The sequence below is a fragment of the Pecten maximus genome, chromosome 17, assembly GCF_902652985.1.
Source record: "Pecten maximus chromosome 17, xPecMax1.1, whole genome shotgun sequence".
NCBI lineage: Eukaryota > Metazoa > Mollusca > Bivalvia > Pectinida > Pectinidae > Pecten > Pecten maximus.
This window is the reverse complement of record NC_047031.1, coordinates 18,880,541-19,004,479: the sequence shown is the minus strand read 5'-3', so window position 1 is coordinate 19,004,479 and position 123,939 is coordinate 18,880,541. Positions and strand designations below refer to the sequence as shown.

At 37.3% G+C, this 123,939-nt stretch overlaps 1 protein-coding gene across 2 annotated transcripts; it reads left to right on the top strand.

Moving 5' to 3' along the window:
• Window positions 1-6,227: 6,227 nt before the first annotated feature.
• Window positions 6,228-117,170, top strand: LOC117315423 (NAD(P)H-hydrate epimerase-like). 2 transcript variants are annotated; one of them, XM_033869607.1, is made up of 6 exons: window positions 6,228-6,288; window positions 10,196-10,326; window positions 80,828-80,936; window positions 90,438-90,548; window positions 98,169-98,430; window positions 114,229-117,170. In XM_033869607.1, the coding sequence occupies exons 2-6, from the start codon at window positions 10,220-10,222 to the stop codon at window positions 114,489-114,491; spliced, it is 852 nt and encodes a 283-aa protein (XP_033725498.1). In that variant the 5' UTR covers window positions 6,228-6,288; window positions 10,196-10,219; the 3' UTR covers window positions 114,492-117,170. The 2 variants fall into 2 exon arrangements, with proteins under 2 accessions (XP_033725498.1, XP_033725499.1); XM_033869608.1 differs by lacking the exons at window positions 6,228-6,288; window positions 10,196-10,326 and adding exons at window positions 36,666-37,683; window positions 38,741-39,167.
• Window positions 117,171-123,939: the final 6,769 nt, after the last annotated feature.

Genomic DNA, 123,939 nt, shown 5'->3' with positions numbered 1-123,939 from the left:
CAGCTCGCATCTAGAGAGAAAAACCTGAATTATGTTTATTGTGGATATGTCAAATTTGAAAAAAAAAAAAAAAAAAAAAATCGAATATAACAGGAATCGCCCTAATTAAATGTATGTTACAGATATTCTATGCACATAATAGAATTCCGCAAAAGTGCATGTGTCGCCTGCGCCCACTTTTAATTAAATTAACAAGCAGGTAAAATAAATAAGTATAACAGTTGATTTTATTATGTGAATTGGTATGTGAGAATTAAAAAAACAATGACAAATTTCATATTTGATTTGTAGTTCATGGTCATAATTAAAAGCCACATATATATACTGAGTTTTAAGTTCATGCGGCAATTGTGATGACTTTCAATGTGCAAAGTATCATAATCCAGCTAAAAGTGGAATATTACACAGGGTTCAAAATTTAGCTGTAATCTTGATAAAAAAAATCTTCAAAAAATAGAATACTGACTGGGTGTTCCGACTGATTATGATAGTGAAGTGGTGTGACAAGCAGTAGAAAAAGAACATTTCCTTTGTGAGAAGGGACATATATCCAGCAGAAACTCGGTCCATAATCCAAAATGATTGAAGCCCCATAAACACATTGATGTAGAAAGTGGCAGCGAAAAGTTACAGAAAACTTGATTCTTAATTTTAAGCATTTTCTTAGTGTATAAGTCCTAGGTCTCATAGTTGTTTGAAAAAAATATTTTGGCCAAATTGATTTTTGAAAATAAAAGATTAAGTTATGGTCAATGTCATTCATTTGAACAAACTTGGTAGCCATTGACTTCAGCATGCTACAGACTCAATATCAAGTCCCTAGGCCTCTTCGTTATTGAGAAGTCGTTTTAAGATTTTAGCCTATTCAACCCCTGTGACCTTGAATGGAGTTCAACTTCATTCATTTGAACAAACATGGCAGCCCTTTATTTCAGCATGCTGCATACCCAAAATCAACTCACTTATTGAGAAGAAGTTGTTTAAAGATTTTAGCCCATTTCACTCCTGTGACCTTGAATGTAGGTCAAGGTCATCATTCATTTGAACAAACTTAATAGTCTTTACTCAAGCATGGTGCAGACGCAGTATCAAGTCCCTGTGCCTCTTGGTTATTGAGAAGTTTTTAAAGGAAAAAGTTGACGACGGACGCCGCACCACGGCATAATTAAAAGCAGCTCATCACTTGCCCTTCAGAAAATGAAAGTGTGACAGACAGCGACGCGTGACAACGGAAAAGTAACACCGACTATAAGTAATCGCCATGCTTCACAGGCGACAAACATGTTGAATTAAATGCACAAAAGTCATGTTTTCAATTTATATCTTGCCATCGATACATGTGTAAATAAATGTTATCGATGAAATAAAACAAAACTGTTAGTCCAAATAATACTAGTACAGAAAAGCTCCCGACAATACACTAACATTACATACTTAGCAAAATGGAAGAATAAAATTGCATTTTCTTTGCAAATACATGATGGAGCCAAGACATGTATATATCTGTAAAGTTTCTGTCACACTGGCAATAAAGTCCGATATTCCAACGCTCAAGATTTGAAATACGGATAGTAAATAATCAGCTATACTGGCTATTTCTGATGGACATCAATGTTTACCGACGATTTATTCAATAAGTACTTTGGTGGAATATATATATACATTTGCGATATTGGTTATTCCGAGCGCTCAACACTTTCTTGAATACTCGACATACTTATAAATGAGTATCGGTACTCTGGTATTTTGCAAATTGGACATATTACATACTATATTGGTCCAATCACCTTTGTTCTCATATATTGGATAAAACATGGTCACATTGGGGTTATTATTTTGAGATATTGACTTGATTCTAATATTAGAAACACCTCAATAATGTTGCGTTTATGACGTCATTATCATTGTGACGTCACTATGCACCAATGTATGGCCTTCGTCCTCTGTTATAACGTGCTTCTATAGACATGTAATTTTCGTTCTTGTATTGCAGTGTATCGTAGTGGAGCGAAAATTAACAAGTCTAATTTGAATTAGATTGGTAAGATATTTACTTAAGAAATAATTAACGATGATTCGTGTATTATTGCATGATATACAACGAGGACGAGGATATTTTGCAATTAAATTAATAACGAAGGCCGCAGGCCTGAGTTATTAATTAAAATTGCAAAATATCCGAGTCCGAGTTGTATATCCCGCAACAATACACGAGTCAAAGTTGATTATTTCTATTCTACCATGTACTGTTTAGTTCTGAGATCGACCTCTTTCTAATAGAAAAACAGCAAAGAAACCCCGGGAAAACCTTGTAATTTATTTCTTGAGTATTGCATTATTTGTTGATGATATATACAGGCAATACAGTACTACGATCAAGAGCATCTATCATATGGCATTGATTTCGAAAATTAAAAAAGAAAGGATAAAAAAAAAACAGGAAAAAAAAGTGGGGGCCTCCGTAGGATTCGAACTCGCGTCGTGATAAAAATATATTGAAAGACTAACCCATTAGCCCACTCGGCTATAGTGACCTTTTATGAAACGGGTGAATATTACATATTTAAAATTGTAACAGCCGTGACTCACGAGCGTGTATTATTGGCACGAGCGTGGGTTATTGGAAAATAATACATGGTTTTTAACCAATCAAAACTGGCGTTACATAGCAAACATGGTCGAATTGCAATTAAACCCTTTTGGAAACATTCTCCGTATCTTATAAAGAAGTTAGCCCTCTATTATAATGTGATTATATCAGGTTTATATAACACCATATTGACCTCGCTAACTGTTCACAATTGATAGATATTGCTACATGGTATATTGGTAGTGATACTTGGGTATAGTGTCACTAGGGTATAGTAATACTTGTTGATTTGAAAATACAAAATTTATATATAAACACCCACACGCACATTCTAAATTATATATTTTATAGTATACATTTTGTAGTTTTACACAAAGCGAATGCTTTACTTGGTTGTACCCAGATATGATTCTTTTGTTTGTTTTCTTTTCGTACGGGGTTGAATAAACTCCATGTCTAATCCCACTAGTAAGTCTAAATGACAGATTCATTTGTTGAGGATCCTGCAGCGAATTATTTTACAGACATGCTCTTATGAACGCGTCCCTACATCCAATGGATACATGCATAACATGGATCTATAGACTAAGGCAGCTGTCACATTGTCGGCAACAAGATTGGGGAGTAATATCCGGACAAACCATGACGAAAACCTGGTTAATTTCGATACACCATGCTTCTTTCTCTACCATCACTGACGTGTCTTAGAATAATGAATCCACTGTATGGTGCAGTTAACCATCACTGACGCGTCCTAGGATGGCCTAACGGCTGTTTGATGCAGTTCTACACTAACATCACTGCCGAGTCCCAGAAGAACAAAACAATTTATGTTACCGACACTTAGGAGTCTTTTAAGAACCAACAGCTGTGTGATAGTTTTATTCTGTCATTAGATTTTAGAATCATGTCTAATAGAAATGAAACAAATTGTGCTCAAAAATGTGCTTTTCCTGTAAACTACATGTATAGTAAAGTTTAGCAACTCCTTAGGGAGAAACATGAAGTTAACTTCAGACCTACCAGATCTGGGTTTTGAAGAGAAGAGAAGATTTCTGAAATGGGATTTCCATTCAGGAAAGGACTTTTATACTATTAACCTGTGTTTTCTCTTCGTTTTCTCTTCACTTCCGTTCTTTCACATTTGATTTAATGCTGTGACTTTGAACTTTGATGGTCAAAGTCACTATTTGTATAACTATTGCAGCCAGCAACTTATGCTGAAGATGTGCTTGTTATAAAGTATCCATACGTCAGAGAAATAGAGGAAAATATCTTAATTGCAATTTTTGGATAATTTTAGCGGGAAAACGTTTTCGTGAGTTCTATATATCAACGTTGTAGTCACCTTCATAATACAGTAGTACGTTTTTTTTTCAAAACGTGACCCAAAACCAATTTGAAAGAATTTGTTTTTTTTTTGTGTGTGTTTGTAATTATTTTTATTGCTTGACCCCTGTGACCTTGAATGAATGTCAAGGTTAATGACAGGCATAACATCTGCAGGCATGCAACCATCCATGCTGTCAATATGCCAAAAATATGAAACCCAGGGGTCATGAATGTTATGATAAAGCACCTAAGAACCTTTTGTCCACGAAGAGTTTTTGATTCTAGCATATCTTGGTCTTTAGAAGGTATAATTTGACGACTCAATAGAATGATATTGGCAGTGGTTCTAAAATACAAATTTCATATTCTTTTGATAATAATCAAATATCCAAAATCTACTGATTTAATTAAGTAACGGTAAATGACCCTCTCTTTGTTTATATCAAATTTTAATTAGATTATTTCATTGTGGATTGAATTGTAAACTATTGTGAGATCATTGAATGGTATGATAATGATGTAACATCAAATTGTCTATATATAGTACATTGGAACGCCTAATCGATACTTGTGACATGTCTGTGAGTGCTAAAGAAGATGTCTGTAAACACTGTGTTTTGGCGTTATCAGATGTCTGTAAATACAACTGTGTTTTGACGTAATCAATTGACTTGTACTAAACCACGCAATGATACAAACAGTTCAAATGTTGATTTAAATTATAGTAAATCTAAAACCTAAAATAAAGGTGACGACAAATTATAGTTCTCTGAACATTGTTACCGCAGATATATATGTGTATATTGATTATTGAAAGACTTTGAATATAATTCATGAAAGTATTGAAAAGGTTCCAAGGGGTTTGCTCTACTTTCTGTTATGTGGCCTTGTTATAAAGATTAAGTAAAGCCGATGTTCTGAATTGTTACTTCGTTTAATTTCTTATATTAATGATAGAATTGAAATTGTAATTCGTCACTGCACTTTGTTGGTATCACAGATGATGACATTTCTTAAATTGTTATTTCCCCACCGGGAACAAGGATGGGTGATAATAGTTTTGCGTTTTGTCCGTCCGGCCGAACGGCCAAGGTCGACTTGTGTGATTTAGTGTTTTGTCTGTCGACTTGAGGGGTACACCTCGCAAATCGATCAGAATTTTAAAAACTGTTTTATTTCTGTTCATTCCGTCACTAAATATCAATACACAGTGAGATTTTATTGTGAATTGTGATTTTAAAAAAATACTGTAAAATTCGACTCCTATAGGCGACGAAGATATTTTGACGCAATGAATCGGTGAATGCACCTAGCAAGGATCTTTTTCTAACTATTTCTCCCCCAATTCTTGACCCAAGGACTACATTCTAAGACATGGGTTGACTTCACCTAGGTGAGACCGATGTGTCATGTATCAAAATAAGATCACTTTGACCTACATTTTGACCATTGATCTACATTTTGATTTTAAAAGTGTTCAGAAGTATTGTAAAGTAGTTTTGGTATTATATCTTTATACTGATTTTCCCCGTGTCACTCCTACAAAACACCTGTTGTGTTCATGTAAGTTAACGGTTCACACATTTTCTAATTATAATGATTATTACAAGCTCCGAACGTGTACGTATATTATTGCATCTTGTAGTTATATATTGCATAATGAAGATAAGAAAAATATCTTCATAAATATTTTATTTGTCTAATTATTTATCTTAATAGCTTATGAAGACCTGTGCCAGATATGTAATTATTCAGTCTATAACTACACTGGATCACAGGGCCACGTCACTATCGTATCGTTTTGGAAAAACTTAATATGTCTACCCTACGACTCATATCAGGTATGAAGTTTTTACAAAACGATACGATAGTGACGTGGTCCCTGTGACTGGATCAGCAGTGGTGCCTGTGAACCATCACTCTTGTACAAGACTGCTCATTTTAATCTGTAGCCTATAGGCTTACGTGTACATGTATTGCAATATTTAAAGTATGGACTGCTAGATGAAGAGGTAGCTAGACCAATAAGAGAGCGTCCAATCAATTGGGGGGGAAATATATGACCTCGTCTTAATCAAGAGTTATCACAAAAGCAAGATTTAAAAAGAAATATTTGGATCTCTATTTGGATTTTTTTTCTACTTTGAGGATTTTCCCTTTCTGTAGAGTATTTGTAAAGGCTCATCAAAATTAAAAGTATTCCGGAACATTTCACACGGTGTATGCGTTATCTATTATAATATCGCACATGTAGTCGACAAAACGTTTGCATCAAGCATAGGCCTGACCTAGAGCATACATACGACAGAGATTGCTAAATTGTAAACAGAATTTGAGGGAGGATTGGCTACATGTTCTACAAAAAGGTTAGTTAATATTTTGATTGACCGAATGAGAGCGTGACAACAGGTGAACATCCTAGGAAACAACCAAGAGCAAGATGTTAACTTACAACAGATACTATTTATAAATGCAGAGATAGTTTAATAACTTTAGAATAACGAACAGTGATTCAATGTTATGTCAGCTTAACAGCTTAACACTGTAACAGGCGTAGTTTTCTCACTGACGGTATCTATACATCTGCTTTGGTGACCTGATGTCCTGAGTGGGATGAATGAGTGCCCAGTGATTGTCCAGAAGGAAGGAGTGTCCAGGGAGTAATGCGTGTTCAGATATGTAGTGTCCAGCTGGGAGTAATGAGTATTCAGGTATGTAGTGTAAGGGAATAATGAGTGTTCAGATATATAGTGTAAGGGAGTAATGAGTGTTCAGATATATAGTGTCCAGGGAGTAATGAGTGTTCAGATATGTAGTGTCCAGGGAGTAATGAGTGCTCAGATATGTAGTGTAAGGGAGTAATGAGTGTTCAGATATGTAGTGTCCAGGGAGTAATGAGTGTTCAGATATATAGTGTCCAGGGAGTAATGAGTGTTCAGATATATATAGTGTAAGGGAGTAATGAGTGTTCAGATATATAGTGTCCAGGGAGTAATGAGTGTTCAGATATATAGTGTAAGGGAGTAATGAGTGTTCGGATAGTGTAAGGGAGTAATGAGTGCTCAGATATATAGTGTCCAGGGAGTAATGAGTGCTCAGATATATAGTGTCCAGGGAGTAATGGGTGTTCAGATATATAGTGTAAGGGAGTAATGAGTGCTCAGATATGTAGTGTCCAGGGAGTAATGAGTGTTCAGATATATATTGTCCAGGGAGTAATGAGTGTTCAGATATATATTGTCCAGGGAGTAATGGGTGTTCAGATATATAGTGTCCAGGGAGTAATGGGTGTTCAGATATATAGTGTCCAGGGAGTAATGGGTGTTCAGATATATAGTGTCCAGGGAGTAATGAGTGTTCAGATATATAGTGTAAGGGAGTAATGAGTATTCAGATATATAGTGTCCAGGGAGTAATGAGTGTTCAGATATATAGTGTAAGGGAGTAATGGGTGTTCAGATATATAGTGTAATGGAGTAATGAGTGTTCAGATATATAGTGTAAGGGAGTAATGAGTGTTCAGATATATAGTGTAATGGAGTAATGAGTGTTCAGATATATAGTGTCCAGGGAGTAATGAGTGTTCAGATATATAGTGTCCAGGGAGTAATGAGTGTTCAGATATATAGTGTCCAGGGAGTAATGAGTGTTCAGATATATAGTGTAAGGGAGTAATGGGTGTTCAGATATATAGTGTAATGGAGTAATGAGTGTTCAGATATATAGTGTAAGGGAATAATGAGTGTTCAGATATGTAGTGTCCAGGGAGTAATGGGTGTTCAGATATATAGTGTCCAGGGAGTAATGAGTGTTCAGATATATAGTGTCCAGGGAGTAATGGGTGTTCAGATATATAGTGTCCAGGGAGTAATGGGGGTTCAGATATATAGTGTCCAGGGAGTAATGGGTGTTCAGATATATAGTGTAAGGGAGTAATGGGTGTTCAGATATGTAGTGTCCAGGGAGTAATGGGTGTTCAGATATATAGTGTCCAGGGAGTAATGAGTGTTCAGATATATAGTGTCCAGGGAGTAATGAGTGTTCAGATATATAGTGTCCAGGGAGTAATGGGTGTTCAGATATATAGTGTCCAGGGAGTAATGAGTGTTCAGATATATAGTGTCCAGGGAGTAATGAGTGTTCAGATATATAGTGTAAGGGAGTAATGAGTGTTCAGATATATAGTGTCCAGGGAGTAATGAGTGTTCAGATATATAGTGTCCAGGGAGTAATGGGTGTTCAGATATATAGTGTCCAGGGAGTAATGAGTGTTCAGATATATAGTGTAAGGGAGTAATGAGTATTCAGATATGTAGTGTCCAGGGAGTAATGGGTGTTCAGATATGTAGTGTAAGGGAGTAATGGGTGTTCAGATATATATTGTCCAGGGAGTAATGAGTGTTCAGATATATAGTGTAAGGGAATAATGAGTGTTCAGATATATAGTGTCCAGGGAGTAATGAGTGTTCAGATATATAGTGTAAGGGAGTAATGGGTGTTCAGATATGTAGTGTCCAGGGAGTAATGGGTGTTCAGTTATATATATATATAGTGTCCAGGGAGTAATGAGTGCTCAGATATGTAGTGTCCAGGGAGTAATGGGTGTTCAGATATATAGTGTAAGGTAGTAATGGGTGTTCAGATATATAGTGTAAGGGAGTAATGAGTATTCAGATATGTAGTGTCCAGGGAGTAATTAGTGTTCAGATATATAGTGTCCAGGGAGTAATGGGTGTTCAGATATATAGTGTAAGGGAGTAATGAGTGTTCAGATATATAGTGTCCAGGGAGTAATGAGTGTTCAGATATGTAGTGTCCAGGGAGTAATGGGTGTTCAGATATATAGTGTAAGGGAGTAATGAGTGTTCAGATATGTAGTGTCCAGGGAGTAATGAGTGTTCAGATATATAGTGTCCAGGGAGTAATGAGTGTTCAGATATATATTGTCCAGGGAGTAATGAGTGTTCAGATATGTAGTGTCCAGGGAGTAATGGGTGTTCAGATATATATTGTCCAGGGAGTAATGAGTGTTCAGATATGTAGTGTCCAGGGAGTAATGAGTGTTCAGATATGTAGTGTCCAGGGAGTAATGAGTGTTCAGATATGTAGTGTCCAGGGAGTAATGAGTGTTCAGATATATAGTGTAAGGGAGTAATGAGTGTTCAGATATGTAGTGTCCAGGGAGTAATGAGTGTTCAGATATATAGTGTCCAGGGAGTAATGAGTGTTCAGATATATAGTGTCCAGGGAGTAATGAGTGTTCAGATATATAGTGTAAGGGAGTAATGGGTGTTCAGATATATAGTGTCCAGGGAGTAATGAGTGTTCAGATATATAGTGTAAGGGAGTAATGGGTGTTCAGATATATAGTGTCCAGGGAGTAATGAGTGTTCAGATATGTAGTGTCCAGGGAGTAATGGGTGTTCAGATATATAGTGTAAGGGAGTAATGAGTGTTCAGATATATAGTGTCCAGGGAGTAATGAGTGTTCAGATATATAGTGTCCAGGGAGTAATGAGTGTTCAGATATATAGTGTCCAGGGAGTAATGAGTGTTTGGATAGTGTCCAGGGAGAAATGATTGTCCAGGAACATTTTTCACACCCAGGAATTTGTTAAATACATGTAAGTGCCCATTGTTTTGTTTATCTCGAATTGGAGATATACACAAACCTATAACTATGACGTTCCAAACTATTTTCACCTGTAAGTATATATGATGCCATATGTCTACGGTTCATACAATAAAGACATCAACCATGGGTGAAGACTTTGTCAATATTTTATTGTTATTCTCTATATTTTAGACCTATTTGTATCAAAATAGATTCCATTATACTGAAAAATACCTGAATTCCTGTCACTCATGAATGCTCTGTCCTTCTGTGTATAGTTTTTCTCTATAAACGTGTCTCTTTGATACACATCCTAATATAACCTTGGCTGGTGGTGTCTCCTTGACACCCATCCTCATATGATCTGGGGCTGTTAGTGTGTCCTACAGTAGCTAGACACCTGTCCTCATATAACCCAGGACTGTTGGTGTCTATTTGACACCTGTCCTAATAAGACCTACACTGTTGCTGTCTCCTAGACACCTGTCCTCATATGACCCTGACTGTTGGTGTCTCCTAGACACCCGTCCTCATATGACCCTAGCTGTTGGTGTCCCCTAGACACCCGTCCTCATATGACCCTGACTGTTGGTGTCTCCTTGATATCGGTCCTCATACCGGGGTATTTCCCTAGCTGCAATGATTTTGATCTGTTTCAGAGTGAGGTCCTAAAGATTCTTTGAATGAATTCATATCACCTGAACAAATTACTCTATCGCACTGTTACTGTGGTAAAACACCTCAGCGTCCGTACCATGTCTGTTGATCCAGGAAACCTGAAGTACCTCTGGTAAGTTTTCTCATTCATAACTTGTTTTTATATGTAATTGAGGCAGGTTTTGATTTAGTCTGAGTGATTCTATCTAAATTCTTTAATATGGTGTAGGAGTGGATGAAAGCCAGAATTCCTTGCTATGTTGAAATGAGAAATTTCAGGAGCTTAACTGGCTTGGAGTTGCATGGCTGAGAATGTTTTATGATGATGTTGTTGGTGTTTGGGGACACACAGCCTTGGGATAAAGAAGTAACACTTGTACAATTTGGTTACAAGATAGAGTTTAAGTACATGTATGTGGGTTTAGCAAGTTTTCGGTTTTTCAAGGCCAGATCTGATTTCTGGGGCCAATTTGAGGGAAACAAACATGTGAGAATTAATAAAGTGGTGCACTGGATTCGAAAGTGGACTTTATGGTGCAAAGCAGGCTTATAGGTTGACTTCATTAACATTTCTGAACAAAGGAAATCGCTCAACTTGTAAAACTTTACAGAGGGAAAACAGAAACTTGCTTCATATCCCTCATTCCCATACTTTAACCGTTTTATTACACCGATACAGACTGTAACAAGAGGCCAATGCATGGGGCTTTAATGGTAATCCTGACAATGAAGAGTTGAAATAAATATAATGTTGCATTCCTACATGACACCCCAACAATACTCATATCCTTATTAGGAATACACGTATTTAAAAAAATATTTTCTCTTTCCTTGACCAAATGGGAATCTAACAACACCTCATTTTACTTTAACACCTTGTATTCCTCTGCCCTCATGACTGTAGTCTGTGAGAGCTTGACTATGAAATTTGAATAATAAATCACACCTTTTGGGCCCCAATATTAAGCCACATCAGGAGTCAGCCAAACGTTTGCCATCATAGATTTAACTGGCCATGGCATATGATACAACAAAAACATGTAGGAGGACACAAGTGGGTGATAATCAGAAGACATTTGCGATGATGTTCAATTGGATACATGTATGTAAATAAATTAATGATTAATTTAGCTTCCAATGTTTTATACATCAAGTTAGTAATGTGTTATTTTACATATATGTAACTTTAATTTTGTGAAAGGTTGATGTAAAACAAGCATTGTTAATCTGATTTTCTCACTTTATTGCCAATACATTGCCAACGATCTGTACAGTACTGTTGGATTTATGAATTACCTCCCTTTCACCATCTGTATTGAAGAATTATAAGCTTACAAAAAACATTTACTAAGGCAAGATAGCTCTAGGCTCTATTCAATGCACAGTGATGTGCCACCCAATATTTTGACATGGTCCTAGTCACAGATGATATAGAGTATAGTGTCTTCAGTAATACCAAATATATTTCTCCAGTGTGGCTAATATTTTGTTATTTTACACAAGTGTGTTTATTACTGAAGATACTGTAAGATATTCTGTTTATTTCATCTTATAACAAAATATACCAAGGCAGCTTAATCCCTCCCAGAACTCATTGGGGTGGGATGATTGTGGTCCCCTCTTAACGGCTCACAAATGTACGCAAATCGTGACGTTATATATTCTATCTTGCATTATGATGTCATAAAATATTATGACCGTTTATTGACGGAGAGCTATATGCAAAATTTGCAAATATTAATATTTGCCACTGTCATTTGTTAGAAGTGTTCTGATTGGTCAAATCAGAAAAAGTGGTATTTTTCACTAGTATCAAAAGTGATATAAATGATATTGATGAAAATTTTACACTGGTAAAAATGTAATAAACTACAATAACAAATGGAAATTTAAATCATTAACCTTTGGATATTTATAGGTGTTATCAACATTTTACCATTGTCAATATTGTAAGAGGTTTAAAACTCAATAAGAAATATGTTAGCATTATTCTAAAACGGTATTATATTGTAGTATTGTTTATAAACGTCAAGGTCTCACTTAACATCGAAAGGTGTAATTGAGTTCCAAGTAGCCAATAAACTGCTGTAATCCATGTTATGAGAAATTCATGAATTGTCCCAAGAAGCTGTTCGTGTAAATTTTAACTGGAAAGCAATACAAACTTATTTTGAATATATAAGAAATAATTCGGATCACAATAGGTAATGGTTTAGGTGGGGAATGTCTCCTGTCTCGTGTACAGATTATCACAACAGTCTTACTAGCTTACCTAGCAACATTCCATGACCATCTGCTATGGGGACAAATTCTTAATTTCCTGTATACATGTGATCACGCCATGTTTTAACTACAGACCACAAGCAGTAAGCAACCTTGAAGATATCTAAGTGAGTATACAAGATTACAGCTCTGCTACATTTAAATAAAATAATCCTGTAATATAAACAATTAAAGAAATTATGACATATGCCGTCATTCTTTTATTCAGAGATTAAGATCCTTAAGACTCCTAAACAGACACTTGAGTTGAAGGCATTTATGAAAAAATCAGGGAAGGGCTCTAAGCAGATCAGAAAAAAACCTCAGTGGCTCAAAAAATGAATCATAGATAGATGGTAGTTTATATAAATATAAAGAAGGTCCCTGAATTTCTGCCATTGTCTGGAAAAATTAGGAAATTCTGCGATATGCCTTTTATGTCTTGCAGTTCTTAAAGAAATTGCACCATACAGTTATATCTTCCTTCTAGGTATCTTCAGATTCTTTGGACCACAATGAGTTAAGGTTATATCTAATTAAAATTTAATGTACCACAAAGAGAGGCTCATTTACTTGAACGTAATTAGATCAGTTGATCACTGATCTAATTACGTTCAAGTAAATGAGCCTCTCTTTGTATACATTAAATTTTAATTAGATATTATTGAATAATGTTGGCAGTGATTCTAAAATACAAATTTCATATTCTTTTGAAATAATCAAATATCCAGGTCACTGCCAACATTATTCAATAAAGCCGTCATATGATGTTTAAAGTTAAATGATTGTCTTTTAAGATACATCATCACGGTCTGTCCTCCAACTATATTTAACATTGTCACATTTTCCACTTCTCAAAAACCTTCCTTGGCTAAAGGTACCCCTCAGGGACCTGGGGGCAGTGCCAAAAGGGGTCAAATTGACTAATATTTCAAAAATCTTCTTCTAAAGACTCAGATATGTTAGAATCAAAAACTCTTCATGGATTAAAAGTTCTTTGGTGCTTTATGAAAATTGTAAATTTCATGACTCCCGAGTTTCATATCTTTGGCACATTCATTAATGGGTGCCTACAAATGTTATGCTTGTCATTTACCTTGACCTTATTCAAGGTCAAAGGGGTCAAGTAATAAAAATAATAATAAAAAAAATCTAAATTCTTTCAAATTGGTTTATTTGGGTCACATTTTGAGAAAAAAGTACTGTCATGAAGGTGACTACAACGTTTCAAAGTCAGATAATCAAAAATGACGTAGATATATAACAGAAAAAAATACTAAAATCATTCAAAAATTACAATTCAAATATTTTCCTCTATTTCTCTGACCTTAGTGATATTAACCATCAAAGGCACAGAATTAAATCAAATGTGAAAAAACGAAGTGAAGAGAAAACGAAGAGAAAACACAGGCTAATAGTATAAAAGCAACCGTCACATCGATAATGTATCTAAGATCATTTCCTGAATGGAAATCTCATTTCAAAAATCTCATCAAGACCCAGATTTGGTAGGTCTTAAGGTGATTCATCAAAGTGTCTGGCCCCTAGGCTACATGTTTCTCCCTGGGGAGTTAAACTTTAGTATAGTTTTCAGGAAAAGCACATTTTTGAGCACAATTTGTTTCATTTCTATTAGAAATGATTCTATTTATACAATATCGGTGGAATAATGAATATATAACTATCACACAGCTGTTGGTCCTTAAAAGACTCGTCATTGACGGTAACATAAATTGTTTTGTCCTTCTGGTCCTGGTCAGTGATATTAATGTAGAACTGGATCAAGCAGCCGCTAGGTCCTCCTTCGACACGTTAGTGATGGTTAACTGCACCATACAGCTGATTCATTATTCTAAGACACGTCAGTGATGGTAGAGAAAGAAGCATGGTGTATTAAAATTAACCAGATTTTCGTCATGGTTTGTCCGGATATTACTCTCCAATCTTATCCATTGTTGCTGACAATATGACAGCTGCCTTAGTCTATAGATCCATGTTATGTATGTATCCATTGGGTTTAGGGACGCGTTCATAAGAGCGTGTCTGTAAAACAATAATTCACTGCAGGATCCTCAACAAATGAATCTGTCATTTATACTTACTATTGGGAATTAGACATGGAGTTGTTTGGTGTAACCATCATACCTGGTTCACATTTCAATGCAGATATATTTCTCATAAACTTAACGTACCTGAAATATTGATAAGCTTATTCTGTTCGGACATCAGTAACACAATTGTATAGACAGTTACAGGACAATGGACAAGAAATTACTATAGAATTAATATATATGGAATGAGTCCAAACCGAAAATGAGAAGCTAAGTGAAAGTGACAAGAAATTACCATAAAGTCAATACACAACACGTTAAGCCGCGCTTCCATATACCACAGTTATCCCAAAAGTAAAACGAAATGTGCCCGAAAGAAAAATCAAAATTTTACTTTCTGCATGGTCGCTAAAACTGCTCTACTTTAATCGAAAATTTAGTTATTAGTAGGATTGTACACTGCACAATGACACCTTTAGCTATGAAATAGACCAATAATTACATAAAAAAAACTTTAGGGACATATTGTTTTTTCTTCGTTTTTTATTATTCCTTCCATTTTCTTCCGCCGGGGAGGTTTCCAAAAACTATTCCTCCAAACCTAGGATGGAATTCAACGAATCTTTATATTAAGTGTTCCTGGATGACCCGCGGTGCACAGGAATATTTTGTTTTTGCCCGGCCGGTCAGCCGGACTGAGGCCCCTAATTGGTCAAAATGTTGATGTTTTTTGTATAAGGTTGTAATATGACATAACAAACACAACTGCTATATTTACGTGTGTGGGTCGTTTTGGGAACATATGTAATGGGGCCGTTACAGAAACCCTTGTTAGTATGCATTTGTGTCTTTTGTTTCGTCCTTAGGACTCATCAGTGATGAAATGGGGTGGGCTGTTTGAACATTCAAAATTTGAAATATGAAGGGTATGTTGAAATATTACATACTTTATGCTGTTGTGGGACGGATTATCACGTCTATACTGTGTTCTGTCTTTATATTGTTGTGGGATGTTTTCGTCCAATACCCCTCACGACACAGGAAATCATGTTTCAGACCACATGAATAAAACCCATGTAGACCACAAAACTGATTATTTGGTCTCGTATATTAATTAGTTCATTGTTTTCGATTGATGCTCGTGAACACAATGAAGTCGTATAATTAAAGATGATGTGATGTCCTCTTGATAGAGGGCAACTTCAGAGTCAAAGTGTCTTTTTTCACAGAAATTCAAAGGAACATTGTCATGACATCTCTCCCGGTCTATTATTCTGACAGCGGGATGGGCCAGTTGTTATACTAGAACATCTATTATTCTGACAGCGGGTTGGGTCAGTTGTTATACTGGAACATCTATTATTCTGACACCGGGATGGGCCACTGGTTATACTAGAACATCTATTATTCTGACACCGGGATGGGCCACTGGTTATACTGGAACATCTCTTTCGGTGGTAAAAGTTCAGTAAGTGCGAGGACCTGGAAACAATGCGTTCCAATAAAGGTCAAACGAGAGGCAGTGTCAAGGATGATGGATTGCATTGTTTAACGTCTTATAAACAGCTTTGGCCTGACCTGTATAAAAGATACATCCGTATGGTGAGCTGGTGTGTATTGGGAGGCTGCACTATGTTCGGACACCCCACCCGGTCAAATTTTACTACCAACGGGCAAACCAGTCTTGCCACTCCCTAAATGCTTTGCGCTAAGCAGGTGTAGCAACTACCATTTTAAAGACTCTGGTATACCTCGGCCAGGCGACAGAACCCAAAGCCTTCATCACAGGTAAGGCATTGTTAGGCGAGACATTAGTATGAAAGTTGTTAAAAAAGAAGAGAAAATATCCTAAATTAAGTCGCCTATTATGATCATGCAATTAGGGCAGCAGGTACAATTCTATCGCCCTACCTGTAGGGCCACCCTTCCAAGAATTCCCCAACTAACCATCTACTTGTCTGACGTTGTCATCGTCGTCCTCTTCATATCTTTCATTGTTTTCTTTCTGAAAACAGATATTAAAAAAAGTTAAACAATGGTTCTGATTAAATAACACTGATGTGTAACGAGAGAGAAACGATTTTGTGAAAGAAGAGAATATCCAGACTGTTTTCTACAATATTCCTTAATTAGGTCGGTGCACGAGTTTGTTAACCCGGTGGAATAAACTATATTGACCAGCGACTATATATTATGTCATTCGAGCACTTCGAGGTGTTGTAATGTAAACGTAGTACCATAACCACTATTTTCATGCCGTCCAATTGAGTTGTTGTTACCATTGTCTGTCCGTCCTGTCGCGCAACCTCCCGTTCCGATTCAACCTGATAACCCCTCAACAGGTTTCGTTAATACATGTACTTACGTCACAGTATCAAAGACAAAGGTTTACACTTGAACAAAGTCTGGCGGTTTTTGGTAACCGTTTAAACCAACGTTTAACCACGTATTTAGATGAAATACACATGTACTTGTCCTAGCAAGAAATCTGCGGGAAGGGGTCCATTTTCTGATCATGATGTATTCCGAAATTCGTTAACTGCTAGTTACTGACGTGTTGTATATAACAAGGCAAACGTTTTCTTCCTTGAGAAATGTAACTTCATGTCAAATTATCACATACACACACACATTGTAAATATATCTTCATAATTGCAGTACAAACAGCGGTTAGGTAGTAAAACTCTTTATGTAAAATATGACCATTGTCCACATACATGTATATATATTCCTTGTCACTGAATTAATGTTGCCAAAATCCAAAGAAACAAAATTCATAGTGAAGAGACAAAACATCAGTTATATTAAGAAACTTCCATTGGTTTAATTACAATGTAATTTTGATGTATATTCACGTACCACGGCGGTTTCTTCCAACGTGTTCAACACGCGTAGCGTTATATCCATATATGTAGACCATGACTAAGAAGTCGACCGGTGCGTACCTGTATCCATATATTTACTTGTTTTCCGATATTTGAAGTAAAACAACAGCACGCGGGGGACTTTACTCCAAAATATTGTAGAAAAAACTAACCCAAAACATTGTAGAATAACCACGTGTTTCTGTGCAGTAAATACGTAGTAAAGCTGGTCACGTGCCTCATCCGCATTCATGTGATTGGGTGGATTGTAAAACTGCATTATGAGTACAGATTTTTCACGTGATTGTATGTTTAACTGGCCAGTGTGCTAAGTACCTTTGGTCCGCAGAGCGTGCACTAAATTTAGTTAATGCCCCCATCACACTAAGACAAAGACCACGAAGACCGCACTGCGTCCTTAAAATTTCGAGAAACGCAGCGGGGTCGTGGCAAAAATGGAGAATTTTGCAGTTGTCACGTTCATATTACGCCCTCATTACGTCCTTGCTGGGTTCTTACTACGTCCTACACGTTTCCACTAAGACCTTATCTCGCGCATGTTCGCGCGTGCACCACGCTCTGTGTGTTCTTAATACGCTCTTACTACGTCCAAAAAGATCTTTCTACTCGTGCATTACGTAATTACTACGTTCTCTCTGCGTTTGCCCGTTCCCTATAAATACAACTTGACTTGTTTCTTTTTTCCATTCCCCTGCAATATTCACAATATGCCGCCGAGAAAATCCGGACAGTCCAAGACAGGCCGTGGTGGGAGAGGCAGAGGTAAAATTCTAAAAAATCCACCACCAGTTGCCAGCGTTGTTGCATCCGAAGCAACCAACGATTATGACGAAGAACCGAATTTTTCGACTGGTACAGGCAGGGCAGAGATATTAGAGATATTAGTCGATCATAATGGCCAAATTGTAGTCTTCTTTCAACAGAAAGCCAAGGACGAGCCCAAAAAAGCCTAGGTTGTCTTTTATTCCTTCTTCGCCTTCTTCGCAGCATCAAAAGTGCGGCCTGTGCATCAATAAAAACCTGTTGTCCTTGAATCAGAGCAAGATGCATAAGAAGTTCTTGATAACTTGTAACCATCTTCTTTTGTAGTTTGAACGAAAGTGATAATGAATTAAACTTGAAATGAGTATTTATACAGCCGATCCTCTGGACGTGGTTTTGACGTGGTGGTAACCTGTGACAGACGTGTCGTAAACTTAATGAGCACCGTAAGAACGTACTGGAAACCTAACGTGGTCATCAACAACGTGGTATTGGCGTACCTTGGTCATTGTACAAGCGTAGAGAGGTCGCAATAAGAACTACATTGACGTAGCAAGAACGCACTGACAACGCAATGAGAACGTAATACAATCCTTTCCATCAGCGCTACGCTTCCACTGCGTCAATGAAGTTCTCATTGGGTTTTGGTTACGTCATTACCACGTCAATACCGCTGGTACTGCGTCCCTGTTACGTTCTTACTACGTCCCGATTGGACCACGTCCTCGCTACGCTTTTTTTTAACATGCTCAAAGTTTGTTCACGTCCTCCAGGTCCATGAAGACCTTAACACGTCCTTATCGGTCTCTATTGAGTCTTTACTACGTTGTACAAGTTCTTTCTGCGTTCGCATTGCGTTCTTCAATTTTTTCCAGGACGTGGTTGGACGTAGTGGGAACGTGACCTAGTGTGATAGGGGTATAACACGTGGTAAACTTTGATAAAATCTGTCATGTTTGACCTCAAAATAACTGGAAAAGTGACAACCCGAAATAACAGTGAAAATTATAGCCGTGCATGTGTATTAACTGGAAAGTAATTGAGGAGTGCATTTAAGATTGAAAATCGGAAATGGTTAATTTGATTTCAGAAAGTCATTTAAAAAATCAATACCACACGAGTCAGCATCCTTTATCTAAGTCAATCAAGACATGCTGAAAACGCGAAATACGTCTGTCTTTGTCCTTGTTCAATGTTCAATGTCGGATGTGTTTGCAGGAGCTTTCTGACAATATGTTGAAATATATGTTTGACAGTTTTGCTAAAGGGGAATTGAAATATACTATTTCAACTGTATGTAACGAATCGATGCCATATCATGTTACTCCTAATTAAATACATGTTTAACACGGATCACTACATAGGATATACGTACTGCCCACATTATGTGACTCCTGCGATGATAACTTTTGTACTGATCATACAATCGGGTCGAATTACACTAATTTTTATCTTGCATGACCCGAAAGGCCGATGAGTTTTGGGCATGGTGCGGCGTTCGTCGGTCTGTCCGTCGTCCGTATGCCAATTTTGCCCAAAATTGCTACCAGTCGAGATTTGGTGAAAGGAACCAATTTTGTATAAAGTGAGCTTGACACCCAGGGGTCGTGGGTAAAAGATACATCCGTATGTGAGCTGTGTGTATTGGAGCTCACTATGTTCGGACACCCCACCCGGTCAAATTTTACTACCAACGGGCAAACCAGTCTTGCCACTCCCTAAATGCTTTGCGCTAAGCAGGTGTAGCAACTACCATTTTAAAGACTCTGGTATACCTCGGCCAGGCGACAGAACCCAAAGCCTTCATCACAGGTGAGGCATTGTTAGGCGAGACATTAGTATGAAAGTTGTTAAAAAAGAAGAGAAAATATCCTAAATTAAGTCGCCTGTTATGAACATGCAATTAGGGCAGCAGGTACAATTCTATCGTCCTACCTGTAGGGCCACCCTTCCAAGAATTCCCCAACTAACCATCTACTTGTCTGACGTTGTCATCTTCGTCCTCATCATATTTTTCATTGTTTTCTTTCTGAAAACAGATATTAAAAACAGTTAAACAATGGTTCTGATTAAATAACACTGATGTGTAACGAGAGAGAAACGATTTTTTGAAAGAAGAGAATATCCAGACTGTTTTCTACAAGATTCTTTAATTAGGTCAGTGCACGAGTTTGTTAACCCGATCGAATAAACTATATTGACCAACGACCATGTATTATGTCATTCGAGCACTTCGAGGTGTTGTAATGTAAACGTAGTACCATAACCACTATTTTCATGCCGTCCAATTGAGTTGTTGTTACCATTGTCTGTCCGTCCTGTCGCGCAACCTCCCGTTCCGATTCAACCTGATAACCCCTCAACAGGTTTCGTTAATACATGTACTTACGCCACAGTATCAAAGACAAAGGTTTACGCTTGAACAAAGTCTGGCGGTTTTTGGTCACTGTTAAAACCAACGTTTAACCACGTATTTAGATGAAATACACATGTACTTGTCCTAGCAAGAAATCTGCGGGAAGGGGTCCATTTTCTGATCATGATGTATTCCGATAATTCGTAACTGCTAGTTACTGACGTGTTGTATACAACAAGGCAAACGTTTTCTTCCTTGAGAAATGTAAGTTCATGTCAAATTATCACACACACACACACACACACACACACACACACACACACACACACATTGTAAATATATCTTCATAATTGCAGTACAAACAGCGGTTAGGTAGTAAAACTCTTTATGTAAAATATGACCATTGTCCACATACATGTATCTATATTCCTTGTCACTGAATTAACGTTACCAAAATCTAAAGAAACAAAATTCATAGTGAAGAGACAAAAATACAGTTATATTAAGAAACTTCCATTGGTTATTCACGTACCACGGGGGTTTCCTCCAATGTGTTCAATACACGTACATGTAGCGTTATATCCATATATGTAGACCATGACTAAGAAGTCAACCGGAGCGTGCCTGTATCCACATATTTACTTGTTTTCCGATATTTGAAGTAAAACAACAACACGCGGGGGACTTTACCCAAAAATATTGTAGAATAACCACGTGTTTATGTGCAGTAAATACGTAGTAAAGCTGGTCACGTGCCTCATCCGCATTCATGTGTTTGGGTGGATTGTAAAACTGCATTATGTGTACAGATTTTTCACGTGATTGTGTGTTTAACTGGCCAGTGTGCTAAGGACCTTTGGTCCGCAGAGCGTGAACTAAATTTAGTTAACACGTGGTAAACTTTGATAAAATCTGTCATGTTTGACCTCAAAATAACTGGAAAAGTGTCAACCCGAAACAGTGAAAATTATAGCCGTGCATGTGTATTAACTGGAAAGTAATTGAGGAGTGCATTTAAGATTGAAAATCGGAAATGGTTAATTTGATTTCAGAAAGTCTTTTTAAAAATCAATACCACACGAGTCAGCATCCTTTATCTCAGTCAATCAAGACATGCTGAAAACGCGAAATACGTCTGTCTTTGTCCTTGTTCAATGTTCAATGTCGGATGTGTTTGCAGGAACTCTCTGACAATATGTTGAAATATATGTTTGACGGTTTTGCTAAAGGGGATTTGAAATATACTTTTTTCAACTGTATGTAACGAATCGATGCCATAACATGTTACTGCTAATTGAATAAATGTTTGACACGGATCACTACATAGGATATACGTACTGCCCACATTATGTGACTCCTGCGATGATAACTTTTGTACTGGTCCCCGCGAAGACCATACCATGGGGTCGAATTACACTAATTTTTATCTTGCATGACCCGAAAGGCCGATGAGTTTTTGGCATGGTGCGGCGTTCGTCGGTCTGTCCGTCGTCCGTATGCCAATTTTGCCCAAAATTGCTACCAGTCGAGATCGGGTGAAAGGAACCAATTTTGTATAAAGTGGGCCTGACCCCCAGGGGTCGTGGGGCGGAGCTCAATATGGGAAATATAGCAAACTCTTTAAAATCTTCCTTCTTTTGAAAGAATGAAAGGATTTGGTCCATAATTGGCCTGAAGCAACTTTAGCTGAAGGGGAACGAACATGTTTTCTGTAAACAGTGGTTCTGGTCTACAGATCTCGAGGGGCGGTGCCTAATAGGGAAACTTGTATTCTCATTTTGTATTATTGTGGTTACGGTACTCCAATATAGGTATAAGATACCAGAACATCTACACTATTTACATATTTCGTTTGTTTGATATTGGTTCGTTTTTACCATTTTTTACTCGCCAATTTCTGGCCCTAATGACTTTTAGAGTTTTGATTGGCTTGTGAAAATGTAATAACTAATCAACATATATATACGATATCATATTAGATACAATACCGTGATAAAACGTTTCCGTCTGTAAACGATGTTAATGACTATACAACCATGGTCAGGATTAAAACCATTTTCTACGCTGTTGCAATGACATGTAGCACGTGATTGGCACGCGCTTATCAGATCATGGTTACACTAGGGAACGCTAGTGTTATATATACTGTGTTATATTGATAGTAAACCAGCCCTGTAAGTAAAAGAACGCCAATATTGTCCTTTAACGTAGTCATGTGGCGTAACGACTTCAATTTCATAATACTTTTTAGATTTGTAAGATTGTAATTGTTCTGTATTCAATCCCCAACATTGTCATTTGCGCCTTGTATTTCAAAACAAATGGTTTATTTAAAAGCGCGATCTCAGCACGATCCATATTGGACGACAGCTAGTGTGAATCATATATGTAAATGACATAGACTACATTCCTATATAAAACAACACAATGCAAGACAAAGGTTGTACAACTTCACCATACAAAATAAGTCTGGGGTTCGTACAACTTCACCATACAAAGTAAGTCTGAGGTTTATATAACTCGAGTTTGCTGTAGTTAGACTTTACAGTATAATAAGACTCAATGTAAGACGAGAGGCCATATTTACACTGTAAACACTTACATCGCCCAATAAAGAATAACGACTGTCATCAAAGTAATGTTTCAGTTAATGATTGAGTTGCCCTCTCTGTCACTCCTGACCTCGCCAATCCTGCTTCCACTCTTGACCTTTAGAGCTAATATCGTATCGGAGTTGTAATCTACTCCCATTGTCTGTGAAACATGGTGCTGAATAGTAATCGATCTTCGATTCTTTTGTTATTTGATATTTCCTCCCCAAATCTGTTTACTGCTATTCGTATAGGGTCAAGTCTCCGCCGGCGTCATCAGAGGTTAGAATTGTAGGATTATTTAATTCTGGGAAATTCGATTGGGCCAAATTTATCACCGATCGGTAATCGCACTTAATTCCTTCTTTGTGATAGTTACCATAGTAACAGTGCTTGTCAATTCATGGTACAATGCTATTTTGAGTCAGATACTCGGAAGATCTTGTTCTCGGGATACTCCGGGTCTGTTCTCGGGATACCTCGCCCATTTTCTCGAAAAAAACTGACCCAGTTGGGGTTCTATACAGGTACTCGAGAGACTTCACCTCTGCACTTTGGAAACAGTTGCTAATTGAGATATCCAGACTCTCTCATCTTGAAAGAATTCCTAAGTACTCGGATACCTAAGCACTAGCCCAGTTGCCGGTAAAAACTGTCCGATACTCGGATATCGACTCTTTTTTCGGAAGTACTACCATATGGCTTGCGACACAAAATTTCACTGAGTCATTCTATTACTTATTTTTTTTAAAAAGTCCCCTATGTATGGCGGTGAAAGTTGGTATGATCAAGTTGAAGGGTTTTTGTGTGAAGGTCATTGATACTATTTTTAGCGGGTAACGGTAAGGAACATGTATTGCTTTAGCAATACCTAATGTGTTTGTTTAATGTGCAATTGTGCTCGGCATATTTGAGACTTGTGGTCTTTCTTTTCTCATTATTTCTCTTATTGTCATTGTGTATCGTTGCCTTATTTCAGAATATATGTTTTACAATTAAAAAATAAAAAAAATACTACCGACGCCTTAAATAAACCGCAACTGTTCATCATTATCGGAAAAATGGAGGAAAGACGTAAAAAAAAATATTGTTTAAAGAGGCAATTTTTAAAACATACAAGGAGAATAAGACCTTGTGTTCCGGAAGAGTAAGCGTCTTATGTTCGGAGACACCCGCCATACAACTGTAGGTCAGATCCAGGTAAATCCATATCATGTTCTCAAAATGTGAACCGGGACACCGTGCCCGAGGACACAACTACATGTACATTGTTGTCCTGAATTGCAGCTTCCTTAGAAAAACTTCCTTAGTACAGCTCCTTTAGAAACACAAACTGTCTGAGTATTGTCCTTTTGTGGGTTCTATGGTGATTGTTTAAACTCTGCTCACGCTATCCTACTGTGTGGAACTGTTCACGGTTGATCATAAGCTTGAAAATAAGGCTGATCTTCATTTCCTAATAAATAAGAATGGTATCAATTGATCAGTCTATCAGGAAACTGAATATGTTTGTGTGTGTGCGTGTGAGGGTGTGTAGGATTTTATGTTTTTCAGAATATATTCACTGGTTTGAGTATGTATGATGGTGATGGTAGTGGTGGGGTGTGGGTGTGTTATGTATTTAAGCAAAAATGATGTCTTTGATAATAAATTGCATACATACAATGGTTTACGGATAGAGCTATCTCCTCCGGAAAGCGAGGTACAAATAAGATACTAAAAGACGTTACAAACCCAAACGTTCTGAATCAGCAAATAATTCATGCCTGTGTGATTTTATGTAAGCAGAACGAGAGCGAAATCCAGCTACAATTAAGGTCATGATTAACTTCAAGGACCTATCCGCCCCAGCAGAGTCAAGCACCGCGTGACTTAAACTAATCAGCGGACTAACAGTGTAAGAAGGCGCCTATTTAAGAATTGAACAAATCGATGTAAATACTTAAATGTGGTTATCAGTTTACAGGTTACAGAGATATAGAACTACTAGCTCGTCTATATAGCCCAAGGGACTTAGGGCCGTATGTACAATACAATAGATAGGAAACTGATACTGAAGCATCGACCTCATCCAACAATTGGGACGGTAAATTAATGAAGAAAGCAATTGAGATAATTAGTCTAGGGATCATCTGTTACCAGTGTCTCTAATTTCGTTAAATTCGCGGTTTATTTAGAGTACACTCCAGTTTTTTCTGTTATGACTGTATAACAGAAAAAATAATTGATGTTAATCCTTATAATTTAATTTCGTCTTATACACACCAAGATATTTCACTTTCTTTGGCGAACTCTTTTCTGTGATAAATTATTACGCAACGTCATCAGCCAATCAAAAATGACGTTACATTTCGCAACGTCAAAAATTTTGTTATGGAGGTATAACAAAATTATTTCAGCCAATGAAAATGCGTGTTTCATACAAAATTAAATTAATACCATACATATGTATATCTATATGTAAAGGCTAGTGACATATTCTTCAGGCTCGAGTGTAGCAGGCGTTCCTCATTCCATATATAAAGCTGACTTTGCAATTTACATTAACTGCAACAACACATTTTATTGATCACTTAATATTCATTTATCAAATATGGTCAACAGAAATAAATAAAGCGAAAATTGAACTCTAGATCGCAGTCACTATCGAGGAAAAAATGCATCGAACTACAATGAGAGATATACAACTAAAGACGGAATGCAGCTCTGTCCTAGACCAACTCATTCTTATTGTTTCGTTCTTGCAATTGAACTGCTCTGAACTGGCTACCAGCTGAGGTACTATTTTCTTTCCTGAAAGGATTTCTACCTTGGATATCTCTTAAATGCTGAAAAATCAACAATAACAAGTTTATACAAAAAATATAAGAAGAAAGATTATCTAAAAATGCATTTCCAATATTTGACATACATCGATGTAGTCACAATGGCGTGCTTGTTTTGGGCTACCACGTGACCTCACGTATACAAGCTGTTGCGAGGGCGTATAAACTCCTACTGACTATCTGACCGTCAAAGATGTGAATGGACACTTCTGCTGATTGAAGTCGGAGCCTACGGGATATTAACCCGACGGGTGGCCACTAATAATTAAGATAGGTACATCAAATTCATCCTTATTCTCCTTACAAGACTGGCTTTTTATTTCTGTCCAGATTCATGATGGTCGATTTTAATGTAACTCTAGCTTCAGTTAAGTCGACGATGGCATGCACTATCTAATTTCGAATTGCATCCGCTTGCGGCTAATTGCAAACCTAGTATCGTGTTATAAAATATGTTATGATGATTAATTGTTATAATTAAACCTGATATGGCTGAACATCTTTCATTTAAATATAAAACCGCGATAATCATCTTTATTTATTTTTTAATAAAATCCATATATTTTACTTTCAATTTTTCTCTGCCCGTTGCTGTCACAATTATCTCCAACCTGTTTGTTAATCTCAGCGCCTTTATTCGCTTCTCTCCGTCACTCTCACAAATATTGGCGGCACCACATGCCCTCATGTCTTTCCGTCGCTCTCATTCCACTATTACCGGTACCACCTGCCCTCATCTCTCCGTCGCTCTCATTCCACTATTACCGGTACTATCTGCCCTCATCTCTACGTCGCTCTCATTCCACTATTACCGGTACCATCTGCCCTCATCTCTCCGTCGCTCTCATTCCACTATTACCGGTACTATCTGCCCTCATCTCTCCGTCACTCCACTCCCACTCTTTCCCTTTGTCAACACTTTCATATTTCTCTACTGCCCTCTTCCTCATTTCTATATTCCTCCCTTGTTTATTTGTCCCTCTATACCATCACTCTTTTTTCGGTCTACTTACTTTTCCCTCAATCCCAGTCACACCCTTATAACCACTCTGTCTCGTTTGTTTCTTGCATTCATTCTCTTTAACACCCATCACTTCTTCCTCTTAATTATTACATGATCAATTATATCGACTGGTATTAACCCCCTCGTCGTCATGACGATTTAACCAGCTAGTACTCATTCAGAAAGCAGAACGTTATCATTCAGATTTGAATTTGTTCATGTGGAAAAATTCTGAAGGCCAGCATGACTTCATTTTTAGCTCGTCTCTTCGAAGAAGAGTGAGAGCTTATGTCGTCACTCCGGCGTCGGCGTCGGTGTCGGCGTCGGCGTTGGTTTTCCAAATTTTAAATTTTTGGTGCAAGTGTTGAAAGGCATAGTAATTTATGGTAATATGGTCCCTGTGGGGTCAAACTATCCCCTGCCGGAGTTAAACTAAAAGATTTTTTTGGGAAAAAACCAGAATTTTCAAAGTTTTGGACTTAGAGGTTTTAATAATCACTTTATAATTATACTAGGGTGCTGATATTTGGTAAAAGAGTCCATATGGAGTTACACTATCCCATCTTGGGGTTAAACTGAAAAATAAAACAATGTGAAAATGCTCACAATAGACAATTTATACCGGTCCACATTTTTCAGGGGAGACAACTCTCATTAGGATAATATTTTGTCAAAAAATTGAAGAAATATGTCCAAAAGCAATTACATTTGTATTTAATATATTCATTTTATCTACAACAGCATAGCTTGTCTCCCGAATGTTTGTCAATAAATAATTTATATATATATAAATTGGTATGGTTTTGAAAATTGCATAAATTCACAAAACATAATCTGATCATGTAAACAATATAAATATTATTAATGCAATTTGCAAAACCATTCCAATTAATATATTTTAAGTATTTATTGACAAACATTTGAGAGACGAGCTATGCTGTTCTCCAACAGCTCTTGTTATTATGGCACAAACAACTTCATCTGCATTAATATCCCTGTTTTTGTATGTTTGTGTTTCAGGACTTACATGTGAGGCTAATGACTTTTTCAAATCAATTATTTAACCTGGAGATCTCCAATAGCAGGAACGGCCGGGCTTAATGTCAAATACCCAATTTTAGATCATGTGCAGATCATGCTAACCACGAGATATTAATTGTCCTAACGGGGAAATAGAATAATCGGTCTCTATATTGAACAGTCGTGGAGTAAAGCATCTTGTGAAAAAGTATAATACAATATGGGATGCTTGTTTTGCTGGCTGGTGATGTCCTTTAATGATTGTTTTGCTGGCTGGTGATGTCCTCTAAATGAAGGTTTTGGTTGGCTGTAAATTCCTCTATATGAAGGTTTTGCTGACCTGTGAATTCCTCTAAATTATTGTTTTGCTGGGCTGTAAATTCCTCTATATGAAGGTTTTGCTGGCTGGTGATGTCCTCTACATTATTGTTTTGCTGGTCTGTGAAGCCTCTAAATTATTGTTTTGGTTGGCTGTAAATTCCTCTATATGAAGGTTTTGCTGACCTGTGAATTCCTCTAAATTATTGTTTTGCTGGGCTGTAAATTCCTCTATATGAAGGTTTTGCTGGCTGGTGATGTCCTCTACATTATTGTTTTGCTGGCCTGTGAAGCCTCTAAATTATTGTTTTGCTTGGCTGTAAATTCCTCTATATGAAGGTTTTGCTGACCTGTGAATTCCTATAAATTATTGTTTTGCTGGCTGGTGAAGTCCTCTAAATTATTGTTTTGCTGGCCTGCGAAGTCCTTTGAATTATTGCTTTGCTGGTCTGTGATCGATGTCCTCTGATTTTGTAGGCCAATATCGGTGAAACCGGGGAGACTATAGGTTTTCTCCCCGTCTGTCCGGCTGTCCGTCCGTCTTTCAGTCCGTCCACTTAGTTTTCCCCACTTTTTGCAGCCATGCTTCAATGTATGTTGATGAAAGTGTGTACCTAACTTAACTATAAGTAGCTTTAGATCGTCTACGAGTTTTTGGTCAAGGTCAGGGTCACTGTTACTATTTTTAGCGGGGCCCGGTAGGGGACATGTATTGCCTTTAGCAATACATTGTACTATCATAATGTTTGTTGTTTTGCTGGTCTGTCATGTCCTCTAAATTATTGTTTTGCTGGCCTGTCATGTCCTCTAAATGATTGTTTTGCTGGCCTGTGAATTCCTCTCAAGTATTGTTTTCCTAACATTTGAAGTCCTTAATCAACTTAGATATATACTTAGAGATACTTCAGGTTATGAAATATTTTCTTACTCATGGAATATTCTGTTCGGTGTATTACATTGTCTCGTTGTCCCCTAACTGTCTGCGTAGGAAGTACACGAGATAATGTCACCTTCAAATGTCAATATGATACTTGAAGCACCACAAAGCTAACCTATGACTCGTCAATGATGATAGGGGTCTAAAGTCGGGATATTCAAATGGGAGGTTAGGACAGTGAAATGACTGAACAAATACCAAGATATAGAAGGTCTGGTCATTAGGATGCTTAATTTAATGTATTTGATAAATTGTGCGTACTGAAATGACCAAAAAAGATACCAAAACATGGAACGCGTGGCCATCAGGTTGTATAAGTTAATGTACTTGGTAATAAACTACGGATAATGAAATGACCAAAACAAATACCAAAATATTGAAGATGGCGATCTCAGATTTTATTGTATTTCAATGCTTTAACAGATAACCGATATGATTGATTAATGCACCTAACTTTTCCGTTAGAATGGGTGTATATAGAAAGTCAAAGTAGTTCAGTCTTAATTTTCGCAAGGTATTCAAAGCGGTATGGGTTAAAATATTTAACCACTTAAATACGCACGTTTGCGTATATTCTGAACTGGTTCTCTGTGTATAACCAATCGATATATACACGTTTGGTCATTCGCGGATGACAACCAATAAGAGTATTTCCAACTGAAAAAAAAAGCACACAGAGAGTAAAGTACATTGTAAGATAGAGATACGACAAAAGACAACTTTGTTTCTTATACTTCACAGGGTGATGTAGTGGTTGCTAGGAAATTGGTTTCAAATGTTTCATAGGGTGATCTCGTGGTTTCTAGGAACTTGGTTTCACAGGGTGATTTCGTGGTTGCTAGGAACTTGGTTTCACATGCTTCATAGGGTGATCTCGTGAGTGCTAGGAACTTGGTTTCACAGGGTGATCTTGGAACTTGGTCTCTCATGCTTCACATTATGATCATGTGTTTACTAGGGATGGTAATAATATGATATTATATGGATCTGTTCCATGGACAGGGGTATCTCAACTCTAGTGTAAGAGTTTGGCTGGAAAGCAGATGTTTGTGCTAGCCAGCCTACAGGTTGAGATATCCATAGCTTTTAAGTAACGAAAACTTTTCATTGTACCTTTAATGTCCCATGACATATGCGTCGTCGAAATTGATGACGTCATGAAGAGTCAGCACGAGGCTTGCAGAGTGCTTGCCATCCGAACTCTTACACGAGGGTTGAGATATCCTTGTTTGTGGAACAGACTTATGTTTGATTATTTTTCTCACATCCTTGCAACCAAATATAAGATTTTATGAATGTTTTTCATCGCGCCACCTTCAATGCTTCTTGGAATGACATCAGAATTTATGACGTCATCATTTAAGACTTGGTTAATCAACGTAAAATGATGACGTTGCGTTATTTTGAGCAGCGTGATATAGCGCGTGCCGGCTGTCTTTACCCCTTGTGTAAGATTGATTCATCTTTTACCCTAGCAACCGCCGGATAACCCTGTGGAGTGAGAAAAATCTATCAAAGATGGGGTAGGGAAAAAGTGGCTACTCACAAAAGCGTAACGTCATCATTTTATGTATCATAACCACGTTGCAAATTGATAACGTCCTCAATTTCTACGCACATTTCGTGTAGGTGCAACTTGGTCACCTAAATCATAGCACTTACAAGATGGCACGGGCACGTAATTATCTTTTCCGAGATTTAATTATAGATTATTGGTATTTTATCTGTGAGTGCTATATCGGATATTATCAACGATGATCTCATGTGATGTAGAGAATCTTATTAGGAACCATGATTAATTAATATAGCAAATAGAGTTAAGCATAGGAAACCCAGTACAGAGATCCCCATCATCATCTAAGCATGTACAACCGATATTGGTTTTATTGTTTATATGTGTACGACTTAATGAAATCGTTATATGGATTGGCGATAAAATTGATTGATGAGAAGAAGACTAACATATAAAGTGATATCCGTACTTTCACAGTGTTGTTGCTGAACACTCAGTAAACAACGTCAAGTTTGGTTTTATCAACAGTAACGTGGTTTTTAAGGCTTTTGTCCGTCGCTGTGCGTTGCCCTTTTGCTGTAAATGTAAACTTTATTTTACAAAAATTGCGAAACAAGATATATTAACTTATATTAATCACGCTTGTTGGCCCAGATGGAAGCAGCGCGTGAGGGGTCTTCCTGTGGGAGTACCAGGGGAAAACCCACTTGGTCGGGCAGGTGACCCCATACCTTTTCACGTCCGATAGGGAAATCGAACCCCGGCCGCCTAGGTGAAAGCCAAGTGTGTTACCACTGTGCCGGAATGTACATGAATAAGTCATGACAAGTTTGAAGCTGTACTTGAAACTCTACAAAGTTGTTTCTTACTCTTAATTTAATTCTATTAAAAAAAGGTTGTCTGCGGCAGATTTGACTGGTTTTATACATATGGTATCCCAGGGCATTGCTTGAATACAAAAGAGTGGTCTTCAGAGCAGTTCTTAACAGACAGCAAATGCTACATACTGAAAGTATTCCATCTTCTCTGACTTCATCTTGAAATGGAACAAGGGGACATTGTCTCAACCCTTAAGTCGGTCTTTCTTCATATGCACTTTAGTCTCAACTTCAACAGCATCATCACGAATTAAACACTTCTTTATAAGCTTTCTTCTTGTTAATGTTTTTCTTGACACTGTCTACCTTTTTGCCTAAAGTTTAGCGTTCACCCCTGTGAGGAAGGCTTTGGGTTCTGTTCCAAGGCCGAGACATATAAAAGTTTATAAAAATGTCAGATGTCGATCCTGTTTAGCGCTCAGCATCTTAGGGAGTGGGACGACTGGTTCGCCTGTTGTTAATATTATGTCACCGGATGGGTTTATTTCAGTGTGGGGTCACTTTACAGCCGCTATCACAAGGACACAAACAAGGACATTCTCCCAATACACCTAAGATAGCCACACTCATCACACTATGCATTTCGCCCTTATGGGAGGCTGTTCTTAAATGACCACTGATGTTGATGTGATTGTAAACAATACAAGACACCAGACCAAACCAACGAGTCCTTGTCAACACCGGGTTGTGCTGGTCAATATTCATTGTTATAACAGTAAACTGGCTCTTCCTTGTGTACGGAATAGCAATCTCTCATGATTTAGTTGGTAAATTAGGAAATAGACCTTAGCTTTTAATTCATACCGGCTGCTATGAAAATACAACTATTTGGTACTCGAAGTGTTGTATAGTTTGTATATCATTTGAATGTCACTGTACAGTTACTATTATTCGCGGGGGCTTTATTTTCGCTATATTCTCGACCATTGAGTATGGCGAGAAAACAAATACCCAACAAATATTTATAAATACACACGAATTAATGGAATATGTACTGCAGATTCTTGACAAGTTGACGTTTATTTAAAATCGGCGAACTAGTTATTTAGCTACTCGGACAACCGCGAAATATTTGCCTCGTGAAATTTAACTTCACAGCGCAAGTAATATTGAAGTATATTAGTAATATTAATAAAATAAATGGACAAATGAGTTGTTAAAATTTCAAGGGCGTCTTCACCGGACACAGAATTCATTGCAGTCCCCTTTTAACGGCTTACAAAAGTACGCCAAATCGTGACGTTATGTATTCTGTCTTTCATTATGGCGTCATAAAACATGACGGAGAGGTATATGCAAATATCAATTTTCGCCATCGTTGTTTGTTAGCAGTGTTCTGATTGGTCAAACCAGAAAAAAGTGAGATTTTTCATTGCTGGACTAGATAAAAAAAACATATCTGTCACCAGTGAAAAATATCAATTTTATAGAATGAATAATTTTCGATATTGCACTGGTCAAAATGTAATAAATTAGCATATATAACTTATAGTGTAGCATGGGATTCGATGTACACTGTATAAACGTAAGGCTTCAAACCAGATTCAGGAGGAGTACTGAATTTCTTTGTGTAAGTTGAATAGTGCTGAAGTGTAAATCCTACGTGGATAGTTTAATCTTAAAAGTAAAGAAGATTTTTTTTACAACAATACCTAATGTTTTCCTGAATATGAACAATTCGTTCAAACATATTCTATAAATTTCTTTAGCTGTATTTGGTATAACCAATGACTATCGCAAGAAAGTTACTCCAATGATATACATTTTGTATTTTTGTATATCGTGTATTATATGTCGATTTCAACTTAATTTTTAATTTTAACTTTGACGTTTTACAGAGATGTCTTGTTCTATCTTTATGACATTACTTCATGAGACTGTTAAACACTTATATTTATAGCGATAACTTCATTTCATATCCTGGTTGAAGCGTCTTCCAGAGATGGAGATAATGAAACCAAAAACACACTTCTTGAACGAAATACGATTGTCCTCCCTGTAGTGTTTCGACATGTTTTGATATAATTTGGTTGCATTTTCAACTAAAATAATTCATTTGTTAAATGATAAAACCAGACATGTTATGGTACAATATAATCAATACCCCTTTATTCCTGTCACGGAAAAGTACTGCTTTTCTGTTTCAAAACTAAGACAAATCGATTTACTGTGAAATTTGATGTAAAGCAGAATCTACAATTGTGTATTCTTCATCTTGTACATGTGTGTATACACAATGGAGATATTCATTAGTCACGGATAAAGAATTATAATTTATAGTTTATTATTAGTGTTGTAATACCATCAGTAAAACAATACAGAACACAGGATATGTGAAGGATACACATTACTTTGAAAGTTAAGGTATGGACGATAGCTATAGAGACCAACCAACCAATTGTTTTCCCATAGACTTCAGTGTTAACGTTTTGGATTATTTCATTCAAATTCTTGAATTCAATATGACGATTATGGTTTATAACAAAAGTTTAGGGTCTGATATAACACCTAATCAAAAAAAAAGTTGGGTCCTTCAGCTCAAATTTTCTCCAGGGTAGCCATTTTGAAAATAGGTGAATTTCGCAGTAAAAATTCTCAAAAATCTTAAATGTTTACTATTATTACGTGAACTTTTGGGAAAAAAAACAAATCGGACTTACGAAATTTATATCAACATTTCTTATTGATAGTTACCTATCAGGCTACATATCTATTTTCTCACTTCATAGCATACTGGCCAATCAGTGTCTGCCAGACATTTTATCCTTGGCTCAACTTTCTATACACAGGGGCTGTTTCAAAAATATATTTTTTTCAATTGGTTGGTTGTTCCCTATAGGTGTATGATATAGTTTAGGGAATGTGTCTTAACGTAGATTCGCAACCTAAATTTAAATCGCGCGTGCCATCGATAAACGCTTTCCTGCGGAACACCTGACTTATTCTTGTTTGTTCTTTTTTTGTTTGCTTTTCCCTTTTTCAGGAGTTTCCGTGCAAGTCACGATTTTGCTCATAGTTTGCCCTTGTTCTCTTTGTGTCCGGAACAGTTCAAATTAAATGCTTAACGCTTCCATAAGCGTAAAGCTTCTAAGAGGTTACATAAACGTATAGTTGAATTGTACCTTCGATATGAATTCAGTACTTACAGTCTATTTTATAGTGCCGTCACACTGAATTACCATGCCTGGATACCGCTACATTTTAAACGATAGCAAATACGAAAGCGAAGCGTTATACAATTCAGTGTTACTATGGTTCAATTGGATACAATGGAAATACTATATCCCTTTTATTTGAAATATATTTATCATTAATTCAACGAACATAATTGCAAAATGACTATAACAAAAGTGATAAATGCTAACGAAAAATTATTTTATTGTTCCACAGTCCACGGACAATAGTAGCCTTTTAATCGCAGCATTTAACAGAACATGTTTTGCATTGTTGAAAGTCAATTTAGGTCGACTTACTGTAGTAGAAATATGATATACTTTATAATTACCATATGAATATAATGAATAAATGTCACAGAAAAAAACAAGAGATTTCCATGAATATTTTAGTGTACAGTCAATTATTGATCCCCGCGCTGTCTTCAATAGTCTACTGATGAAACATTAAGATAACATCCCGACATAGAAACAGAATCTGTTTTGTCGCAGTCGATTTAGAACTTATCGATACATGTTGCTCCAGTTTACAACTTAAACATTAATGGTTTAAAAACTCGAAATCGATTTAGCAATCTTGGAAATCGATAGTGGTTCATTCGGCTGTGAAATAACTTGTATTGATCCGACGTCCTATTTTCTCTGTGCATTGTGCAAAACACAAGCAGGTGAACAGCATATTGTAATAGGATTGTAGCAACATATATCGTACATACTAAATAATGATAATTCAATGTGTATTAGAAGCTTACTTCTAAGTTCTGGGACTCGGCACTCGTCGGTGATGCTACTGGGCTAAAGTGTTAAAACTCATAAGGGAAATCCGGAAATCTTAACTGGCCTTTACTCGGTTAAGATTATATAATACTATATGTATATGTCACGTAACGACAAGCTATGAAAGGTACTTGAAGAATCAGATATTATCAAAGTTGCACAAAATTACAAGAAGAATTCCAACATTCCAGCAACAAATGGCACCATCAACTCTTCCTTCGTAAAATTTAGAGTAACGTTGATTTTTTGTAGCGGTGGCAATAGAGCTACGTGGTGACGTTTTACCTTTTTTCAAAATATAATGAACATCATTCAAAATTTACCAGAACCTAAAGGTACCGTCAAGTCTTCCTTTGTACAATTTAGAGTTACATTGAATTATTGACAATCTGGCTAGAGTAACTTTGGATTTCTCTTAGAGTCAAATATAAATATGGAACATAACTTCGAAAGGCATTAGTCATTATCAATTGTCGACAATCAGGCCGGAGTAATATTGAGTTTCTGTAGTAGAGTCAAAAACATATCGAACATCATTAGAAATTTGAAAGACAAAAGTCATTGACAATCAGGCAGGGTAACATAAATCGAACATTTGAAATTTGAAAGACAAAAGTCATTGACAATCATTGACAGGCAAGCTGGAGTAACATAAATCGACCATTTGACATTTGAAGGACAAAAGTCATTGACAAACATTGACAGGCAAGCTGTCAATAAGGGACATGAGTCATTGACAATGAGGGTAGAGTAACATAAATCGAACATTGAAAGGCACAAGTCATTGACAATCATTGACAATCATGCTGGAGTAACATATATCGAACATTTGAAATTTGAAAGACATAAGTCATTTACAATTATGGAAATATGTTTGTGAATTTTAATATACGTGTTAAACTGAAAACATACTGATATACCATTACGGGATATGTCAATGTGGCGTTCGCCCTTTACACGTAATGGCATGTGTTAAAGTGTATAGACTAGCGGATTCCATCACCATCGATTTGTTTTGTTCGATGTAATTGCCTGAGTGACATAGCTTGTCCAGCTATTGATACTACTAGATATTTTACACCATATACATCTGCTGACAAAACCTGTTGCTTCTCAATTCAGCCGGAACGTTTCACAGCAGAGTTTGTTTTTAGCCTAATTTGGATCATCGTAAGGTTGGGACTCTCACAGCATATTTGGTATGACTAATTCTGGCAGGACCATTAGAAGGCAGGGAATCTCAAAGCAGAGCTGGTGCTGCTAATTCGGCTGGACCATTATACAATTGGGGCTGTCTCAGCAGACCTGGTGTGGCTAATTCGCGATCGTAATAAGTTTTGAGCTATCAGGTAAAAAGTAGGTGGGACTTACACAGCAAAGTACATGACTTATGCAGTGAATTTTCTGGAGGTGAAATTCTTGAATTATTAATAGGCAAGTCTCACAGAAGAGCACTTGAAACTTAATCTGGACAATCAAAATGTGGAACTCACATATTCGACCTCCTTACCATCACAGGACTCTCACAGCAGAGCAGGTGTGATACACTCTAAGCCATCAGAAGGTTGAGACCCTCACTGCGGAGGTTTTGAATAAACCTGGACCATTGGAAGTCTGCACTCGATTCACTTCCATACTTATGAAAATATATGAAGGTTGGACCCGATACAGGAGTCTGTTTGCCTTATTTTTGACTATTAAAAAGGTAGTGATATAACATCAGAGCTTCCTACTACTCAGAAAATATCTCTAGGATTGGCTCAAACAGAGTTTGTTTAACTTATTCTGGCTGGACCAGCAGAACGTTGGGACCCTAACAGCAGAACTGGCGCGACTTTCTCTAGCGGGACTAGCAGTAGTACAAATCCTGCTATGAAGGTGATTGGGTATTGCGAGTGAGGTTTTGTATATCTACTACTGTCCGTGCACAATGAGTATATGTTACCACAGGGAACAGGGAGGACAGTTCAGATCCGCTGCTGTCGAGTGTGTGAAGGCGTAGGGAGCGGTATGTCGGAGAGATACAGACAAATCGCTGGGGTTTACATGGCCGCTATAGTCCTGTAGTGCATGCTCTGTTTTGAAGTACTCTCGTCGGTAGGAAGACATTTCTTACGTGTTTGGATCTTGGAATATTAGGTTTGTTATTATCATTATTATTTTTTTATTTGCGGATTTTTTGAACTGCGACTGTTTAAGGTCAAAATGAATTTATTGGGTTTTTTTAATTTATTTTTTTATCCCATAAATATGAAATAAGTCTATCGAACATGAGTTTACTGCTGATTATATGTCACCACTAAAATATACTCTTAGGACCACCTCTGCCAATTTGATACTTCTATAAAAAGATAAAATATCACTGTAAAAGATACTTCGTGTTAACCTTCAACAGAATATCTTATATGCAGTTAACAGTTATGTCATAAAATAATGATTTCGAACGAAATTCTGTATATAATATTCCAAATGTTATAGTTAGACAATAGTCACGTGGTATCAAATGATAGTCACTTGATCATATGGTCTGTAGATTGTAACATGAAGTGGTTTTGCGTGTTTATATATTGTAAGTGAAGAAAGTTAAAGGTTAATTTTGTGTTTTATTATGGTTGAAAGGAGTTTTCCCATCAACACGATGAGAATAATTTATTTGGTTGTCTAGGATTTTTTTTATATATTTACTAGCAATGTATAACGATAGAATCGCCTGACGTAACTCCGATTTATAATAATAATATTGTCTATGTATCTATAGGGGACTTTTATGAATATTTTACTATCGGTATAATTGCAACCTTTCAAATACTCTTGGCCTATAGTATGTTTGTCTGGTTTTGTAAAAACTTAATTCCATGTTCTTTGTTAAGCCGAGTAACATCTGCACAGAATGTCTATAGTATCGCAATAACTAGTTACCTATGGTGTAAGAAATGAGAAAATTACAGGTATGTTTACACAATTAGATTATAGGTAATACAGCCAACACTGCACTACATGTATGGCTAATGGATTATACTGGTATATTGTGTTATTGATGCTGTGTTAAGGAAAATGAATATATTGATGCAGATATATACATGTATACGTAAGGTGTTAATTCTCTAATTGTCTCTCTGGTACGGATTGACCTTTCAGGTAGACATACCACTGTTATAAGTCTGATAATGTAGTAATATGGATTTTATCAATGCAGGGAGCTGGACGAGACAGAGCGGATGCCATTCGCACTTGTCAGTAAAAGCACTGATAGAGGAACAGGGACGCTTGGACCGACTATTGTCGTTTTTTAAGAAATTGACAAGTTTGTTACGAAGAACTTCCTAATACCATTTGTTTTAAAAGTAGGAATATATTTCCCGCAATTTCGAAATGTGTACCACATAAACCCCTCGTTTCTTGTGATCTTACCACTCATTCGTATCGTCACAATCAAAGGACCATTCGGAACATCTCGGATTAGTACTCTTATTTCGAACTTTTGTATATGTGTGTGTGCAAAAGTCACTGTTAGATATGGATCGGATTTCAGTGAATAGGTTCTCCTTCCGAAGGAAAGGAAGTACGAGAAAGGAGAAAGAAAAGGAGCAAGCCTTTGACTACTCTAAATTATCTTATATCAGGTAAGCAGTAGACTGTTTATATTACCTTACTGTAAACCAACTTATTTTCGTGACGGTTTTTTTGCGATTTACAGTCACAAAAGGCCTACTGTACCTGTGATTAAAACTATTTCGCGTCGATTAATTTTCGCGAATTGTAATCGCCCGCGTTATGTATACGCAAAAATGAATTTGTTTACTGTATGTATATCAACCACGTACAAATGAAATGAGAAATGTAGACATTTTATTTCAGAATATTTCATTACGCAGATTTAAGCACAAATGGGCTTTGGCGATGCCTATACCAACCTTATCCTTAAATGAGATGTATTAATATATCCCGTGCATTTTTGAATAATTTTTGAAAAACGGAAGTTAGTGTTTTCGTTCATCTGTCGACCAGCCCGCTTCATATGCAATAATTCCGAACAAAATTCTTGAATAATGACGGTCGATAGTCAAATGTCGTTTATGATTAATTAATGAAAATACCGAGAGATGTGCGCAATTTATCTGATCAGGATGTCGTCACATCGTCTATTCTCATCGGTTGATATTAACAGATTGCCAGATGGGTTACAACATACACGAACAGGTCTTACTGAACCTTAAGGCCTTGATATTCATTACTTTAACTTAGTTCGTAAAATAGTAAAGTCTTCGAAGATAATATTGATGATGAGGCAAGTAATGTGTTTTGTTAATAACATTCGTTGTGTTAGCTTTATTTGATTTAACAATTTCGAAACAAATTATATTAGCTTATAATCACTGGCCGGGATGAAGCGGGTGAAAGGTCTTATTTTAGGAGGAGACTGGAGAACCCAGAAAAAGCCCACGTGGTCGGGTAGGTAACCCGATACTTTTTCACGTCCGAGCGGCGATTCGAACCCCGGCCGCCTACCCGTAGGTGAAAGGCTAACGTGTTTCACTGAGCCACCCGACCAATCATTCATTGTGTACTGTATAGCCTCCAGCTTCAATACGTAATGTGTATATATAATCAGAGGGATGTCTATTTTGTCACGTCTGTACCAACACCATACGAAATTATATATGACAGTATGGTCCAGTGTAATTAATCATTGAAGGCGAAAACAGGCGAACACCAACTTATTGACACGACCACACTTCAAACTCGATATAGACCAAAGTCGTCATATATAACATAGGTTTCTACCACAATACCCCGTGTTATTCAACTCTCAGACCATCAGTTAATCATTACAGCTGTTGATTAACAATCTGTTTATACCACACGTGGTTTAAACTCTGTACGCATTTTGATTGGCTAACACGGTGAACTTTGACCCAAGCTGCAATTGTTATTGACGTCATCAATAATCTAATGACGTCACATCACCGGGTCCCGGACTTCACCGATACACTTTATTTGCATACGTGAAATTATACTTGGCCACGTTTCCCTTTGATTCAAGCCGATATTATTGTGGTAGAAGCAGGTCGCACGACTCGAAATTGTTGGATATGGAATTTATTTCACACTCGTAAGTTATTTTTTAAAAGTTGTAAAAAACACTCGCTAAAGCTCGTGTCTTTTTGAACTTTTAAAAAATAACTTACTCGTATGAAATAAATTCCATATCCAACAACCACTCGTTGTGTAACCTCTATATATACACCTCTCTACATGAGTAAAACTCGGAGCTAAAGTTCCTTCTGTTTCATTAACACTACCTGTCGCGTAAACCTTCGTCAATAACACTATACGTATGATCAAACCGTAATCCTAGCTCTTAACCAATCAAAAGTGGGCATTTGCATTGTTATTCTTGAGATTACGTCATCGAATTAATCAATATCACAACCTCAAAAAAGAACCGGGATAGTGGCATAATTATTATAACGTATATTTTCGTCTTTGGTTTTTTACACTCTAATCCACCTGAGCAATACATGTATGTAGGTTTAAATAGGTCTGTACTTAATTTTATACACTTTACCTGTAAGGTACATGTATGACCATATATGACTTCTCTGAGTAAGGTATGCTTTCTGTTATAATTATCTGCCTTTCTCTTATCGATTTTGAGATAGAATTACGGTTTTTGTTTTCACGGTTATATTTTCTTGTTGTTCTTGGAATTAGTTTCCTGTAAACACGATGACCTTTACAGGCTGGTCCTGATAGTTTTGTTTGGCTGTGACACGTTAATGCTTGATTGTTTCGTTTAAGTGTGAGACTTAAACAAGCTCAATTTCACACGCTTGTTGTTTTATCACTGGGATGATCAATATATCTGATTCCAAGCGTGTAACTGATCAGGATTTTCGGATTGCTTTTAATACGGCCTTGTTAAAGCATTGTGTTGATGCTATTTCCACAGAGACTATAACAAATCGCTGTTATGTTTACTCACTGAAAAAGACGCTTTGATGCACTCTTCATATTTTTTGTTTTTTGTTGTTTTTTTTTTTTATTTTTTACTTTTTTTTTCGGGAATGTATATTATTAAAGCCAAGATTGTTAAGTATTTCCAATTATAAATATAAAACTCTTAAACAAGTATTAGGTTCCCAAACACCTATATTGTACCAGGGTTACCAACAGCATTAAAGTTGTCTCAAGAGCAACTCAATTCATCACCCCCATGACATCGACAACAGCAACATTCAATCCTTAGGAAAGCAGTTATAAAGATAGATATGGTATCATGTATGGACATTCGGATCTCTCTGATGTCATCAATCACATTTTGTTTACAAACAATTTCCCCGACGGTACCTGTACAAATTGTGACATCACAGACAGCAAGTATCCAATCATACACATGAACAATGCTAGCGAACCAATCAAAGTAGACAGACTATTTATATCCATGTGCAATCCCCACAACACGGCTGGTACGGTGACCATGTCCCATTGTTGTTGTCCAGTCTCATGATTAAATACCAGTCCATTGATGATACAATTGTAGTGGCTATAGTTTTATTATCAGCTGTTATGAGGACAAAAACTCCAAACAAACAAACATGTAAAATGATGTCTTCATACGACTGCGCAATGCAATGTGTAGCATGGATTTGGTAAACACGAGCGAATTTATGCGCGGTTTGTTTTGTTTGTTTTAATGGATTTAACGTTCTAGTTGCAGTACGAGTAGCACATAAGGTAATAAAACCTAGTACAGCAAGAAAGTAAAAAAGTATTTAGGATGCAAAGTGCAATTGGGGCAGATCTGTCATGGTCTCTTCACTGTCCCAAAAAGGAAAACACGGAAGAAAATGCCCGATTCTTCAGGGCGCCCACTTATGTTCGCCTCTGACGACATACAGTGATATACAACAGACAGTGTCTTTCCACACTCCTGCATGGGCTATCTAGGTATGGCCGTTAGGTATTACATACATTTGTAGTTAAAACAACATTCATCACATCCTGAACCTATATTGAATCAGTTCTGTCTGGCCGTCAACACAATTATTTATGACCGAATGTCAACACAAGCAGTTTTACTCGACCGCAATTGTTTCCTACTTTTATCCGAGCACCAATAGAAATGAATACATTATCACAGATATATAATACAATACTTTTTTGTATCCAAGTCTCGCTATACAAATTTGTATCCGAGAGTGAATATGTATTTATTTCCGGACGTTAGTACTGACTCGCTCGCGCCATTGTCCAAATTTACACACAGGACTTGATACAAATTCATGTCAGAGCAGCTATATATTATTTATACCCTGTTTTCAGTAAAAATCTTCACTATAACGTCACCACACAATACATACAAATGACACCATTATTTGTAAAAGCTTGCTTCGCCTACAGATCCGATCGAACCGGGAACTTTTGACATGGAATTCCGACGCGTAACCGAGTGTGCCAATGAGAAGCTTGGTTCGTAGCTAATTACTAGTACTTTACCACGTGACATACTTATCCGTTGGTTAATACTCAAGATTATACTGTACATGTATACTAGACGGACACTAAGTCATGTCCGGAATCCGAATGACCGCAGTGACCATATTAATTTTTGCTAAATATAATGCCTCTGTTTGGACATGTCTTAATCCGAGAGATGTGGATAATGTGGAATTTAGAGCATTCATTGAATCGATGAGTTTAATACATGTAATTTCCCATGTTGTCACCTTTGGTTAGCTTAGTCAACAGGCTGTTGCCGTTAAAAGAATTATCACATAACAGTAGAACTAGTTTCAATTTCATATTTTATTTTGTCTTTGTACCTTTTGAATGTCCCCGTGTAATATCTTAGCATCCGTCACTAGGGTCATATACCATGGATCGTTTTTCATTGACTGTGTCAGTCATAAATCTATTATGACGTCATAATATGGACAATGACGTGACGTCATAAAATATATATTTTCGCTGCAATTGATGGCATGGAAAACTTAATTTGCTGGATATGTTCTAAACGGAGACAAGTGACGGAAAGTTCGATTATCACTCACTTTACACTCAACGATCAGATGTCTGCTAGCTGTGGCGGTAGACTTCCGGTGTATTGTTTTCATTGACGGCAGGTCTATCCAACATCACTTTAATTATTTCGAACGGTCAAACTAGATTATGTTTATCATTCCATGAAGGGGGAAAGTATTATCGACGATCAAGTTTAACGGTTTGATTATCCAAGGGGGATTTCGTCGGTTAACCGTTAACAAAACGTGAATATTCCTGTGCACTTGCGCGATATTCAAAGGTATGGACCTACCTTTATTAGAGTTTCCGTTTCATGTGACCTTTTACGAAACTCGTCTCGGAGTCTCGACAAGGCTTGCAAAAAATAAAATTAAAAAAAATAAAAAAAATCTGAAACTCGTTTCATGAAATTTTATATGATAGGAAATCTCACTCAAAATACGTATTTGTCGATGGTTCGATGACGCTCCATTCATCTCCATGACTCTCACGTGGCGAGATGCCAGTTGGCTGAGATGAGTGTCGGGTTTGTTAAGTGGTTTGGTGGTACTGGCCTCTTTATTGATAAATAGATTGTATTATTGTCTCCACATCACCGTCGATCCTTTACTTCCTGTTTAGGTCAAACACTTCCAGTCAGTACAAGCGAGGTTCTTCGGTCACAACTCTTGTACATTGTCATGACTACAAAGGCTTGTTCTTCAGTGTATTCCTAGAGAGGTCATCGTAAAGAGATGACCTGTCACTCCTGTGAAAAATAATGATGTATCGCTGGAGCGCATGACCGAAATAACTTTGATTCTGAAGACGATTGACCTAACATTTTTACTAAAACAATGTTACACTTAAAGATTGAGCAGTGTCATCCATGTGGAAGTCGCTGCTCGGTTTACAAGTACAATGATATAACATTGTCATCGCTTTTTCTATTGAAAGAACAAGATCATTGGTGAATTTGTCATCGAGAAATTAAATTGAAAAATATTCGTGTGATGGTTGGCCATTTCAACATGATGGTTGTACATATAATTTCTAGACATCATTAGTCATTTTGTGGTTGACCGACTCAAAGGAAATATTTACATATACATATATATCCTTAAAATTGTTCAGTATTATTATATTTTGCCGGTTTTACCTCCGGATTTCCACTCTGTTTGGACCCTTACGTCTCAGACGAGATTTCAATACAGTGTTAATTCTTTCACTCGTGATAGTTGATATAATCCCTGATGTTTATGTTTCTGGGTGTGTAATCTCTGGCGCGTAAGAATACATTGTTGATAGTGAGTGATGTTACAGAACCTGATTGGGCACATACATATTTTATTTGTCTATTTTGTTCCATTTGTGAAGATAATTTTGATAAACAATAATGCAAATCAAATCAATGTGTGCATTGAAGTTGTAAATGGTTAAGTTATCTCACGAAATTTGATAAATATGTGATGTTTTTTTGTGGAACTGTATTCTGTTTACTTCCCATAGTTGTCAACTTTTCCCGCTAAATCGAAATCATCTGGTTAGCATTCCATCAGTTATTGGGCTGTTCCGGTAGTGCGTATAACATTCAATGAACAATTTTTTTCTTAAGTTGCGTAAATAAAAAAAACCGTCAGAATTTCGTATAGGCAATCATTTTTCTTTTTGTCTTTTTTGTTGTTGTTTACTGTTGGATAAGCTGCATTATTTTTACGGATAGTTTAACGCGACGGATTTAATACATCTGTGCTGTTTGCACACCAGTAAACAACAAGCAAACAAAATCCCAATTAATCCTTGTTTCAAGTATACGTGAAATGACATGACTAATACTGGTCGTATGTATCAACCTTAGGTATATGACATGACTAATACTGGCCGTATGTATCAACCTTAGGTATATGACATTGTCTGTTTCCTTATCATACTGTTCTGGCTTCCTATAGTCCCGCAGCGAATACACTAATGATTGTCCAGTCTGCTGTCAGAAATCATGTCTATTCTTACTTTATATTTCAAAGTCTATCCGGAATGGCTTCCATCGGAAATCCTGTCAGTGTCCTAGGAAGTACCATTGTATATGGTATAAACCCATCGATCATCTTGGGCAGCAGTGTTTTATGAAGTCCGGAATGATGGCTTGGTATGATGTCGTATTCAGCACGTAATGCAATTCCTCCTCTATACCTCTCTATATAACGCATATTGTTATTTCAACTGCTTAAGGGTAGATATGCTAGACCTGACCCTAATTGGCATTTAATTTGAAGGCGGAAGGTTAGCCCTTTGTCAAATAAGGATTATTATATGTTATGTTATGGAGCAGTAACAAACAAAAAATCGGTGTGCACTCTTAATAAACGACGAGGCGGTTTGCGAAGAGAGTCTTCCGGGTTCTTGTTATATGACTACATACTGTAAATCAATTATATTTCGCGAATACCTTTTTTCGCGAACTTTCCTCATTAGACGTATTCGCGAATACGTAATTTCGCGAAAGCTGATCTAGAAATGACTTTTAATTCTCGATGATGAGTATTAGAGCCATGGATTCCTATATCGGTAACAGATAGCTTGGTCGCCATCCAAGGTGCCATTTTTGTAGAAAAATTCGCGAAGGATTTTAATTCATGTTTGATTCTCCATGCGTATGAACGCCAAAATAAATCCCACGCCAAATATAAGTGATTTACAGTAACGTAATAAGGTAACATTGGGGTTAATACTTATAATTCATTTTAGTGATAGACTATTTTTTCTTGGAAATTATTACGCCGATGTGTTTTCCTATCAAAAGGGAAGTTGGATACAGCGACAGCATTTCTTTACGTTATAGACTGATGTGCTTGCTACAAGCAAGATTCAGTTATTATGATGTATCATGTTACTGTGTACAGACGTTTAAGCAACTTTCAAGCACCCAGCATTAACGAAAAGCATTTGTTGGGAAGTTTCATTCGCGATTACGTCAACATAAACCAACGTCTGAAAAATTTAGTTTTCGAAACATTGTTGTATATCATTTCAAATACAATGTCTTTATGTCCTTCATTGTCTTCAAGTTTCACTTGTTTTATTGGGGATTCAGTTGGCACACTGGTAACACACTTGCCTTTCACCTAGTCGGCCGGGGTTTGATTCCCCCCGATCGGACATGGAAAATTAATCGGAACGCGTGCCCTAACACTTTGGTTTTCTGGTTTCCTCCCTCGCGCACTATCTTAGACAATTGTAGTTAATAGAATTGATATAACAAGTTTCGCATTTGTTATAGAATAAATAAGGTTTTACGTCCAGATAACATAATGATATTCCCCAGTTAGGTGACTATATTTACTTGTTTATCTGAATACATGTATGTAAATGTCTGATCATGAAAAGCTGAAATAATCAATATTCAACGAGAGAGACACATTATATCGATTCATTGTTGTAATATCATACCTACACATTTCATTATTGTAGCAGGTGTTACACGCTGGGTTCAAAGCCTTTTTTTTGAAAAATCGATAATCTAAGGAACAAGCATGATAAAGTAGTAGCTGAAGGGGCGGGCACAGTGGCAAAACATCAAGGCGGCCGAGGTTGGATTCCCTGACCGGACGTGAAAAAGTTATCTTCCCTCCTTTCTTGTCGAGTCTTTCCTTCGTTTGCTCTGTTGTCGTTTGTTGGCATCCCCTAGATAGCCGGCCTTTTATAACCCTTGTCTATTGGGTGGTCGAGTGGCGAAGTGGTAACACACTGGCCTTTCACCAAGGCGGCCAGGGTTCGATCCTCGATCTGACGTGAAAAGGTATAGGGGTCACCTGTCCGACCACGTGGGTTTTCCCCCCACAAATATAATCCCTCGCACACTTCTAGCAGGGACAACATGAGTGATAAATATAACTTGGTACATGTTTCGGATTGATTGCAAGGTAAATAATGTGTCTGCCAAGGTTAAAGTGCAATCTGAGCTTCATTAGCGAATCAACCGTTTCTCTTTAGATTATTCCAGCCAATATCACAATTTATAGGAACCAGTAATGTAACAAGGAAACCATCGGCTGTAATAAAACGCCTCCCATTCGTTTGATCTTGTATCTCTTAATTAAATAGATCGCTACCAAATGACATCAACGTTCGACTATAAAACGTTCCCATGATATTCATCATTCCTCGCCGTTCAAAACCCTGTGTTACATTTTTTCTGTCACTACAGAAATTGTGATATTTGGAACATGACATGTTTAGGATATGTGTCTGATTGATATGATCAACAATATCTAATACAACACATCTTCAATATATCTGAAGACGAAATTAAAGGATTCCGTTACGTAATCTTATAACCTCTTCGATTAAATCAACATCGTATCAAAGGAAAATCAAAGCCCGCCTAGAGGGAAGCCGGTTTGTTTCCAATGATATATGTCCCTAGTCTTTTGGACGATCTCAGAGATATTGTAAACAGAAATCCAATTATCTCGTTCATTTCATGTAATTGTGTCATCGTCCACATTTCCAGTAAAATATATTGTAACCACAAACCTATCATCTTTATCATGGTCTACTCGGTTTATGTCTTGTTAAACGAAATACACTCCGATTCGGGAGGTACAGTGGTAAAATAATGCCTTTCATCTGGGCCGATTCTCGAACACGTTGGTTTTCCCGGGGTGTGCCGGTTTCTCCACAGAAAGACCCCTCGCCGCTTCCATCCAGGCCAACAAGCGTGATCAATATAAGATGATAAAAACTGGTTGATTTTTATTTGATAGCTGACAACCATATGCTGGCATCATCGTTCGTATTTCCTGGAAAATGAAAATATCATTTTGCAGGAAGATGATTTTCCGAGAGTTCAGTTTGGATTTGAAATATTGTTGGTAAATAGCAATTATTTCTAAAGAGCCAATACAAAGACACCAGACATCGTCAGAAACTTTATATGGATTTGAAATATTAACAAATCAGCTTTCAGCCTTATATTGGTAAAACGCAATTTTATAAACAGAAATAGTACATTTTCCGGAATTTTATCTGGATTTGAAATATTAACAATGCTGTTTTAAGCCAATTGTTTTGCAGCTTTAAGCGCATTGCTTGACAATGTCATTTGTTTCTAAATGTTGTAAGGATGTTCAGTGTCATGAATTAGACCTGTGTTTGAAATATTAGTGACGATTCAGTCAAAAATAACTTGTGCATTTCTTCTCGTCAGCGAAAATAATCAATGTTGTCTGGTTATTGCTTTATATGATATTTGTTATTGAAGTTGTGTATTGCTTTGTTTTAGAAAACAGGAAGTGAATTGAAATATATTGGATTGTTTAGAATGTAACTATATACTTGACGGTGTTTTCTGTAATATAGACGAAGAAAACAACGATGTTTACCGACATAATAACGAAATAATGAAGCGCAGAAGGCACTTTAACCTTTGTATAATTTACCTTGCAATCATTCTGAAATATGTTGTACCATGCTACATTCATCACTCATGTTGTCTCCGCTGGACGTGTGCGAGGGATCTTAATGTCGGGGGAAAACCCCTTGGTCGGACAGGGAAACCCATACCTTTTCACTTCCGGTCGGGAAATCGAACCTTGGCCGCCTGGATGATAGGCCACTTTCGCCACCTGATCACCCAACAGATAGGGTTGTAAAAGGAAGGTTATCTAAGGGACGCCATCAAACGATAACAGATAATTCTAACTCAACATCGATAAAAGAACATATAAACAAACATACAGATTTGCATAAAGACGCTTGAAAAGGAGTACAATAAGACCAGATACTCAGGAAGAGTAAGCGACCTTATCTTTGTTGACGACACCCGTCATATAAATCCGTAACATCTCAAAATGATAACTTGGATGGAAACTATGGACTCAATATCCATATGAATAGCATCGAACACGTCTAACTTTATATAAAATCAAAGAAGTATTATTAAATGAGATTATGATGTTGACCATTAAACTGAAGGTCTTCGTCAACCAGAATCTCTCTAAACCCTGTGTTGTTCTCCGTCAGTAGTCGATATATCACGGAAAACAAGTCCGCGGAAATCGTGATAACGGGAACAAGTCCTCGGAAATCGTGATAACGGGAATAAATCCTCGGAAATCGTGCTAACGGGAATAAATCCTCGGAAATCGTGATAACGGGAACAAGTCCTCGGAAATCGTGATAACGGGAACAAGTCCTCGGAAATCGTGATAACGGGAACAAGTCCTCAGAAATCGTGATAACGGGAACAAGTCCTCGGAAATCGTGATAACGGGAACAAGTCCTCGGAAATCGTGATAACGGGAACAAGTCCTCGGAAATCGTGATAACGGGAACAAGTCCTCGGAAATCGTGATAACGGGAATAAATCCTCGGAAATCGTGATAACGGGAACAAGTCCTCGGAAATCGTGATAACGGGAATAAATCCTCGGAAATCGTGATAACGGGAACAAGTCCTCGGAAATCGTGATTACGGGAATAATTCCTTTGAAATCGTATCAACTGGCCACATATGACATATAAAACGTTTAGAATTCGATGGATTTTTCGTATAATAACAATCGTCCATTTTTATACAGAACTCCGTGTTGGAAGAGTGGAGAGAACACACAAACTGTATTTAACTGTAAGAGATGGCCGAGCAAGGGAATAAGGTCGGGGTACATTGGCCGATGTTTTCTGTTTAGGGGACAGTTGGGAGCTCAATAATAACGCCCGCTATATCCCAACTGCATGTTTATCGTAGAAAGTGACTAAAAGTTACCAACTGAGGAATCGGGGGTTTTATTCCGTGTCTTCTAAGAAAAAGATGAGTGATGATCCTGGCGACAACACAATATATTGTAACACTCGACATACGCGCATTGTACATATAACAGGAGACGGCCAAAGACTACTTGATACAGATATGCTCCATAGACAATACTATAAAAGTTTTCTCAGAGGAGGAAGTCATTTATCAACAGAGAAATTCTACCCACAGGATGCTTCTCATACCGATACAAAACCAGCCGGAGACTGAACCTTGGACAAATACAATTTGGTTTGTTTTTGTTTAACGTCCTATTAACAGCCAGGGTCATTTAAGGACGTGCCAGGTTTTGGAGATGGAGGAAAGCCAGAGTACCCGGAGAAAAACCAAATACAAACGGAGAAATTAATTTCCGAATACAGATAGTAATACCAATAATGTATTTACATTTTCCCCTCGGGCACCTTTGGAAGCTGTGCTAAATGCCTTTTGTACAATATTAGATTATGAAGGTTTCCTAAGGAGAGGTAATTGTTATAAAAATATAATGAAACGGTACTTGCACTCTACCAGTACTATTATTATTATCATCTTTATTTCCTCCACAAAGTAGAGCATGATAATACAAATACAATCAATGTAACGTAGATAATACATGACTATTTACAAAGTGATATCAAGCAAAAAAAAAGTGCATGCGAGTTCACAATATAATTTTATATACATATAGTTAATTATCATAGATATAAGTTGAGTAGTATATATGTCTAATATTCAATGTACATAAAAAAAATGCAATTCCTATAATTGGGAAAATTTTAATTTCTCTTACATCCACTACATAAGCAAGTATCGCACAAGTATGATACTATTAATTTATGTGTACAGGTCAAACATTCGTTTTATGGCATATATAGACTCTAATCTAAATTCTTCGTGATCAACTTCATTCACCTGATGGTTCATTGGACCACCTAGTAAAATATGTATTAATGAATAATAGTTAATGCAGATATGTACTTAGTTCTATACTTGAAATGGATGCTATAGTACACCATAGATTTTGTATTTCCAAATGTGTCGTCAGGAGATATTATTATCGCCTGTGTTATGATTCACTCTATATTACTCATATACGGGTATATGAACGATGTATTTCCTAGTTTATTTAAGAAATAACGATGACCTATTGAGGTTTATACCCCCATACACCTCAACATAACTTTATTCAATCCTTATATTTATATTTTTTTGATATTTTGTACGATATTTTGTCTTTGACAAATAGGGACTTGTGCAAGTCTACCACGGAACTTACCGAAATGTACGTCATCACTCTTCGTCTACATATGGTTACCACTTTCAGGATTTCTTTCGTGAACAAACTTAATAGCGAATTAAAACAAATATTAGTTTTAAAGGAATTTATTTCATATAAATATGATCACTTTTGAAAAGGAATTAAAAAAATATAGTCCAAGCTCGACAAATGTATTCCTACGCCGGACTTGATATAGTTCATTGAAAAATGACTCGAGTAAACTGTGGTAGGTTCATTGAGTCAGAATTGAGTGGAAATATAAATATTACTAGATAAGCATCTACTAGAATTCATATTTTTTTTATTGAAATTTTGATTCTTATATTATATGTTATGTTTATTTATAAACGTAAAATATGTTGATAAAGTCACTGTTATTTTAGAACTCCTGAAAACAAAACAAAATATGTCTTTACTCGTTTATAATTTCTGGTATACGATTGAATATACCCAGTACTGAATATGTCAATGATTAGAAACATCAGTTGGGCTGTCGCGTGTTTATATAGATATTTTGTCACGTTTTGACATTTACTTAGACTGATGTGAACGTATTTGTAATATTTTTAATTTTCACTAGTGAAAAATATCACTTTTATAGAATGAATTATTTCCGGTATTTCACTGGTAAAAATGTAATAAATATCTATATGTATAACTTTATACATATACAAATTTGTCATGCTCATAAATCGTATCAGGGTATACAGGCGAAAAATATGTAATAAAGAATTTGTCAGACATCAGACACATTAGGTAGACTGTAGTTTTACTCCCCCGGGTATTATATAAAGGATGGAATATCATAGTTCTAGCCTTCTAATTACTTTCATGTAGGCAAGGGTTTGTATCTAATTTCGCGTGATGCGTGGCGGCCGCCGAGCGAATCCCGAGTTTATTGACAACCTGACAGCCATAGATGTATTTTATTGTTAAAGGTGCCGAAATGCAGAATATTTATCCCATTGTGTTGGTCATCTGACGAGATATTAACAATTTATTATTCATAATAATCAGATTAATTGGAAAGCATTGTCGTTATACGATACATGTCGGTCATCAGTTTACCTTTTGACTGTTTATAATATAATCTAAATCATTTAGGGGAAAATGTGCGGATTGTAAAGTTGACAGAAATTGTGAAATGTGCGTTAATTGTTAATGATAAGTCAGGTGACGTACGAGGTGTGTATAACATGTTTATATACAAATGTTCTGTCGTTATATTGCTGCTGTGAGGGATCTAAATTCTTGACAAGGAAACACCAGAGATTTTTTTTTAGTTTTAAAGGGATATTCCGCACAAGTTAGAATTTCATTTGGTGCTGTTGTCAATAAAAAAAAACATATACTTATGGAAATTGTACGTGTCGATTTACCATATAAAAAGGCATGCGGTGTTTAATTCTTGGATTTTTTTCATAGATCTAGCTAGATAGAATTACAAATGCTCGCGTGGCCCTGCTTACGTTAAAACAGGTTTAGTGTTAATCAGAATCCCCCGTCATTTTCTTTGCTATAAGACGTTAGGCAGTTGTTCCGACTGGGTTGCGTTTTATTACAATGTGCAACCTTGTTTATCTCTCCTGCAATCGGTATATTCAAATATCTATTCGATCTATGTACGTTATGACCGGGGACATACAACCAATTTCCTTTGTCCAAGTTGACCAAAATAAAAACATTGAAGCTGGCAATAGTGTAAATGCCATAGGAAAATTTTCTGAATACATGAATCTTATATACAGTAGTTTGTATATAGTGTTTGCGGAATATCCTTTTAATGAAACGGATTGATGTAATGGAATTTATTATAAATGATAGTTCATTCTTGGATGAACTAATCTTGTATAAATAATGCGACTTCTCTTGGGTTGGAGGGGCAGGGTGTCAAAGGTAAACCATTTATAGCTCTTTTTCTGAATTGCCTGATAGATTTTGATCAAAATTGGTTTGCGGGGATATATTTTAAGGAACAATATTGTATAAAAGAAGGGACTGGCTCCCAGGAGGTGGAGGGATATTACCCAATTGATTAATGTCTTTGATCTCATTCTTCTGTTTGGATAAAAGGATTTTGATAAAATTTGGTTTGAAGTATCCTTGGGCGACATGAACTGAATATGGTCTTACCCCCAGAGGCAGAGGGATGGGGCCCAATGACAGAAATCAAAATTGGTTTTTGATGTTGGGTTCTTTACAGCTTTAGTTTCCTATTAGTCTGCTTTTTGTTTTTTTAATCAAAAGCTAGAAATGTTCACTGCAATGCATGGTACTGTGTGGCCAAACCTGGGAACGTCTTAACAGTATAACCTTAACGAGTGCGGTTTGCCAAAATCACTGAAATACCGAGTTGAGCGACACAGTCACACTGGACCTCTTGTCCATTTTAAATTCTAAAAGCATCGAATACGTAAGTTCATTCTAAACTGGAGCCAAGACCTTAAACGTGAAATGCATGGTTACGACACACATTGGGGACTCCTTAAACGTAGCAGTACGTCATACTATAGAGCGATCACTGAAAACTACACTTAAGCGACTTACTATCATTTACCCAAGACGTTGTCCGTCAATAAATAATTCATATTCCCGTCTTCTCTAGAATCTGAATTCATTTGTCGTGTCGGCATAACAATGCTCCATTATTGTATAAGTGTAGGTATATAACAGTACGTAATGTCTCCACGTGTGAAAATTCAGAAAGTATTATAGGAATACATTAGCTGTACTGTTACCTACAGTATTGTCATGATACTTCCATCACCTGTTGTGCCGTCTGAATCACTTAATACTACAACCAGATGTTTCAGGTTTGCGTTAAAATACCATAGAAAACGACCTAGTTTCATTGTGACATGCCTTCGTTCATTGACTTACCCAGTAACATGTGATATGGACCTCGCCTGAAGCTTTGTTAGTGTTGATGGCAGACGCATGCAGTATGGGGCTCTAACATTATGAGAGTGTGAGTTGGCCTCGTGTGTGTTGTTAGTGAGACTCGCGTGTTGTAGAGTGCGTACGATAATATATTCGTGAGTGGGCCTCGTTTGTGTTGTTGTAGACTGGCGTGTTGTAGAGTGCGTACTGTAAGAAATTCGTGAGCGGGCCTCGTTTGTGTCGTTAGTGAGACTCGCGTGTTGTAGAGTGCGTACAGTAAGAGATTCGTGAGTGGGCCTCGTTTGTGTTGTTAGTGAGACTCGCGTGTTTTAGAGTGCGTACTCTTAGAGATTCGTGAGTGGGCCTCGTTTGTGTCGTTAGTGAGACTCGCGTGTTGTGGCGTGTGTACAGTAAGAGACTCGTCTGTGGTTCTGGTTTGTGTCGTGAGTAGGTCGCGTGAGTAAGTAAATTGCGAAACAATTCACATCAACTTGTATTAATCACGATTGATAGCGTAAGTGGAAGCGAGCGCGCGATGGGTGTCGCAAGAGTTATCCTAACACCCACGTGGTCCGTGGTCAAGTGACTCCATACGTGTCATGTCTGATCAGGGATTCGAACCCCGGCCGCCTAGGTAAAAGGCAAGTTCATTTGTATGTTAACACTGTGCCACCCAATCACTCTGAGAAAAATGATGGGTGTGGTTAGAACCCTTGAGTGTCGTGACAAGCGTACAACGGGCACTTTTCCTGAGTATGTTGCGAGAGTAAGTTAACGCGTACAAACAAGAATTCGCGAATGTGTCCTTTTATGGTTGGTTTGTTGATATGTGTTGTGTGGGCCCCGTCGGGAGTTCGTCAGAGATCTCGTGGATTGGTTGATTGTTTCGGTTGGTAGTTTTGTAAAATAGTTCATAGCTTCCATAGTGAGTTTGTATTATTATCATATCATTAACGGCCAATCAACACTTAACAGGTCATTAGGACCGATACATTGTGAGCAAATATGTATCAAACGTAACAACATCAAACATACACACCCGTACAGACGCAATGGTTGGTCATATCTTGTGGTAAAGGCCGAGGGCTTTCAGATTATTTTGTACATGACAACGGTTTTGAATATAAGATTAAGATGGCACTGTTAACAGCTCCATCATCATGTTTCGCATTAAAAATTGTGCGTAAGATAACAGAAAACTAGACAAGAATAATCAATTTAATACGAATATTTAATGTAAATGAACATTATGGGAATACAAAATATAAATGTTCCGTCTAGTTTTTCAAAAGGAAAATGTGTGCTTCACTTGGTACATCATTAAGCGCCGGTTGTCAGCTTATGAGATGGTAATGATCAGCTACTTACTGTTGGGTATAGATTAGTATAGTGACAATGTCATGGAGTGGTATTTGTATGACCTATCCTGATACGGCCAAGGGCTACTACCTCTACAGAAAGGGACCATTCACTGAATCAGTTGGTAGACGTGACTTGTGTGCTTAAATACTTCGTGGTTTGTGGCTATCCTTTGTAAACATACCGATGCGTGCACGAAACAATGATTCGAAGTCTAGCTCTATAAAACTAGGTTAAGATATAAGCATAATTATTTTCATGTCGTAACTCCATGATGTTGTTTAAAAAGAAGTAAGAACATTTCACAATACCATACCGCAAAAAAAAAAAGATTTTTGTTTTTCGCTTTGTCTAATGATAGAAAAAAATCGCGAAAAGTAAATGAAACAAATAAAAATAAATAAACAGAAAAGCTATGGCCCGTTTCATTTCTACGAAAATGGGTCCCTTATGCTTCAAAGATTGGGTAGAACCACAGACTTAACAGTCAGTGGTGTATGTCTCATAGCCAACACCCTACACGTCATTATTTGTGAAATCCAAGAGATTTTGCGTTTGTTAAGCGGAAGCCAGAGTTTTTAACCATGAAAGCACATCGTTAATGAACCTATTGCCATCGATATTATAGTGTTTACATGTACAAGAAAAGGAGAAACTTCCGCATGAGATCGCATTGACGATCATAAAACTCCACCAGTCTTCTCATTAACCTGGATTTTTCCTTTGTTTAAGTGTGTCCGCCAGCATTTACTTTTTTTCCGTTAGTGGTATTCACAGCAAGCCTTTAAAAATCGAATCAATTGTGGCATGTAAACAGCATTATTTCAGTGTACTTTAGATATGATCATCTTCATGGTAGGAAAATCTCAAGATGCATCATGATTATAATCCAACACCACCTCAAATCATGTTATGAAAGGACGCACAACAAACTTGATTATAGTGTGCTAATGTGAATGCTATTCCGCTACGAATGAGGCAGTGGCGGGCGCTTTTATAAAAAACGACCCCCTCTGAGACTCCAAATTCACTTAATGCACTCGCAATAGTTCATGTGAATTTGAAACGTCTTTCTGGTAGAAGAAACGGGTACCAAAATAACGGCAATTTACCTTCATTTTAGCGTATGACGAATTGTCATGAAGAGTGGAAAAGACAGAAAAAGAGATTATTGGCGTCTCGTACTGTTGTATATGGTGCATGACCTAATAAATTGAATTATATAAAATCATGTAACAACTATTATGAGAATATGTCTTTATCGATTGTTCTTGTTGGCCTGTATGTGGGATGTTGCAATGTGGGATAAATCTATGTAGTCTTAAAGATGTCTATACTCTCACTTCCAAGGAATCGTCCTCAGTCACATACTCTTACTGCACTGGTGAACTCGTGGCAGGATTACACAGTTGTATAAAGCTTTTTAGGTTAGTTTCCGGGGGGGGGGGGGGGGGGGGGGGGCGGTAGCACTTTGGAATAGTATCCCGCCGGGATGGTAGGAAGCTGTTTCGAATAGTATCCCGCCGGGATGGTAGGAAGCTGTTTCGAATAGTATCCCGCCGGGATGGTAGAAAGCTGTTTGGAATAGTATCCCGCGGGGACTGTAGCACTTTGGAATAGTATCCCGCGGGGACGGTAGCACTTTGGAATAGTATCCCGCCGGGATGGTAGAAAGCTGTTTGGAACAGTATCCCGCCGGGATGGTAGGAAGCTGTTTGGAATAGTATCCCGCCGGGATGGTAGGAAGCTGTTTGGAATAGTATCCCGCGGGGACGGTAGTATCTCTTTGGAATAGTATCCCGCGGGGACGGTAGTATCTCTTTGGAATAGTATCCCGCGGGGACGGTAGCACTTTGGAATAGTATCCCGCCGGGATGGTAGGAAGCTGTTTGGAATAGTATCCCGCCGGGATGGTTGGAAGCTGTTTGGAATAGTATCCCGCGGGGACTGTAGCACTTTGGAATAGTATCCCGCGGGGACGGTAGCACTTTGGAATAGTATCCCGCCGGGATGGTAGGAAGCTGTTTGGAATAGTATTCCGCCGGGATGGTAGGAAGCTGTTTGGAATAGTATCCCGCCGGGATGGTAGGAAGCTGTTTGGAATAGTATCCCGCGGGGACGGTAGCACTTTGGAATAGTATCCCGCCGGGAACGGAACAAAACTATTTGTGTTGGTGTCCTCAGGAGATTATAGGTAGGCACCTCGTGATAATTTTACGCGGAAAATTTGGTTATTATTGGGTTGATGTATCTCAATAATTACATTCGAACTGTCTAAATTGCTGATCAGTAATTTATAATTTAGTTTTTGACATTTAGCCACATGCCCTGAATGAGGTTTCGATATCGATCAATATCCATTTAATTTCGAGAGATATTCACACATGCATCGCCTACTGTTACGTGAAAGCTAATTAATTTAATTCGCTTTCGGGCACATCCCGTTTTTGTAATAACGGATTGTCGCTTCCTGTTATCATCCTGATAGAGTAGAATATCTGTGTCTATAGCTAGCTGCCACTGTTACGTTGTAATTTGTTAGCTTTGTTGTTGACTATGTGAGTGACAATACCCACGAGAGAAGTAACGTGACACTTGGAGTCGCATCCTTTGATTTGGTGGCCTCTGTACATTCTTTTGTTTCATGGATAATTACTGCAATATCTATGGCTCCGTCCGCCGATACTCACTCAACATACGTTTGGGTGCGTCTGATACTAATACCGTCAAAATGTCTTCGTTGCCTTAAGGAGAGGAATGCTACTATGATTTTTCTCCCACAATATCTCATTAGACTTATCAGCTTGTAGGTACCAGAATCGGTTCGTCCGTCCGTAGTACCATTAACCATCCGACATACGGCGCTATAAAAACATGGCAGCGCCACCTACATAAGATTTTTGGCGGTTATCAGTACACATGAAACATGCTTATCCGCAATCTTATTATAGTGGTTATGATACACTATGAAATGAAGATTTGACAGTAGCCGGTATGGGGTCGTGTTCTGTGGACCTCAATGCTTACCTCACAACGGGATTTTTTTTTCTCAGCCAATCAAAACGCGTCTCCTTGTTGTCGGGGAGGTTGTGTCTTTCACCGGGGAAGTAGTATAACTGCCTGTTGAGGAGTAAGACTCTGTCTGTCCCGGGGTCGGGGTGGGGGTAGGGGTGAAGGGGGGTAGGGGTGAAGGGGGGGGGGGGGGGGCATTGTCTCCTCTAGGGAGTAAGTGTTTTTCTCCTGCTTTCCCCATGTTTAATGTCGTTTCCGGGGGGGGGGGGGGGGGGGGGGGGGAGTTGTTTTAAGTCTTTTCTCGGGGCACAAGTGTCTTTTAGACAAAGCGTTTATTCATGAAGGTTTCCCTGAGAGTATCCTACAACCATTTACAGTATCCTGTATCAGTCATAATTTCACACTTGTGTCCTTATTAATTAGACTCCACATACTACGTACCTGTTACGTGTAAGTTTTGTTCCCGAGTACAACTGAACACATGTAAGGGACAAAGGTGGCTCCCAGGGCTCCTTTCTGGCTTCAGGTGATCTGATAAAGATCATCTCTAGTCAAATCAATCACAGGAGATTCATTGCACCTGCGTGTACCCATAAATAGAAAGTATATCAATTGAACCGATGGCCGCAGGGTAATCTTACAGACATTTGATAGATATGCACTCAATTTGTTGGATTATTCGAATGTTATGCACTGGTATGACTCCTAAAATAGAAAATATTTCCCGATTTCTTTTTGATTTTGTCCGAATGTCTAAACTCCTTATTTGTAGAGATTCCTACGAGTCGTTGGAGTGTACAAATGGTACGTAAATGTACATGAATAGCACCTTCTGGGAATCATCAGTGATGCTAGGGACGTTACACAGCTGTTTAGTCCTTCTAGGAATCGTCAGTGATGTTAAGGACATTATACAGCTGTTAAGTCCTGGGAATCGTCAGTGGTGCTAGGGACATCATACAGCTGTTTCGTCCTTCTAGGAATCGTTAGTGATGTTAGGGACATCACACAGTTGTTTCGTCCTTCTAGGAATCGTCTGTGATGCTAGAAACATCACAACGCTATTTCCTTCTTCTTGGTGTTGTCAGTGATGCCAAAAGGTTTATGTAAACGTTTGCCTAACGTCCGCGCTGGCCGAGTGGTTAAGGTGTCCCGACACTTTATCACTAGCCCTCCACCTCTGGGTTGTTCGAAAGCTGCGTGGGGCAGCTGCCAGGTACTGACCGTAGGCTGGTGGTTTTTCTCCGGGTACTCCGGCTTTCCTCCATCTCCAAAACCTGGCACGTCCTTAAATGACCCTGGCTGTTTATAGGACGTTAAACAAACTAAACCAAAGCCTAACGTCCTGTCAAGAGCTATAGTTATTTCAGGACGGTCTTCCCGTTGTGCGAGATACATAGGTGTAGTGTATGTTTGTGTGTTTTGAGAGGCTACGATATGTTCGTGCGTGTCCCCTTGTAATAGCGCGAATCTGAAGTCGACTTTATAGTGCGACCTCACTGAAGCATACTGCTGAAGACACCCAGCAGGACACCTCACCCGGTCACATTATACTGACAACGGGCGAGCCAGTCGTTCAGCTCCTAAAATGATGTACGTTAAGTAGGAGCTAGACTCACGGATATCAAATCAGCCATCAGAGCTTTCCTCCAAGCTACCTCACTGAGAAATGAAAACAAAAATGTTCACAAAGCTACAACCATGTATAAAACTAGGTAGTGGGAATATATATTTCTGATACGAGTGTAAAATATATATAATATGAATTTAAACGCAGGCCTTTAAAACTGGACATTCCTGAAATTCTCCACCTCTGGGTTGCGAGTTCGAAACCTACGTGGGGCAGTTGCCATGTACTTAATGTAGGTCGGTGGTTTTTCTCGGGGTACTCCGGCTTTCCTCCAACTCCAAACCGGACACGTCCTTAATTGACCCTGGTTGTTAATAAGACGTTAAACAAAACAAACCAAAACAAAATCTTGAAATGTAAGCATATTCAGCTTCTTCGTTATTAACAGTGACCGTGCCCTTGCGTGTAACATCCGGGTATTTTGCCTGTGGATGTTTATGACATTTCCCAGCGGTAGCGTGTCAGTGGGACATCTATATGTAACAGTCGTAAGTAACCCAGACAGCCGTAATACAATACATTACCGGTGTCGTTGACAATTTCGTTATATATCCACTTGTAGAAAAATTTGCATTGATTATTTTGTACGCAGAAATGCATCTTGCACTTTTAACTCGATTGACGAAACTTGAAATGACAGCTTGCATTTCGATGATTTGGTTTTGTACCTCTACGGTTCTGCCCGGCGTAGGATATCTTGAACAATCCCTAAATTGCTTGATAATGATACATTTCACTGACTTATAAACCTTTTTAGCGCGTGCGCTTATCAAGTATAAGTAGACACAATTTACACTTGGCAATTCCGTTTGTAAGTATAGGAAAAAGCAAGCTATGTCTCCACGTATAGCGAGGCTACACAGGCAAAATTCCTTCACGTGAACGTCATGTGAATCTGAGTTTTTCGTGAAATTCATGTGAAATTATGTGAAATTCGCATAATTTCATGTGAATTTTACTTTTATGCTCATTTCAAGTGAAATCACGTGGATTTCATATGAATTTCACTCGTTTGACCTTTTCACGTGAATCAAGAGGATATCATGTGAATTTCACGTGAAGGAATTTTGCGTGTGTATTACCTGTCAATGGTAGTAGCACTACATCATCCTGACAATATCTTGCAATAAGAATGTAAATATCCCTAAGTCGTTTATGCATTTAAGTGAATATAAAATAGCACCGAAATACATATGTGTAAACAGCCCGTACTTCTTACTCAAAATAGATAAGGTGAAAACATTAATATAATAAGGATTTACACAGAAATCTTTGAGACAGTGCGAGTGGATTATTCAAGATGTCTCAAATATAGAACTTTATTCTGGACTTCAAATAATGATATTTTCATCAGAGTTCTCTCTTCAGCGTCCTAACGGAATATCATGATTACTTGATTACTCATATCAGACTTGTGTAGCTACGGACCTCCTATCAGATAATTACTTTAATAGTCGATTTACTGACCCGTATGTGGTTAATAAAAGTATAATCTCCCTCGTGGCATGACTATAATTGTAAGATATACAGTTTTTATGATTGTCTGGGCGGCTAATCTTTTAGGTGACCATTCCATCCCCTATAGTAACAACTTTACTTCCGCCTCGTGAGTGTATAGGATTAAGTGGCTGGTGGATTTGGTCGAACGGAGGAATTGATACGAGACACCACGGACACGGTAATATGAAATAATGATACGTCAGAAATGTACATCTGGCCGCAGCATTAACACGTGACATTATTCTATGAAAGGTGAAAGGTCACCTCTACTTTCGTTTTATCGCAGTAATAGCCACCGACAGGTTCCTTTTTCTCAAAAGCAGTAACTTCAGATTGACGAGGTGTTAGTAAAAGAGTAGTGTTTCATGATAATCTAAATGTTTGTTTCACCATAATACGTCCCGTTTCAGGGAAACGCCTCTCGAGATGGATTAATTGAAGTTAATTTATAAATACCTTACATTGCTTTGTCTTCGCGGTCATGATCATAATTAAGAATATATATAGGCTGTGGTATGTATGTATTTGTCTATTTTGATAGCGCGGAACTGATGCCGAATTTATAGTGTTACCTCACTGAAGCATACTGCCGGAGACACCCAGCAGGACACGCCACCCAGTCACATTATATTGACAACTGGCGAACCCTAAATGCTGAGCTTTAAACAGGATTAGAAAACTACCATTTTAGAGAACCGACAACATGATTGGTAATTAGGCCTAGGACATGATTTGTACAGAGATCCATCCTATAAATAAAGGAGTCCTGCAGGCTGCCACCAACGAAGGAAAATATACGACCCCTTGATTCGGCATGATACATCAGACGATGTTTTCATCCTTTGACAGATAATTATACACCTAACGGCCATCGGTTTTGATATGTTTGTTAATGATTGTTTAAATCATTATATTTGTCAGTAAGCTACGACTGTGTTTGATATCCTGTTGTAATGGTACTCGTTATTGTGACACAAACGACCAGGTTATGTCTTGTAAGCAGTTTTACCGCCAGGCGTACTTTCTAATTTTGTAATACCGTTATTTATGGTAAGGTTTTTCGCAAAAATACACTTCAAAGGTCACGCTGATGTATGTAATCTGTATTTATTTTACAACAATCGCGAAACAAGTTATATTAACTTTATGCTCAATATTAATCACGAATTGAAGCTCGCGAGGTGTTTCAATGTGGGAGGAAACTGGAGAACCCAAGGAAAGCGCACGTTGTCGAACAGGTGACTCATACCTTTTCACGTCGGATCGGGGAATCGAACCTCGTCTCCATTGGTGAAAGGCAAATGTGTTGCCACTGTGCCACCCGACCACCCTGATCACATTGATCAGTCCGTATATATTACTATGTATGATGGATGTCAATCGAAGTACATGTATCTCATAAATATCGGCGAAGTTTTATTATAACTGTAGGATATTAAAACGTCTGCCGACCCTGTATATAACTGTCTATTACTGCCAGATGATGAGACAACTTTGGCAGATTTGTACACAGATGGTTATCGCTTGAGATGTCTATTTAGTACCAATCTCTTGGACTAATTCCTGCGAGTATATTTGTCAGTATTTATCCATTTCCAATTAGAGTGTATTAGGTTTAAGCAGTTTCTGTATTTGGAAATACACACATGTACCACATTTAGATTTAAATCTTTCCTAATTACGATAAGTTTACCATTGGTTCTGGAATCACTGATAGATTGAGTTACGCCTGTGACGGTAACCCTTCTTTTAAAAGCATGTCTTACAAGTGATTTCCTCTCTTAAAACAAACCGGTCACGTGGTGGATATCGTCACAGAAGCATGTCGGTCATGTGATGTTTTCGGTTACAGACAAATGCCGGTAATGTGGTGTATCTTGTTACATAGATATGCCGATCACGTGATAGCATGTTTGGCCCTAGTTATACCTCAAATTGATCTGTACATTGTCACGACTGGCCGTAATTGTTCAGCTGGAGATAAATTATTGTCACCCGCTCGTTAATGACACAAACACCTTCAGCGGTTTGTCTTCCACCTCGACGACTAATCGACAATCTGTCTAACTGAAAAGTAAACACCTTTCGGATGACAAACATTTTAGCCCGTAACGATTTGCTGCTCATTACTGCCTAATGATGCCATTACGTGGAGATCCCGTTCACAGCTAAAACACACGGGCGTTGTGGGTAATTGTACAGAAATTATGGCGGTATACATGTGAACAACCTCTCCTGATAAATCGTGTGTGTTAATAGTGCTTGAAGATTTGCTAATACGTTTCAAGAAGATTCGTTATGTTAACAATGATGATGATGATGATGATGATGATGATGGTTTGCTAATACGTTGACTTTTAAAAGAAGATTCGTTATGTTAACTTACGATGACATGATAATTAAACAGAGGATGCTGATGATAACGACGACGTTGACAACGACGACGATACACAGTACTTGTATCATTTTCATTGAACAGATATATTAAGCATGCATAATGACCCATCGTTTACCTAAGATTTACATATCCTTGTCGGGAAGCCGATAATTATTGGTGCATTAACAATAGTTTCAATAAGTAGTGATCAACAGGGTCTGCAGTTAATTTAACCCGTTCACCCCTACTGACCATATTGGAAATCAAATGTTAAATGAATGGCAGAGTCCACTAAAGTTTAATAGGGTTGAAAGGATTAACCTTTCATAACATTCGGTATTTAGAATATTTACGTAGAGTTTCATTCTTGTGACGTCACGGCGCCTAACAATTAAATTTACGGCTATATTTAACATTTCCAATTCTAAGCCTACTGCAGTATTGTACTTCTTAGCCCGTATGTCCAATGTTATTGAATTTGTTTGTCGTTAGTCGTAGAACTCAAACAAGGAAAGGGGATACTATTACGGAGAAACGAATCGTGTTTGTTTAAGAGAAAATGAAGTAATGTTGTTTTTTTAGATAGAAGTAGTGACGAGGCTGTTGATAAGATTATCGTAGGTTAAAGTTATGATAACTGTATTCGGTTTAACATTTATTTAACAAATGCCGTTTTCGTGTTTGCGGTCCAAACTGTTGGACCAGTTGGGCCGGCGTTGTACGTTTATGAAATAAAAGACGGATCTGGTGATTTTATATAGACTTCCAAGGCTTGTAATAACAATTAAAAATAGACGCACCGGTTTGTCCGCGTAAACTAACAGGCCCTACGTGACAATACCTGAATTCGACCTATATTTTGTTAGCAATTAAGATGTCTTAATATTCCTTTTGTTTCGGTTTCGTGTGAAGAAATTTGACAAAGTGACCAAACAATAATTCAAGATCAAAATGGCTTAAACGAGGGTAAAGTAAACAAAATTACAAATCGTATGGACAGTTAGGTATCATCCTTGTGTGGAAGTTTTTATGTTGAACATTACTGATACGTCGCCTGTCGAGAGGCAATATCATCCGTTGTCAAATCGAAAGTAATGTACCATAAAAGAACCCGTTTAGAAAAAAACTGAATCACAAACATGGCTGGAAAATGTCTGCCGCTGCCACTTGACATCCCGAAACACAGTTTAACGTGGATCGCATCAGCGGTTCCTGAGATTAGCTAGTTACATTGCATCGGACGGGACAGGACGGGACGGACATTGGTAACACTATATGCCGCCGCCGACGCCGCTGCCGCATCCGCCATTTCTTGTCAGGGGCATAACAAACCATGTACGTCATACAAGTTCCAAGTGTATTGACTGTATACAGAATCTTCGAACTCAAGGTTAAGTGTGCAATGCACGGGCTAGCGGCCATCGGGTGAGAGTATTTAAGGCGTCATACAGGGATTATAATTAAAATTGAATATTTGTAATTATGTTAGTTATATAATTTATATATTGTGGTCTTATAACACAAATTTTTGAGAGAATCATGCTGATGAAGACAATGAGGAATTTTTATAGTCGATAACAGGATATCATTGGGAGATGACAGTGTGATACGAAGTTTACGTGTCTATTGGTCTTTGTGGTTCTTTGTCATTACCCTTGTTCTCGTTTTGAGAACATGCCATTGTCTCGATCTGACTTTAAATTTACGGGCGTCGTAAGTGAAGCAGATATCATGTTCTCCTTGTTTTAAGAGGTTTCGAGATTCGAGGCTCTCTACCAGTGTCGGTCTGTCTTTCTCGGAAAGCCGAGAAATGGGCCGGTCTGTGCAGTCGTTGGTGTGTAATTTGTAAGACACTTTACCCTAATTGCTGTGGATGGTATGGGACGGGCCTCCCGTATGTTGTTCTGTGTGTTTGTCACCAACTACTATAATTAGATCCCGCCTCAAAATGAGGGTGATAAACGTAACAAACAAGAAAACCAAGTCGTTTAGAACTGTTTATCTACTCTTTGCTCGTGTGTTATCTCCTTTAATGGTTTCGTTTACACATCTTTTTTCTTTATTTCGCTATTTCAGAGTTAATAGGCTGTACGGGAAACTAATCCAAGATAAATCGTATATATATCAAAGTATCAATGGAAATCGTGACAGCTGATAAATTACGTCAACAAAGATCGTCAAAGAATATTAACAAATCACTGTAACAACGGAATGACGTAAGAATCTCGTCCTGAGTATTTGATGACATTTAAACGTATTTTTATAACATGCCTGACAACCTTTGATGGCCGTTACACTATACCGAGCCGTTTTTTGTTTTTTGTTTTTTGTTGGGTTTTTTTTGACGTCTGAATGTGAAATGAAAGAAATACCGGATATAAGCCTGACGAAATTCCTATTATCATATCGATGATGAAGTGTCATAGACTTTTACGTATAATTTGTTCTGGGTCCAGATAGACATTTTCCGGATATTGAGACCTTGTTCAATATCTAATTTTAGAATGTTGTTGTCATTTCCTTTAAAGAATCCTCCATTCTAGCCCCCAAACATAGCCATCCTAACACACGTCTTTTGCGCATTTTACGCGCAATTTTCACTCACAATGTTTTTGCCCTAATGATCTAATAATGTTTATAAGGCGTTAATAAAGTATAACTAGATTATTGACCGTTCCGTATTGAATGGCTCTTACGAGTAATTTACCACTTCTTGTTTACCCGCGTTAGGCCACAGTGAGCGAGTGTTTAACGTGTCCCCACACTTTATCATTAGCCCTCCACCTTTAAGTTACGAGTTCGAAACCTACGTGGGACAGTTGCCTGGTACTGACCGTAGGCCGATGGGGTTTTTTTCTGGGTTCTCCGGCTTTCCTCCTCCTCCAACACCTGGCACGTCCTTAAATGTCCCTGGCTGTTAATAGGACGTTAAACACAATAAAATAAAGTTTTCCCGTCATTATCCTAATGGATTGTAAAATATACTGATAACATATCTATTTATCTATACAAGGATATCTTCTAGTTAACTCGCCATCCTCATGGCGATTATACCGATAATATACCTATTTATCTATATATCTACTGTAATATAATATCCCGAGTAACCATCTGGTCTCTGATAGAACGTTTCAAGGTTTTCCATTTTGATCGATATTTTGTTAATGTTTTCCCTGTTTTAGCGATTTTGACTTTAAGCTTGTTTTTGTTGACTCGGTATTCACAGGTAAGTGTGTGTTTTCATAGCGTCGTCGGTGTATACACCGTCACACTAGTATAGATTACTATAGATGTTTATGTAATAAACAAGGCCTTATCGCTCTCATTTGCTTCACACTTTTGCCTTAAACAAACGTGCGAGATACGTCATTGTCAGAGAGAGAAAGAGAGAGAGAGAGAGAGAATATGTAAATCTCCGATCGACCCAATACCATACTTTATGAGACTTGCACGTCCTCCTTGTCACATCCGGATCGATCTATATAAAGGGAAGCAATCATACAGAAATGTGTTATCTGGACACAAATCTTTCTTTGACAAATCGAATAAATCACTAGTAAATGACTTGTCTGTTGAGCGGTAAGTATCGACTCGCCTTCATAATGGAACGCAAACACCAGTATTGACTTAAAACTAATGTAATATGTAATCTTAATTTTTAAATGGCCCAAGAAATAACTTCATTCAATTATAAGACTATTGCAATTCCTCGTCTTTATTGACTTATTACCGCAACTCCTCTGATTTCATCGACCCGCTTCCCTGAACACCGTTACGGTTGACTAATCTAAATGCTTCACTACTGCAACCTCTCTTCCGTAGCGCCTCTGATGCCATCGACGCGCTACTCTGATGGAACGTCGTTAGGTCAGCTAATCTAAATGTGCCGCAACTGCGATGCAGTTTTGAAACTGTGCTAGCGATGACGTCATTTATCGCGTCACATATCAGTTTGTCCGTTCTGTGTTAAGTGATCCTGCTTAACACTCCTTCGTATCAATTGAAATATGTTGTATATATCTAACGGAATGGATATGTAGCGACTGACAAGCCAGAAAAAAACAGATCGATGTGTCTTCACTTGAAAGTTTGACCGATATAGTGAAGTAGTGATTTATTTGATCCTGTTGTGTTTTATTAACTTCCTTTCTGGGGCCAGTTTAATCAATATTCCTTAACTTAAGGAAATCCATGAATTGAATTTTCCATAGCAAAGTATTACCGAATTTAAGGAAGATTCTTTAACTAAGATCCACCACCACCACCACCACCACCAAATTCCGGGGCCTGAATATCTAGACTCATCTAGAGTACCACTGGCGAGTCATGGACGATCTATGGTGCGCAATATACTGTATCTATTACGAAAGGCACTATCTACTGCGGAATGGTACGTTACCGATTCTATCGACCCGTCTCTCTAATGGAACGTCCCCCACCGTTTTGCCCCACTAAACTAATGGACCATCAACCAAAATGCATCTGTGATACTGACTTTCAACGTCTTACGGCACGCATGACTGTTAGATCAGAACGTCATCTGGCATCCCTCGTATAAATTGTGTCATATCATCCAGCAGAGCGGACAAAACTGTATCTTACCAACCAAATAAATGAATCTTCACTTTGAATTTTCCAATGCCGATGTTTTGAAGCAGTTGTGAATACTGTGAACAAGTTTATTTTTCGTGAGCAGTTGAAATTCGCGAAAATTTATCGCCGAGATATGTTGTCAATCACAGATATAGTAAACCTTGTATGACTAAATCGCGGAATTAAATCACCGCGAAAATGTTGTATTGCAACCAAACGATCAAATTTAATTTAAAACAAATATCATCACTGATTACAAAAGAAATCTTTACGGGCTAACTTTAAATATCCATAAAGCAAACAGAAAATTCTGACTTTGTGCTACATCAACAATAACAATACGTGTAGTGCAGTCATTGACAATAGGTCTGTAGGTGTTTTCAATGATTAATAATGAGTTAGTGATCTTACATACACATGTACATCACTATTGGTTATAATAATTTTCATCACAATTAATTTTTGTACTGTAAATAAGGAGACGATCAACAGGAACTAGGAAGAATAGTCAATATACCAGAAATAAATCTAGATCTAGTTGTTGGCAGATTATTTTTTTAACTTTTGGAACTGTACTTGGTGCCTTTGTTTCTGTATATTATGACCGGGTAGGTGATTACTCTACCAATGTCATGTGTGGAATTTTTGTTCGTCGGCATCTTCCTTGGATATGATGTTGGATGATTTTGTACAGTTTGTCAATTAGTCATTGTATGCTGGCAAAGGTAATATTAGTTTGAAGTGAATATTTACATCATCTTTTTATTTTACCCCCAAAAAACATATTATAAAAACTATGTTGCCGTGTCTTAGGGCAAAACACCATTCCCTGATTGGTTTGGATTACATTGTACGGCCCTATCAACAATTACTATTGCACAACACGTTATATACGAGAAGTTTTAATGACTTAGATGGAAACGCGCAAAGGTTCTTACTTTGGGAGGAAACGAGTACCCGGATAAAACCCATGTGGTCGGGCAAGTGACTTCCGTACCTTTCTATATCCGGAGATTTGGTGTTGGTTTGGTTTGGGTTTGGGTTTGGTTTTGGTTTGGTTTTGTACTATATAACGTCCGTTCTACCACAAACAGGTGGGTGTTATTCAACTCCTAAGGTATGATTTAATCATTACAACTGTTGAAATAACAAACACTTTATACTACACGTGGACTAAAATCTAAACGCGTTTTGATTGGTTGACACAGTGACCTTTGATATGGACTATTTATTATCATGTCGTCCAATGCGTTTTGATTTGCTAACACTTAAATGCGGTCAAGGGGACGCAGAAAGGCGACTCACGAAATGTAGTTCGCTATTTGTTTTGTGATGATTGATTTTTTATCTAAATTTTATTCAAATTATTAATTTGAAAAGTAACACACTTGCTAATTACTTCTTATGATTAACTATGCATTTTAAGATCGGCACACATTTCTGAAATTGTTAGTTTTGCATGTTAATTAGCAGCATTTCATTTTAAATTACATGCTTACAACCGACCTGCTATTGTGAAAAGAATACGTAATGGGTGATTAATTGTGGGGCCCCTGCTGGATGGCTTCTCGTTTGTCTACTTTTCGGAGACATTTGTGTCTGTTAGACACCCGTCTTCATATGAACCTGGCTGTAAGTGTCTATTAGACACCCGTCTTCATATGAACCTGGCTGTAAGTGTCTGTTAGACACCCGTCTTCATATGAACCTGGCTGTTGCAAGGACATTAAAACCGTAAAAACAAAACGTAGTCACAGCCTAAAATGACTGAACAACAATTGTAGTAATCCTAAACTGGTATTTTGGTGTCTGTAGCGGACGATCTGTCTGTCGTTACGGCATGACGTTGTTGATTTTTTAATGAAATACTTCAGACATGACAATTACCTGAAGGCCGTACTCTTTCCCGTGTTGGCCTTTCCTCAGGAGTCTAAAGACCTATTGATCTTCTGGACAACAGCCGCAAGCATCAACTGCAACATGTTATTAACGTTTTAGCATTGTCAGCATTGCAGTAGGACGTTAAAATGTCTTATATGTTTATCTTGTAAAATACTTAACACGATCGACGCTGTTGGAAATGTTCATTTTTAAATATCAAGTGACTTCATTTGCACGCATTAACGATTGAACGAATACTGCTCATCTAATGGCATATCGGTCGAATGAGTTATCCTATTATCTGAAGTTGACAATTATTTTTCAGGCAGGAACATTCAGAAATAATCGAATAACGATCACGCTGGTTTCCTCCCACAGTAAGAACCCTCGCATGTTTCCATCTGGTCCAACAAGCGTGATTAATATAAGTTGATTTAACTTGTTTCAAATCTGATATAAAATATATAAATATAGTTTATATCAAGTTTGCAAATAATTCAGTCGACCAATTCTACCGCGCGCTTTGTCTAGAATAAATTGTGCGTTATTATTACTCACAAGATAGCATTACTTCTGTAACTTTCAAGGATTGACAGAATACAATGAAAATAAAATGAAATAATATAATATATATATATATTTAGATTACGATAATATATTTAATATCAGGAACAAATAGTCCACGTCGACGTCTTTTTTGAACGAACCAATCATCAATAACGTACCTTATGTTATATTTAGAAAATATTATAAAAGTATTACAAAGTTCCTTGTCAGAGTGCCTTACATTGTTTGTCATCGACAGGAACGGTTGTCGGAGAGATACCTATCTATAGACGAAAAGAAAGCACAAAAGGTAGATGAGTGAGGTAACAAAGGAAATATTTGAGATCATAATTGTTTAAATGGGTCAGAAGATCTATTTTTGTCTCTTCAATGATCCCTATGTAGGCGACACGAAAAAAAACAACGATACTTAGGTGGGCAGGGGGCACGTTTGGTCGCTTTCTGCGATCAACACACATGCAATGGAATAGAGCAGACCTTTTTCTCGTGATCTGTCCACTCCTTAACAGAAGACGTTGGAGAAACAAACCTCAACCCAGCAGAGGGCCCCACATTTAGTCGCCTCTTACGGCATGCAGTGAAATACAGCAGGCATTTAAACACTTAAAAAAAGGTCCGTCAGTCTGCACTTGTGCATGTTTCCATGTTAAGCTTTTGTAATTATATCTTTGATAAAACCGGAAACATATTAACACCGTTAACCATCCTTGACTTATTAATACGAATGTATTACGACTTGTCATGGCGGAGTTGGTAAAATGATCTGAATCTATACCAGTTATGTTCGATTTCCCGGCTGATGTTTACACGGTATCTGTCTACAAGCTGTTGTGATATTCAATATCAAGTCGATTAACCAAGATGAGAGATTAATTTCTGCATTATATCCTTGAAGATCCTCTTAATATCACATAATTAGGTACACGGATGTGATGGTGTTATTACGATATTGATTTTGAGTTAACGCATATGGCCAACCATTATTTATGTAAATCATTTGATTTAGTATCGTTAATCGTTCTATCAACACCAAAGATCATTTAAGAACGGCCTTGCCTATGTGCAAGCTGTATACCTGACGTGGCGAATGTGTATGTGTTTTGTGAGACTGCGGTATGCTTGGTTGTCTCCCTGGAAAGTGTGGAGCTGATGCCTGCTTTACAGTGCTACCCCACTGAAACATACTGCCGACGACATCTCACCTGGACATATAACACTGCGACTGGTGAACCAGTCTTCCGGTCTCTTATCAGTTTTATTACATGGCTATCACGAATAAATGTTATTTTATGATCTATATAAACAAATAAGTCATTATTATTAGAATTGACTAATCAAAAGTAATATAATTAATTCTGATGATTTGAGTTTGACATGATACGTCCGTTTTTCATTATAGATTTGATTTTCTTAAGGAGAAACATAAAATGTTTTTGTTTTTTTTAAATTGTGGTATTTTACCATGATTTTGTAAAACATGTTGATTAAACAATATGTTTTGTTATCTTTAATGTATGCATAATCATGTGAGTTGATTAAGCCAGTCGGGAGCGCGAAATGGCTAAAATGATACTTGCCATCAGCCATCCTGTTTATTTCACCGTCGATTTATGTATTGTGTACGGCAGTAACAGCTTTCATAAATCAGAGTAGGAACGTCATGGGTTTCTATCAATTTGGCCATCAATAATAAACAAATACGGCCAGCGGCACCAATACATTATACAAACACTGCTGTTGGTTTGTCAATAAGACAAATCCTAGTATAGCTGGTATTATTACATAAAACGTCCCCTTTTTTGTACAATCCAATTCGGATTTCAAGTGAATCTGTTTTTCTACGACAAATATCATTGGATTACACGTGGACAGATTAGGTTGGCCTTTTGTGGGGATGTAGAGCCTCTCCCAGAGTGATTTCTGTGTTTAGTTTCAGTGATCACGTGACAAGCCCTATCCCAAATAGCTTTATTAACCGCCATCGTGGCGGCTTCTGTAAATTCAAAAAAAGGCATCTCAGCTACAAGGGTCTTTTCTTTGAAGACCATGTAAGCTTGATGATAATATATTATATTCTTAATTTAACTCAATTTTATTTAATTTTAATTCCAATAACTCCAATTACATCCGAAATGACCGCATTGAATTCATATGCAATTCAAGTTGAATTATTTTGTGATCATTTGTGAAAAATAAGACTTCGTTTGACCATTGGAAAAGCTGATGTTATTAACACGGGTTACCAGTTTTGACGGATTTGTAACATATTGGCGTTGAATCGTTTGAGGGTATTCAAACAAATAGCACTGATTCCATTAATGACTTACATTACTGATAAAGCACATTTCTTTACACTTAAAACAAATTCCAATCCTGGTTTTATTTGACGAATTCGTTTTGTCAATAAACCGTCTTGTTTCATTTCGGTAGATAACGACCATGCTCCCTTGATGAAAATGTTGGTAATAGGCGCTGTTGTTTATTCAAAGTCTGGCTATCTTTGAGCGTCATTGTCGGGCAAGACATCATTACAGCAGACAAACTAGTGGAAAGCCATTCCGGTGCCCTCGAGAATTACGGGGAAATGGTTTCTGTGTTTACCGGAAGTCCCCGTCGTGGTTTTACCATTAATTGCATGTAGAGCTGTTGTACATATGACTTTGTTGCAGAATGGATAACAGGACGCCGTTTCTGTCAGAGTGATTCAGTTCAACCTAGCAATGTTACGGCCTTTATCTCTTAAGATATGCGTTGCTTTGTCCTATCAATACATTCATATCACAACTGATTTGACCAGGGACGAACTCTATGTAGTTTTGTCACACTGGAATGCCACCCATTGCGAACGCTCAAATGAAGCAAAACGAAAAGTGATTGTCAAGAGATATAAGCATGACAAATTGTCCTGTTGTCATATCTGGGCACGACTGCGCGATATTATCCACAGGGCAGACTGCATGAAGTTAACTTACGTTCGATGAAAATCATAATTTTACTAACATTGGGGATCACTAAATGGAACACAAAGTGAGGCAGTGTCAAGGGGGTCATTCAGTTGTAAATGTTGCTTAAAATGAATAGAAAATATAACGTCGCCTTTTATGATCAAACATTGGGAAGGGGGGCAGGTACAATGCTTTGTATTAGGGTACAGGGCATGTGTGGTGGTGGAGACTAAACAGATACTGGTAGAGAGAGTGGGAGAAAGTAGGCTGCAATGCGGAAATGATTATACATAGCTTTTTGATTAGAAATTTTCAATCGGGAAATATTTCAGATTTGCTCTTCGTCACGAGATAAATTTTGTAGTTATTTTAAGCACAGGCGCTTGCATAGATATGCAAGCGCCTGTGATTTTAAGCAAACATTTAGAGCCAGCACCTTGCACTTGCACATGATTCCAATAATTCAGTAGATGGATTTACATAAGTAACATTTTATTTCTCAAATTAGTGATTTTTAAACAAAACACAATTTTCAAATAAAAATGTCTGTTATGATTCTGTATTGAGATGCTATTTTTGAAGTTGGCGCTAGGTTCGCGTAGAAGACACTGATGAAACAGTCGCTTTAATATCATCGTATCTATGTCGCTTTAATGAATAAAAGATAATTGGTTTGGATGGATGTCTGAGAGACCGGTTTCACAACAACATGGCAATTTGCATAGTATCTTTAGATCGGCAGTTATATTCCTTTGGTATCATGCTATTCACGAAAGTTTCAAATAAATTTTGATGTTTTTGTCAACATGCCATGTTTAGCTCCGTGTTTACAGCTCGGTTCATAGTCTACTGTACTATTTTGATCTTGATGCTATTTTATGATTTAATCCCACTCCTGGTGTTAACCGTGTGTATCCCGTGTGAAATGTCTGCAGTCCTAACATTAATATAAAATTGTCTTCTTTGTTAGGTATCTCATGAGTGGTTTGGTTATCGAGGAAGTTCTGAAATATTTCATCAGGTCCGATGAGACGACAGTTAAGACATGTATTGCTGTACCTTATCACGCCATCCGTCGGGAACATGGATTGGTCACGAACCATACTCGATTAACTTAATTGAAAGACATCTTATCAAACTGTGGTGTTTCCGATATGTGTCCGAGAATCGATATGTACTAGATATGGTAGGGACATCCAATGTACATTGTATTACCTTTCTCTGGCAACAATAATATTATAACTGAGTGCTAGAATCTTTGTTTGTGTATATATACTCTTCTTCTTCTTCTTCTTCTTCTTTTTCTTCTTCTGTCTGCATTTGAAATACGGAAAACTTATCATATTTTTTTTTCATATCTCGCTTTGGCATTTGAACTATAGAAAACCCTGCCGAAGAACAGTGGAAGTTTTCCGTGATTTTAAACATGATATACATAATTATGGTACCATATGATACGAAACCAACCCATTTCACGTGTCTAGGAAAACTTAATTGAATGGATCTATCTAAAGCATAACAAAAAAACTGTACATACATGAAGTGCGGAAATTATTTCGTTTCACGATTTCTTGATTAGATAACGAAGCGATAACGCTTTCTACAGATGTGTTCCGAGTGGCGTAATAACTAAATGCCGTGTTTTGATGATCACGCCTAAAAGGAAGCCGGCTGACACGTACGTTCGGAACGCTTTCTCTCACAAATTAAATATATCCTGACATGAATGCCATATATGATGTCATGGTTGACAAACGGCCAAATATACCGTAAATCAGACTGAACAAAAACATGTCGTTAATTTCTTTATCGGCGTAAATCATTTTAGATTTGTCTCGTGAGGCTGGCGAGAAAAGGTTGCTATAAACTACAGACCCATCCACGTGGACATGATGCCGTGGTCTCTATATGTAAAACAGTCCACGTTCTTAGACTGAGGCGTTAATCGACCATCCTTCCCTGGTCAAAATTTCCGGTTGTTTTGTTTTTAAGTGGGAAACCGGGAGCACTCTCCGGAAATTAATTTTCCGCTGAATTTTCTTTTTAGAGGATATTGTTAAGATACTTGGAAGTTGAGAGAGCTATGATCTATTAGTTCACCTGGTGAAGTCTTTCGTGTTATCAGGGGCTTAGTACTGGAATGTCTACATGCAACTAAGTGGAGTTATTGTACAGATCTAAGTTTTCCATTTCGGATCTATTGGTGCTTATCTCTAATTAATATGCAAAATGTAACAAAATTCAATGTTAAGATTTAAAAAAAAAAAAAAAAATGATAAAATACATAATCATTAAATAATTCAGTCGTGTATGCGAAACCGTAATGCTTCTTCAAAACCTTTGAAACGACTGCAAAATTAGATAAAATATACTAAAATATACATCTAAAAGGACAACCTAAAAAATCCGGATAAAAGGACTTGGCGTTTCTGAAGGGTAAGCGTATTCTGCCTCATTGACAGACGAGACCCGAGATTAAAGTATGACGTAACTAAAAAGTAATTCAATTTTGACTATTTTATTACTTAACCAGAAAAACTAGTACTGTCTCTTACCTGTTTAATACAATGTACCTTCCGCCGGGGATTTTATCGGCTCTCATCGCTGTGACCTTTCACATATACGTATTTCCTGTTCCGGCTTCGATCTAGACTATACTAGACTTCGATGAGATGTAGAAGATGCAGTTTATGAATTTCTCATCGCCAGATTTCCTTTCTATAAATGCGTCGGACATTTCCATTTTTTGGCAACATGACTAAACGATATTATTTTTGATATTTGATTTTTTTTTAATTAGGCCATACTCGAAGATGCTATGTTTATTAGCTAGTTTGGGCCATGCAGTCGGAGGCGACAAGGTGCCAGCATAAGAAACGACAATACATTAGGGTTGTCAGTTGACACAGTGGTAACATACTACTTTTCGACACCGCGACCGGACGTGAAAATGTATGTGGTCTACTGCTCGACCAAGTGAGTTTCCTCCGGGTTTCATCCCACAGAAGGGCGTCTCTTCGGAATCGAGGGCTTTATTCCGTGTCTTCCTATAAGGGGAACATTGAAGTGACCAAAATAGATTTAATGTCCCCATTGCGGCACCTGGGATCTTAAATCTTTCCTTTCTTTCCTCGTTACTCTGTCTTTCTGTGCTTTGTCTTCCTCTTTAGATGTCTCCCGTCCTCATATGATCCATGCTGTTTCGAGACCGTTTAAGCCCTTGAAAACAAACAAATCCTTTGCGACTACTACCAAGTTAGTGTATATATGTAGCCTGTAGTTGATTGCCACGTAATTTGAAAACCATTTCCAGCGTGCTGATGTGATTTTGAAAGGGAAATAGATCTCTAATAACGAGGCTTTAGGGAATGTCTAGGCGCGTGTGCATTAATAAGTTGGCGTTGACAACTTGACAGTGCTATTCCGCTGGATCAGGCTTTTTACCGTGCATTCAACTCAATTCGTGGAAGTCCACACCCTTAAAGGTACATTCCAATTAGGATACATACTTATTTACTTCCATTAGGAAGAGACAATTCACTCGATATTTTATTCTTAAAACCGTAAAATTGCACAACAGGATGACGTGATCACGCGTGCTGCCAAACAATTGATTATTGTCATCATTTTCATTGCGTTATGAGAACAACACAGCAACCTGCAGAATTTAAAGGTAGGGAAGTTAGGAGAGAAGATTAATCTATCAATCTTCTGTTTGTCTTGTTTATTATAACCAGGAGTCGTGATACTCCACCACACCACACCGCAACGCAAGGTGAACGCTACCATTTATCTTGCAAATGAAAGGATTATTGAAATGACCGTGCCGTTGTTGATATTGTCAGATTGTATTACGTTTTGTGTCACGTGACATGAGACGACGTAATCTTTGATATCATAGAACAGGGGTATGTGTCACGTGATAAAAATCAATCAGGTTTGTATCTTGTGACAGGTTTCACTAGATTTGGTGGTGTCACGTGACATGATTCGCTAGGGTAGGTGTCACTTGTCAGAAATCATTGTGGTTAGTGTCACTTGACAGACATAATGATGGCATCACGTGACAAGACTAATCATGGTGCCATATCACCATAATTGTTGTCACGTGACCGTAAATATCATTATATTGGTTGGTGTCCCGTGAGACAATATACTACTGTATGTACATGTATACATAGATCATGTTGTCTTGTGACGTTTCCTGTCGAATTTGATGTTCCGTGCCTTACAATCTTTTAAACTGTTTTGATCTGATTTGAATTAAAAACACTTATCGGTCTTTTTTGTTTTCTTCTGTCTTGCTGTTCTTTTCATTTGTTAAGTTGTTTTGAAATCAACTCATCATATTTTTGTTTGTTTGTTAAACCCAATATCGAGTCGTTGATGAAATAACAAGACTTTCCCTGGGGATTTGTTATCGATGAAACGAACCGTTTTAGCATGTCCTTCAGATGTTCATACATTACGACCATAATACTGAACGATGGCGTCAGCGTTGTACAGTTGTTTGAACACAAGCAATTCCACAGTGACAACATGGTGACTGAAATTGGAAACAGTGATGTTGTGATAATTGTTGCAATTCAAAATTACTAACCATCGCTCAATATTCCGGGACTTGATATTACATCATTTGATGACATGATGTCATCCTTAGCTCTACCGACATTTGTGGTGTTGATATTCCCAATACTCTGCCGTAAGCGCTTTTCTGATTTCCTTGGTCAATAGAATGTTTGTCACCTACGGAGGCTGATCAATCAGCCCGGTCCTCTAATTGGCTTATTATCAGTTCTGTCATTTTCACTGCAGTAAATTGCCCTCCACTTGTAATCATTGCCAACGGCAAAATCCATTGACGCAATACTTGAGAATATGGAAGTTCTCTTTGTCTATGGTTAATGAGGACGGGTGTCAAGGGGACACCAACAGTCAGGCTCATATGAGGACGGGTGTCAAGGGGACACCAACAGTCAGGGTCATATGAGGACTGGTGTCAAGGGGACACCAACAGTCAGGGTCATATGAGGACTGGTGTCAAGGGGACACCAACAGTCAGGGTCATATGAGGACTGGTGTCAAGGGGACACCAACAGTCAGGGTCATATGAGGACGGGTGTCAAGGGGACATCAACAGTCAGGGTCATATGGGGACTGGTGTCAAGGAGACACTAACAGCCAGGGTCATATGAGGACGGGTGTCGAGGGGACGCCAACAGTGACGACCATAATGAAGACGTGTCTAGGTGACGCAACAGTCAGGGTCATATGAGGACGGGTGTCTAGGTGGACAGCAACAGCCAGGCTCATATGAGGATGGGTGGCCAGTGGGACAGCAACAGTCGGGCTCATATGAGGACAGGTGTATATGGGAACACGAGCCAGGGTCATCCGAGAACTGTTAAGGGGAACAGCATTAAGGTTCATATGATCAAGAAGGCATATAAAGATCAGGTAGTGAATGTCTACAATAAGTCGACATACACTACGACGTGTAGAAGGATACAGCATCTTGTCCACGGTATAACATAGAAATACAACATACTCATGAGCTATTAGTCCTATAAAACGTGTTTAGTTTTGTGAACATATTGGAAAAGTCAAGAATAAGAGCATTATATTACATTTTTCGTCTGCTGAGGGTACAATATAGTTCTACCGTACTGTAGAGATGTAGAACTGTGTGAATGGCCGAGTGGTTAAGGTGTCCCGACACTTTAACACTAGCCCTCCACCTCTGGGTTGCGAGTTCGAAACCTACGTGGGGCAGTTGCCAGGTACTGACCGTAGGTCGGTGGTTTTTCTCCGGGTACTCCGGCTTTCCTCCACCTCGAAAACCTGGCACGTCCTTAAATGACCCTGGCTGTTAATAGGACGTTAAACAAAAAAAAACAAAAAACAAAAAGTGTGAATCAAGTCATTTTCTTCAATTTTTTATCAGGATTTTACATGTTATCAATCGCTATAGGCAAACAAAAAATAATAGAAAAATAACATGTTTTGCAACGCGCGACGTCATATTCAAACGGTTCCCAGCAAAAGATATAAAAATTGCTTTCTGCTCTTTACTTCTTATTGTTATTCTTGGTTCCGACAGATACGATAAGACGTCCGGAAAATCTTCAGTGCCAGTGTTCAAGCCTCTGTGATTATTATGTGCAACTAATTAGATGTGTATATAAGTGTGCCATTTTATTGTAAAGACTATATGCTGTGTGACATAACTGTCAAAAATTTACCAAACGTTGATAAGTGCTAATGAAAAGTCTTAGAAAAGTTCTTATGAAAATTTAATGACAGAAAGCCTTGGGAAAGTCTTTGAATTTGATGACTCAGTATTCGTATAAACCATAATGGTAAACACCCTCTCATTGTTATTTATTTCAGTTTGTCACAAATGATGTCTTATTTTTTCTGTTCTTAATTAAATATTATTTTAAAGATTTTTTTCTTTATTACAGCCAAGATGAAGCTCAAAAGATCGACCAGGAATTGTTCGACGAGTACCGGTTCAGTTTGGACCAGTTGATGGAATTGGCCGGGTACAGCTGTGCCGTTGCCATAGCAAAGGTTAGTAATACCTGAAAAGTGCAGTCAGATCGAATTATTTCTATCCTGTATTTAAAGTGCTAGCCTAATTTGTTTTAGTAGCGGATCAAATCACACGAACAATATAAACAATGCAATAATTGAAATCCATTGTTATTTGAGACTAGCGGTATAATTAGCTAGTACGGAAATGGTTGATTTGATTGATTTTACGTGTTACACATCCTAGCAACAGCCAGGGTTATACAAGGACTGGTGTCAAGGAGACAACAATAGAGGAAAATTAAGCAGACAGACTGATAAGTGAGGAAAGAAAGGAAAGACTTAAGATCATAATTGTTGCGATGGGGTCACACGACCTATTAAGGTCTCTTTAATAAATATTATTTAATAGAAAACACGGAAGAAAATCTATTCTTCAGGGGCCCCACTTTTGGTCGTTTTCTACGTTAAATACACAGTGGGTTAGAGCGACCTTATTCTAGGGCTCCTCTATGTCCCCTAAACTGAAGACATTACAGAAACCACCCCCGACCCAGCGGGGGGTCCCAACAATTCGTCGTCGTCTCCTACGACCTGTGTTTGGATACTACAGGTATATTCTTTCTCCGCTCCCTCGCGAGCTGTACGGAAAGGACTTTCTACCTAATTAGTCCCCCGGCCGAGAGGAGGACTAAAGTGTTGCATCGTGTCCGTTACTTCATACGGAGAGGCGGTGTGTCATGTACAAAAAGCATATCATTCTGACCTTTGACCTATACCAATGATATATCCCTAAACTATTGTCATTGGAATTTCATACTTTGGCATGTATCCACATTAAGTGGGGCGGGTATCATGTCCAACGTTACTAGACAACACCCGTAGTCGGTGGGAGTGTCAAATGTTACTAGACAAACCCTCGTAGTCGGTGGGAGTGTCATGTCCAATGTTACTAGACAACATCCGTAGTCGGTGGGAGTGTCATGTCCAATGTTACTAGACAACACCCGTAGTCGGTGGGAGTGTCATGTCTAATGTTACTAGACAACACCCGTAGTCGGTGGGAATTATGCTTATTTTATATTCACGGTGAAGCATTTTATCAGCTGTCTGGAATATCAATGTAGGAAATCGTAGACGAATAAAAGAACAATCGAATTTCCTTTTGTGTTACCGTAAACCTCGTTATAAACTTATTAAATGGTCAATTACATCAGCTGTTGTGTTATTTTGTACTGAAAGTGTCCCGCTCCCCCTCCCGTCTTCTCATCCCCCTCTGTATCTTTTCTGTCGGTACTGCACATTTGCATATGTATATGACTATACCATTATCGCTGGTATTGGATCAGATGAATGTATTACGGATTCTTTATGGATTTACTAATGGAAAAGTGCGGTCTTCAGACAGTAATCAACGCCGAGATTGATATTTACGAGTACCTGCCGGAATAAGTTAGGGCCGCCAAAGTGTAAACCCCAATGGCCTAGTTAGACGATATAAGTACATAACTAAACAATCTAGTTACTCTTTATGATAACTCCATTGTCCGAATCCAGCAACTTGGAATAGACATGTTTTTCATTTCATAAAACAAAATTGCCAAACTGTTCCAGGTTTGACGTCACTGTACCTCTCATTTATCCGTTTACAAATTTAGATCCAGATAAGAATTCAAAGTTTTAGCAAAACATATGAAAAACTTTTTCAATATAAATGAAATTAATGAAGATGGAATAAAGGTACTTGAAAACTTTTAATCGATTCTTTACTGTAGACCCTTAGGTCCGGGGTGAACCGTAGTGGTCCACGTATACCAAATTTTGTGTTCTGGAAATACCCCGGTTCTTATTGTATAACCCGAAACATTCACTTAGTAAAGATTGATAAAGTTACAATTATGTATGTGCCTCGTCCGTATGTAGTACGCTTAAGAACAAGTTATCTTTTGTACCTCGGGACAGATTTAGGTTATATTCGCATGATACCATCACACCATTGAGTTCCAAGCCCGATTTCATTTTGTTGGTCACTGATCAATTTAATGAGGTTGTACATGACCACTTGACCACTTGACATATATTTAGTTCATATTCGCACCGTAACAAAAAACATAGTGACAAAGAAGAACATACGGCCAGCCAGCCAGTTCTTTTACACATATAGAGACAGACAAGTATTAGCAGTTAAAGATGTCAATATCAATTTTTAGGTCACCTGAGACGAAGTCTCAGTTGACCTATTGCAATCGCCTTTTGTCCGGCGTCGTGCGCCGTCCGTCGTGCGTCGTAAACAATTTACATTTTCAACTTCTTCTTAAAAACTGCTGAACTAAATTCAATGAAATTTTACAGGAAGCTTCCATGGCTGAGGGTGAACCAAAATTGTGAATTATATGGTCCCCACCCCCCAGGGGCCTGAGGGGCGGGGCCAAAAAGGGTCAAATTGACTAAAATTTCAAAAATCTTCTTCTCTACTCTCAGATATGGTAGAATCAAATACTTTTCATAGATGGAAGGGTCTTAAGGTGCTTTACCAAAATTGTGAATTGCATGACCCTGGGGTCTCACGTTTGCCCCTGGGGAGGGGGTAAACTTTACTATAGTTTATATAGGGAAATCACATTTTTGACTATTATTTGTTGGATATCTATTGGAATTCATTCTAACTTGGTTCAAATTATCAGCATGGGATGACAGTTTGATGGTATGTACATGTTGGCCCTGGTTGACCCCCTGGGGCTGGTGGGCGGGGCCAAAAAGGGTCAAATTGACTGAAATTTCAAAAATCTCCTTCTCTACTCTCAGATATATTAGAATCAAATACTCTTCATAGATGGAAGGCTCTTAAGGTGCTTTACCAAAATTGTGAATTTCATGACCCTGGGGTCTCACGTTTGCCCCTGGGTAGTGGGTAAACTTTACTATAGTTTATATAGGGAAATCACATTTTTGACTATTATTTGTTGGATTTCTATTGGAATTTATTCTAACTTGGTTCAAATTATCAGCATAGGATAACAGTTTGATGGTATGTACATGTTGGCCCTGGTTGACCCCCTGGGGCTGGTGGGCGGGGCCAAAAAGGGTCAAATTGACTGAAATTTCAAAAATCTCCTTCTCTACTCTCAGATATATTAGAATCAAATACTCTTGATAGATGGAAGGCTCTTAAGGTGCTTTACCAAAATTGTGAATTTCATGACCCTGGGGTCTCACGTTTGCCCCTGGGTAGGGGGTAAACTTTACTATAGTTTATATAGGGAAATCACATTTTTGACTATTATTTGTTGGATTTCTATTGGAATTTATTCTAACTTGGTTCAAATTATCAGCATAGGATAACAGTTTGATGGTATGTACATGTTGGCCCTGGTTGACCCCCAGGGGCTGGTGGGAGGGGCCAAAAAGGGTCAAATTGACTAAAATTTCAAAAATCTTCTTCTCTACTCTCAGATATGGTAGAATCAAATACTCTTCATAGATGAAGGGGTCTTATGATGCATTACCAAAATTGTGAATTTCATGACCCTGGGGTCTCACGTTTGCCCCTGGGTAGGGGGTAAACTTTACTATAGTTTATATAGGGAAATCACATTTTTGACTATTATTTGTTGGATTTTTATTGGAATTCATTCTAACTTCGTTAACGTTATCAGCTTGGGATGACAGTTTGATGTACATGTTGGCCCTGGCTGACCCCCAGGGGCTGATGGGCGGGGCCAAAAAGGGTCAAATTAACTGAAATTTCAAAAATCTTCTTCTTACAACCCAAATAAGGTAGAATTAAATACTCTTCACAGATCGAATGGTCTTAAGGTGCTTTACCATAATTGTGAATTTCCTAGCCCTGGGGTATCGCGTTTGCCCCATGGGAGGGGATAAACTTTACTATAGTTATAGGGAAATCACATTTTTGACTATCATTTGTTTTATTTGTTTTGAAATTCATTCTTTCATTCAAATTTACTGAAATATTTCAAAAATCAGGTGACCATTAAGGCCCATGGGCCTCTTGTTATTAACCCTGCAATAAGGATATTAAGTGCTGACCTGTGTTCTATACATTACATAATGTATGTGTACTGTTTATGGTTTAGGTAATATAAAGATGAGCTTATGTCGACTATATCGGTTGATCTGCAGATTAATAAGAGCCTGCGTCAATGTTTATGTACGCATATTGAATTTCGGTCTTAGTTCTTATATGTGGAAACAAGATATTAGGTCCATTAAAACCATAGCCATGTCTTTTACATAAAAATGAAACCAGGAACCAGACCACAGCGTCTAAATGATTTATACATGACATTAGCATACAAAATGGAACATGAAAACAAACCATAGATTTTGAATAGCTTTAACATGACATAAGCATAACAATGGAACGTTGATCCAGACCATAGCTTCTAAAGAACATTAACAGGTCATAAACATAAAAACGGAACCGGAAACCAGATTTTGCTTCTAAGGACAAAGGATATGTTAGTAGTAACAGATCCGGAAAACATGACATGGTTTTGTTTTAACCTTCTGACCTTTTATATTGTTGTCGTCTATATGTAGTATCTGTTTACCCTCCGGTCTGCTGTGGTGTAAAGCAATTTTGAGGTTCATATTTTGCCGACGTTTCATCGATTTTGAGTTTTGAGTTTTTTCGACAGGATGGTATTTGCTCATTTCTCTCCGTCTATTTAAACCTGAATTAAAGGATGCGTTGCAGTATCAAAATCGAATACAGGAATCTCGTCAGCAGCTTCAGATACAACTAATGACTTCTACGAAGGAATCGTCTGACACGGATATGAAAAACAAACTCTTATATACGTTATTCTAAACAGGATATGGCAAACAGTATGTAAAATTGACATTGTAGGATTAACTTACAAAACATTTTATAAATCTAAAGTTGGTTTAATACCACATAGCCATTGCAAAAGCAAAATTCACAATTAAATTTATATAAATTTTATCGTATTTGGGATACAGAAGGAGAATTTTCCAATCTAAAATAGATAGGATATTTAACCCATTGTTGATACTTACAGACAACAATCAATTTTTTTGATATTTTTTTGATATTTTTTTACCCGTCTGGCAGCATAAAACTACATAATTTCATCCTATAGTCGATTTCAAACGTAAAGTTGTTGAAAATTCCGTATAACGGACATGTGAAACCATAGCTGTTGTTATTTGTGTGTAAAAAGTTTCTAAATAACCAGCAGAGTCTTAATTACTCAACTCCCCTGCCAGCAATGCTAACTTGGGAAGCCACTACATCAGTCACTAATTGTCCTGTTACCTGTAAGTTGCTGTAACAATGGGTAGTTATTACAAGAGTGACCGATCGCAATCGGCAGAGGTGTTTGTTTACTCAACCACACCGGTGACAGCTAAGCTTGGCCATTCAACCATGGCCTAGACAACAAGAATGGTCAGGTGGTAATTAAATCATTATCAATACCAACAAAAGAGGGACAAAGCAATAGTTATGTCTGTCATAACTGTTTAACTTACAAAAACAACCGTATGCAAATCTGACAGGGCGCAACTGGCAAGCACATGGTTGTCAGCCGCCATTTTCTCACACTCGGAACTCCTCGGAATATGACTACGCAACATAGTAAGAACATCTGAAGAGTTCCGAGTGTCTTTGTATACACTATAGTAATTGACTGAACCAGAAATCGGTATTTATTAAATTAAATCCCGACATGGATTTCAGAAAAAAATGTCTCAAAATAAATGGTTAGGGATTATAATTATCAGAGGAAAATGAACTTTCATTTATAAAGGGTTAATTTTGTAATAGAAAAGATACTTCAAACATATTTATTTTCCAAAATATTGATGATTAATGAAAATTGTTTTGATAAGAATTACTTTTACTTTTTTGACTATGTATTTGTCTGAATAGATATTCAATATAGTATGATAGTGGAAGAGTTTTTTTATAAACTATAGGCTTAATATAAATTATTAGATATATCAACTTCAATTTTTGTAACAGGTGGATGATTGAAAATTAATTAAGCATTTATCTTTAATTATTTGTATTTTCATTAATTTGCTTTAGTGTTTAAATATAATAATCAGGAGATATATAGTGTACTGTAATCAGACTTTGGTTTCTTTCTTCGTGGACATAACTCGTTGAACCTCTATATAAAGGACACCTCTCTATAAAGGACACTTTTGCCTTGTCCCTTAGGTGTCCTTTATACACAGGTTCGACTGTATATTGTTAATACACAAAGGCAAATAAAGTCCGTATACAGTATACCGTATAGGCAACACCAAGGGACCGAATCCCATGTATCGGTCGAAACACATTCTGTCCAAATACTTAAAATCAGCAATACAAAGAATGCATACGTCTTAAATGACAAGAAAAATGTAGTTATAATGTAAAGGTTTACATGGTCGGGTCGAGTTGATATCTTGATTAGAAAAAATACATCAATTTTTAAAGATAAGATTGGGATATTTGCATGTAAACGATGTTATTGTTCTTACTCTGCTGATAAAACGACAACAATGTAAACATCCAATATAGATTTATAGGGATGTTCAAACCAGGAATCCTATATGACAATCCACAAGTCTAAAGCATGAACTCGTTTGGTATAAAGAAGATCCTGTTATGCATAGAAACCATTTCATCAAGCTTCCCTATCTCAATGGAAAACATAAAAACCCACTGACTGTGGTTTTTATATTCTTTGCTCGTGCCCTTTATAGAAGGAAATAAAAATTTGATATAAACGATTGAACCATTGGTGGAATTTCACACCATGATCAAAGGAAAAAGTGCTATTACTTTAATTGAATTCAAGTGATCCAGTCGTCGAATTGCCAAAAAAAAAGAGTAATAAAAATCCGCGAATTTTTAAAGCGGTGATAAAGTATTGAAAGACAAGGGATTCGTTTTGAAGACAAGATGAAACAATTAACTTGACACAGTACATGTTTAATCACTTAACATATTTTATCTTTTATCAAGGAACTTCCATGTGTTATTTTGTTGGTATTTAATGAATTAGGTAAGATCAAGTTTTTTTGTTTTTTTTTTCAATGAGATCCATTTGCCTTTAAATGACAGTTCCAATAACTTTTAATGTCAGGCCTAGGGGCCGCGGTGGCCGAGTGGTTAAGGTGTCCCGACACTTTATCACTAGCCCTCCACCTCTGGGTTGCCAGTTCGAAACCTACGTGGGGCAGTTGCCAGGTACTGACCGTAGGCCGGTGGTTTTTCTCCGGGTACTCCGGCATTCCTCCACTTCCAAAACCTGACACGTCCTTAAATGACACTGGCTGTTAATAGGACGTTAAATAAAAACAAACCAAACAAACCAAACCAATAACTACTACACTGGAGGTAGAACGTTAGAATTCTACCTTCTGTCCCTGATTCGTAATAGGCAACTTAGTAGATCTTGAACAAAATGAAAATGCAAGACTGCCTCACTTTTGACCACTAGTACAAAGTTCGTCCCTATGGGGAATGTTTTGGGTTCTGTCTATAAAATTGGTAGTTGCTGGTCCTGTTTAACGCTCAGCAAATTTTGCAGTCGGGCGACTAGGTGGGTTGTCGTGCTGGATGTCTTCGGCCACGTGTTTCAGTGAGGTAGCACTATAAATTCGACATCAATTTCCCACTATTATAAAGAGACTAACATACCGCAGCCTCCAAAAACACACACAAGCCCGCTACACGCATGCATCTTGCACACAGGGGAGCCCTTCTTAAATGACCAGAGCTATTGATTGGACGTTTAACAAATCTAAACCAAACCAAATACTTCAGAAAAAAATGTCTATGTAAAAAATCTAAATCATAAATTCATGAGACATTAAAAGAAAAGTATTTTTTTTTCTTGAGATCAAACTTGAACTGGACTTGTAGGAAGTGCTACGTGTTATAAACCTACTATGGAGGGCTGTAACGATTGTTGAATGGTCCGTGATTAATCGAAACATGACGGGAACTCTCTATCACATTGATTACACTTGGCGGGAACCCTCTGCTGTATTGATTGCACTTGTCACGCGGAAGATGCTGTCAGAAACACATTTAAAACGGTAATATCTTGGACGATCCCGATATGACAATGACTGATGACGCTGATGTCTGTGGAGTTTTCTCCCGTTGAAGAGGAACTCAACAGCACTTACAATGTGCTTATAAAGACATTGACGATTCCATGTGGTAATGTGCCAACTTAGCTGCAGTTATCGTTTTAGAATTGTACAAAGGACACGCATGATATTTGCACCTTTCAGAGAAAAATAAAAAAAAAAAATGAAAATTTTCAATACAAATAACGTATTTGTCTATATGGGTTTCTAGGGATATAATGGTGTCTAGGATGAATAATTTTATATTTGCAAAGGTTATTCTTTTGCCACTGTTCGTCATTCAAGCTTTAAGACAAAAGTGGTCTTTATTTATAAATCGACATTTATCTTCCGTGGAAATCGTTATGATGAAAATGTTCAGGGTCGATGACCCTAGGTTCGGCGTAGGATCTATACATACTCTATCATTAGTTCATTTTACGTCTTGTAATCGGCGTTTTTTCACAAACACTAGCGGGTAATACCTATTATCTATATAAACGATATCCTGCCGTCTATTTCCGATAACTTGTACTCTTTTATTTTTGCTGATGGCATAATCAGTTTATCTTAACATTTACACGGCAGCCCCACTATATAACGTTACCAAGCTCACTTGAAGATTACGAGTTCATAACTTCCAAACCTTTATTATTACGTCATTATTATTGTGACGTCATAATTGTTACATCGCGATAACGACATATAGCTGTTGGAAAGGCTGTTCCCGGTAATTATTTGTTTATTCATCGTTGGAGCAAAATTCCTGGGTATGGCAGATCGTTGCCAAATGTAAATTTAATGAAGCGCGCTAATGCTTCATGTTGAATTTGCCTTTGTCCGGTTGGCATTCATCATCACATAGCTTCCAACTGAAAGGAAAGCAGTTCAATGCTTGAATGTTTGGTCCTCAGTTGGCATTCATCAGCCGATAGCTTCCAATATAAAGTAGTTCAATGCTTAACTGTTTGGTTCTCAGTCATTATGGCTGCTGAGTTTATAACCGCATTACTGCAAGTACTAAAGAAGACTTTTCAGAAGGAAAAAACGAAATTAGAAATTCCATTCAATGTAAATTAAACTACTGAAATATTTTAATCACTAATTCAATAATCTACTTCAAGCCGTTATATGAAACAGTTGACAGAGTGCTCTAACTGAACACCTGGTACAATTTTCTTGTATTGATTCATTGTCTATATTGTGTTCTTTTTTCCTTTGCATTCGTTTACAGATCGCCATTCTCTTGTTTTGATAGTTATTTGAATATCGGATAGTAATAAAAAAATTGTTCTTTACTTTAAAATTTTTGTACATCACTTGTTCGTTTATCACGTTCTTCGTTACTTAAAAATCACGTGTTAATATTACTATTTATAAACCTGTTCTCATGCTGATATTTATTGACCTTTAACCTTGCAGTGCTATCCTCCCGAAACAATGACACGTGACAACCACGCGGTCCTGGTTTGCTGCGGCCCTGGTAATAATGGCGGTGACGGCCTTGTCTGTGCCAGGCATCTTAAGATGTTTGTGAGTATTACTCTCTTTTTTTTCTTTGGCAAATATGCCATCTAATTACGCAGTCATACTGACTATTGTCGATCATGCAAAACAAATACGGATACCTATGCGTCCTCAGGTTGGTCGGGTGGTACGGTGGTATCACATTCGCATATACAGTAATACTTATTGCGTGCCAATGATAATGGTTTGTATAAGGTGTTGTTTCGCAATTGGAAAATTAATAAAGTTTTAATGTCAGGCCTAGGGGCCGCGGTGGCGGAGTGGTTAAGGTGTCCCGACACTTTATTACTAGCCCTCCACCTCTGGGTTGCGAGTTCGAAACCTACGTGGGGCAGTTGCCAGGTACTGATCGTAGGCCGGTGGTTTTTCTCCGGGTACTCCGGTTTTCCTCCAACTCCAAATCTTAGCACGTCCTTAAATGACCCTGGCTGTTAATAGGACGTTAAACCAAACCAAACAAACCAAACCAATGTCAGGCTTATTCTTTGTACCGCATATACTATCATCAAATCCATTCGACAATTCTTTGAACACTAATCTGCGTCGTTGTTATGCAGGTTTCTATTGTTTAAAATGTGATGACATTGCTTTTGTGTCATGCGCAATGTGACGTCTGAAGAGAAGGAAAGGCAGGATAATTTCACAATCACAGATATTTTAAGCAGTGTTTAGATCTTTCTTTCAATGATCCCTGGTTTGTATGTTTAACAAGGTACGACCGATTTATCAAATTATAATCTTATCCCTAGCTCAAGTATTCCGTCAGGACGAATCCTTTAATATTAATAACTTAATTACAATACAATTTGCCATGTCCTTGTAATTTACTGCTAGTTCCTTTCTGAAGTTATCAGCCAAAGTAAATCATAAATATTAATTAACACACTATACAACATGCCCTGTATATAGGTACTGCTAAGTTCTTCAATGAAACACTCCAATATTGCGATTTCCGAAATTACCAGAACAACAATATCCTGTCTAAATGATATTTACTTCCTATTTTATTGCTCCAGCAATCCGTGAAGGCGTATTACCAAATATTAATTGGGAAACTGCGATTCGATCTATAATACAACTATATTTATTGTATTGTATGCCTACAGCGTTCGTCTTCAATCATCTATCATTATTCTACCAAAGCTACCGCAAGTCACAGTAAATAGGAATATATAATACACAGTTTCTTTGGTGTGTAATAAGATATTCATATTACTCCACATGTTATTATCATAGCTAGTTTCTAGAATTTTGGTGTTGCCGTGCTTCTGAATATAACAACTGCTTTGCCGTTTAAGATAGACTTTTATCGTAACCACAAGAAAGTTGCAAAATTTGCTGATAAATTCGACGTATAAGAATGTGCCATTTTGGTATTTCAAAACGACTGTTCCACAATGGTTTGAGATACTTGAGATAATTTGGTTAACAGTTCTAGAGAGGTACAGTTTCGATATATGTAACCTTCAACGACTGCTTTGCCCGTCGTCAATATTATGTTTCTGGATGGGTTGTCCTCTTTGGTGTCTCCGGCTGTATACTTCAGTGAGGTAACACTATCTTGTCGGCATAAGTTCCACACTATCACAAGTTGACAAACACGAATTACAACAGTCTCCCTTATCACACACACATTCACCACACGCATTCATCTTGCACACAGGGGAGGCCTTTCTCATACGACTATAGCTGTTGATAGGAAGTTAAACAATATAAACCAAACCACACCGACACATGGGAGGCCGTCCTTAAATGACCTTATCTGTTGATAGGACGTAAAACAATTAAACACCTAATCCAAACATTTTTCTTCAGAACATATAACTTATATGGCCATTTCTGGATGATTGCAATTATTCAATATTTGATATCATATAGAACGATCTAGGATTTTATCTAATCTAAGGAATATGTTATCAGAAGACGGTATATAATTATAACCTTTTGATAGTGTCGGTACATGGTTTTATTAACCTGAAAAAATATCGACCGAGGACGAAGTCATTAAAAAGTGGAGCGAAAATTGAAATTAGTAATTTATGGAAGTAGTTCCCTTAATTCAGCCCATGATATATATAAATGTAATGAAATATATTCATATCCTGAAGAATATTAACATGTCCTTTCGTTGTAATGGGTACTTTATTTGCTCGTAAAGAAGTCTCATGATATTGGATAACCTACTTGATAATCTGGGTCACGTGGATCATATATCCTCCGGGCGAATAGTCACTACATAATGGATATAGACAGATGATGTTACCTGAAATCGAAAACTGTTTCCATGGTAACATAACAATAAAAATGGTTACACATTTTACCTGATCACATGGTGGATAGCTCCGTCTGTGGGATTTCAATTAATGCCGCCATAAACATTCCCAGACAATTTTATGTCGTAATTTGAAATAACAGCTTTGGTTTCGCATTTGCTTCTGTTCAGAGTATATTGATATCAATGAACTTTTTCCTACTAAAGGAGAGAGGGGGCCGAAAAGGAATCAATATGGTACATGCATGTAAATAGGAGCCAATACTTTAATGTAGCCTTTGACCGTCTGCAAAACATCAGCGTCGGGTAGCGGCTCTGTAATTTGATCATGGCCAATATAAGATTTGAGAACTTAGAATAGTGTTTAATATTTCACGACTTGAAATTCCTAACTGATTTGCCGGTTTTCAACTATGCACACAAAAATTTTCTTCGGCACACCGAAAGGTCATCTTTACCTCTATCATTCGCGTTTCGGCTGTCGTATTGCGTCGTGCACCGTCTATTAACTTTTCACATTTCAAACTTCCTCTCAAGTTCCACCAGTAGGATTCAGCTCTTACTTACTTGAGAGGATCCTACGTTGATCCCGACCGTGTTATACAATGATTTGGGTCGGTCTTAAATCAAAGATCGCCGTCATGACAGTCATCTTGAAAGGTTCACGCTTTAAACTTCTCCAGTTTCACATTTGCCATTGAATTAAAAGTATGTAGTGATGTTAAGGAAAGGTAGCCAACAAAGTGTCTTGGCGGCCAATTTGTGACATTGCTGTGCAATCATGGTTTTCTCGATTCACACCTACTTTAGACTTCTTTCAGTCTTGACCACGTATTGATATTTTTCGTGTTGATTAGAAATAAAAGATGGCCACAATGCCGACAGTGGCACTATACTTAGCATGTATACTACAATGACACAATGACCTTTAGAGTCAGATGACCGTTAAGGCCTATGGGCCTCTTCTTATTCTACTTACAAGGTTGTAATTCTCAGAGCTATGACTGTTTCAATTGCCCATGGCCTGCGCCTGTCTTTTCTTCCGGATGGGTATATCTCTTATTCAATTGATATTTATTTTCAGAATGATCAATAGAAAGCAATGAGGCGTCCATTTTGTTATGAAAAAAGGTTTTATCACTTTTTATTGCATTTCTATAATTCTTTATGTCCTTAGACTTAGTTTTGAAAGACAACACAAAGTTATCATTTCCTTCACTTAAATGGATTTGACTTTCATTCTTGAGAGCGTTTTTACTCAAGAGTAGGCCTAGTGGATTACGAAACTAATATGGATATCATATTCGCTTTCATGCAGTACTTTGTAAGTTATCTGTTTCTTCTGTGCGTTTGCGTGCTTTCGTAGGGTTTGTAAACTCATTTACTTGTTTTATAAATTATATAACCGATCAGAAGAGTACAATGACTTTCAGAAAATTCAAGATTACGAAATTATTGCAGATATATATAAGAAATATTTCCTCTTGGCACATACGTTTCCAGTCAATGTATTTAATGTTTGAAAAGGAAGTTTTTACCGTCGCTTTTGATTGGTTGATAATACAGCGTAATGATATCTAAGAGAAAGTAGTTCATCAATTAACGCTGATTTCTAAATGGATTTTTTTTATTATGAATCTTATTATAAGGAATTGGTTTATAATGAGAATACACTCCTGTTGTTTTGGGTTTTGTGTCTATGTGTTATAGCTCCATACCTTATACTCAATTTAGTCTAAATGTGTAGTCATTTCAACAGATAATTTAGGATGCTTCTTCTCCTGCGTCTTATTCATTCATGCATTTCAAAACTAGCCATAATTTGCCAAACTTAAATATAAGGATAAATGGTCAAGTTAAACTTCAATTTGTCCAAATTTTAAATAGTTGAATATGTGACATTTAACATTTGTTAGCACAATAAATCACATATATGCCAGGCCATATGGTGTGTATAGAACTATCTAAATCTCTCTTTATAATCCGGTGATGACTGTTGATAGAGGTTGCCGTAACCTGTATGCCATTTTACAATCCACTTCACAATATACACTCGTAATATATATTTTGCAAAACATGTAATTCATTAGAGAATGACTTGTATTTCTTTCTATATTTTCCTTAACCAATCTGTTAAAATATATTCTCCTCTCAAATGGGAAGTGTATTTTATTCTATGCTAAGGGATCGTGAAAATTTTGCCAAAATATTTTCATCTGATATTATGAATATGGCTCGCAAATAGCCTGTCTTTTTTAATATACATGTACATCCGATTCATTTCCTCAATTTTGTTTTATCTCTGTAATTCTAGATTTGCAAATAAATTTGAATTGATGCAATTTATTGTAATTATTCAAGATCAAGAAACACACATAAAATATCCCATGAATTGATAATGATAATTAGGACGGATATAATATGAACAAAATACTCCATTCTGCAACTACATCATACAAAATTTATATTAACTGTGACCGTGTATCTTATGTACAATCCTTTATAGCAAGGCATATAAATTGGCACCTTGTTGGCGCTTCTGTATGGCATGGCTTATGTTACGGTTGACAGCTTTGTCTGCTTGGCTATTTTGGCTGACAAGGACTAGATATATATATGTTTCTGCGGAGCCCTCTTTGTCCATTTAATCACAATGCGCTGACATATGAGATAATTGATATATACAATTCAGATGTCCCTGGGCCCATAGTCTGGAGCTAAGCCGCCTTGCTGATTCCTTTTTCCAGTGATATATATGCAAAAGACAAAATCTGCATAAAACGAAAGACATTTCAAGACGATTATCATGTTTTCCACTGATATGATTTCTTTGAAGCTCTATACCGACAGATTTGTGAATTTTTAGACTTGATGATCAATTTATTGTTTAAAATGTCACTTTTTCTATTACTGTTACTCGCCTAATTAGTTTTTCCGGGGAGGATCCCGGCGCCTGTGTCTCTTCTTAGATTTGTCTGTGGCATATCCGTGTAATAGGGAATCTGTATAGAGGCGAAGAGCTGTCATTGGATTCTGATTAATGGTGAACCTCTCAATCAATAACACGCTTCTATTTACACATTTCACATCCAGTGTATTTACAAATATACATGTAGTATAGCTAATTATAAATGGTACTATCACACTATGGTTAACACACTAAGGTCAGTATGAAATGTTTACATCTGTACAAAAGTGCATTTATTACGAAATTTAAAACTTGGGTGCGCCTCATGTTCTCCAATTTCCTCCCATAGAAACATTCCTCGTGCGCTCCAATCTTGGCCAACAAGCGTGATTTATATAACTTCTTCCGCAATTGTTATAAAAAAAGGTGTTTTTTTTTTTTTTTTAAAGCGACACTATCACTTAAAAATCGAAATATATCATCAGGTGTAGTATTTAAAGTCTTATGACCCAAAAGGTCTATCGTCGTCCGCCGTTCGTAAACTTTCAAAGTTATTCTCAAATTCCGCTAATGGGATTCAGCTCGAACTTGTCTGTAATCAAACTGATATGGTCCTGACCAGGTGTTGTTATTTTGGGATCGATCTAAAATCCAAGATTGCCGCTATCTTGAAAAGGTTGCAATTTTAAACTTCTCCAGTTCCAGTGGTGCCATTAAGCTCGACTTTGGTGGAGATGTTTAGGAAAGGAATCAGTCATGGCAGTCACGGCGGCCAGTTTGTAATATTTACAGGCATCAGCCGATATAAATAGTGCTCTGAAACCCGTAAATGTATATTTATAGAACATATCTTTCAGTATGGGCTGATGTATTGCTATATTTTCAACCACATTGCAATATTTATTAGAAGACATCTATTTAGTATGAAGTTTACAGTAATAGTCGCTTTTGTCCAATGCGTTGAAACTTATACAAACTTGTCAATCAATATGACCATTGCGACGGACATCACAATCATAACGTTGGTGGTAGCTGAACAGCTTCCTCTTCTAAATCATAAATTATTAGTTTGTTTTTAACGAAATACACACGAAACAAAGTAACGACAAGTAATGTTTAGAGATCATGTATGGAAAATAAAACGCAAAAATACCCCGGTAACAAGAATCCAAATCACAGATCATTCATCAGTTTTTCAATTGACACATAACTAATTGTAGAATAGCACTTAAATATCAGGTATCGTCGTTCAAGGGCCTTTGTGTATAATTCCATATGTTGGTGATTGTTATCCAATGTTTTGTCAATTTTTAGTTTGAATTTCGGTTTCATTTGCATCCGTATTTTCTTGTTGATATAACTCAAGTCAGTGATGTACTGAGTCTATCGGAGAGATATCCCTACGGTAGTCGGCGGGCACTGCTTTACATCTCGTAATGATTCTAAGAAAAAACTACATCATCTCGTCAGCTTTCATCTTGAGAACGAACAGCTTTAATCGTGCTATCGATTAAGATTAGTTTTGAAGATATTAGCTAGAGGCATGTGTGAGTTTTTTTTAGCATGGGAACATTTGTAATTCAGGGCCAAGCAACAGATTAGAGATCGGAGTGATCAATGACAAGAGGGGATAGATTTGTCAATAACAACATGTTAACTACATGTGTGTCACTCCTAGGGATCAAAGCAAACTGAATTTCTAACCGCCTATTTAAGCTCAGCTAAACTGAAGAGACCTTGTGTGTAGTCTTCCATTACCACTCGTGTGAACATCATCAGTGAGTTATGATCGTTTGTATTCAATACCATGATCACGCTCCGCTTTGCAAAAGACCAAAAAGGTCTGTGTTTATTTTTTCAGGCATTAAAACGATACACTTCACCGCCTTAATGATATTAGATATGTATCATTGGTTTGTTCTAGTTAAATACAACAGACCTAATAAAATTAGTCTCTCCTACTTTCGTTTTAGGCTTCAAATCCACAATTATATTGCCCTATTACATTTCTACCTTTTCAGCCTTCAGTCCTTTGATCTATATGTATGTTATCTATGATATATAATTACCTTTTAATTAGTGAATATTTCCGAACACCTTCGATGTATTATATAGCGGTGTGAAAAAGAAGAAAGGTATTCGTTTTAGAAAATCCCATACAACAATGATAGTTATTCTTTTCGTTTCTTTTAGGGCTTCTAGCCGTCGATATATATCTGCTTAGCGAAATATGTAAGCATTTTGCTGCCTTCGTTGCGAAGTCATTTTCCTATTTTTTTACAGGATAACATACAAATTGAAAAACGCGCGTTATTTTAATCCGGTACTACGAATTTTCATGACGTCAAAATTAAATATAATATAGTGACGTCAAATAAAACGACGTCATAAACGTAATTTTCATGTCACTGGAAATTATGAGAGATTTATGCTTCTGTTCTTTCAGGGTTTCAAACCATCCATCTACTACCCCAAACAGAATAAGAAGGACCTGTTCACGAATTTAATGAAGCAGTGCGAAGGGATGGACATGCCTTTTCTCTCATTCTTTCCTTCTGAGGCCCATCTCATTACACAATCCTACAACCTAGTGGTAGATGCCTTGTTCGGCTTCAGTTTCAAGGGACCGCCCCGAGCAGACTTCGCTAGCGTACTACAGACCTTAGCCAAAGTGGAAATCCCAATCTGTAGCATAGACGTTCCTTCGGGTAAGTTAAAGAACAAGTTACTTCACTCAGGACGTTTTAGGACTGAAATCTGTGTGATGTATTTTCATTATTTATTCTGTATACATTATATCTAGACGTGCTATTCAGAATATGCAAGAGTCTTGTACACATATGTGGGTCAAATTCGTTTGTCCTTCTCTGTTTGTGCCATTTGTGCCAGGAGATTCAACAAAAGCTGTCAATGACACCCAGCATTTTCAGTATTATTGCTGTAATACAGGTAAATATATTTCGGTATCAGTCGGTTGGTGTTATAGCGTATATGTCATATGTGACATTTGATCAAATTTGTAATGTAACATCGATCTTGACCTTTACACAAGGTCTCCTTAATGATATTACATATTAAGATAAAAGGAGTTTTAGAGGGCATATCAATATACAGGTTCTAACAGTAGTGTATATTTTTCAACTGGTCTGTTCTTAAATGCCCTGTCTGTTGCGAGGGCGTTAAACACACAAGCAGGATTCCTAATTCAGAATTTGTCTTGTTATGCGTTGGTTCAAGCTTGATCCAGATCTAGAGTTCCGAGTTCCCCCTTGTTTGTTTAAATTCCGCTTTAAGTTCCATGCTGGTCTTCGAATATTTTGATTGCAAATTTGCTATATATTCAAGCTCTGAGCAGGTCATTGCATGTTAGGTTCCGACCTCTCCTCGCGTTCTTAGGCATCCAGTATCTGTTTGTGTTTTCTCCGAAGATGTCCTTTTTCCCAAATTTTTGTTTCACAAGGGTTCAAAGTTTGAGGTCGTGCTCTAACACCAGGCTTTCTTTTTTACCCTCCAGTCAATAGCCGACAATTAACGGGAGTAGTAAATAAAGGTGCTGTCCATCTCTCCTTCCGATATGAATCTCCAGGCTTATTGCAACCGTTCTCTTTGAAGCTTTGTAATCTTAAGATATAATGTTTCCCTTAAAACATTTTGGTTTTCCAAAAGTTATCGCATTTTGTTTATACTGGTATTTGATGACGTTAATCTTGTCTGTTTATCCTCAACCTTTGTAGACTTTGATATGACTTGAAGTTGTACTTTCCCAACGAAATTTGGATTAAACAATGAATCTTGCATTCCCTCAATACACTTTTTCATTTCTGGTAAAGGACGATCGTACATTATTACGCCTCGCGATTTTCCCCCGTCCCCGTCATTAATGCTGTACAATCCCATGATACATTTCAGGATATCTACACGCAGAACATGAAGGTTTATTTGTTTCAGGAACTCGTGCGGCGTAATTAGATGTTTCAACACGAGACTTTCTCTATCTAATTTACAAAAAAATGTCGCCGAAAACACGAAACACGGACTTCATCAGTATTGCATGTCGATAGAAACGGAATACTGATCCAAATAGATCTCAACCCTATTACTATGCAATTAGCATTAGCCTGGTATAAACAGATTCGTCCTTAGTAGACGGATTCGTTCACATTGTATCCACCATCCGGAAACTCGGTAATGACCCTCTCCAATTTTAGATGCGTCTGTATCTTGCGTATAGCGTCAATGACAATGATTCCTAATTTAAAGATTGTAGCGAAACACACCAACAACGAGTTGTATAGAAGATTTTAAGTTCCCTCGGGAAAACGTAAAGGAAACCCGAATTTTGTTTTGTTCGTCGAGATAATTACTCGCGGAAACATTAACCAATGTTCACTATAGAAAATTACAATGACGCAGTTCTTAGCATTAGTGTATCTACCTTTGTAATGGACATACTTGTATTTACCCTATTCAAACATCCTTTTAATTCGGTTGACAATATCATCATTTACATTATGGTAAACCACTCTTACTCCGAAAGCTATCATGTTCTTTGACGTATTCAAATTAAAATTGTTTCCAAGAGGTTCGTATTGTGTTTAAACGAATTTGACAGCTTTGGATTGTGTTCGCTTTAATTATGTATTATGATATTTTATTGTATAGTACCTTGTAACGCTAGAGTCCCTCCAGTTTTCTGTTGTATAATACTTACGATAGGATCCCTCAAAATTTCTATTGTATTATACCTTGTTACGGTAGAGTCCCTCAAGTTTTCTATTGTATCATACTTTTTTTACGGTAGAGTCCATCACGGTAGAGTCCATCAAGTTTTCTACTGTATAATATTTTGTTACGATAGAGTCCCTCAAACTTTCTATTGTATCATACCTTGTTATGGCAGAGTCCCTCAATTTGTTTATTGCATAATACGTTTTCATGGTAACGTCCATCAAGTTCTTTTTTGTATACATGTTGTATAGCCGGTTGTCTTCCCAAGTCAAACTTTTTGTAAACCAAATAATTAAATTTCAACGAATTAAAATATCAAGATCTGGTTTTGAAAGAAAATCAAATTTTCGCTTGCTATACAGACAATGGTCCGTGTAAATTTTGTTTTTACCATGTAAAATTCTGTTCTGATCGATTATTGTTGTTTAAGAAATTTGGTGATTGGATGCGGCAGAGTCGAATTCTGACGTTACAATCTAACGTTAGTCTTTTTCTCAATAACCAAGAGGCACAGGGACTTGATATTGGGCCTGTAGTATGCTGGGATGAAAGGCTACCAAGTTTTTTTTAGAATAAATGACCTTGACCTTCATTCAAGGTCACATGGGTCAAAAAGGTTATAATCTTCAAACGACTTCTTCTCAATAACCAAGAGGCCCAGGGACTTGATATTGGGCCTGTAGCATGCTTGGGTGAAGGGCTACCAAGTTTGTTCAAATAGATGACCTTGACCTCCATTCAAGGTCACATGGGTCAATTAGGTTAAAATCTTTAAAAGACTTCTCAATAACCAAGAGGCCCAGGTACTTGATATTTGGCCTGTCTGTAGCATGCTTAGAGCCAAGAGCCAAGACCCGATCTTAGGCCAATAGTATGCTGGAATGAAGGACTAAAAAATATATTGACATGAATAAACCTAGCTTACTCTGATATTTGAATACAGTTGTTATCAGCATAGTATCTGTAGAAATGACCTCAATCAACTGCAAATTTGCTCTAGAGCCAGGTGAGCGATACAGGTCCATTGGGCCTCTTGTTTTGTGAATTACATTTTGCTGTGATCGATTATTTCACAGATCAAATTTTCGCGACGGCGTCAATGGCCCGCGAAAAAGCTTAACTATCCCCGCGAAAATAACTGGCTATACGGTACCTATGTTATGGTCTTACAACTGTTCAAACCTTCATCAGATGGAAAGTCGCGTAAAAAATATTACTGAATTCAGATCCTGATGGGGTGTCACGCCGTTGTTAGGTATTTCTGATCGTTGTCATGATCTATAAGGTCGTTTTCGGAGTCTGGATTTCTCTCTGCTATAAGGACGTTTTCAGAACTTCTAGGATATCGTGACCTGGATCTCTGTCTACTATAAGCACGTTTTCAGAACTTTCAGAATGTCATGACCTTGATTTCTGTCTGCTATAAGCACGTTCTCAGAACTTTCAGAATATCATGACCTGGATTTCTGCCTACTATAAGGACATTTTCAGAACTTTCAGGATATCGTGACCTGGATTTCTTTCTGCTATAAGGACGTTTTCAGAACTTTCAGTATATCATGACCTGGATTTCTACCTGCTATAAGGACGTGTACTAACAGTGCTTGTACGTTGCTACGTTGTTATTTGAGCATTGCCAATAATGGACAGAGAACTCGTTCTTTACTTGCCCTTTTCACGACTTTCATTAGATTCCCTTAACTGATCCATATACCAATAGTCTATTTCTATTGACTATGAAAGCCTCGCTCACAAATATATAAGGACCCCGTCTTACCGTACGATAATCCAATTTATCAAATTGTTTCCTCGCAAATACGTTTTGTCATAAACACTCACAGTTCTTATCTCCTTTCCTGATATTCATTAAGGAAATAAATACTACTTCTCAAGATAGAATTCTACTGTTGGTCATAACGGACCGTTCTATCTGTAAGATATTTATGGAGCATTACTATCATATTTGATTATCTTGATATTTATTTCTTTTGAAAGAAATTGGATTTGCACTTATTTGATATATCATATCAAAAAGATGTTATAAATTGAATATTGATTTCTTTGTTACGAATAATGCATCAAATATTTAGATATGAATATAGTATAGACACCTTTCCATCAGTTTAAAGTTCATGGCAGTTGTTCTTAGGCTAAATTTCATAGATGATACTGACTTAGAGTCATCAAAGTCCGCGACTTTTTCCAGATATTTTCATTATTAAAGGGACATTCCTTCGTTTGACTAAAGTTAGGGTCGTTTTCAAAATAGTAAATATTATAACCTTTACAATAATACGGCAGTTTTTCTCTAAAGATATAAGCCAAAGTTTTCCGAGTATTAAGTCCTGAACATTCTTAATTCGCCCCGAAGTGTCACCTATTACCGCAAAGATTTACAGTATTTGTTTTGTAGGCACAAACATTCATATAATCATCGTTTGGACATTTCATCAATAGAAAGTGTTTCTGATGTCCAAATGAAGGAATACCCCTTTAAACTCAAGCACTTTCGAAGACTTTATCAGAACTTTCTGTCATTAAATTCTGGGACTATTCCAAGACTTTAGTGGAACTTTTTGTTGTAGCTTTGACAGTCATAATGTAGTAGTGTTTCTTATATGATCTTATTTCCTACATACCAACAAGTACATGTATGTAGTACTACTGTAAACACACCGCGCGTTACAATAAAAAAGAATAACGCTTAATACGGTATTATGTACACTAAAGATATGATTTTTTATATAGTTTTAGGAAACTGTAGCTTCTATATTTATCTTAACACAAAAGACATAAATTCAAGGACTTTTCAAGGGATGTTCGTCAAATTCCAGGACTTGACTACCAGTTCTTGGCGCTTGAGTACAATAATTTTCCAGGTCAAGGCTGAAATTCAAGGACTTTTTATATCTATATGAACCATGATAGTATGTCATTGATGGTCCTTATTTTTCAAAAGACACACGTGAACTGCATATTTAACTGAAATTATAACGCATACAATAGTTGTCAATGAAAGAATGAAAAATCTGTATCATTCCGGCTGTATCGCCCATCTAGGACTCGTCAGTAATGACATGAACCACATAATTCTAAAATAATAGAAAATCGGAGGTCACTCATTTTGACTTTAGTAGGTTTAAAAGTTTGAAAACAAGTGCATTATTCTATTCTAGCTACGAACCGTTTTAATAAATGACTAGATTTTTATAGGACAATGCACAGCTCAAGGCCAATGAATGACATGCTTGTATTAGTCCCCTATCGAATTTTGATAGGACATTGCACCGTACAAAGCCAATGGTTTACATGCAAGTATAATCCCCTACGGGGGAAACCGGGTTATATTTTCCTCTCCATCCGTCTCATGCGTATATACGTAAGACCAAAGCCTGTTTAGCACTCTAGCGGTTTTATTATAATTACCTGAGGGATTTTCATCAAACGTCAAACAATGATAAAGAAACGCAACATATCAGTCAAGTTTGAGTTTCAGTGTTTTTGGGTCAAGATCAAAGTCACTTTCTTTTAGCAGGGGCCGGTATGGGACATATATAACTCTAACAGTACACAGTATGCTTACCGTTCTTGTCAGTTCCATTTTTTTGTCTAATTGTGCTTTAAAACAGATAGTGATATATCATTCCACATGACCTGGTTTTTACTTTGTCGGCTCCATCCTGTCTTCCTGTTTGCGTTTCATGCTGGTTTTTGTATTAAATAAGAGCTCTAGTTGTTTTGCTTTGATATGTTGGCACTATGTGATGTACTGTATACACTGTTCTAGTTTAACTAAATGGCTCTTTGGAGAATCAGAAATTTTCTTGAGGGACATTAATGACACCAAGATCCCCCTGCTGTCTCCGTTGGATCACTTGGGATTTTTACATTTCCTTTTCTTACCTGCATACATTACTGTTTCTCTGCTATGAAGTCATTAAATGTTGGTATTTAGTCCATCACTTCCGGCGATCAAACAATATTTCCTAGAACAAGGCAAGATTACATCTATTATAGTGGTGGCCTTGCCACAAAACGAATGTTAATATTTCACTCATTCTACTACAGATCTGTATCGTAGATCAAAGCGAAATGAAACTAATTGGCTATTGTTAATGCTTTACAGCACAAAAAAGAAATTTTAGTATTCGGGTCAATCTATCCTGATTATCAAAGGCAAAACCGAATGAATTTACTGTTTCACTAGCCGTAAAGCATAAAATGAGTAGACTTATGCCAATCCAAATAAATCACTGGCCTTACATTACAATATGAGTTTAGTATTTCAGTAAAAGACCTTAAACTTATAAAGTAGCACAATGTCGAACCAAATGTATGTTTTGTTGTAGACATTTATTCAGAGAATTATTGTTAGTATTCGGTGTATGAGCTTTAGGTCAGTGTCCAACAAGATAATGTCCCTACTGTACTGACTTAACAGCCCTTATGTTACTATTCCGATCACCTCTGATGAAGGCTAGCAATTTGTTGGGTTTTTTTTTTTTGTGTTTGTTTGTTGTTGGGGTTTTTTGGGTTTTTTATGTGTGTGTGTGTGTACTGGCCTTTCAGCACAAATTGGATGTTAGTATATGTTAGTATTTCAATCAACTAAGACGAAGACCAACAACGTTTTTTTGGGTTTTTTTTTTGCCTTTTAGCACAAATTCAATTTTAGCTTTCCGGTCATATCTCCATGTTGTATTCAGATTAAACTAATCAAGGCCACCTCGTGCAGAACTTATTATTGTATAATGGCCTTCACTGTGTATTGACCTTAACACTTACGCTTGATGCCATTGGCCGGATGGACATTGGAGACTGGTTATTAGATTCCACCGTTTGTTAAATGACGGTAATATGATCAAACACATGACCTCATGTCTACAACATATTGTTGTATACGAACACAAACCAATGATTCTAAAGTCCGTCAGGCCGTATTCTTACTCGAACATTCTCTTCATTGTTACCTCTGTCAGTTAGAGAAACATCAGACACGATATAAAAAAGAAAACAAATCACTTGTACAAAAAAGGACAGGATTTTTCAATATCAGAAGAATAAAGTTGATGAGATGATACATAAAACAGCGTTGGAAGTCCTATATAAATTTTCTCAGTACGCCTATTATTGTGATTGCTAATTTTGACAACTTGAATCATCGTGTCATTGTAATTCTTAGCTATATGTTCCTGTCTGACTTCTCTGGTAAATATTTCCATCTACAACCTGGGCCCAGTTGTTCAAAAGGTGATTAAGCTAATCACAGTTTAACAACAATTTTAAAATCCTGATCCAAAATTTTGGTTTGAGACTATCACACTTGTCGGTCTATTACTATCTTTTTTTTCACGACATACACATACTCAGGTTTGGAAGCAAAGGATAAATGAGTTTTTCAATAATCATGTGATCAACCTTATCACCTTTCTGACACCTGGGCCTATATAAAAACTGGGCCCATATAACAAAAACGTGGGCAGGTAAGCGTTTTACAATAGGCTGTACACTAAATGCGTACAATGAACCAAGAAATAATCAAACTTGCATGGGAATTGGATTACAGTGCTCTTTAGCCTATCTTCTTTAACACCACAATCGCTAAATTGTGATTGTGCTACTTACTGGTTCTCTAGAGTTTGTTTTTATCGCCAAACTTCGAAAATAACGCGGAATAAACTCCATTATGCCAATTTGAAGAGCTCATTAAAGCATGAATGGAGTGATAGAATATTATTTCCCTACAGATGAATTAATGTACAAACCTGCATCAAACAGCTGCTAAAAATTCTAGGACTTGTCAGTGATATAAGAAGTAAAACGTGTAATTATCTAGAAAGCTAGGAACAGTAAGCTAGGTCTAACCAACTGGGAAATTTCTATTGAAATATAGAAATAAAATGTTATAAAGCATGGATTCACTTTTGCGATAATGCTGTTGAATATGTGTGGGTGTGTGTCGACGACTCCTGCAGCTAACCTGTCTATGTGTCCAATACCCAATTTGCCTGTCTAATTCAGAACACTTCGAAACACAAAAACAGGAAATTGCTAGTCGGTACAATCAAATAATGTTATTATTCTGTCAGAGTCTTCAGAGCAGCGTTCATGAACCAATTAATGGTAAGCTCTGCCAATCATGAAAATATCCTTATAACTAAATTATAAGCTTAATTCATGTTATTCGTTCCTGAAGTACAATTGCTGTAATATATTAGAGAATACCACAACAGGAACCAATACATGGGATGTGTATGCATAGATAAGTCATGTAAGGTGACATAAAGACAAAATATACAGTTATTCTAGTGATATGGAAATAAATCGGTTTTGGCTGAAAATACATGTATTTCTCTGGTTAGGCGACACTTAAGGGAAAACCTGAACAGATATAAATAGATAAAACTGGTCAAGGGATTGCACAAAATACCCACGGTATCGGCTATTTCCAAAACAAATCGTGAATTGGATCAAGTTGACCAAAAATGAATCCTACTGCACCATACAGCTGTTTTGTCTCTTTAGTGAGTCTTAGGACCTGACGTTTTGATAAAGAGGCGATCAAATCAAAACTCGAAATAGATCGAACGAAATGTCAAAATCTGGATATAGAGATGCAAAATACATGTATGATGCTCATTACCTCTGCAAATACTGCGACGAAGTAAAGAATCTGGAGACTATACCAAATCGGCACTTAAGCATACATGCTATTTGAAAATGATATATTATAAAAGATATATTTTGAAAGCATGTTCAAACAGTCAACTACGACACAAACGAGCCTACAGCTTGATGGAGTCTTTGTAACTCGATTTAGCATATACATGAAAATCATGGCCACATTTCATGGAACTATTCAATTTCCATCTGCGGTATGAGGTATTCGATGCTTACCATTGTCACACTTGTGTTTTCCTTTTGCGAACGTAACGTGACCTGGATTAGATTTCTTCCCCGTCAGCAATTTTGAGGATATTGAAGAGACCAAAAGAGATCTTTTCCCCATTGAAACGCAGGGGATCTCAAAAATCGTCAAACAATTCTTTCCTAGCTGCTTTTTTTTGTAATTTATTTTCCTCTATAGGTGTTTCTATGACACCCGTCCTGAAATGACGCCGGCTGTTCTGAGGACGTTAAACCCTTTTAAACAAACGAAACCCTGAGTTTGACCTAGACAGACATGGTAGGTGGAGTCGACGAAGCAGAAGACCTTTCTCTTCTGAAGTACCCGGTCTTATTAGCTTTCAAGACTTTTGTAATGGTTTCTCTTCTTTTCTAAAATCTGTATGACGTATATATATATTTCTCCTGTTTCATCACTTCTGAGGTACAAAAAGTACAATTTCTTTGACATTTGATTACCCACATTTATTGTAGTTTGATGGTGGACATTTGAGGACGTACTTAATATCAGAAACAATTATCCTCTACAGACTGTTAGAAAATTGATCCGTGACATACATTATTGAGAATGAAGGTCAACCTAACAATCAATTAGTGGGAAAACATCTAGGATATTGTATTTTTACAGTCGATGCCTGATTTCCTTGTGATAGAAATTCCGTTACGTGTCTGCTTAGCAATCAAGTACCCTTTGACATTTCTGTTAGAGAAAAAAAATCAGCTTTATTTCGTTTGACCACAAGCTATAAAGGAAATTGTGTCTTCATAGCTTAAGGCTCTATTGCAAATCTTGTGATCAGAGACGCAACTGGCCGATATTGTGACATCGTAACACATACAGTCTATTTCTACAGTTTGGAGCGATTGAATTTTTTGAGATTCTTCAATTGTCTTGTACTTTTCATTAGTTTTAGTTCTTTTCAATAGATTAGAAATGAAGGTATGAAATGTATGAACGAAGGTATTGGTCGATTTTCCATTAGATATATAGATATTTTTCTTCGTTTTATATTAAGGCTTTCAAAAGCTTGAATACTACTAATAAACCATACGACAATCTGTAAATTAACATATATATATGTCATAATTATCAGACGACATCTTTTAGTGTTGTTTCTAAGAGTTCTTATTCACATTGACAATGTTACTTGATGATATGATGTATTTTTAGGTCACCTGAGACAAAGTCTCATGTGACCTATTCTAATCCCCTTTTGTCCGTCGTCGTGCGTCGTCCGTCGTGCGTCCGTAAACAATTTACATTTTCGACTTCTTCTCCAAAACCCCTAAACCAAATTCAATGAAATTTGGCTGGCAGCTTCTATGGCTAAAGGTCAACCAAAATTGTGAATTATATGGTCCCCACCCCCCAGGGGCCTGAGGGGCGGGGCTAAAATGGGTCAAATTGACTAAAACTTCAAAAATCTTCTTCTCTATTCAATTGGAATTCATTCTAACGTGGTTAACATTATCAGCATTGGATGACAGTTTGATTGCATGCACATGTTGGCCCTGACTGACCCCCAGGGGCTAATGGGCGGGCCTAAAAAGGGTCAAATTGACTGAAATTTCAAAAATCTTCTTCTCTACTCTCAGATATGGTGGAATCAAATACTCTTCATAGATGGAAGGGTCTTAATGTGCTTTACCAAACTTGTGAATTTCATGACCCAGGGGTCTCACGTTTGCCCCTGGGGAGGGGGTAAACTTTACTATAGTTTATATAGAGAAATAACATTTTTGACTATAATTTGTTTGATTTCAATTGGAATTCATTCTAACTTGGTTAACATTATCAGCATTGGATGACAGTTTGATGGCATGCACATGTTGGCCCTGAATGACCCCCAGGGGCTAATGGGCGGGGCTAAAAAGGGTCAAATTGACTGAAATTTCAAAAATCATCTTCTCTACTCTCAGATATGGTGGAATCAAATACTCTTCATAGATGGAAGGGTCTTAAGGTGTTTTACCAAAATTGTGAATTTCATGACCCAGGGGTCTCACGTTTGCCCCTGGGGAGGGGGTAAACTTTACTATAGTTTATATAGGGAAATCACATTTTTGACTATAATTTGTTTGATTTCAATTGGAATTCATTCTAACTTGTTTAACATTATCAGCATTGGATGACAGTTTGATGGCATGCACATGTTGGCCCTGAATGACCCCCAGGGGCTAATGGGCGGGGCTAAAAAGGGTCAAATTGACTGAAATTTCAAAAATCATCTTCTCTACTCTCAGATATGATGGAATCAAATACTCTTCACAATTAAAAAGGGTCTTAAGGTGCTTTACCGAAATTGTGAATTTATGACCCAGGGGTCTCACGTTTACCCCTGGGGAGGGGGTAAACTTTACTTTAGTTTATATAGGGAAATCACATTTTTGACTATAATTTGTTTGATTTCAATTGGAATTCATTCTAACTTGTTTAACATTATCAGCATTGGATGACAGTTTGATGGCATGCACATGTTGGCCCTGAATGACCCCTAGGGGCTGATGGGTGTGGCCAAAAAAGGTAAATTAAATTAACTGAAATATTTCAAATCTCAGGTGACCGTTAAGGCCCATGGGCCTCTTGTCATTATTTAATTAGGTCTTTTCCGGTTAAAATCCAGATTTTTACATTCATTCCACGTAATTCGAGTTATTTAGTTGCCCCCTTTGGTCAACACTTTATGACCCTTGCTTGACGGACAGGTCCTAGAAGGATGAAGCAGCTGTATGATGTCCCTAGCATCACAGACGAGTCCTAGAAAGGCGAAACAGATGTACGATGTCCCTATCGACAATGATGAGTCCTAGAAGGACGAAACAGCTGTATGATGGAAGTTTTAATTGATTTTTCGGTTCTACTGTAGCTAACTTTCAATTTGTATTGTATTATGCTAACATCTTGTTTCTTGCTTTGAGCAAACCGCAGTACATCAGGCGATGCTGTCCTGCTTTGTATTCCGTACTCTATATCTCCAAAATGTCAATTCTTCCTCAGAATACTGATTAGCTCTTCAAGCAAAGTTCTAAAGGATATCTTGTCACCAAGCATTGTGTCAGGGAGATATAAACGGGATTCACTGACATAAATAGAATATACGTCATTGTCATCCTGTATTACCATCTCAATGATAATGACCATACGGGATGATAATAAAAGCCTTAAACAGAAGGACTAACGTCATATTCCTGTCAGCTTATGCTTCCCTCCTATTAATGTATTAAGGTTATTAATATGGTCATTATTTCAAACCCGTGCTTTTTACCATAATCATGAGACTAATTATACATTTTCCATTGATCACTTTTGTTGACGTTGGTTGAGAAGCGCACGGATCAAGTATCTATAAAAACTCCACGTGGTAGGAAAGGTGACCCCGGCTTCCGACACTGATATTGACAACGCCGTCCGGGTCATTGTTGTTCTAGTTTCATATCAAAGGATTGTAGAAAATACCCACCAGATCCTAGCATTGAATACGATTTAAATTAAGCTGCATCATTTAGTTGTTGTGTTTCTACTCGTCAGTTGTTTTCTCTTTTGTTTGATGTTATCAACTTATAACTTGAAAGAATGGCATCACCGTTTATGACGTCAATTTTGATTGGTTCTGCGGCGGAATAATTTTATAAAAAGGAGTCCATTAATAAAACTGGATTAAATTATAAGGATTAACTTAATAACACATAACATCGAATATGCACTTAATTATCTGCATTAAGTTTTGCTCCTTTTGAAGTTCTGAATGCAGCGGTGTAATAAAATGTTTTAATAAGATAATACAGCCCGTCAATCAAAGTTGATCATATCATAAGGAGTTACTGAATAAAACATGACATGGAATGTACACTAAATTATCTGCATCAGATTGGAAGTTTTGAATGCAAGGTACTAATCATTGGGGAACTTTCCTGACAACGTTCATTCTTTCGAAAATCGTGTTTCATTATGATATTGATAAATTTGCATGTGTTGTTAACCCTGGCAAACGAACCGCTGTGTACGAACGCACCTTAGCTCGTGTGTTGACGATAAAGATAAATTTATAGATTTATCTGATGATGATGGGGATATTTATTGTTGTTGAGTATGATAACTTCCTTAATTTCCGTCATTTCCATTAAGGCCAAGTGCAATTAATTAGAAAATAGCTCGTGATTGAATGGATATTGCAAACAGAGTTATTTCCCTTCAAACATTACACGCAATATAAACTAAGCTTCTATCTAACCCACGTCATCGCTTCATCCACTCTGATATTATTTATTTGATTGCTTGTGTTTAGCCTAATGGGCGATCGTCATCCTTATAATGATATCTAGGTTCGTATACGATTATACAGTCGTCAACCTCGGAAAGTCAGCTAAGAAAAAAATCTACAATTATGACGGTTTAATATTTTGTTTTAGTTTTTGGCGGCCATGTTTGGTTATGAGTGTGTCCTGATGCTTGTTTCCTGAAGCGTGGTATTTTTGGTTCAATAATTGTTCATGGTATCAGTCGTGATTTTTACAGTCTTGGTACATTTGTCCGTGTGTACTTACACTATGTACCTGTGTGTAGACGCTGTGAAGTATGTTGTCATTTCAAATAGGTTTTTTTGTCCCTGTGTGTAGACGACGTGGAGTATGTTGTAAAGTTTGTCCATCTTAGTTTTTACCCCTGTAGACGAAACAGTTTTAACTTGTTTTGTCCCTGTGTGTAGACGAAACAGTTTTAACTTTTTTTTGTCCCTGTGTGTAGACGACGTGGAGTATGTTGTCAATTTTGAAAGTTTTATATTTTTTTTTTGTCCCCGTGTGTAGAAGCTGTAGAAGTATCTTGTCATTTTTGACAGTCTTGATATATTTTTTACCTTTTGTGTAGACCCTGTGGAGTATGTTGTCATTTCTGAACGATCTAGCATTTTTTTGTCCCTGTGTGTAGACATTTTGGAGGAAATTGTTTTTTACAGTCTTGTATTCAAAACTATAGACATTTCCGTATCGTTGTGTATTGACGCTCTCATATGTTTAAGTTGTCTTACATCTTTGTATTTTGTCCTTGTTTGTTGACTATATATTTTATCCTTGTTTGTTAACGGTAAAGTTAGTCCTGTTTGTTGACTGAACATTTTATCCTCGTTTGTTAACGGTAAAGTTTGTCCTTGTTTGTTGACTGTATAGTTTGTCCTTGTTTGTTGACGCTATAGTTTGTCCTTGTTTGTTGACTGTACAGTGTGTCCTTGTTTGTTGACTGTATAGTTTGTCTTTGTTTGTTGACTGTATTTTATCCTTGTTTGTTGACTGTACAGTTTGTCCTTGTTTGTTGACTGTACAGTATGTCCTTGTTTGTTGACGCTATAGTTTGTCCTTGTTTGTTGACGCTATAGTTTGTCCTTGTTTGTTGACTGTACAGTGTGTCCTTGTTTGTTGACTATACTTTGTCCTTGTTTGTTGACGCTATAGTTTGTCCTTGTTTGTTGACTGTACAGTTTATCCTTGTTTGTTGACTGAACAGTTTGTCTTTGTTTGTTGACGCTATAGTTTGTCCTTGTTTGTTGACTGTACAGTTTATCCTTGTTTGTTGACTGTACAGTTTATCCTTGTTTGTTGACTGTACAGTTTGTCTTTGTTTGTTGACGCTATAGTTTGTCCTTGTTTGTTGACTGTACAGTTTATCCTTGTTTGTTGACTGTACAGTTTATCCTTGTTTGTTGACTGTACAGTTTATCCTTGTTTGTTGACTGTACAGTTTATCCTTGTTTGTTGACGCTATAGTTTATCCTTGTTTGTTGACTGTACAGTTTGTCTTTGTTTGTTGACTGTATATTTTATCCTCGTTTGTTGACTGTACAGTTTGTCCTCGTTTGTTGACTGTATAGTGTGTCCTCGTTTGTTGACTGTATAATTTGTCCTTGTTTGTTGACGTAAAGTATTGTCTGTCCTCGACAGTTACCATACTCTTTAGTTTATTGTATTATGTCTGTTATGTTGACGTTGTTGTGTATAGATAGACACAGAACAGTCAATTGTGATTGTTTCTTCAGCTTCCTCTCTCATACATCCTAAACAGACATACTTCAAGTATCCTTTATCCTTCGACAGACATAACAACAATCGGGGGAAATGAATTTAATAAAAAGTGTTACAAACATCAATATACCGACGGTTTTTATGACCTAGCGTACTTGGGTTAGCACGTGTTATGTCACCTCCAAGGCATTTTATATACATTTCAATGTCGTCCTCAAAACACAATCCATTAAAAAGTCAGACAGGCCGCTATAAAGGGGTTTTAGATCATCTTAATACTATCAGGGTTTTCTGGAGATCACATATAGACGTTACATTGACACTTAACCCACAGAACGTTTAACATTTGGACAGGATGGTGTTTGAGAACAACCTATAAGTGGGGCATTCTGTGGAAGTGAGTTTATTGTGAGTTTATTGATTGTAAGTGTTTTAAGTCATTTCCTCTTTTGGAAAGATATATAACCGACCTTCTAGACACTTCAGTGTCACGTTTAAGGATGTTTTTACTTGGAATAAAAGCTATGGAATATACTGTATCAACGTCATCAGTATAATGATAAAATTATTAATACGTGGTCGTCATTATAATAGGTGTATATTAATACGTCATCAGAATGAGTGTAGATATACGTCACCAGTGTATTTGAATATCATGACGTCAACATGTGAATGGACCTGTATTTCTATCTCTAACCCGTTAAAACGGTGAAAAATTATAAACAAGCTATAAAATTTAAAAGTGCAAGAATTACAACAGGTGATGAATTGATAGGTATTGTCTGTTCAGTCTGTGGTTTTTAAGCTGACAATGTAAGCATTAGTTATATATGTAAACTTGTTTTATTTATCCGCAGGATGGGACGTGGAAAATGGTAACCCTGAGGGACTTCAACCGGAATTCCTCATCTCTCTCACTGCGCCCAAATTGTGCGCCAAGTTGTTCAAGGGAAAGTATCATTACCTTGGAGGGCGTTTTGTGCCGAAGACCATGGAGAAAGCCTACGGATTGTGTCTACCTGCCTACCCCGGGACAGATTGCGTTGTTGAACTTAAAACTCAGACGCCACACGAGCAAAAACCGGATGATAAGGACAAAGACAAAGAGAATCAAGCCTGAATTTTAACGTCAACTTGATGACGTAATAATGACATTTTATATGTGTGGATGACAAACTATACCGAGTATAAATGAACTTCCGTCACTTCCGTTTGTATTAACGTGTATGCATGGCTAAAGTGAACCGGCGTGTCTTTATTGGCTTTGTGTGCATTCCCTGGCCTCATTTTACCGTAATCATGACGTCAGAGATACTTAATGACAAGTGTATAATTTATCAAAATTATTACAATAACCAGTAATATCTATCTTTTAACAAAATAGAAAGTCTAAAAGAAGAGTAAGAGATTAGTAGGTTTCATTGGTAATGCGCAGATTCTGATTACTACAGTAATGTGTACTATTTTTTGATGATGTACATGTATGTACAAGTAGTTTTGGTTATGTCTTTTTATTTTCCATCCGCTCTGCGTTGTCACTATGTTACCAAACCAAACAAAATAGATCTTTATCAAATCACAATTCTCATTGGTGTAGTGGTATGGAAACAATATACGTGACGTCGTAAATAGATTACGTCGTTCTGTCTGACGTTACCATATTAAGTGTATTTTTGACGTCACCAATATTCGCACTACCGGACGTACAAAACGATTGATCAATGTAACTTGCACTAATTTATGTAGTTATGTTATAGAATTTAAATTGAAGGTTTGTGTTGATTTCCACGAACTACATAGTTTTTGCCGGGAATACCGCGTGCACTCGTGACCAGAATAGGTCCCGAAATATCACTTTGGAATGCGATAACACTGTTTAAGATCGAATGTAAAACAAACTTGAATTGAAAACGGAATTATAAGTATCAAACTGCGTTTGGAAAGTTTTGGTCCTATAACGTGCGTTATGATTAATTTGTCTGCATTCCTTTTAGAATCATAGTACGATAACTTTTCAAAGAAGTCAGTTTAATGTTTAAATATTCACTGATGCTGATGACGTATGTATATACACTAATTCTGATGACGTGTACACTGATCCTGGTGAAGTGTGACTGTTAACTGATTCTGATGACGTATGTATATACACTGATTCTGATTACGTATGTATATACACTGATTCTTATGACGTATGTATATACACTGATTCTGATGACGTATGTATACATACACTTATTCTTATGACATATGTTTGTATCTATTCAGATTACGTAATCATAACTTGATTTAATCTTAATAAATCGTATATTAAATTTAACAGATTGCCATTGTATAATCGGGATATTTCGTGAGAAAACTTTAATTATCGCCAGCACAGTGATTCAACAACAAGCCTTATATTAACTAGAGGTTTGCATTTGGTTTTAAAACAGGCGATGATACTGTTGTTATTACAAGCACTGCAAACCTGTTATCCGTTGTTTGTTGCTTATAGCATTTGTACAATCCCAGAAAGGTGGAATGAATGTTTAGCTCAATCATATGTGCAATCTAAAATTATTTCTTCCCGGCCGAATGTTTTCCTGTGCACAGTAATTTAGATGCACAGTTCATGTTACATAAACACCGTTGTCCATTTCTATATTGATCTAAGCTTGTTACCGAGGAGATCGTTCGTGACTGTCAATAACAATAATTTTGCATTATACAATTACAATGCTATATATAGACTGTATTCAAGTTTTGATCGATGTGTTGAATGGTTTAAGATTTGTTAGGTATATCAAAACATTGTCTCTGTCAGAAATTCTGAGGTGGCTGTGTTATACAGTAAAACCTCTCTAACCCGGATACGTCTCGTTAGTTACAATGTTGCAGCCAGCGACTTTAATCCATTTTACAGCGGAACCTCAAAAATCCGCATGCTTCGATTTCTGACAAAAAGAGACAACTTTTTATGTACCTTTGTCAAGGAATGGAATGATATCTTTGAAAACTTGTTTGTATTACATAGAGATATTATAATACATACCATAATTTCCTGGGGAAGGTAGCAATATACTCAAAGTTCTGACACATGTATAATTCTTTAAAGTGACTATAACTGTAGATTTCGTACTCATCAAACGATAGTTGTTTTATATATAGTGAAATGGGTTTAAAATATAGCGATACACGAGTTTACCTTGGCTGATGTTCGTAAACAATACTACACGGAGAAAGCCGAGTGGAGCCGAATGGACAGGAAGGGAGCCACGTGGGCGACGAGACCGCAAAGTGTTCTGCTGACGAGCGATAATAAATAGGACCTACCAAATAAATAATTATTGTTTTGCACTGATTTAGGTATTTACAAAACATGTTTGCGGACACTTTTAATTGTCGTAAGTGAGGGAAAATTTTAGCTTGACGATCAATGTTTTAGAAATATTACGCCTGATATTATTTTTCAAGCGATTTTTACAGTTATAGTCGCTTTAAATGTTTTTCTATAGTTCAATTTTTGGGATTTTCCCAGGAGTTTGAACCAAAAGGAATGTATTTAATTCAATTTTTGAGATTTTCCCAGAAGTTTGAACCAAAAGGGATGTATTTCTCGCAGAAAATGCGAAATAGACTTCAATTTATTTCAATTTTCAAATCTCTTTGTGAAATATCATTGTTTTCCTGAAAATAAACATTATAGATAGAGCGAGTATTCAGGTTTGCTCGATACAACAATGGTTAAAACATGTAATAGGCATACTGCTTCTGCCGGTAATCATCAAGGTAATATCTCAATTAAAGTATTATACTAGCATCTGTGTTGTTTTCATTTGTTTGCACAACAAACATATCACCGAGGTTATGCAAATGAGGTTATGTAGAATAAGCTAAAGTGTGGTATCATATTCACATCAAGTAATATTGGAAGATAAATTACGGTTACTGTATATAATCAGCGTTCAATACCATTAAATGTATATTACTGGTGTTAATAGTGTTTAGATCGTGGGACACAGACTATTACACATTCTGTGCCAACAGATGTAAATTTAAACTTTGTCAACAATTTCGAAACAAGTTATATCAACTTATATTAATCACGCTTGCTGGCCCGGATTTAAACACGCGAGGGGTCTTGCTGTGGAAGGAAACCGGAGTACCCGGGGACAACACACGTGGCCGGCAGGTGACCCCATACCTTTTCACGTCTGATTGGGGAATCGAACACCGGTCGCCTAGGTGAAAGGCATTTGGTTTGTGTTTGTTTAACGTCCTATTAACAGCCAGGGTCATTTATGACGTACCAGGTTTTGGAGGTGGAGGAAAGTCGGAGTACCCGGAGTACCCGGAGAAAAACCACCGGCCTACGACCAGTTGTGTTACCACTGTGCCACCCGGTCACCAAACATATAGCGTCATAAAAGGACGGTTATCTAGGGGAATTCAGCTTATGGAAATAGAGCGAAGGAAGTAGAGAGTCGACAAAAAGGAGGGAAACACCAGGGCCCAGGTGTTCACAGTTCAGAGTTCAGAGCCTATTTGTGTTTGTTGTTGCCACCTGGAAGTTGGTTATTTGAGAAGAGAATTTGGTATCAGGTGTTCGATTGGTTGTCTTGCAATGACATATCATTTCGGTCTCTCATTGACATATCATTATGGTCTCTCAATGACCAATCATTTTAACACAAAGAGATTGGATTCATTCATTGCCGAATTTTAGATCTTTAGATCTCTAACACATATGAAAAGTGGGAATGTCCTTTTTCAAAGAAAACATAGTCACAGTCTCAATGAGATCCAGCACAGAGTATGAGTCCATTTAATGTATAAACATCATTTAATGACGATTCTACCATGTTTGCTATGCAACGCCAGTTTTGATTGGTTAAAAACCATGTATTATTTTCTAATAATACACGCTCGTGGGTCAAGGCTGTTACAATTTTATATATCTAATATTCACACACTTTATGTAAGGTTACTATAGCTGAGTGGGCTAATGGGTTAGTCTTTCGTTCAATTTTTATCACGACGCGAGTTCGAATCCTACGAGGCCCCTCCTTTTTTTTTCTTTTTTTCTTTTTTTATACCCTTTTTAATTTTCAAAATCAATGCCATATGATAGATGCTCTTGATCGTAGTACTGTAGTGTCTGTAAAGAAATGTATATTTCATCAACAAATAATGCAATACTCAAGAAATAAATTACAAGGTTTTCCCGGGGTTTCTTTGCTGTTTTTCTATTAGAAAGAGGTCGATCTCAGAACTAAACAGTACATGGTAGAATAGAAATAATCAACTTTGACTCGTGTATTGTTGCAGGATATGCAACTCGGACTCGGATATTTTGCAATTTTAATTAATAACGAAGGCCTGAGGCCTTCGTTATTAACTTTATTGCAAAATATCCTCGTCCTCGTTGTATATCCTGCAACAATACACGAATCATCGTTAATTATTTCTTAAATCACGCAACCTTTTAAGCCACACTCACGTCCAGAACTTGTGATCAGGAATACAGTAATGTCTTGGAATTATAGTGCAAATAAGCCTAACCAAAGGACGTCACCTTGCACGGTTTGGAAGGTCTGGAGAACGGACGTCACATCTGGCTAGTTGGGGTCACGGACGTCACGAGTGTACAGGTTTATTGGGTCGGGGTCAGAGATGTCACGGCTGTGCTTGTCTGGCAGATCAGGCACAGCCGTCACATATACACAGGTCAAGCGGATCAGGGCCACAGACGTCACGTTAGCACAGGCCGATTTGTATAAGTATCGATTTGCTTTGAAATAACGGTATTGTGTTCCGTCTATACCCGTACCAGCCACTCAAAATGAACTTTGCCTATTATACATCCTCCCACAAAACATAGAACCTATTTAAATGAAAACTAGTGAAATTCAAATATTATATTTGATGCCGTCTGTCACACAGAAGACACTCCATACACATTCCTCCATTGCTATAGGATTTGTTGTTGGCTGGGTTTATCGTCCCGTGAACTCTGAGGGTCATTTTGAGGCAGGGTCTTGTTGATGTGGTTTGTGATTACTTCACTGACCAACATATGGGAGGCCCGTCACATGCCGCCAAGATCAACTAGAATTAAATGTCTTGCCCAATGTCACAACCAGGACAGTACAGATCGTCCTGTTTCCCAGCTTCCAGAGAAACACTAACCGACACGGGAAGGGAGCGACCTTGGATCTTCACCTTAAGTTAGATTGCCGGCGCTCTAACCGACTGAGTTTTAGGAGGCATCGCTCTTTTCAAGCGTCTTTATATGACCTGCCCGTGGCATTATGCTACACGTGAAGAATCAGGAATAGAAAATGTGACTGATAGGCTAGTCAAAACTTTGATGGTTTTCTGCACTATTACAAGATTTTATAGAATGTTGTTCAGTATCGACATTGATTCCCATAAGCATTTGGTACAATTTGAAAATGCATAGATGTTTCCAGAAACAGCGTGGCAGATTATTTTTCTCTCGATACAATGTATGAGGTAGGACTGGAACTCTCCTAGCTGAGCTGTCCTGACATGTATAGTGCAACAATTCACTGATTACGTTCCATTCGGGCAATCCAGCTGAAACTATAGGTACAGCGGTATCGGCCTAACCGCCAACACATCATAGTATCAACCAACTGTTGTGATCCTTCATATGCAAATACATTTATAACCGAAAACCATATGGTGGCTTATTACGGCCATCTCGTGTTGGCGTGTTGGCATTTGTTGCTTTGGCGAGTTCTCAAACAATGAAAAAAAGCCAAGACGCCAAAGTAATGTACCAACACGCCAAGACGAGATGGCGTAAATCATCCAACATAAGGCCCACAAAAATAAGATAGCACATTTTACCATAACAATATAATTTTGATTTCTTTTCGCTGACTTTTTCAACGTTTGAAAATTTCTTTGATTTACCAGTATGTGTTATTGCTAAGCTGCAAAATAATGTTATTTTTTTGGGGGGTTATCACACTTTAGATTCGCCATCTAGTACAGAGGCATATCTATTTTAAAATACTTATTAAATCAACCATATTTAATGGTAATCGGGCAACAGACTTTGCCCTCTTCCTCTCTGTCAAAAACACATCAGGGTATAGGTTTGTTTGTTTTGAATTGACGTTCAATAAACAGCTTTCGTCATTTAAGAACGCCGAACCCCTCGCAGTTGCATGTGTGTAATTAGCGTGCGTGTGTTTTGGACGAATGGTAGGACGGATTGTCCAGACAAGCAAGCTCCAGGCAAATCCGAGTACCACGAACTATGTGGGCCTGCTGGACTTTTGCAGATTCCAATTATCATGTATATATCCATTATTCGACACATACTTTATCGATTACTAAATTCATATATAGAAGTGCTATTGACCTTGTTTCTTTAGGTACAATTCTTATAAAAGACATGTGCCCATCTCTCCCTTACATCTCCGGTAGCCGGCAGCCATTTTTGGAGCTCTAATAAGAACAAAGCCTTTGATCATTCTGAGACATTTCCGTCGCTGTGACATTACAAAAGACCCGATATCTTAAGGAATCAATATTTCTCTAATAAGGGTATGGGTGATGAATTATATGTTGAATTGTCTCTCCCAAAGCCAAAAACCCATCCCCTGAAATACTTCTCAAAACGTAATGATGTCCTGTGTATGCCGATCCTTCATTTGTTTATTTAATAAAATTAAGGATTAACATCAATTATTTTTTCTGTTATACAGTCATAACAGAAAAAAAACTGAGTGTACTCTAAATAAACCACGAAGCGGTTTATGAAGAGACTACACTCCAGTTTTTTTTTATGTTATGACTGTATAACAGAAAAAATAATTAATGTTAATTCTTATAATTTAATTTCGTCTTATACACACCAAGATATTTCACTTTCTTTGGCGAACTCTTTTCTGTGATAAATTATTACGCAACGTCATCAGCCAATCAAAAATGACGTTACATTTCGCAACGTCAAAACATTTTGTTATGGAGGTATAACAAAATTATTTCAACCAATGAAAATGCGTGTTTCATACAAAATTAAATTATGTACTGTTAACACAAGTTTAATATATTGCAAATTCTAAAATCGCCCGCTCTATAATGATTTTTATCAAAGCAAAATCGCATATTTGATTTGTGTTTATGAGAGAGGTTGGAATCCTCATCCCAATTACCGATTCATGTATTCTGTAAAATATATACATTGACGAATCCTAATAGCTGACCTGAACAGAGATCTAAGATTGATCATTAATTCGCATCCATTGCCTCAATTAAAATTTAAACATGACACATATCACTGAGTGTGGAAATACATGCGTGCCATATCTCCCGGCGGGAGACAAACACTCCCGCATTTCCATTACGGATATTGTCTCCCATTGAAACGGCCTCATTTCCCTGTGTTTCAAAATTCTCTCTGGGACTTGCTCGTAGTAATTATAGTTTAAATTACGACAAAATGTTTAAAGTATATCTAACAAAATCATAAGTTGACATTTCTCAAATGAGTAGTTACAAAGAAGGAAATAACAAATTAGTCGGAACAAACACATACTTTTAACAGTTTCCAGGCAAACAAATACTCGACGGTACTCCACACTCCACAACCAAACATAAGCAGAAGAAGATGGACAGTGATAACATTGTTTGACATGAAATATCAACTACGATGTAAAAATGTAATACATTACTATTAATGATATGTACATGAAAACTAAAAATATCCATCCAGGAATTCCATATGATTCCTAGAGAGTCAGATTAAAAATCGTAATCTTGTATTGAAAAGAAACGAATACTTCAAAATTTACTATATATTTACACTTGCCAAGCTTGTCACCATTTAACAATGTCAGATTTGTTTTACCATTCTTTTAAGGCAACCTTGAACTTTGAACTTGTGTATGCAATTTTTACAGTACAGGAACAACTTTTACCAGACACATTGGTTTGTTTATAAGCATTTTTTTAACGCACAAACATGATATTTTTTATTTGTTTGTTTTTTTTGTTTTTTTAGTGGGGGGGGGGGGGGGGGGGGGGGGTACAATACAAAAAATAATAATATTCAAACAAATATTTTAGTAAAATAACTAAATATTTGTGCTATTTATTGTTATTTCACACGTAAATACAGAACTATTTTTCAACGCATAAGAAAGTTTCAACTTGAAGTAAAGAGTCATCATTGGCTGTTCTAACTGTTGTGATTCCCCCCACCACCAGTAACCGACTTCAATGGAATAACGATGTCATTTACAAATGAGGATTGATTTACATCAAAAATATAATAGACATACAAGTCTTGTAAGTATAAAAATTATGATTGGATTTCAATTTTATGTTAAACACGCTTTTATGTGACAATTCCTCTAAGAATGATTCTAAGAGGAATTGCTCAATAAAAGCATGTTTAACATAAAGGTGAAATCTAATCATTTTATATGTGATAGAAATAAAACAAAATATGCCTTGTCAAAATAACCATTGGCTACAGAAGAAAAAAACACTGTTTTGAACAACTTTCCTCGTCACGTTCAAGGACATGTGGCACAGTGTTCCGAATGGCATTCTTATGAACTTATAATAAATATTGATACATTGTATCGGCGGCAAATCCGGACGTGACTCACTCTCTGACATTTATAAACCATACTATACACTAATTATTGTTTAACTACGTATTGATACTTGGGCTCAATACTTTACTGTCAACCACTTAGATTTCGCGAATGCTTTAATTTGACATATTGACATATTCGTGAATAGATGAATTCGCGAACGCTGATCTAAAAACAACTTTCAATTCGCGAATAATGATCTTTTTGAATTTTGGACTATACCAATCTCCTAGATCGAATAACCGATAGCTTGGTCGCCATCCAGATACGTTATTTTAGTAGAAGTATACGCTAAGTATTTGAATTCGCGATCGACACTCCTCTTGCATTAACGCGAAAATAAATCTAACGCGAAATATAAGAGATTTACAGTAGATTTCATATAAAAGATAACATATAGCTGTGTGTGTCGTATGACAAGGCTACACTCACCCTATACTTGATATCCGAACGCAATATCGTTGGTTATACCGTTCTACGTATCTCGCTACAAGCATTTTGGCGCCGTGTCATCTAACGCATTTGAAGAAGACTAGAAATTGATTTTAGGAATGCGAAACTCCGTGAGAATCAATGGAAAGGATGACAGCTGATGTAACCGGGAATACAAAAGTCATAATTACAAACGACCCCTCCCCCTCACCTTTTGTCAGTTTCTGGTTCGTTGAACCTGGCGTCCAAGACGGGATCCACATATTGATAAACTATGTTTTACAATGAAATGACTTATGTTTGGCATTGTTGTATATCTCATCAACACATTTAGGGCGTTGGAGGATAGGGTCGATGGATGATGGGGCCAGTGAAGGACGTTTTTATAGTTTTATCACACTGAAATGACACATTTGGGCATCATATCCAGTCACTTTTACTGACAACATGATATACCCGAATCAGGTCAGCATGTCTCGGCCAGGGGATAAAATTTTCTCAAAACTAAAGGGGAAA

Bases quoted from the DNA above. Each gene is read 5' to 3' on its own strand.
- LOC117315423 (XM_033869607.1), top strand. From the start codon at position 10,220: ATGAATTCATATCACCTGAACAAATTACTCTATCGCACTGTTACTGTG. The intron at 10,327-80,827 runs GTAAGTTTTCTC...TCTTTATTACAG, and splicing joins GGAAACCTGAAGTACCTCTG to CCAAGATGAAGCTCAAAAGA. The intron at 98,431-114,228 runs GTAAGTTAAAGA...ATTTATCCGCAG, and splicing joins TAGCATAGACGTTCCTTCGG to GATGGGACGTGGAAAATGGT.